The sequence below is a fragment of the Colias philodice genome, chromosome 26 (genome assembly GCF_061535455.1).
Source record: "Colias philodice isolate Cphi_HAF_F1 chromosome 26, ilColPhil1 Martin Lab GWU primary, whole genome shotgun sequence".
Classification (NCBI taxonomy): domain Eukaryota; kingdom Metazoa; phylum Arthropoda; class Insecta; order Lepidoptera; family Pieridae; genus Colias; species Colias philodice.
In genome coordinates this window covers 9,060,739-9,204,917 of record NC_143111.1, presented here as the reverse complement: position 1 = coordinate 9,204,917, position 144,179 = coordinate 9,060,739, and the positions used below count along the sequence as shown (strand labels likewise).

At 33.4% G+C, this 144,179-nt stretch overlaps 5 protein-coding genes across 5 annotated transcripts in view; 2 read left to right on the top strand and 3 right to left on the bottom strand.

Moving 5' to 3' along the window:
• LOC149477083 (uncharacterized) overlaps positions 1-5,499 on the top strand; it is a 6,627-nt gene extending 1,128 nt beyond the window's left edge. Inside the window, exons 1-3 of the mRNA XM_089711599.1 lie at positions 1-3,548; positions 3,831-4,672; positions 5,350-5,499. The exon at positions 1-3,548 is cut by the window's left edge and continues 1,128 nt beyond it. Of these exons, the coding sequence (XP_089567725.1) occupies positions 1-3,548; positions 3,831-4,672; positions 5,350-5,499 (4,540 nt within the window). The remainder of the gene's footprint in view (positions 3,549-3,830; positions 4,673-5,349) is intronic.
• Positions 1-68,385, bottom strand: part of LOC149477081 (dynein axonemal heavy chain 1-like) — a 78,215-nt gene extending 9,830 nt beyond the window's left edge. Inside the window, exons 1-76 of the mRNA XM_089711622.1 lie at positions 68,209-68,385; positions 67,701-67,811; positions 66,474-66,596; positions 65,938-66,083; positions 65,525-65,663; positions 65,106-65,191; positions 64,682-64,786; positions 60,850-60,994; positions 60,321-60,447; positions 59,870-59,991; positions 57,193-57,282; positions 56,929-57,008; positions 56,512-56,599; positions 56,110-56,328; positions 55,336-55,453; positions 54,685-54,826; positions 54,211-54,352; positions 53,198-53,425; positions 52,787-52,885; positions 52,457-52,600; positions 51,987-52,185; positions 51,472-51,620; positions 51,293-51,392; positions 50,942-51,133; positions 50,258-50,435; positions 49,892-50,024; positions 41,579-41,806; positions 41,152-41,290; positions 40,594-40,772; positions 39,888-40,051; positions 39,373-39,549; positions 38,976-39,099; positions 38,298-38,395; positions 31,803-31,875; positions 31,493-31,610; positions 28,860-29,038; positions 28,206-28,368; positions 27,226-27,336; positions 26,873-26,964; positions 26,114-26,268; positions 25,618-25,735; positions 25,123-25,326; positions 24,696-24,909; positions 24,247-24,409; positions 23,701-23,819; positions 23,211-23,416; positions 22,553-22,715; positions 21,949-22,109; positions 21,241-21,456; positions 20,945-21,039; positions 20,641-20,779; positions 20,151-20,313; positions 19,570-19,739; positions 19,048-19,269; positions 18,403-18,564; positions 17,850-18,027; positions 17,441-17,571; positions 17,254-17,359; positions 16,771-16,925; positions 16,141-16,329; positions 15,406-15,535; positions 14,894-15,041; positions 14,469-14,572; positions 14,053-14,129; positions 13,842-13,909; positions 13,355-13,484; positions 12,633-12,776; positions 10,698-10,864; positions 10,038-10,263; positions 9,515-9,710; positions 8,867-9,060; positions 8,180-8,334; positions 7,735-7,834; positions 7,118-7,250; positions 6,432-6,565; positions 5,767-5,908 (exon numbers count right to left, since the gene is read on the bottom strand). Coding sequence (XP_089567748.1) covers positions 5,767-5,908; positions 6,432-6,565; positions 7,118-7,250; positions 7,735-7,834; positions 8,180-8,334; positions 8,867-9,060; positions 9,515-9,710; positions 10,038-10,263; positions 10,698-10,864; positions 12,633-12,776; positions 13,355-13,484; positions 13,842-13,909; positions 14,053-14,129; positions 14,469-14,572; positions 14,894-15,041; positions 15,406-15,535; positions 16,141-16,329; positions 16,771-16,925; positions 17,254-17,359; positions 17,441-17,571; positions 17,850-18,027; positions 18,403-18,564; positions 19,048-19,269; positions 19,570-19,739; positions 20,151-20,313; positions 20,641-20,779; positions 20,945-21,039; positions 21,241-21,456; positions 21,949-22,109; positions 22,553-22,715; positions 23,211-23,416; positions 23,701-23,819; positions 24,247-24,409; positions 24,696-24,909; positions 25,123-25,326; positions 25,618-25,735; positions 26,114-26,268; positions 26,873-26,964; positions 27,226-27,336; positions 28,206-28,368; positions 28,860-29,038; positions 31,493-31,610; positions 31,803-31,875; positions 38,298-38,395; positions 38,976-39,099; positions 39,373-39,549; positions 39,888-40,051; positions 40,594-40,772; positions 41,152-41,290; positions 41,579-41,806; positions 49,892-50,024; positions 50,258-50,435; positions 50,942-51,133; positions 51,293-51,392; positions 51,472-51,620; positions 51,987-52,185; positions 52,457-52,600; positions 52,787-52,885; positions 53,198-53,425; positions 54,211-54,352; positions 54,685-54,826; positions 55,336-55,453; positions 56,110-56,328; positions 56,512-56,599; positions 56,929-57,008; positions 57,193-57,282; positions 59,870-59,991; positions 60,321-60,447; positions 60,850-60,994; positions 64,682-64,786; positions 65,106-65,191; positions 65,525-65,663; positions 65,938-66,083; positions 66,474-66,596; positions 67,701-67,811; positions 68,209-68,385 — 11,104 coding nt within the window. The remainder of the gene's footprint in view (positions 1-5,766; positions 5,909-6,431; positions 6,566-7,117; positions 7,251-7,734; positions 7,835-8,179; positions 8,335-8,866; positions 9,061-9,514; positions 9,711-10,037; positions 10,264-10,697; positions 10,865-12,632; positions 12,777-13,354; positions 13,485-13,841; positions 13,910-14,052; positions 14,130-14,468; positions 14,573-14,893; positions 15,042-15,405; positions 15,536-16,140; positions 16,330-16,770; positions 16,926-17,253; positions 17,360-17,440; positions 17,572-17,849; positions 18,028-18,402; positions 18,565-19,047; positions 19,270-19,569; positions 19,740-20,150; positions 20,314-20,640; positions 20,780-20,944; positions 21,040-21,240; positions 21,457-21,948; positions 22,110-22,552; positions 22,716-23,210; positions 23,417-23,700; positions 23,820-24,246; positions 24,410-24,695; positions 24,910-25,122; positions 25,327-25,617; positions 25,736-26,113; positions 26,269-26,872; positions 26,965-27,225; positions 27,337-28,205; positions 28,369-28,859; positions 29,039-31,492; positions 31,611-31,802; positions 31,876-38,297; positions 38,396-38,975; positions 39,100-39,372; positions 39,550-39,887; positions 40,052-40,593; positions 40,773-41,151; positions 41,291-41,578; positions 41,807-49,891; positions 50,025-50,257; positions 50,436-50,941; positions 51,134-51,292; positions 51,393-51,471; positions 51,621-51,986; positions 52,186-52,456; positions 52,601-52,786; positions 52,886-53,197; positions 53,426-54,210; positions 54,353-54,684; positions 54,827-55,335; positions 55,454-56,109; positions 56,329-56,511; positions 56,600-56,928; positions 57,009-57,192; positions 57,283-59,869; positions 59,992-60,320; positions 60,448-60,849; positions 60,995-64,681; positions 64,787-65,105; positions 65,192-65,524; positions 65,664-65,937; positions 66,084-66,473; positions 66,597-67,700; positions 67,812-68,208) is intronic.
• LOC149477082 (uncharacterized) lies at positions 45,907-48,290 on the top strand. Its single transcript, XM_089711383.1, has one exon. It carries the CDS (start codon positions 46,078-46,080, stop codon positions 48,025-48,027), a length of 1,950 nt encoding a protein of 649 aa, XP_089567509.1. The 5' UTR covers positions 45,907-46,077; the 3' UTR covers positions 48,028-48,290.
• A 16,648-nt stretch (positions 68,386-85,033) lies between the features above and the next one.
• AstA (allatostatin A) lies at positions 85,034-139,972 on the bottom strand. Its single transcript, XM_089711407.1, has 4 exons — positions 139,906-139,972; positions 87,474-87,710; positions 86,751-86,881; positions 85,034-85,686 (listed from the first exon to the last, which is right to left on the bottom strand). Exons 2-4 carry the CDS (start codon positions 87,707-87,709, stop codon positions 85,385-85,387), a joined length of 669 nt encoding a protein of 222 aa, XP_089567533.1. The 5' UTR covers position 87,710; positions 139,906-139,972; the 3' UTR covers positions 85,034-85,384.
• LOC149477080 (uncharacterized) lies at positions 102,219-103,175 on the bottom strand. Its single transcript, XM_089711621.1, has one exon. It carries the CDS (start codon positions 103,173-103,175, stop codon positions 102,219-102,221), a length of 957 nt encoding a protein of 318 aa, XP_089567747.1.
• Positions 139,973-144,179: the final 4,207 nt, after the last annotated feature.

The window sequence follows — 144,179 nt, the reverse complement described above, 5'->3', positions numbered from 1 at the left end:
CAATGTCCAAAAACTCCACTACTTAAAGGGTCACTTGACTGGTGAAGCGGAGCAATTGATTAGGCAAACGCCCATCACCGATGCAAATTATGAGCCATGTTGGCAGCTGTTGCTGCAAAGATATAGTAACAGGAAGTATCTGTGCAATTGCATCCTGCAGAGACTGTTTAGTCAAAAACGTATGAATGTGGAATCGGCTGCATTATTAAAAGAATTACTAGACACTACTTGTGATTGTTTAAATGCTCTCAAAAATTTAGACATAGATGTAAGCACCTGGGATGTTATTATTATACATATTGTTACATTTAAATTAGATACAGAAACGCGAAAGCAATGGGAATTAAATATATCTAGTAATAATTCTAAAAATGAATTGCCATCTTTTGAACAATTTAAGTCGTTTATTGAGAACCGTTTTCGTGCGTTAGAGTGTGTAGAACCAAAAAGGTCACCTGGGTATCAGTCGAATAGTACAGCGGCGCATAAACCACGAGCGTTGATCGCGTCGACTCCAAATTTAAGTTGTGAGTTTTGCACAGAATCGCATAAGCTCTGTTTTTGTAAAAAGTTTGCTAAACAAACTTTGGAAAACAGACGCGATTTTGTAGCTAAAAATAAAATCTGTTTTAATTGTCTGGGTAGTAATCACATAGTCTATGAATGTAAGAAGCCTACTTCATGTAGACTCTGTCAAAAGCGGCATCATTCTTTGCTTCATCCTTCAGGAGAGGCTGAGCATAAAGGTCAACCCACCTTGAAGAAGCATGATCATGGAAGTACTAATGCGCCTATTAGTACTGATCCAATAGTTTCATGTTTTTCTTCAGGCGAGGTTTCTAAACCAAGACAGGTTTTATTAGCCACAGCGCTAATAAAAGCCGAGTCCAAAATGGGTCACTACCTAACGGTACGTGCGTTACTTGACCAAGGGTCACAGGCTTGTTTCATTACAGAGGCCACAGTTCAACTTTTGAGACTGAAGAAGATCCCAATTAAGGGCTCTGTTTCAGGTCTAGGTCATAGTTCAACCATGATAAAATACATGGTACATTTAACGATTCAATCCCGGTTAAATTCTGAATTTAGCCTAAGGTTGAATGCATATGTATTAAAAAATATTACTGCCTACTTACCAGAGAAGGATCTTAGTACAAGTTCCTTCGACTGGTTAAGTTTAAGCGATAGTAAACTGGCAGATCCTGAGTTCAACACTCCCAATAAAATAGATGTTCTATTGGGTGCTGACGTATACGGTAGTATCATCCTGGAAGGTATACTGAAAAATTCTTCGGGGGCTCTAGTGGCCCAGAACACTACCTTCGGCTGGGTACTATCGGGAGCTATCGAATCTGAAAATAATAGATCAAATAATATTAGAGCAATGCATTTACATATTCAAAAATATGAAGATGATGAAATTTTGAAAAAGTTTTGGGAAATAGAAGAACAAAATAGTACAAAAAAGTTATACTCACCGGAAGAAACAAAGTGTGAAGAGTTCTATACAAAAACCACTACAAGAGATGCTAGTGGTAGATATATAGTTAAGTTACCGTTTCGTGACGAGGATCCTCCTTGTACAGCTGGTAACTCACGTGCAATAGCTGAAAAAAGATTTAAAGCATTAGAAAGAAGATTAGAAAAGGACAAGGATTTGAAAGAAAAATACACAGAAGTTATTAATGAATACTTACGGTTAGGACACATGAGGCAGGTTAAGGACAACGATAATAAAAAGAATGAAGCAGTATACTTACCTCACCACGCGGTCGTAAGAAACGACAAAAGTACAACCAAGGTACGTGTGGTTTTCAACGCATCTGAAAAAAATAGCAATGGAATATCTTTGAATGATACGTTAATGATCGGACCCACGTTACAAGCAGACCTCAGACACACAATTTTAAGATGGAGATTACATCCTATTGGATTAGTCGCGGACATTATTAAGATGTACCGTCAAGTCCTTATATCAGAAGATGATGCGATGTTTCAGCGGATCCTTTGGCGCGAGAGTCCTGATAAGAATATTGAAGATTATGAACTTATAACGGTTACCTTTGGAACAGCATCTGCACCATATCAAGCAGTTAGAACACTACATCAAGTTGCTTATGACGAGGGAGCAAACTACCCCGTCGCCTCAGATAAAATTCTAAATTGTTTTTATATGGATGATTTAATGACAGGGTCAGAAAGTGTTGAAGAAGGAATTAGAATTTACAAGGAAATGAAAGAATTATTAGGAAAGGGTGGATTCGTGTTACAAAAATGGAATAGTAATAATAAGGAAATATTGGAAAGGATCAGGTCAATTGAAGGGAATGAAAATATAGGACAAATACTACATACGGGAATCATAAATAATGAAGAAAAGGAAAATTTTAATATTAAGCTTGATAGTACAATAAAAATCTTAGGACTTACCTGGAACCGCAGCGAAGATAACTTCCAGTACTCGGTGAATATCTCGATGTCGACGACTGCACCTGAAACTAAAAGGTCAATTATTTCGGAAATAGCTCGTTTGTTCGATCCACTAGGCTGGTTAGCTCCTAGTGTGGTCATTGCCAAGGTTTTTATACAAAAGTTGTGGGTAGCAGGAGTAGGATGGGACGATAAGGTGAATGCAGAAATGATGGAGGAATGGAATGCTTACCGTAGTCAGTTGTCCCAACTTACCAGAATTCGGATTCCTCGATGGCTGGGAACAAGGTTGAACGATCAACTGGAGCTTCATGGTTTCAGCGATGCATCTAAAAGTGCTTATGCGGCGGTAATCTACCTTCGCATAATCGATGCCGAAGGTGGAGTAACGGTTTCGTTGCTGGTTGCCAGAACGCGAGTAGCACCCGTCAAACAGATTAGCATTCCTCGTTTGGAATTGTGCGGTGCGCTTCTGGTATCTAGGTTGCTTGCAGAAGCATCAGATGTACTTAACATTTCTAAGAACAATATAACGGCTTGGACTGATTCCACAGTTGTATTGGCATGGTTGAATAGCCATCCAAGCAGATGGAAACCGTTCATAGCAAATAGGACATCAGAGATTTTAACCATCATGAAACCCACTCAATGGTATCATGTTTTATCTAAGGACAATCCAGCAGATTGTGCCTCAAGAGGCGTCTTACCAAATTTGCTTATGGATAATCAGATATGGTTTTCAGGACCGTCGTTTCTCAAGCAGAAATGTATTGAGTACAATAGGCCAAAGGAAATGAGCACAGATTTAGAACAAAGTGTCAAGACATTTACTGTTGCTGTAAAAGAAGAAAGAGAGATTACAATGTTAGAACGATTTTCATCTTTACAAAGATTAATACGGGTTATTGCCTATTGTCGAAGATTTTTAAGGGGATATCGCAGAAGAACAAATAAAGAGAAATATTTACAAAGTTTTGAATTGGAGGAGGCATTAGAATGTTGCATAAAGATTACTCAAAGGGATATATTTAAAGAAGAATATTTACAGTTAAGGAACAAGGGTGATATACTAAATAAGAATACATTAAAAGCACTATGTCCTTACCTTGACGATAAGGGTATAATCAGAATACGTGGCAGAATTGAAATGTCACAACTAAGTAATGAAACCAAACATCCAATTATTTTACCTAAAAGTAGTCATTTAACTCACCTAATTATAGCAAACGCTCACATAAAGACGTTGCACGGAGGGCCTCAATTGATGATTAATTATTTGAGAACAGCCTATTGGATTATAGGGGTTAGAACTTTAGTTAAACAACACGTTAGGAGTTGCGTTAAGTGTATTCGATTAAGAGCTAGCATTCAGTCTCCATTAATGGGTTCGCTTCCAACAGTTCGTTGTACACCAGCTAGACCATTTTTGCATAGCGGTGTGGATTATGCTGGTCCGATAAACATAAGGACAACCAAAGGCCGAGGACACCACTCATACAAGGGCTACATATGTTTATTCGTATGCATGGCAACTCGTGCCATTCACTTAGAGGTCGTAAGTGACATGACCACACCAGCATTTCTAGCTGCTTTTCGACGTTTCGTTTCCAGACGAGGTCACTGTGCCAAGATTTGGAGCGACAACGGTACTACCTTTGTAGGAGCATCCCGTGAGCTCCAGTCAGCTCTTTCATCGGTGGGTGAACAGTTAGAAGCGAATGGTACCGAGTGGCATTTCATTCCTCCGCACAGCCCTAACTTTGGCGGACTTTGGGAAGCGGGAGTGAAATCCACGAAGTTTCACCTCAAGCGAGTCATAGGAGAAACCACCCTCACTTACGAGGAGATGAGTACTCTTCTTGCTCAGGTAGAAGCTTGCTTAAATTCTAGGCCAATCACAGTCGATACATCAGACCCTAATGAGCCTGCACCTCTAACGCCGGGTCATTTTTTAATCGGTGGACCTTTGTTAGGTATACCCGATGTATATAATTACTTAGATTCTAACGTGAGTTCGTTGAGTAGATGGCAACTTATTCAAAGAATGTTTCAGTCGTTTTGGGATCGCTGGTCAAAGGAATATCTGTCGAATGTAATGATAAGGTATAAATGGAAGTCCAAAACCAGCGAGCCTAATATAGGAGATATTGTCCTCATAAAGGAAGATGATCTTCCGCCGATGCGGTGGATCATGGGTAAAATCATAGACAAACATCCAGGTCACGATAAAGTTACTAGAGTTGTCAGTATCTTAGTTAAAAAAAGTATTATTAAAAGACCTGTCAACAAATTGTGTATTTTATTAAGGAAAGAATAATTGTTATATTATATTGTATTTTTGAAGATGTTTAAAGTGTACTTGTATAAGTTAAGTTATGCTATAGAAAGTGATATTGTTGCGTAGATAAAATGTTTGCGAGTAAAATGTAAGAAGATTAATTTAAGTTCATATATAATGTAAGTTTCAGTTTGTATAATTATATTTAAAGATGTCCCCTCAAGGTGGGCGGATTTTGTTTGTAAGGACATTTCCTCAATAAATGTCCTTGGTGGGCGGTATGTTCATGACAGATCATTAGATTGTATAAAGTTACATTAGTTCGTTAAGTTAATCATAGGTGGCGGTAATTTATTTTAAGCGTTTTTAAATCTCGCTATAGTTATTTTTTTGTAAGAACATAATATTAATTTCAGTTCAACATTTTTTAGTGGTAATAAAGATCAATCTGAGTACAAGGCTGGTTTCATTTAGACGAACCCCTACAGTACCATTTTAATACCGCGAATCGGGAGTGCAGTGAAGGTGTCCCACAGGGATTACCTTCTCGAACAAAGTTGCCACATGAAAATCTTTTATTTCTTAAATATAAATATGCCATCAGATTCTGGTAGACCTATATCAACGATTTAATTCAATAGGATCGTTTAGATCTACATGTGAAAAAGAATAACCCACCCACCAATGAAAATGATCAGTTCATTTGGGATAAGAAGAAGAAAGCATCAAATTGTGTCGCTCTCCTTCATTTTATTTTTTCACAACCCCTATGGGTTGTGCTGCTGGCATAGCTGGAATACCATTTTAACCCTTCTGTTTGTCCCTTTTGACGTGACAACGTCTTATAATTCGATAGAGCCAGCTGCACGCACGAAAAAACATGACTCATGCGGCGTTACCTCGCTCTGAGGCGTTCCATGTAAGGCTTGAAGTGCAAGCGAGAACGCGGAACGAGCGACAAAGAAGCACAATCGGCCTTAAGACGTTGTCACGTTCAACTATCGTCAGAAAAACGACTTTACAGACAACCAATTTTTTTTAGTTATACTTTTACCAACCGTTCTGCAACAAAGCAACAGGGAAGAAGGGCGAGGGCGTGGATGTGAGCCACAGGCGGAAGTCCTTGTGCACCGTCTCCGGAGCGATGTGCTCCACGTTCAGCTCCAGCACCGGCATCCACGAGGGGGATAGGTGGCAGTTCTAAGTGTTATTTAACAAAAAGTTTAAAAGGATACAGTTTAGTACTCCGTATTTATATAAATTTATAAAGAATAGAAAAAATTCGATCACAAGGCGGGACTCGAACCCGCATCCTTTCGCGCTATTCCGGGGCGGATGCCTGACCAATTCAGCCACTCGTGACCCGCCAGAGCAATCGAATCTAATCTATTGTTTCAGTTTTATGTGTCTAAGGGACAAACCGCGCGCCATCTATTGGGATGATTAACACATTACTTCGTATTTGTTTGTAGAATAAACATTACACTGCTCGGGCATACGACCGCCAGCTCGTTTGATATTATAATGTTAAATAAAAAAACGAAAAACTTCAAATTAAATTTAAACTTCAAATTTGTTACTGTATAGCTCAAGAACGTAAATACGTATAGATTTCTGGAATTTAATTTTGACTTAATTTGCAGAAATAACATCATAAAACAACCAACCGAAGATTTTTGAACTTGTTAAACAATAGCAAAGTTAGAGGTCCATATTTAATTACCTGGAAGAATACCCAGTTCCCGAAATCGCATCCAACCTTCATCATTGCTTCCGCGAGAGGCCCCTGACCTTGACCGAGTGAAATGCTCTCGAATCGTTTCCCCATTTTCATTTTATCCGCAAATTTTAATAAATCTAAAATTAGAAAACACAGTCGATCTTCGTATGATTATGTTTTAGTTCGTGATAAATTTTCATAAAAAATATTTACACCGTTCATTTATATATCATCTACTTATTTATGTTTTCTCGCAATCTGATGAATATGTTCTTTTATGCAGGACATTGTAGTGTAGCATGCATTCTACTACATTACAGTGCATCACACCACAGTGCATTTCAACAGAGTACAGATCAATACAGTGCATCATACTGTAGTACAGCACACTACAGTTCACCACACTACAGTGCACCACTCTACAATGCATTACACGACAATGCATTGCCCGATAATACACCCGACAATTCACCCGACAATACATTGCACAAAAGTGATAGAAGCACACTACAGTATATAAAAATAGAGTGCATTACAAAATAGTGCAGTGCAATAGAGTACATCGCAATAAAGTACATTGCAATAGAGTGCATATCAATAGAGTGCATTACAATAGAGTACATCGCAATAGAGTACATCACAATAGAGTGCACCACACTAGAGTACATCACAATAGAGTACACACTCACCAGCAGCGGGATCAGTGCCGGTGGAGAGCACAAAGATGATGGGCGCGAGCGGGTCGGACTCCGCGAACAGCGCCGCCAGGTCCGCCGGCTGCGGCTCCACGAACCGTCCCCCCAGACCCAGCACCACGTAGTCCTGGTACATACATCAAACGTAATGTTTGTCAAGTTATTTGCTACTGCTCATGTCGTATACAGGGTGTAATCGTTAAGTGTGCATAGGCGATTTTTCCGTAACTATTACAGATAACAAAAAACTTTAAACTGACATCGAAAGTAAAAGTTTTATTTTTTTTAAATTTATTATGGCCATTTTACTCATTAGGTTAAGTACTTTCGATATTAGTTTAAAGTTTTTTGATATCTGCAATAGTTACCTACGGAATAATCGCTTGTGCACACTTAACGATTACACCCTCTATAGCAATATGTGTGTCACGTGATTGTCAAGCAAGCGTGTGTATCAAATAAAAGACGTGTGTATCGAACTTTATTCTAACTCAAATAGTGCAAATACAGTCTTTTTTTTATTAAAATAATATAGAGATTACATGAAAAAAAACAACCACTAAATCGAATATTTAAAGCTATTTGGAAATTTCTATAGCGATATTTTGTACCTGCAGTCCAGGAACAAGTTTGTCGGGGCGAAGGCACTTGAGCACCAGCAGCTTCTGGAAAGCATCCAACTGACTGTCCAACGGCTTTGGATATGGCAACCTGTGTTAGGATTTCGAAAATTAAGTTTAATTGATATATTATTATCAATTCATTAATTCGATCATTAAAAGTTCGATTCTCGGTCGAAATAAGTGAGTTTTCTTAAATCTTTGAATGCAGTTCTATTTCCTTTTAAAAATAAGAATTTGAATATCTTTCAGCAAAGTTTGCTATCTAGTATATTTCAAGTACGTCCCCTCCAGGGCCCACCGAAAATTTCCGCACTGTATAATATAAGGTTTTTATTATAATACTTGTATTAAGTAAACGTAATGGTCATACTCGTTTGGACAATTCTCTACAAATACAACAAAATCATAAAGATAAACATAAATATCCACATACTTATGCGGATTCCACGCGTCATAATACGTCTTAAAGAACTTGGTCTGCTCCGGGAAGTCAGTGACGAACTGCTTCATAGTGGGCACTGAAGCCAGTTCTTGCATGTCGAGCCACATGCGCTGGGATATCCATTTCGGTTCCGGGTTATCTAATTCCTGGAAATGTTTTGAAGCATATTATGTGTACCCATACAGACATTTCTATTCAAACCATTTTGTTTTTTGCACACTAAACAGAAATCGAGATTCCTCCTGCTGTATAAGTAGACTATTATTTTAATTATTCATTGTTAAATAAACTTCTGCTATACCTAACCTAAATGCATTATCCAATATGAGCCCTTCCTTTCTTATTCTCATTCATAATGTCCAATAGTTTCTCCAACCAACCAAAAAGATTAACTTTTATTTTGCGTTAAGCTATAATTCACCACCTGTACTAATTTCTTCATAATATGAACAACCAAACTATTGCCCGCTAAGCTAAACTTTTCAACCAGTACTAGTATTCAGTCATATAACTCCCCCACTTGTTCAATCTTCCCCCCGTTCAGCCGGAACGCAAACTCCTGTTGCCATTTATAACTTCCCTATCGAGGAGCACGCTTAGGCACAGCAGGAACGCGAACAGCAGCTTGTAAAGAAGAATAGCTAAAATTCCTTTATTTACACTATTTAAATCACACACCTGTTCAATCTTCCCCCCATTGAGCAGGAACGCAAACTCCTGTGACCGTATAACCCCTCTATCGAGCAGTATCCGCGCGCACAGCAGGAACGCAAACAGCAGCTTGTGTCGTTCGAACAAACTGCGGCACACGTTCACGTACAGTAAGAACGTGAAGTGCTCGATTATTATGTCCACGCGTTCGATTATGTCATCTGCAATGTGTTTATTGTTAGTTATAATGAAAATAGCACTTCTTGATAGTTTAGTGATCATTTTATATAAAAATAAGTCAGATCGGTGAAGTGCAATCTCCCACCGGCTCTTAGACCATTGTATTTATTGGAAGAAACAAATTAAAACGTTAACATAAAATGTAGTCCAGTTCCAGTTGCTAAGATTCACTTTGGTGGGAAATGTTATCATACATACACTGGAATATAGATTGCTGTTATATATTCCAGTGTAAACTAAAGTGCAGAACACTACAGTGCACGACACTACAGTACACGATACTACAGTGCACTACACAACAGTGCACGACACTACAGTGCACAACACTACAGTGAATGACACTACAGTGCATCATACTACAGTGCTTCAACTACAGTTCATGACACTACAGGGCATAACAAGATTTCCATTGCAAAATAGCCCTTAACCACGTACCATTAGGTTCAGTTTCCGCCATGCTCCTCACAAACAGCTTCACGAACCACTCGAGCGAGTACTGGTACATGGGGTCCACGTTGGCCATCCCGGAGAGACAAAAGAACAGGATCTGTCCCCTGTTGGCGACCGGCACGTAGCCTTGACGAGCTTCGTCTATCTCTTCTGACGTTTTCTCTATGTCTTCCACTTTGATCTGATCGAGAAAAGCATTGATTTCTTTTTTAACTGTTTCTTAATCGATAACAATTTCGTTAGGTATTTTTTTAATACGTTATTACTATTTTTCGATAAAATATATTCACCAGTTTCATGCCTTGTAATTATCTGAAACTTATGCTTCTATGCGAAAAATAAAATAACCTTATTAAAATTACAACAAAAGCAGATTCGTCGTAATAAAATTATTCGTATGTAGATTTCCATTCTCCCTTCCTTCAAATTATTTCCTTTATAGAATCAGCTTGAATTAACGTTGAATTAAAATTTACCTTAGCCATTAACTATTCTCGATTTATCTCACCAAAATCTCCGCGCTCTTGATCTTAATAGCTTCCAAAGTGAGGATCAACGGCAGATCGTCAACAGGCGATCCCTCACTATTGGACAGCCCGTACAAGATGGCCGACTGCATCTCCGCGAGTTGGGAGGACATTTGTGCCCGGGAGACTATGAGCTGCCCGCGGAGTTCCTCAAGGTCCGGACGTTCTTGGGCCACTACTATTGATAGCAGTTGTTCCGCTAGACCACTGTTCAGAAGAAATAGTGTTATGATGAAATAAAAAATTTAATAAAATGGTCAGTTATCTAGATAAAAGTTAAATTAGCGTAAAGTGGAGGTATAACAACTGCAAACCAAAAATATTTTTTTCTAAAATTAATTACAAAGGATATCCAAATGCTTATCATCTTCAATATTATAAAAGTGAAAGTGAAAGGTCACTCATCACAAAATCTGAAAAAATGTTGAAGTATAAAATTGAAATTAATTGGGAAGTAAATTTGTAGTTACTGTGGTAATTTGTGTATCTACGTTTAAAACGGTTTTTGTAATAGGGCTGTATTAAAAGCCTTTCGACTTGATAGTTTGTATGGAATTTTAGAATTTTGGAATTTTTTTGTTATAAAGTTGAAATTTTGTAGAAAGGTCCTCAAAAATGTTCCTACAAATCGCATCACAAACCTGGGAACTAGTGCAAAGTTGACAATTTGCACTTTCACCGAGGTCTCGGGCGTGTATCTCGGGTTGGGCAGCTTCGTGGTGATGTAGAGGCGGAAGCCGGCCGCGTACGGGATCAGAGAGTCGCCCAGCTTCAGTACTAACTGACCCGCTTGCCGGAAGTATTGCCGCTGGTGGGGTTGATGAAATAGGATTTATTTATTTATTAGAAATACCAACTTTTCTTTACACGACTGTCGTTTATTAAAAAATTTAACTTAAAACATTTTATTTTATTTTATTTATTTTATTTAGTTATATTTGGGAAACAAACAATACAATATATCATATAAACAAGAGATAACAAACCATACACATATCAGTAAAGTTTCCACTAAAAATTTAAATTCTTAAAAACAAATACACATTCAGTCACAAACAGTCTACTTGTGGATACAAATAATTATAGAAATAACAAGCATGAATACAATTCAAATATCTCAGTTAGTTACTATTGCATTTATTTCGAACTTTGGTTTTGTACGATTTGAATTTTTCGTTAAATAAATCAAGGTCACTAAAATTATTATTATAATTATGACAAACACGGTATAAATATGTATTTCTAGCAAATTTGGATTTAAATTTAGGTAATGCAAATAGGGCTTTGTCACGAGAGCATATACGCGGACATCGTAAGAGTAAATTGCCTAGAAGAAAAGAAGAATCGACGCTATTATTAAGTATCTTATATAAGAATACCTGGTCTCTTTCATGTCGACGATTTATCAAAGGAAGCACTTCCGGAATGGGACCAGACTGTTTAGCTCGTTTATAATTTAAATGTTTGATAAATTTATTTTGAATGTGTTCAATATTATTTATGTAGATATTATATTGAGGATTCCAGGCTGTAGAAGCATATTCCAATATAGTTCGTACGAACGAGTTATACAAAAGAATTAAAGTTGAACACATTTTAAACTCCCTACCACTAAACCAACTCTTAAAACAAAACCAAGCATTTGATACGCTTTGGCTGTAATAAAATTAATATGGGCTGAAAAAGTTAACTTATAATCTAAGAGGACACCTAAATCTTTTACTTCAGTCAACCTAGTCAGCGATGTTCCATTCAAAGAGTAATCGAACAATATAGGCTTAATTTTTCTAGTAAAAGTAATAACGTTGCATTTATTCACATTTAAGAGCAGGGAATTCGCAGAACAGTAACGACACAAGTTAAGAAGATCCTCCTGTAGTAAAGAGCAATCACGTTGATCTTTGATCACTCTAAATATTTTCATGTCATCCGCATAAAGTAAGATATTACAGTGTCTAAACTGACAAATAACATCATTTATAAATATATTGAACAGCAGAGGACCTAGGTGAGAACCTTGAGGTACTCCAGAGGTAACTGGAATGAAGGAAGAACAATGACCTTTTATATTAACAGCTTGGCTACGTTCTCTGAGGTATGATTCCAGCCAACGTAGGAGATCGCCATGTATACCGGCCACCCGAAGTTTGTGAATTAATAACGAATGGGAGATTTTATCAAATGCCTTCGAGTAGTCGGTATAAACACATCCACCTGTCCACCCCGGTCCATAGCACAAGCCACATTATGAAGAAATTCACACAAATTAGACTCTGTGGATCGTCGGTCAATAAAGCCATGCTGCTGTTCAATAATAACTGGTCTGATATGTGGAAATATAGCATCATAAACAACTTTCTCAAATAATTTCGCGATCGTATTTAATTTTGAAATAGGCCGATAATTTTTGATATTATGTTTATTTCCGGATTTATAAATTGGGATGACATGGGACCGCTTCCAGAGTTTTGGCATTGTCCCCGTATTGAGAGATAATTTAAATAAATGACAAATGGGAGACGCCAGATTGTAATATAGCATGCATTAAGGATACAATTTAACTCATTATTGTTTACCTTTAAAACTGGATCCAAAGCCGGGTCGAGTTCTTGACCTACATTTTCCAGGAGGATAGGTTTGCCAAATCTCAGAGCAGACTCGAAGTTTCGCAGCAAATCTCTGTCATTTGGTTTACACACCACCAAGCCTTCGATTTTACCCTATTCGAAAAACAAGAAAGTCAGTTAAAGAAGTTTAATAGGCTAAAATCATTTCAAGAAGCATTGATGTGTATTAGTCAGTAATTGTTCATTTTATTTACTTTCCTACTTACATTGAACAATGTATAGACCATAATGTATTTAAGACCTACAATAATAGACATTTTTTAAATTCCGGAATTTTCACTTCAATTTATAATTAGACTGTGTGCGTGTAAAACATGACACGTATATTATCATGCAGGGCGTGTGTAACATGACGCATCTTTTATTCACTGTAATTATAGTAGGATATCGTATGTATAATAGATAATATGTAAATGCGAAGATGTGTTTGTCGACGCACCTGTGCGCGTGTTCATGTATGTGTGCGACTATTCACGTCTGTTTGTATGTGTGTGCAGTTACCATGGCGCGTGCGCGTTACCATGTACACTGTGGATATTATTTACGCGACATTGAATATAATAAGTGTTTATTATATTCAATGTCGCGTAAATAATATCCATGGTACAGTCTGTGCGTGCTTGTATTTGTGTGTGCGTATCGTGCACGTGTGTGTGTGTATGTGTGTTCACCATGGCGCGTATCCACTTGTTGGCCTGCGTCTGCGGGTCGATGATGAGCGGCCAGCGGCGCGAGTTGGACATCAGCACGGCCGACTCCACCGACAGCGGGTCGCGCGGCAGACCGTACATCTGCCAGTTCCTTGTGTATGAGAGAAAAAGAATACTTTCTATAGTAACAATAGCATGAGAAAATAAAATCTTTTGTGGTCGTATACAAAACGAAATCTTTTCAATGAGATACAGTAATATACGAATCATTCGGCAGGTAGCAAAATTCGAACCAATGTTGTAATCTTCTAAAAATGTAATTTGATGCCAGATCATTGAGTGTGTTGTCCGATTTGACAATAATTTTACTTAGCTTATTTCATTAACTCAAACTAGGAATATAATATAAACATTACATCCATCCATCCTTACAAACTCTCATTGTATGACTTAGGATGATAAACAAACTGCAAGAACTTTAAAATAATAACACAATAGAAAATAAAACCTTATCAAGACAGCATCTCCAAGAATCGATAGTGGTGTGCCGCCGTGCGTGTGAGGCACCTCCACTTCCTGTTCAAGATAAAATAACAAACGACGACGTAGTGTATTTCTGTTTTAAAATATTAAATTGTTTGACAAGGTTAAAAAGAAAGACTTTCTATGGTCTAAACATAGACATAATCACCTGAAGCTATATAAAACCAAAATATTACCTCCATATGTTTTATCCATTCAGCCAATAATTCTCGTCGATATTCATCCGTGAATGGAGTGATGTAACCGACAGCACCTGGATATTGTACAAAAGTATACTTAAGAGTAATAACGATTTAATTAATTATTAAATTCAAATTCATTTATTATCAGAACGTCATAGGTTCACTTTTTAGTAATTTCTTAATTACTATGTTAGTAGATTACATTAAAAAAGGACCTTTAACTAAGGGTTAGAAAATGATGAAGAATTCCTAAAATTTTCAATTAAATATTTTTCATCACTTTTCCAAACGATAAAGACAAACACTCAAATAATAATCAAACTAATTTTTCCTAAAACGGAAATACGTATTCGTATGCTAGGTAGTATTGATGTAGGTCATGGCAAAAAATACATAAATGTTAAACTAACAAGCACTTATCAGTATATCCCCCATCAGGTTCACGATGGCTACGTCCAACTCTTTGATAGTTCTGATCCAACGAACCCGCTCGCTCGACAGACCGTTTAGAAGTCTACAGAAAGAAAGTGTAAAATTGACAGATATCATGAAACTGATTATACCGCAGAAGTTTATTAGGCTGCTTTGACCTATAGTTAAGAATCAGTTGACGATACAATTCTGTATATTGATTTATTAAATTATTGTGGTACTATAAAACAAGTTACCGTTAATAAATGCAACGGCATTAACGGTGACATGATGATAACGAAATCTATTTTTCTGAGCATAAACTCTAAAACATTTTTCATGCCAAAGTTTTAATTTCTGTAAAACTTTTTTATCCTCATCAATTCCTTGGCATCAATAATCAAGTCGCCAAAATTATTATTACCTGTTAGCACGATCCATCCTCGCCAAACACTGGTTGATATCTTCTTCCATCTTCCTCTTTTCTTCTTCTTTCTCCTGCAGGTACGCGTTGAGTTTCGCGATACCTTCTAGTAAAGCTTGCATCTTGGCCTTTGCGTTCGCGAGCATTGCTAAAAAGGACATAAATTTACAAAATTTCGTTCCCAAAGCAGATGTAAATTTGTCATTGTAAACTTTTAGCGATTTTTTGTATTAAAACATTTTCTTACTATCTATTGTGCTTGACTACAAATTTAGTTAAAGTATTTTTTTAATACTTGATTGTATAATTACATTGCTTCAATCTGTAATGTTTCTCTCTCGTACGACTCAGAAGCTCCATGCAATTCGAAAACAATTGAAAACGCAGTATGACCTCGTAAAAGGATTTCATCAAATAGCAATAGACCACGACAACTGCCATTTCCTTCTTCCCCATCTTTCAATCGAAAATAAATCAAATATTAATAATCAAGTAAACCTAAATAAACATACCCTCAACAGCAGCAAGTTCTTTAGTAGCACGTTCGAGCGCCTCCTTTTTGGGCGCGACCGCCTTGTTGACATGATAGAACTTGTACATCGCGTGCACCCACATGCATAGCGACATGCACGCTTTTGACACCTGGTAGATGAAGAAACAAATAAAACAAAAAATGTGTGCGTGCACTAGTGTACACACGTAAGAAGTGAAACTTCTGACCTTATTTTTCAAAAAATAATTTACTATATGCAACTTTACAGAAATACGTTGAATCATAGTGGTAGGGATAAGAAAAAGATGGCGCGTAACGGAAAAATGTCACGCGTAACGAAAAAATGTTACACTAAATTTTTTTCCAGCCCCGATAAAGAAGTTTCACTTCAATAATTATTCTTTCTTCTGTATATTATTTTGATAAATAATATTTCGACAAGTAAAACATGGTACAGTTGAAATAGTAGGAAAATTTTATGACTGTAATATATAATTAATTTGTATGCGATCTACATTGCAGCTAGCGATAAGTACTAAATATTGAAGTCTTTATAAAGAAAATATGAGCAATTTCCGAACACTGTAAAAAGCAATGATCTATAAACGTTGAAAATGTTTCTAGATTATTTCTTAATAGATTGTATTAAGCCGTGTGACAATTTCCTCATATTCCATGAAAATTGTCACAACATTGTAAAATTCCTATAATCTCAAACGTACTAGCCAATTCCAATTTCCACACTAATCCTTACCTTGGAAATCTTCATCGGCTCATAATTAGGGTCGACGACGAACCGCTTGAGCTTCTTGATCATGTCCTCCGTGATGGACTCCTTGTCGAACTTCATCAGTGAGTCGAGGAAGGCACTCGGGTCCGAGAGCATCGCGGAGCCGGGCTTCCAGTAATTAAGGACTTTCTCACCAAACGAGGCGCCAGGCTCCTGCGATTGAAGTGTGCCGTTATAGGCTACGCGAAGTTACAATCATTTGTCAAGGGAGACTATTATTTTTGTCGAATGAACGCTTTATTTAACTGTTGTATTTTAAAAGTTGTTTTTAGCAATACCTGTGAAAATAATACGTATGGCGTATAGCCTATAAAAAGGAAGAATAGAAAAAGGTAAATAAAGAAATAACTTTAAATAATAAACTCGTTATCAATCAAATACAAATTTTAACTTTATTTAACTTGTTTAAAAAAATCTATATATGTATATATATATATATATATATATATATATATATATATATATATATATATATATATATATAGATATATATATATATATAAGATCAGTTGAAAGGAATTTTGGTTGAAAACAAATATTGCAAATCAAAGTTTTTCATCAAAACAAGTTTTCTTATATTATTTATTACGTTACCTTGATCGGCTTAATATCGAACACGACGCAGAGCGACTCTATGACAAGCACGACTCCGGCGGGCGGCTTCTTCATCGCCTTCACCTCCACTACGTCGTTGCGGTTCAGCTCCTGCAGCGCTTTCTCCGCCGCGCGCAGCGCTGGCATCGCTTCGTCTGGACGCATGCATTATGCATTTCTTATAACTTTGTTCATAAAAAACTGAAGTCCCATGTCCCCAAGTGGGGTAAGGGGCAGATGCATTATGCATACATCTGTTTCACTGATCGATTTTTCTTTAGGGACCTTTAGACCGGGACATTTTCATGACAAAAAGGTAATAAAGAAGTTTCACCTCTTACGTGTGTACACTAGTACACGCTCACATTTTTTTTATTCTATAACCACTTCAAAATGTAGCTCTAATATAATTTATTATGTACATTGAGAAACATCCAAGTTCTGAATATTTCTGACTAAATATTTCAATGAATTATTTTATACCTAAGTCTCTTTGCGCATCTTCCGCCATCGCCGTGGTTTCTTTTGCCATTTTTTCAGCAATTGCTTGTTCTTTTTCTACTTTTATTCTTGCTTCTTCTGCTATGGCCTGTGAAATATCATTAAATTAAATTTAGTTAGTATCTCCTATCACGACACTATTATTCTTAAGTTTTATTATTTTACTAACAGTATCAATAGCAATCTGGTCGATCACTTTCTTCGTCTCTTCTGCCGCTCTTTCCATTAACGGCTTCAACTCCGCCAGTTCTATTTGCAATTGTTTCACTTCCACTTCGGTTTGATTCAATTTGTTTAATCCTGAAAATAAGCTCGGTTTATTAATATCAGACATTTGTGTGCTACTGACATTTTATGTTTAAATTTTGTTTAAAAACAATTGTTTTGTTTGTACATTTTCACTGTCATTTTATTGTAAAACAGCAATTGTAAACTATTTAGCTATACAGTTTCACAGAAACGGAACTTATAGAACGTACCTTAACTCACCTTAATCCAGCATCTTACAAGTCAAAGGATCATTTTCAACAGTAAACTATAACAAGATGGAAAAGCACGTGACGTAGCTTTTCACTTACCAGTCTTCAACGCATTGGATTCATGCAGTATCGCCTTCTGTTTCTTCCTGAACATCTCCGCGTACGCCGCCAACATCTCCATGTATGACATCGGCGTGACGTAGTTGAGACGGTTCAGTTGAGAGAGGAAACGTGAGCTCGCTTCTACCACGCTCTGGTGTACGAAGCAGCATACGGACTGTAGGAGTGAAGTAAATTGTGATGAAATATTTTTTATTAGAATTTTCCTATCCTGTCATAAGATCTGTTTACTTGTAACTTACGTTGATCTATGTTTATGTGTGTAAGTGATGATTATAAGATGTATGAATGAAATATTTCTGAATTCATAACTTAAGTATTTCATCTCGAAATTGACGACAGTGGGTTTGTCAAAACAAAAAAAAAAACATTCTTTTCTATTTTAACCTATATTTCTATGTTATCAATATCAAAGAGAAGACAATTTGAGGTTGATCAAATATTTTTTTTACTTTACATTCTGCATGCGGGAACAAAAACATGTCATACCATATATTTCATGCTACACACCAAATTAAATTAAAGCCCTCACCACCATAGAGGCAATAATCTCATCAGTAGTTTGCAACTCCTCCATATGATCGAAGAAGTGCGTCGCGACCGAGTCGAGCGCAGAGCGCGGCCACTCGCTGAACCAGTCGATGGTGCAGCAGTTCACTAGCGACGGGAACTGGCGGAGACGCGCGCGGAATATCTAACGTGTGAAGTAATTAAATAACCTTAATAGAGTTGCATTTTATAGTTATTATAGTCGAGCCAATTTATTTGACGTCTATCAATTTTATCTTCGAGAGGTACCTAACCTGCTTAAAAACATCGATTACTTAAAGTTAATTAATCGATGCGGACTTCAAACATTTGTCAATCGAACTTGAAACACGTCATGTCAATTTTAAAATTCATCAGGCGAATCCTGTCCCAGTAATATACTTTCTTTCGTTAATTTATGGAGCAATATAAGACGAGTATAATACACAATTAAAATATCGGTCATTATAAATATGTAATCGCATTTGAAAAAAGTTAAGCAAATGTGCAGTTCTAACAAAACAAAATATCATGTTATTCTATGTCGTCGTTACTAGGTTACGTTGTTGAATTTTGTTGAACTGTCAAAATATGTTGCCTATTAAAATGGCTCTACTATAATGCTACCTATAATATACGATGAACGCACCTCCCCCACGGGGCTCATCACGACCACGATGTGCAGGTTACTGCGCACGCGCCGCTGGTAGCACGCGAACAGGTTCCCCTTAGTGGCCGCCAGCCCCAGCTCCATGACCGCGTGCCGCACCGACGCGTACACGCGGTCCAGGTCCTCCGCCTCGTAGATGTTCGGCACGTCCCCAGAGCTCAGGATGTTGTTCAGGTCCTCGAGGAACGACTCCATTTTTATCTAGTGTTTTAGTGGTAAGAAATTTGATAAAAGAACCATAATTACTCAGAAAAGAGGTGCGAAAAAAAAAACTTTCTTGAAGTTATCTGACAATATTTTAATCAGATTTAAATATTAATTATTTCATTTAATTTGGTTCATTTCAAAATGTTTGTGAGTTTTATGAAGTACAACACAAAATAGGAACGGAAGTTTCTTTTGTAGTTCAGTAGGCAACTGAAACGATAGTACAGAAAAAAAAGATATTGAAAACAACACTATAATGTTTAAGAAAAAAAAAATCATAAGATAAAACAGAACCTGTGCATCAGAGAACAAAAACACGATGCCTCTGTTATCAGCACCAGCTTTCAGCATGGTTTGCTTGAGATCATCGCGCCACTCTGATTGGCCGTACGCTTTCGTGATCTCGATTTGGACGCACTGTAGTTCTGACATGTTGGCTGCCAGCCGAGATAGGGATTGGCGACCTGGATAATTTGTCAATTTCAAGCGTCAAAATCGTTATTGATAATAATTATTATCAGATTATCATTATTACTACTGCCACCATAATAATTTTTATCGTCATTTTTAACTTTACCATCAGAGTATTTTTCTTTATTATTATTAGTATTATCATCAAAATTAAGACTACCATCAGATTAATCACTATCACCATTACTATCACCATTTACATAATCATTATTCAATCTACTTCCAAAAAAGTCATAATTATCATCAACATGATAATATTAATAATTATTCTTATTGAACATCGCAATTTTTTAATTTATATTCACGCAAAAATACGAAATTGCCACAAAAACTAGACAACCACATCGAGAAATCAAATTCAAACAACTTTTATTTTATTGTTTATTATACATGTCGCCCCATACCAGATCCGCCCATGCCCAGCAGCAGCGCATTAGCCATGGGCTGGCGCATGATGCGCGCGAGCCGGCACAAGTGCGCCACCGCGTCGTCGAACAGCACCAGCTCGAGCGGCGCAGTGGACGACAGGTTGTACTCGTTGAGGTAGTGGGCTAGCACTTCGTCCAGCTACAAACGATTTTAAAAGGTCGAAAATTGTGCCTTTTTTAAATACCTACCATAAAATGGTATTCAAAATAAAACACAATAATTCGGCTTAAATAAACTGTAAACTTGGAATTTTAAGGTGACCTTAATAAAAAAAGTGAATTTATGTTAAAATGGCCTATATTCTATAACCAGATTTTATTAATTATTCAACAAAAGTTTTGTTTAATTTGTCTTAACCCCATAAAAATAGGTAAAAAATTGCGCATTCTATAGTTTATTAAATTACTTTGTTCCGTTTTAATCTACTCCTATTTAGTCCAGGGTGTTAATAATGCCCATTCAAACCTCATTCTGGTCAGTGATCTCCAAATACTTCTTATCATCGGCCCCGATGTCCATAAAGTCACCGAAGAGCATCAATCTTCCACCAACGACGTCACTGGCTTTCTTGCCAAACTCCGATTTGATCTTCTTGTTTAGGAGACTATATAATATGATGATGGAAATCATTAGTTCCATCATTTTGCTATCGCTAACTATGTATAAATTTACAGTTAAGTAAGATAGCAATGGTAAATGCTTGAAATTATGATGTGGGTAGTTTCAAAACAAAGTCATTCAATTCCATTAATAATACTTGTGTACGTACTTGACAAACCACTTGCGATCCTCACTGTTAACCAATCTATCCTGATACACTCGCTGGTGTTCGTGGTACCAAAGACGAATTACGTCATCTTCATCCTGAAACATAATGCAAATTGAAAGATGGGTATCAAAATGAATTTTTTTAAATAATTCAACATATTTTTTCATCATTCATTATAAAATTAGAAATATTATTGCCACCTCATATAAAACGACCAGTGAACAAAAAACGTAACTGCCTTTATTTTAAACATTATCCAATTTAATAGTAAAAGTGTAAAAATTAATTAAAGTAACCTTCACAAGATGAGGGTCCATCATCAAGATGCCCTGGAAAACTTTACTCAAATCCCTAAGGTTGAAGGTATAATGTGATTTAGTCGGAGTTGGCAGCAGTTCTTCAACGAGCGAGTTGAAAATATCAATAGATCCTTTGAGAAAGGGATCTTCACGGATGGAGACTTTTTCGAAGTTTCGCGTCCAAGACTTTAGTATCGTGCTGAAGATGCAATACTGAAAAGTGAAAAATATAATTGCTTTGGTTTAAAACCAGAATTAGGGTGTTTACTTTCATGAAATATAGTATGTGATGATGTGGGTACGCGGATTTAGTTAGGTAAACTTGGCCGAACGATTCACATGATCGAAAGTGACAATGCGTCCTCAATATCGTATTAAAATTTCAAAATTATCCAAATCATAAGGTGGAAAAACGTAATTTCAAGTACAGTTTCAATCATGAGACGTTCGCAAGATAAAAGACTGCGCATATCGTTTTGCCCCAATTTAACGGATGATCTACAACTGTTCCGTCTGTCTGTCTATCCGTAAAATTTTTGAAGTGAAACTTCTTTATCGGGGTTGGACAAAAATTTAGTGTAACATTTTTGCGTTACGCCGAACGCGTGACATTTTTGCGTTACGCCGTACGCGTGACAGTTTTGCGTTACGCCATAGAGTGACATTTTTAAGGTCATAAAGAAGTTACACTTTTTTTGTCAGCACCTTGCTGTTAAACTCCATCTCAGTGAAGGAGATATAGTGGAAGTGTCTCATGAGTCGCATGGTGACGGGGTTCCGCCCTCCCCCCGGCGGCCCCATCGCCGCCACCACCCCCACGTCGATCAGCGTCTTGAACTCGCCGATGTTTGTGCGATCGTACCAGCCTGCCCAGTATAGATATCATTTTTTACCATAGAAACAAGGCAGTTTTAATTTTTACCTTTGGGAAATATAGGAGTTTAAAAAACTATCTTGCGTACTAGCATTTCACAGTCGAGTCGAGACGCTATGCAACTTCATAATATATTTTTATTATGATCTTGCATTATAAATTGTTTATACAATATAACATGATGAACATGATGAAATATTTATTTTTTCATACGTACTACAAGAATAGACAAATTACGTTTCCATTTTAAGGAAGTATTAAACTTTTCCTGTACATTTTCAAATTCAAATTATTTATTGTATACCAATACATTTTTACATTAGTAACTTTATGCAGATATTGCAATACAATATAGGTCATAATATATTGCATAAACTGACAAGAAATTCAACCTATCTACGATCCCAGTACTTTTAACTATATCGTATTACAGACCAGAGAAGTCCATAAACTGCCTCAGCAGTTCGATGGGCGGCTGTGCACCGTACACCTCTAGCGCGGGCATGTTGAGGTCGTCGATGAAGAACACCTGCCGCTTGGTCGGCGGCGGACCGAACACGCCGCGACGGCGACGCTCCAGCTTGCTGTCTATCACGTCCTGTGTACGTGTGCGCATATAAACCTATTTTTTTTAAGTGAAACTTCATTAGGCGCGTAGAGAACATAATTTCAAGGTCGCGTCATGGCAATACCGCCACGTCATGAGGTAAGGCAACGATTTTGGTATCGTTGAATCTTGCCAAAGAAGTTTCAATTCTGACACGTGTGCTCTGCACACACGCTCTTTTTTCTTCTCTAATAATATCAATGGATGGATCAAATTCGAAAGTATGAGGAATATTGAAAACTACCGATAGGAGTCACGAGACAGGTTTGATTAAACATAAACTGTATTATATCAGATTAAAAAATAAAATAAAATTCATCCCTGTATTTTATAACCTTAAAGTGTCATTATCAGTGTTTACACGAATAGGTTATTGAAAAGTTAAAAATAAAACGGTTTTAAGACATTGCCAAAAATTATATCCGTTGAAACATATTAACTACTTTCACATAAAATTTTGTACCTACCCCATAAAAAAAATATTACCTGCGTCTGATTAGCGGACGTCCTAGCTGAAAAGACGAGGAATTCACAAATAAACTTCTTATGCAACCCCTTGGAGAGCTTCGAGCTGATGGTGACCGTCTTGCCGGTGCCGGTCGGCCCGACGCATATAACGTGGTTGTAGTTCGCGATCTTGTAGCCGAGTAATGCCGCACTGCGCACGTTATCTAATGTCGGCACTTCGATGTCTGGACAAAACACAAACTCTATTGATGATACCACCTTGATGCCTCGAATAGCATGTGCCTAAATAATTAATCCTTCGTCGCTAATCTAGTTTTTTCTTAAGCTTGCCAAGACATACCACATTTAGAGCTCTATAGAACAATTATTTAACTTTTACTGGTGCGTAAAAATAAGGAACAATTCATCATCACACGCACAATTCGTACTATATTTTTATTACAAATTGCAGATTTTCTCTCATATATTTCTTAAATAATGATCTCATATTTAAACATATAACACACACCAGCAAACTGCCATTCAGGGTCCACTTCATACTCTTCCAGATTTGCCATCCAGTTATACCAGTAGGGGTTTGCTGGCTCACCATCATCCGTTGGATCCGTGAATCCACCATCGTGAAGTCTATCAAAATTAAATATTCAATATCTTTGCCAGTATTTTCACGTTTAATGATTTTTTTAGCACTCCCAAGATTTTTTACCATCTGAGTAAATTTTGCAAAAATTCAGAAATATTATACTCGCTTTTTTAATTCAACATGAAAAATATTTCCTGTCCTAAATTATTTAAAGTAAAAAAATTCATATTCCTAGATCTAGAGCTGGTTTAAGCGTATTTCTGCATCTACGTCTACATCTACATAATATAACTTTGTCTGTTTCTACGTTTGTATTGTTGTCTTCGTATGTATGTTAGTTTTAGTGGCAGTGTCGATGTCAGTGTCAGTGTGAGTGTCGTGTTCTCTCTATGTTTTCGTTTGCGTCAGTCTATATCTGTATCAATGTTTTTTTATATTTCTATATTCGTATCTGATTTTATCAACACCCACGTGTAATCATAAACCCTGCCCTCCTTCGGGAAGGCCGGTTTAGTGCCGCTCTCCTCCATGAGGTTGCGCATGAAGTCAGAGAAGATAGCTCGACCCGTGTGGTCACACGTGGCGCCCACCGACCAGATCACCGCCCATACCACCCAGCATGGTGCTAGTTTGGCTAAACGACAAATATAACGGTAATATGGAGGAAATTGATGAAAGAAGCAGTAAAATATTTAGGTGAAAACAAAGAAAAAGAACTCAAATGAACGCAACTTTTAACAGACACAATATATAGAAATTAATTGCGTTTAAATTACAACAACGCCTTGTTATTGGAAATAAAATTTCGAAATATTTGAATGAAAGGAAAACAATTTGGATGCATATGATGACATCAAACTTACAACTTATTAAATGAGTAGCTGTTGACAAATAAAATAAGAATTAATATAAAAACTCACGCATCATAGCAAGAAAGGCTCCTCCTGGCGGAGGTCGGTCATCTTTACCAGTCAAGGGCCTCAATCTATAATCCAGTAATTCCAGAAACTTCAAAACAAGAGAGGAATCTATTGAGGCCACAATTTCGGTAAGTTTCGAGCGCAGTATCACTAAGGACGGGTACAAGTATGTCGTGATGAGGTTGTAGAGCGGTTTGCGAATATTTTCTGCGATCTGTAATATTTGCATAATATTTATTATTAACTTATGCAATACTCCATTGACCATTTCGTCACATTTTCGTGTGGTCGTGTAGCTTGAGTTAATTTTGGTGTATATCCATTAACCATAGGGTACTCTTGCTATATCTCCCTAAATAATGTTCAAGTTCTAGTGTAGATTAAATCTTTTAGTCCATGAGACACTGAAACACTCCCTATAACCCACCGGTGGCAGATTGCTCTTCATCCACGCGTTCACCAGCGGCTGCAAACCCACGACCCTCGTGTCCAAGTACACCATCCCACAACGCGACACCGTGGCTGGTGAAGCCACAGCCAAATCTGCTACCTCGAAGATCATACGTTGTCTGTCTGTGAGCTTCATGATTTCGCCGCTTGAGAGACAGAGCTTCTTGTTGTCGTCTAGCACCTGGAGATATGGTTTTGCTGCTCAAAGAGTAATTAAATTGGAGAATAATAATTGTCGCAATTTCTAGTACCCAATTTTTTTAATAAGAAAGACCGCAAGCTAAAGACAGTGGAAACAAATTAGGGCTTATAAATAGGATATAATAGGAACTGGAAAACTAATGATTTACGCACAAATGATCAATTTATTAGTTAAGAAGAACCATCTCAGTGCAATAAAACAGGTTGGTAAGTACAAATATAAAACTACAATTATTATGTTGATATCATATAAATAATATGATATACAAACAGTGTTCATATTTTCAATCCAAACGGCGTCCACTGGCCCATCGAAGATATACCATCGCTTGTCCGTGTCTTCCACCGCGATACCGGCTCTAACCAAACTCGATAGAATGCCATCCGTCCTAAAATAAGTTTTTATAAATACTAGTTAATATCCTCGACTTCTTTTACTTTATGATATTAATGTTTCAAACAGATGCTAATTTTAGGAAACAGATAAAGAAAAGTTTGCATTTCAGTTTTAACACTTGTAATTATTTTTGTTCTGAATACAGTATTTTTTTAGGCATTCAAAAGGCAAAGTTATGTAAATATTTATAATATTTTATATAAATATTTACATAACTTTGCCTTTTGAATGCCAAAGCCATAACTTTGCTTGTTTGAAAAAAGATGCATTCAGTCCAACTGCAAACGTAGCGAAAATAGTAGAAATGCCATTGTTATTTTCAAAACTACCCTCATTTTGATCAACAACAATGAACACAAGTTTCAATAACCATTCATGCGTCTGCAGATCAAATTCGCCATACAGCTGTCCCATAGTGATCGACTTGGGGTTCACCACGAACGTGTGCACCGGGGTGAAGGGAAACCCGTCGGGCGCTAGCTTGCCCTTAATAGCGGTTAGCGCGTCTCGAAGGATCTCGTAGCACTGGGGGATTTTTGAAGATAAGTTTTTTTTCTTTAATCTATACTAATATTATAAAGCTGAAGAGTTTATTTGTTTTTTTGAATGCGCTAATCTCAAGAACTACTGGTCCGTTTTGAAAAATTATTTCGGTGTTAGATAGCCCATTCATAGAGGAAGGCTATTGTTCTTTTTCCTTTCCAGTAAGATTGAGTTTTATAACTATTTATTTGCACAACAGTTACAGATGAAATTAAATATGAGTACCTAAAACCTATTATTTAATTTTCATATATTTTAAGGTATTGAAAGGCCGTTGAAATGTTCTGATTAATAAATCAGTACGGTCTACACTCACAAATAAATCTTAACAAAGTTAGAAATAAATACTAAACTATAAAATTTCATAACAATTACATTGAGCCGAGGAAAGCTAATCTCAGTTGTGAAAGTTTTTATAAGTAGTGTAGCGTGAAAATGTTATTCTTAAAAATCTATCGCGTGGGACTTCAAAAAGAAGCCTAAAAGTTGTATAGTAAGAATGTTAAACAGTTTTTCACAGAGCTTTTCTATTATAACTTTTTCCTTCAGTAGGTAAAAGTAATAAGTTTTTATATTCACTTCTTACCTTGGTTTTTCCTGAACCAGCTGGACCAACCAACATCAGACCATGACGCACTACTGTAGTTTCATACAGTTGTATTATCTTGAATATGAATGCTGAAAAAATGTTTTCATGAGAATGCTTACAGCTGATATATAAAAATGAGATATAAAAAGTACAAGAGTTAATACTTATTTGAATTTGATGTTCAAATACATAATAGAGGTAAAGATGCAGCAGATGTTGTATTATTTTTTATTCATTTAGAGAAATAATAAGATGCTTGTTATGATTGTCGCGCTCATCAACTAGTTGGATGTAAACTAAGTTTAAATTAATAAATAAACAGAAACACAATTTTAAAATAATAAACTTACTATACAAGTCGTCGTATCCCCTCTTCACAAGCATGTTTCTTATAGACTGCTCCATGATACCATAGTCCACTACTGGGATTTCCACACGTGGGAACAAATCCGATATTATACCTGGTATAATTAGGAAATATATTAACAACTACAGATATTCGTGCTTTTCCCTGTAAAAACTCAAATAAAAACATTTATTTATTCAATTAGACCTTATAAAAGCACTTTTGGATCATCATAACATTTTGCAACATTTACCACCGATTCGGAAAGCAGTATCTATGAAGAAGAACCGGCAAGAACTGCTTTCCGAACCGGTGGCAAATAACTTATTTTCGTATTTTAACGATTTTTAAGCTCTTTTAAAAGTCTTGTTCAATAAATTAATGTTTGCGTTTGAGTTCAACGAAAATTTTATGTAAATTAAATTATTTCAACATATAAGTATTTAAGTATTATGTAAACTATTAATTTTTATTCATTCGATGTAGTGTGTGTGCATGTAGTGAAAAGCTATATTTAAAATGAAATCTGTCGAGAGTTGAAAACAAATAAGAGTACGTGCGTAATGTTCATTCACAGTTCTTCGTTTGCATCTCCTTCGAAAGCCTAAAAGGCTGAACCGTTGAAAGAATAACATGTATGAAATTGTCTGGTGGTTTGTGTGCCCATGTGTGTGTAACAATAATGTCAGTGAAAACGCACACAAGCGCGTCAAGTTCTAGGAATTCTCTGTTTTGTTTTAGACATCTACCTATATTGTCCGAAGAAATATAAAAAAATACTGATTTTCTCTGTAAATTGTAACGATTTCCAGAATGCTTCTGTATATCTTTAAATTACATGAGGCTATTGTTTCTATACAATTGAAGACATTATTCTCAATTTATACTTTCAATTCTAGTTTATATTGTTATATCTAGAATAAATACACATTATTTTACACGCACTTTACGAAAAACTACAAAATGTCATTCTACAATATTCACCATTAAACAATACCAGATCGTCAGCAAGGAACTTAGGCACATTGACATCTCTCAGTGCCCTTAATACAATCTGCCTTTCATCACCATCTGGCATCTGCCGTATTAAGTTACCAGCGACCAGGATCACAGTTTTTACAGCTCGCATGCCGAAGTCGTAGTGATCCTGGTTTAAATTTACACCCGATAAATGTTATACATTTTCGTGTAGGATAAAACTAAGTTCACTATACAAATAATAAATAAACTAGATAATAATTTGTTATAATTTATGTAGATCATTCAATGAACGGACTAGTCATTCAATCAAATAGCAGTTTCAACCAGATGACTGAGACATATGCAACTTTTTAGGTAAATTTCCATCTCGTGTACAACCATTTTTCAAATATTATGTACTTCCAAAAAGTTATTGACTTGCGTTTACACCGCGTTTAGTTATGTAAATAGGTATGTCAGTCTACTAGTTAGTTTAGTTTACTACACTTAAATGGCAGACATTCCAAAAAGTCAAAACAACGTTCGCGTGTACACCTACGTGAGTTTTTCAATCTATATGTGTTTTTGCAAGATTGTATGCTATAATTCCCAATTACGTTAAATTGCCATAAGCTACATAATATTTCAGAATATGTATTTGTGAACAAATTTTCTCACTTGTGACGACAACTGTTCCGAGCTCAATCTAAAGGTAGTAGTAATCTTTCCAGCAAGTAATTTAGCTTCAAAGAATCCATATGAAAACAGTGATATTTCAGCAATTAGAGCATAATCCGGGACCATCATAGCTATGGGACGGAATAGGGCTTTGAGATTGTCCGGTAACTCGGTACGACCTGTAAAATATTTTAATAGTAAGTAATTTTTAGTCTTTAATATCGAAGATATGTGAAAATAGTAAGAAATTAAATAATTTTAAACGTTACATTTTTACATTCCAATCAATGAATTTTTTTTGAAATGAAACTTAAGACATCTCGCTCAAATTTTAAAAAAGAAATCACTTTTTCCAATAATTCATAATAACTATTATATATAATATAGGAGTACTTAATTTTTAGTTACTTAAAGTATATACATACATACTCTCATCTACACACTCACTCACAACAGACTACACACCATACCTACACCTACACTCATCACAATAGTATTTTGTTTATTATTTTAACGTATATCTTTTCCTCCTACTTTCTTACTCAATTTTCTTTGTCACATGTTTATTATAATAATTCTATTAATGGAATTCCTTTTTATTGGCGTATTGTTCAATTATTATGTAATTATTGTAAGAATAGCTGTAAGGAATCAGAAATAAATAAATAAATAAAATAATAAATAAACTTCTTTAGGCGCGATTAGAGTACATTTTCAAGGTCATGGCAATACCGTCACGTCACGGAGTAAGGCTTTGGTATCTTTGAATTTTGCAAAAGAAGTTTCACTTCTGACACGTGTGCTCGGCACACACTTTTTTAACAATAAGAACATACATTTTGAATTTATCATAATTACATTGTTACGTATTAATAAATCCATTTTTGAAGTGAAACTTCTTTATCGGGGGTGGACAAAAATTTTGTGAGACATTTTTTGCGTTACGCCGCGCGCGTTACATTTTTGCGTTACGCCGTACTCGTGACATTTTTGCGTTACGCCGTAGTTACTCGTGACTATATACATGTTATATTAAAGTGATCAGCAAAATCAAAGGGTTTGTTTTAATTCTAATTCCAGTGAATTTCTAAAAAAAGTAAATAAGTAATTATATCTATTTTTCTAATACTTAGGTGTAATAATGGTATTTATTTTTCTAAGTTATTTATGATTAACCTCACTTTTTGATTGTATTTTTCAATACACTAACACGAGGGTGGAATTATGGTATCAATTTTTTCTAATACTTGAATGTTGATTGTGGTATTTATTTTTCTAAAATTGTATTTAAAGTTAACCTCAGTTTTTGATTGAATTTTTTAAAACACCAACACGTGGGCGTGATCATGTTATTTATTTTTCAAGTTATTTAAGCTTAACCTCTGTCTTAATATGTATATATTATGTACTATGTGCGTCATTAATTTCTGACTGTTTCGAGATTTGGTGCAAAATAAAACAGTGTGTAAATAAAATTAAACAATTGAGTAAAAGTATAATTTCATAGATAACACGTTGAGAAGTTCCCTGTATAAATATATAATATACATATCTTGTATAAATACATACATAATATGCCTATAGATCTTTACTCAATTGTTTTATTTTATTGATTTTTTACAAATTTTATTTACACACTATTTTATTTTGCACCAAATTTCGAAACAGTCAGAAATTAATGACGCACATATTATATATACGTTTTAATATAGAATATTTTTTATTTTACAACCTTTACAACTTGATCATTAGGAATTTATTACCTCTATTGTTCGAACAAAAATAAGTTACCGACTTTAAGAACGTGCCGACAATGTAAGTAAGTACACTATTGTTTCTTAGAAAACATTTTAGGAGTATACGATAATAAATCTATGACTCACGTAAACACGTGTTTGCTTGATTGGTGTCAGGTGTTCTATTATAATTTTATGAATTCAAAATTTATAAGAATAAACCTCAAACTCTCTGTCCAATCAAAATCCGCCTAAGTCGAAATCCTTTATAAGCTGAAAACGGCAGTGGCCGGCGTAAATATTCAAATAGGTAGCGAGGAGCGAAGCGACGAGCATCTTAGTTTAACTTTTGAACTACCGCACGAACCGAGCGAGCGAAGCGAGCGAGTTGCATGTAAATATTTAAATAGGTAGCGAGGAGCGAAGCGACGAGCATCTTAGGTTAACTTTTGAACTACCGCACGAGCCGAGCGAGCGAAGCGAACGAGTCGCGGCAGTGGCCGGCGTAAATATTCAAATAGGTAGCGAGGAGCGAAGCGACGAGCATCTTAGGTTAACTTTTGAACTACCGCACGAGCCGAGCGAGCGAAGCGAGCGAGTTGCAGCAGCAGCCGGTGTAAATATGTAAATAGGTAGCGAGGAGCGAAGCGACGAGCATCTTAGGTCAACTTTTGAACTACCGCACGAGCCGAGCGAGCGAAGCGAGCGGGTTGCAGCAGCGGCCGGTGTAAATATTTAAGTAGGTAGCGACGAGCGTGTGACTAACGTATTTCTTTAATATTGTATATAGTAAATTATTTTTTGAAAAATAAGGACATAAAGAAGTTTCACTTCTTACGTGTGTACTCTAGTACACGCACACATTACGTGCTTACGGACTTTTTGTTACGGACATACCTGCGTATCCAGGGTTCATAGTAATGAAAACTGAGCATGACGCCTTCAATGGTAATTCTACACCTTCAAACCAAAATTTCTCCATTTTTGCGACTTGCGCTTTTTGTATGGTCACCACCTAAATGATAAAAATATTTACTTTTTAATAAATAATTACCTACACAAATTAATAAGTATAAATGTGCATAACATTAACTTGCTGTAATATTTTAACTTGGAAGGAAATACAAAACATATTTTCATAAAAATAACAAATGTGTAAAAGGTGCGTTAACTTTATAATTTTACAATATTAATTATTATTATTTACTTGCTGAGCAACTACTGAAAGTACTTCAATGTCTATTCTGTTGAATTCATCAAAGCACGCCCATGCGCCAGATCTGTAAATACCAATATTAATTATTATTTCTAAAATAACTAGCTGTTGCCCGCGACTTCGTCCGCGATTCGGTCGTTTTTCGTCATTCGTCGTTTAATAAAAATACGTGACACTTTATTTCTGAATGTTCTTAATTGTCTCTTATAAAATTTAACTACATTAAAATTGAATACTCTGATAAGAAAATCTTAAAATCATCGAAAATCATAGACATCGAATATCTGAGGAAAACATGAATGAATGTGATTTAAATTCTACATTTCTTAGTAATTAAAATAATAATCTAAATTAAATGTAGATTAACAGTTTGAGCGCACCATTATAGAATATGTACCTAAGTAATAAATTACGTTAGTTTACATAGTAACTTTACTAAAAACACGATGACTTTCTTTCGCGCTCGGTACCACAAACTAAACATGTTTGTGGTACGTGGCCCGTGTCACTTTACCCCCCACGAGTTCCCCTCCGTTGCTATGCGAAAATACATTCGTCGCCCTACTGTAGGAAAAATTGTAATACTGCGGCCTGGGCGTTATAACACGCTCAGGGAATTCCTGAGTGCTGATAGACTTCCGTCTATCGGCATTTATACCAATTTTATATTAATATCACCATCTTGAGGAAAAGCTTCTAATGTCGATTTAAAACGCATATATACGGATTAACCTGATGAATTAACATGTTCTAAAATTGTGAAATGAGTTCAGTTTTAAATTCGAGAAATATTGATTTCTTGTATTCGATTATTCGTCGTAGTCGAATACAAAATATATTTAAAGAAACTTAGGTTTGCCTTCAGGCAAAAGGGATCCTATCAAATGATAAACTTGACCTTGTATCTTAAAAGTAAGAATGAAAGGAGCATCTAATAATTGTTGAGCACCAAAGGATCATTTAAAACGCAATACTATAAGAGCTAATATTGTCTAAGAACTGTTTAGATTGCACATGTTCCTCTAAAACTTAAAAGTAGTGATTTCAAAGGTTCCGGCGTATCTTCAAACGAAAGCCGACTCCTTACTCCACTTTAAAGCATTACAAAAAGAACATACTACGTTAATATCGCCTATACAGAAGATGATCTGTAATCAATTGTGAGGTTATAAGCAAACCCACTTTTATATTATTTTGTCGGACCACACCACCGAATTTGTAGATTGATCTTCTATGTTTACCTCTAAGTCATTAAGACTATGTCGAAATCTGTCTGCAATAAGACGGGCCTCTCGCTATTCGTCCGTTTAAAGAGACCAATAGTTTCAATTCTTAATCTTTCATTAAACAAACTTATTAATCGTTCTTGTCTCAAATAATGGTAATATTCGCGTCCCTACTCTAGTCATTGCTTATGCTCATGTTCATCTTCGAGAGATCGAATAATATTATGGTGCACCCTATTATTTGTCAAACGGTCTTCATATTGAGTAAAAGTTTCAGAATTCTCGAGATAAAATATGACGATCGTGATCAGCTGTGAGACGTAATTCCCTCTCAGTGAGGGTTTCGGTCTCACGGGATAGTACAATATGCCATTTGCGATCAGCTGTGAGACGTTATATATACCCTCAGTGAAGGTTTCGGTCTCACAGGATAGTACATGCCGTTCGCGGTCAGCTGTGAGCCGCAATTCTCGTTGTGAAGCGGTTTCAGGTTCGGCATAACACATGTTGTTTTCGGTCAATAGTAAGCCTCTTATCTCTAACGATCCTTGAGAACTCTTATTTCTCATTTTCTTAACTTTGCTCGAATTTCGATATATAAAGATTTTTTAGGTGGCACTGATGCGGGTGAATAAAAATTAAAACGGACTAAGAGTGTTATAATCTCAATCATCATCATCAATACATATAATAAAATTGTGGAAAAGTGATGTCTGTACAATTAAAATATGTAGAAAAAAATTAGCAGGTGTTATTATTATCGAGAAATCGAGAGAAACCATTTTTTTCTCTTAAAAGCTCCCCCCCTCCCACTTCCCGAACTCCGATTGACCGTAATTTATTTTTCCTTACATTTTTATCATATCCTTTTCTAATGGGTTTCATCCTACTGCGATTTTTTTTTGTTTCAAAAATTATCTACCCTGGTGTATAGGTAAATTTTCCACATAAAATGTCCTTTAAATTATGTCGTATTATATTTTTAACCCCCGACGCAAAAAGACTGGTGTTATGTGTTTGACCGCTATGTATTTCTGTGTGTGTGTGTGTGTGTCTGTCTATGGCACCGTAGCTGGCTAACAGGTAAACCGAATTAGATGCGGTTTTTTTTGTTAGGCAGAATATTTTCCGACGCTGGTTCTTAGATAAAGTGTATCAAAATTGGTTCATCCACTTATTATACCTACATAGGGGTAAAAGTGGGAATGAAAAAAATGAAAGTTATAATTTATTTTTAAAGATCGTCGGGAAGTTTATGAAATTATTTATTCCTTTTTCTATACACTTTTCTTTGTCTAAACGGTTTAGTTACGTGCTCTCTCTCTCTTCAGCCTTTAGTTACGTGCGTGAGACAGGAAAGATCTAATTTGGATTTGTTTCTGGATTTGATAAAAACTGAGTATCGATTAAGCTGATCAGTGGCTACTGGCTACACCATAGATTATTAAAAACATCCGTTTAAGAAAGGAAGGAAATAGAATTTGCTCCTCTCCCCCCCCCTGGTTCCTAAAAAATAATATGACATAATTTAAAAGAAATTTTACGTAGAATTAGTTAGGCATTTCTTTTTTGATTTTCGATATTATATACTAATCATAATTTTTAATTACAATATGTAGTAACTATTTGGTATAGGTTAGGCATTTCATTTCTTGATTTTCTTTAATAATTTGGTACGTAAGTTTTTTAGCTCAGTTTAGTAAGAAATTTTAATAACAATTCTTTTAATTATTTATGGTAGTACAACAGTACAGTATGGTTGTACGTATTTACTCAATAATTGTATGTTAAATAGTAATTCAGCATGGGCGTAGCCACGGTGGGGCTGGGTGGGGCGCTTACCCTGGCTTTGATCTGGTAGGTACTAATTGTGAAGGGGAGTGGGCGTGGGCGTGGGATTGGGACTGAACGTGGCATATGGCGTGGGAGTGCGAGTGGGCGCGGGAGTGGGAGCATGAAAATAAAAATGATTTTTTATTGTTGCCCCACCCTGAGCCCATGGTCATAGGTCCCATAGTCACTATTCCACGCGAACGAAGTCGCGGGGACAGCTAGTAGACAAATATAATCAGAAAGCTAAGCTCAACCATAAAAGATAGACATTTATGATGTCGGGAGATATTTTTTATATAATATGGAGAACATTTCTTTCATACTTGATTTCTGTGTAGCTTTAACCATTAAGATACACGCATTAAGAACGCACACGCGACGAAAGCTTAAAAATGGAGTTGCTGCTCTACTCACGAATATGAAAAATAATTGTACCAAGTTTCGTTTAAATCCGTCGAGTAGTTTTTGTTTCTATAACGGTTATACAGACAGACAGACGGACAAACATTTTTGACGTCGATGTCGATCTCTAATCACCTCGTGATAGTTATTTAGGAAATATATTTCATGTGCAGAATTGACCTCTACAGATTTAATATAAGTAGGTATACATATATTTAGATTCCAATTTCCATGTAACGTTAAATTCGACTATATAATAACTAACAGACAACGCAGGTTACTCTCGTTTCCGTAAGTTGAGGCGGCTACATATTCGGTCCTAATAACATGACTTTTTGTGAACGAAACGACAGCGCGGTTTAATTCGATGGCAACACCATCAGAAAAAAGGAAATATTTTTAACTTTGAAAAAATATTATGATTTACACTATTAATACTATTTTAACATTAACACAAAATATAAGACTATGAGTGTGTAAAAATAAATTCAGCTAGTTTCACATCACACTTATGTTTATAATTAGGTATACGACATGAAAATATATTAATTACCAAGCAATAATCATACAGATAAATACTGAACAAAAGTATTAACAGTCAAAGTATATTTTTACTAACAACATGTAAATGATGAAGGAATAATAATTATCAACGAACTAACCTTTTGAGTCCTCGTGATCGAATTATTAAAACACGAAGATTTTTAAAAATGTAACCAATGAACACAATCAATATTAGATTAACTGTAATGGTGTCTAGTTTGACTTAAAATAATATACATCTACCCTCACTTTTAAAAATGTAGTATATTCACACGAATTATATAAGCGCACCTTATAGGGAAGGGAAGATTTATTATGGGTTAAAGAGTTATAGTAGAGCCATTTTAATAGGCAACATTTGACAGTTCAACAAAATTCAAGAACGTAACCTAGTAACGACGACATAGAATAACATGATATTTCGTTTTGTTAGAACTGCACATTTGCTTGACTTTTTTCAATTACGACTACATATTTATAATAACAATGACCGATACAAGTAATTTTAAGATTTCATTTTACTGATAAACCATTTTAAACATAATAAACAATTTCTGAATTTAAGAACTGACGTCACTACAATTTTGTGTCAATAAACCTTTTTTCTTTTTAAATACCAGAGACGTTACTCTAAAAATCGAAATCTGACATCTAGAATCGAATGCATTGATTACTTGTGAATAAAAATTATCATAAATCAATAAATTCGATTGACAAATGTTTCAAATCCGTATCGATTAATTCACTTTAATCGATGATTTTAAGCAGGTTACCTCTCTTCGAAGATAAAATTGATAAAAGTCAAATGTTGCCTATTAAATTGGCTCGACAATAAATAAATAAATAACATAATTATATTTAAATTATTAATTTTTAACATTGTGTTCAGTAGTGTTAACATGTAAATTGATTTGATTTTTACGAAATCTCATAGATGGCGCTGAATCAAATTTGTCTTTATAGTACTAAGATTCATTAAACAGTTTCTCTGCCCAAATTACGTAAATGACGTAGTTTTTATAGTGTAAAGCTAGATAATAGCATGGCTTACTCAAAAACAACATTTAAACATGAGTCTTTAGATTGTACGCTGTCGTAGTTCACGGAATACGTAAGAAAAGTAAAGGTTCACAGCTCCTCCCCCGGAGGTGATAGCATGATAATATGTTTAAAAAAACCTCACACGACCTGTTAGTAATATTCATGCAAAATTTGAAGTCAATCTATGCAGTACTTTTCGAGATTAGCTCGGACAAACATACAGACAAACAGACAAACAGACAAACAGACAAACAGACAAACAGACAAAAATTCTAAAAACTATATTTTTGGCTTCTATATCGATTATAGATCATGGATTATGTATTCTTTTAAAAAAATATTCAATGTACAGTTTTGACTTTCCTACGATTTTATTATATGTATAGATACATTTACTAATACATTAGATAATAACCGACGTACTTTATAAATAAAGCCAATAACTACTAGTTTAAGGATAACACTCAGCTTATTAAATAAAAAACAAAATGAATGAAAATAATGTAATATCTAAAATATGACACAGATTAGATGGTATAATTCGAGCGCGCAAATTCAAATTTTTCTAGAACGCGCGTTACTTTTTTTTCTGGCGCCGTGTCTGTGTCTATAGCTGAATATGTTATTTTGTTGCAATAATTAAAATTTAATTGAATGTAATTTTTTAAAATAAATAAATAATAATAGACTAGAGTAGATAATTTTTGAAACAAAAAAAAAATCGCAGTCGCATGCAACCCATTAGAAAAGGAGGGGAATATGATAAAAATGTAAGGAAAAATAAATTACGGTCAATCCGAGTTCGGGAAGCGGGAGGGGGGAGCTTTTAAGAGAAAAAAATGGTTTCTCTCGATTTCCGACAAAACTACAAGTCCTATAGAAAAAAGTTCAATGGCAAAGTTGTAGGTAATTAAAAGTTCTACAACTTTTATATTAACAATTTTTTCACATAACCTAAAAATTTAGGTGAAAAATTCAAAAAACCAAGTTTTTGGTCTTTTATTTCTATCTACTTCAAAATTTATTTTTTTTCTACGAAATTTGGTGGAAACTTACTTTATTATGTCCCAAATACACTGTAATTTATTTGATTGAAAATATTTATTTTTTCGCCTTATTTTGAATTAATACCAAAAAAACAACCTAATTTTCAATCGAAAAGTCACCCGTCAGCTTTTCTAAGCATAATTTTATTCGCATAAAAATATAAAATAAAACTTTAGCGTCCTTGTCATAAAACAAGGAATGTGTGCACTAAAACAAATGATATCACTGAGTAACTATGCAAAGACATCCAATATGCATATTTTTCTGTAATAACATATATTTTACAGGATCATTTAATGAATACAACGCCAAACGCAGTGAGAAGAAAATTCCTAAAATACATAGGTATTATATTTTAGAACTAAACAAATAAACAATTAAATTTTCAACTAACGCTGCAAGTCCTTTGAAGAATTTGCCCATCGCCATGAAATCGAGTTGATCCGAACAATTGAAGACTACGCATTGCACAGCCAATGCTTTGGCTAAATCCTGAAAACATTTATAAGTATAAAATAGTAAATACAATTGTTAAAGTTAACCAGGGAAGAATAGTGAGTGATTTTTACATTGTGATAATTTTCTAATTTCTGTGTTCACTATCACGTTAGGATATAATATTAAATATTAGAAAACAAATCCTTATTATTGTTATTCATACGTACTTTTGGATTCATGTTCGATTGTTCGTACCATCACGCAATGAAAGTGTTGCAAATTTATGTATATAGGTATTTTAAGAAGATAAAAAACCTTTTATTATATATACGAAAACAAATAAACTGAAATATAGTGGAAATATTGTAGGTTGCTCATTGAAGCCACGTGTAGAAATATTATTGCAATGGGTCAAGTTGCAAGGTAGAACTTATACTAAATAATATTATGAAACAATTGCATTTTAATCTCTTATGTTTCATACGTTTAGACTTAAGAGTTGAGAGGGAGAGAAAGCTGCATTATATTATGAAGTTTTCATTCATAATTTGGTAAATATGTTATGATATGTTTTGAAATAGTGATCTACCGTCAAATACAATTAAAAAAAGTCATATAAAAACAGGCGACAAACCTTAGTGGTCTCAGTTTTGCCAGTGCCGGCGGGGCCTGCAGGCGCTCCGCCAAACTTCAAGTGCATCGCGCACATGAGGGTGAGGTAACAACGGTCCGTTAGAGGCGTGATTACGAGTCGACCGCTGAAAGGTAATTTTTTGAAGTGAAACTCCTTTAGGCGCGTTGAGAGTAAAATTTCACGTTATAGCAATACCGTCATGTCATGGAGTAAGACGACGTTTTTGAAAATAATAATATAACAGTTTTGTTTTAATTTAACTTGTTTTATTATAACTCGAATTAACTTTTTAACTTTTAGTAATGACATCTGTTACAATACGGGATTTGTTGGGAAACGTTAAAATTTACACAAAACATCTTAATATTCTTTCAAAAAATTATCACATTTTGCACACCTGTTGCCCAAATATTCATTCTGATAAGTAAACACAGAGTTGAGAGCGCGCACGTCGCAATAGTTTTGGCTAAACTGCCGATAAAACATGGAAGTGTCCAGACGATTCTCGTCCTGGTATATTTCTGGCAATTCCCCCTCTTCCAGGGGATAGAAGTCCTTTATCATCTGGTAGTATCTAGAAAAGGTTGGCATTTATTGTTAGCATGTATTAGCAGTTGCTTTCATATTATTATCATCATTGATCCTTTGCCTGGAAATTTTTATGCTTTCATTTATTGCTTTCAAATCAAATATATTATTTAGACTGATTATTTGTATGCAATGAAGTGCAATGTGTTTATTTTATTAAGTGTCACTTGTCACAACTGGCGAGTTTAAAGTTTTCCTAGGAGTAGTACGCACCTATGTATTGTCAATAAAATTTTCACTACTAAAAGAGTTCAAAAACCAGTACCACATACACATCAACATAATATTAACAAATTCCTCCTCATTATATAACAAAAACTGTACCGTAGCTGACAGATCCACTGGAAGTCGTTAACATTCTTCACGTTCTCAATAACGAGCGTGTTGGTGACGTCACGCGCGTGCACTTCGATCACGATCAGCGCGCAGAGCACTTCCCGCTGGAAGAAGGTCAGCTCGCCCTTGACTAGCGCGCGGAGACTGTCCAGCTAGAGATAAAAAATAAAAATAAAATAAAAATGGATGTTTATAATACAAACTTTGTTATATGAGCAGTTTTTCAATTCAATTCAATATTTTAATTTATGGCAGTACTGCGTTGCCACAATTTTGCCAAATGAGCAGTTTTTCGTCATGTAAGTGTAACATGGTGTAACTGTAAATGTCAACACGTCGCGTCGTATGTAAATACAGCAGGTAGGTACGACGTAGGTAGACGTTTGATTTTACGCGATTGTTATAACCCAATAAATCCGTTAAAATATTTTATAGTTTAAATCCGTTATAAATAATACGTATTTATAATAAGATTTTAACGGGTCACGGGGAGACCACGCTCGCTGAAAAGTGTGTGAAACGTCAAGATAATAAAATAATGAATAAATCGCGTTTAAAATCCGATTTATCTTTAAATAAATATAATATTTAAATCATCTTCACATCGATCAATTTTCAAATACTCCTAGAAAACCCCGAATACCAAATTACAGATGCATCATCAGATCATAACTAACACGCTACACAGACTAACCTGTCGCAGCATCTCCTCGAAGTAGCAGTCCATCCTGTACTCGCTGATCGCCTCCTCCACGCCGGCCGTCCAGGCGGTCTGCGAGCCCGCTATCACCACCTGGCCGGGCCAGCGCAGCACCCACTCGGCGCGCGGCATCGTCCATAGCTCCTCCATACCCGCGACTAGGGTTAGCCGTACTAGAATATGATTTGGTTGCCAATATACAAGAAAAAACATCGTCTCTATCTAACTAATACGTGATTCTAGGAAAACTATCGGAGGAATAGTTCTTTTTACAAAAGAAGTTTCATTAGCAACGTACAAATAGGTAAAAATTAGTGAACGCATGTGTTTACAAATTTATAATTGTCATAAGCTGCATACATTGTTTGGTCGTTTCGAAACAATAACTATCAGCGGCTTATGCTATTAATTAACATGAATAGATTATACAGTACACACATGACTATTATGTTCTAGCCTAGAAATAACATAGATGGCTATAGCCATTATAATATGCCAATTGCTTAACCATTTGCTATAAATAACATACTAATTCGAGACGCTATAACTCACTGCTATGTCTCATGGTGTCTTCCAATAACAAGAGCCATTGCTCAACATTCGATGACGGATAGAACTTGTACTTGAGATCGACAATTTCACCTTCGCTCGAGTGCATTTGTGTGATCTTGAGATCTGCTTCAAAGGTAACCTGAAGCAATTTCGTATTATGTATGTATTATTACTTTAGGTAACCGCAAACTTGAATATTATGCGAAATTAAGTGTTATCTATGTGGCAATACGGTTTTGTATATATTGAGTATTTCCTACTTATATTGTGATGTATCAATGGTCCATACACTGCGCTAGAAATGCTATAATGATTCCGTTTAGTTATAAAATAAGAATAAGTAAGAAGTACTTAAAAATAAGATATTACAAATATCTTCCGTTACTTTTGAAAAATTATATTTTCGTAATGTATATTAAATTTGCACCTTAGCGATATTCTCAAAGCACTTCCTAAGATGCGGTTGCACAGCCTTCGGGTTCCTGCTCTGCGACAGAATCTCCAGCAGCTCGTCATCGCTGAGGAAGAAGAAGCGCGGGAACCGCAGCCGCTTCAGCTCCATGTATTCGTTGAGGCCACGTGACACCACCGCTAGGAGATGACGTGCTTCCACCAAGCTGTCTAGCAGACGACTGTCAGGGCATATGATCATAATCTGGAAAAAAGGTTTACCTCTTGTGATGATTGTGATGGACGTCGTATTTAAAGGTACTGTACTTTATTTTGTTATTGGTTTAAAATCAGACGTTCTTGCATACAGAAAATTTTAATAAATAGGCAGTGCTACTTATTTTTAATAAAGTAAAGCAAGAGAATATTTCTGTGCCTCCAGTGAATAAGGGAATAACTCAAAAACAGCACTTTTCAGGAGAGACAAAAAACTATATATCAATACTAAATCTTTATTAATTCAAAATTTTAAGCTTGTATGTGTAAGATATGATGTTAGACTATATTTTTACATATGAACACATATTGTAACAACCCCATAAATATACTTTTTTCGTGTTTTTTTGTAGTTGTGGCCTTATGAACGAGTACTTCATGGAATAACTCAATGTATTCACATAATTTTTCTTTTACTCTTTGCAATATAACGACTTATGCCCTTATGCACTATGTTCATAATCGCACAACACGACTTATTATATTATTGCCAGTTTTGGATTTATAGAAATGATGTGACTTATTATGCTTGAAATTTGTGTACTTTATGACTCAATTGAGGCATTTTAGTGGAAAAACTATGCACGTAGCTTGAAAAACGAATGAAATCAACGGGTTTTTTTATCGTTATTAGATAATAAAAACAAAACAACATTTAGGTATTTATGCATATTTTAACCCTAGAAGTCCAATCTACGTAAATTTGACGTATGAACTCTTCTATATTTACAATCGAATCGCTGCAAAATCCAGAACCAACTTATTAGCCATCGAGACCTAGAAGTACATAGTTGTACAACGCCACCAAAACACAGGCCTGCCTATTTACTGCGAAAAAGACCAACTTCGAGTTAACTCCTACATTTCAGAATGTAGCGATTAAAGTAGCTGACCATATCGACCTGTTAGGTGTAACTCTGTCATCGAATCTTAACTTCGGTACTTTCATCGAATCCAAAGCTCGATTGGCCGCAAAAAAGCTCGGCATTTTATCTAAGGTCAGGCAGTATTTCACACCGGAACAGCTTCTAAGACTATACCAAGCACAAGTTCGATCGTGTGTGGAGTACTGCAGCCATTTATGGGCTGGGTCTGCGAAGACGCATCTGGGAGCATTGGATTCGATGGAAAGACGAGCTGTTAGGCTGATAGCTGACTCGAAATTGACCAAGAGTAAACTTCTTAGTCTTGATCACAGACGTAAGATTGCGTGTCTTTCAGTTTTCTACCGCTTGCACTTTGGTGAATGTTCAGCTGAACTTCACGCTCTCATTCCATCTTCACCGTTTCACCATCGAACATCTAGACGTGCCGCCGGCTTCCATCCCTTCGTAGTTGACGTACCATTTATCCGCACAAAACGTTATCAGAAATCGTTCATCAACTTAACTGCAAGGGATTGGAACGCCCTACCCGCTTCCGTCTTCCCAGATAAATATAACTTAAACTCATTCAAGGCAAGAGTGAATAGGCTCTATCTAGGCAGGCATGCCCCTTCATAGACTGCATCACTACTTACCATCAGGTAATGGTGCAGTCAAATGCCTGGCTATAAAAAAAAAAAAAAAAAAAAAAAAAAAAGTTGGCTCATCCAGGTAAATTCCGCCATTTGATTGTAAAGAGGATGTTGTGCGTCATTTTGACGTATAATTGGGCTTTTCGTAACTTTTAAAATTGTATCAAATTTTTATTTTGTGATTTATTTGAATAATTTTTTTCCAAGCCACGTTTCACATGATATCTATAGTAGGTATTATACTATAGATTGAGTATAAAATGGGATCCAGACAACTTTTATACTAGGACGAAAAACCTTCAATTTTAGTAAATGACGATTATTGTCCTCCGCTGGATTTGGACTTCAAGCAAAGGGCTTGGGTGGCTGAAGATGTTGTCCGGAGTAAAACCGAATATGTTATGGGGTTTTGTTACCCATGTATAATGAAAGTCGTAGATTGTAAAATAAACCTTTAATCGATCTTTCAATAATACAGTACTATGTTGTTAATGCTATACAATGTTTCACCAGTCACCACAATGAGTCTAGTCTGTACAGGTTAGCAGGAGACAATCATTGAGTATTGGTATTAATTACGTATCAACTGCGTATTGCGTTTTGCGTATTAACAGCTATTGTCCTAGTGAAAATGAATCGTCGAATCAATTTAAAATTCGATCAAGTGCGTTCCGTTTCGGAACGCCACAGATAATAAAATATAGATAATAAAAGTGGCAACGCCACAATGTCATGGCGGTATGCATTGATACAAGCACTATAAAGAGATAAGAGAAGCCCGAAAACCATATTCCTGTATGTTCAGTTAATACAGGAAAAGTTATAGGTGGTCAGTGGCGATATTTTACGGCATGATATAGAATTTTAACAATTTCTATATAAAGAAAATACCGCAAAGATTTTATGAAAAAATTAAGCACAGATTTGAAGGTACCTTGGATGCAAATACGACTTGTGACACGCACTTTGAAGAGACTCTATGTGACAATAGCCCAATTTTTTCAAAATATGTGGTACCAGAGTATCCATAAAATTTTTACGAAAATGCAGGACCAAAGAAGTATCGATATTGCGGATTTTTTTCCTATAAAAAAGGCAAATTAACAAAGCACAGTGGCTAAAACGCTATATGCGGAGAAAACAATATTCATAATTGTCAAGACCATGGACGTATAAAAAAAGACGGTGCTCTTGAATAACAGTATTCCCTTTTCACAAATTCCACTTCCCCATCATGGCTGTAACTTTAATGCAGTTGCAGCTAGAGCTGCCAATATATCAGTCTTATCCGTTTATGTTCCTCATCCCCATCCTAGTTTTATTCCAGAGCTTTCCTTAATCATCTCCTCTCTTCCTCCCCCTGTTATTATTATGGGTGACTTTAATGGCCACCATACTTCTTGGGGCTCGTACATTTGCGACTCCTTTGGATATCTTTTGGTTGACCTCTTTGAAGATCTGAATATGTGTATTATTAACGATTGCCTTCCTACCCGTAGAGTCTCCCCATTACAAAATCCTAATACTGTAGTGGACTTAACAATTTGCTCTTCTGTCTTAGCTCCTTCCTTTTCTTGTTCTACGCTTTCCTCTACTCATGGGAGCGACCATTTTCCAATCCTCATCTCCTGCTCACGCACAGTTCATGTTCCCACTAGAGCTTTCCCACCTTTGCTCAAATTTAAGTTAGGCAATGCCGACTGGGAGAAATTTGCCAACTCCCTTGATACCAAAATAAGTAATCTCCCAAATGCTTCACCTGAGAATTGTTTGGAATCTTATTCTCTTTTTGTTAACTGTCTCGAGACTACTGCTACCGAATCTTTCCCATTGAAAACTTATTCAACTCTGTCTTTTAAGAAGCTATCCCCTCCCTGGTGGGACCATGAGTGTACTGCCATAGTTAAGGACCGTAAAGAAGCCGAGCTAAGATATGATTCCAGTATGTCTTATGAGAACTTTATTAATTATAAGAAAATTGCAGCACGAACTAAACGGGTGCTATCAAAAAAAAGAAACAGGGTTGGATCCGTTTCTGTGAGAGCTTATCTCCAAAAACCCCGCCATCATTAATGTGGAATAGTATTCGCCGTTTCCGTGGAGCTCTATGTGATAAAAATAGAGTATCCAACAACTCAGACGTTTGGCTTGATGATTTCATTGACAAACTATCCCCTCCATTTGTCCCCTCTTCTGATCATTTTCCTTGTCCTCCCCATAATTTAGTATCATACGACAGTATGGATTGCCCATTCACCTTGCAAGAACTTGTTACGGTTCTTGATGGCTTAAAAGACTCATCCCCTGGGGTTGATGGTATACCATATTCTTTTCTTTGCAAGTCAGGCGATCAAACAAAATCTTTTTTTCTAAATTTAATTAACATTTTCTTTTTACATGCCATTATTCCGGACTCTTGGAAATCCCAGCTTATTATTCCTATCCCCAAACCCGGCAAGGATCCCCTTAACCCCAATTCCTATAGACCAATCGCCCTGTCTTCTACCTTAGCCAAAATCACCGAACACCTTATTAAAAATCGTCTAGAATGGCTGGTCGAGAACAGAGGCCTCCTAGCTAGTTCCCAATATGGCTTTAGGAAAGGTTTGAGTGTATTAGACAGTCTTAGTATTTTAACAACTGACATTCGTTCCTCTTTTCACAATAAACAGTATTTGGTTGGCGTATTTTTGGATGTAGTTTCAGCGTACGATAATGTTCTTCTTCCAGTGCTCAGACAGAAAATGTTACAGCTGAGTTTGCCTGAGAGGATGATACATTTCATCTTCAACTTATTAATGTTGAGGACGATACAAGTACGCTGTTCTAAAGACACACCTACTAGACATGTATTTAAAGGCCTCCCTCAAGGTTCCGTTTTGAGTCCATTATTGTATTCTATATACACCTGGGATTTGGATAAAGCCATTCCATCGTATTGTAGCGTTCTGCAGTATGCGGACGATATAGCATTGTATACTTCGTCAGAGAATATGGATGTGATTACCTTTCGACTTAACAGCGCCTTATCTTATTTGGAAAATTGGATGAACGATCATGGCTTGTCACTATCGCCCAGCAAAAGCAATGTAGTTGTGTTCACGAAAAAACGCTTGATCCCACAGCCGGTAATATTACTAGAAAACTCCTCAATCCCTGTAGTCAACAAGATTAAATTTCTAGGGGTGGTGCTTGACCAAAAGCTGAATGGTATGGCTCACACTAACTACATTTCTCAGAAGTGCGAAAAGGGTATTAATGTTTTACGCTCCCTAGCTGGTGCTTGGTGGGGATCACATCCATATTGTCAAAAACTAGTTTATAATGCTATAATCCGTAGCCATTTGGATTATGCGTCGTTCATCTTAGAACCTTGCAATAAAACAGCTTTAATAAAATTGGACAGAATACAATACAAGTGTCTGCGACTCATTATAGGTGCCATGAAGTCTACCCCAGTCAATGCCCTTCAGGTAGAATGTGTAGACCCTCCTTTATATCTCCGCCGTCAATATCTGTCAGACAAGTATTTCTTTCGGCTTATACAATTATCCTCTCATCCCCTTCTTCCTAAAATTCGAAATCTACTTCAAATACTTACTCTAAATAACCTCCGTCGTCCATCTGATTTTCCTTGCCTACTTAAAAGTCTCATCAAATTTAACCGCCTTCCGGATCCAACATCCCAATTTAGTATCCATCCTTTATATTCAACTCCGTTTCATGCACTAGTTTTTAACCCCAACATTAATATGAGTTCTGGTATTCAAAAATATGCTCCAGATTCTAATGTTGCTTTTAACTGTCTGGTTTCTTCCTACTGGCGTGGTTATAATCTTTTTTTTACGGATGCCTCAAAAGTGTCAAAACATCTTGCTGTAGGGGTTGCTGTATGGCACCATAACTCTAACACTATTTTACAATTTAAATGTCCCCCTCTCTCTTCTGTTTTTACTGGTGAAGCCACAGCTATCTTGGAAGCTCTCAATTTTATCGACTCTCATAATCTCCAAAATTCAGTTATTTTTTCGGACTCCCTCAGCTGTCTTCAGACTATTACTTCTAACCCTTTCCGCTCAAAGTCTAAATTTCCTATCATCTTTCTAATAAAATCCGCACTTTACAACTGCTTCAGAAAAGGGCTTCAGGTAGATTTAGTACATATTCCAAGCCATTCTGGTATTGTAGGCAATGAGAAAGCTGACGTTCTGGCTAAATCTGCCATTCAACATGGTACTCTGGAGCATTACTCTAATTATGCCCACGATCTCTCTTCTCTTTCTAAGGATCGCTTGGATCATACATGGAAGAGTCAGTGGAAAAATTCAACCAAAGGGAAATTTTATAGAGATATCCAACCCTCAATTCCACGTAAGCCCTGGTTCTTCCGTTTCCCTAATATAGACAAGCCTACTGTTTCCACCATTTGCCGCCTCCGTTTGGGTCACAATACCACTCCTAATCATTTATTTAAAATTCATGTTCGTGACCATTCTCTCTGTGAGTGTGGTATAGACGAAGGAAGTTATGACCATTTATTCTTTGTTTGCCCTAAGCTCCGTATCTCACTTCTGGATATCCTTCCCCCAGATGTTCCCCTCCCTACTAATTTTAAGTGTTTACTTTGCCTTGTCCCTACCTCATTTGTGAATATCCTATCAAAATTTATCAATTTTAACAATCTAAAATTTTGAACTCCCACTGACTACCTATACCTATTTTATGTTATGCTTTTGTGATGTGTTGTGTTGTCTATAACTAATATTTGTTCTTTGTCAGGTTATACAGCTCCATGTAAGAAGTCTTTCAGTAAATAAAAAGTAAATCATCTCAACCGTGATTTTTCCTCAGCACAGAGCACGCTTAACATAAGCATTAACTTAAACTGACCATCCGTTCAAAACTTGACATTGGCAGAATCCGTCCTCACTGGGATCGGGAGTTACCATTTGAAAAAGAAGAAGAAGAGAAAAAAAGACGGACGCCGTATTACGAACTAACAACGTGAAGCCACCATAGTAAGCTAGCGATCGTGTAAAGACAATAAACACGCACACACTCTCACCATAGTAAGCTAGTCGGCCGCCATTACGTCGTGAACTACCGACTGATTAACTGCGTCACTGTTTCACAAAAAATATTTAAAATGCCGTCTTGCGTGGTTAAATGGTGTCGCAACAGTACAATTTTAAATAACAAATCACAAGGGATTACATTCCACAGGGAAGCAAGTTATTTCTTTTATGTTTTAATGACAAAATTATTACGGCAAAATTTATAGAAAAAAATACAGCCGCCATTGTCATCAACACAGCTGTTGCCATGGCAACATGGCACACACACATGGATGTTTCGCCGCCATTACTAGGCTTCACTCAATGTTTAGGGCGTATTCAGAAAGAAAGCTTGAAACTTATAAGCGCTTATCGGCGCTTGTCATGTTCATATAAATATGACAAGCAAGACAATGAACATGACAAGCGCCGATAAGCGTTTATAAGCGCTTATAAGTTTCAAGCTTTCTTTCTGAATACGCCCTTAGGCGATATACCGTCCGTCTTTTTTTATACGTCCATGGTCAAGACTGGTTATAAATACTTTTTTTTATGCGACTATTATAGAATATAGTATTATTGTCTTGATTATTGTAGTTAGATAATTTATTTGAAAAAAGATTAAAAACGAGTTATTTTTTAAAAACTTACCCAATTATAAGAAGAAAATATGTACAAGTTTAACATTTTTGTTGGCTTTTTTTAGATGATTCAATTATCGTTCTGTATTTATATAAACAAAGAGTATAATATCATTAAATGCACTTAATGTGTTAACTGTATTTTTAATATCTATTGCAAAAAATAGTTAATTTCCATAGAAATATATTAGTATCCCAAGTTAGCTGATAAATACCTTTTTTAAAAAATATAAATATTGGTTGTTGCAGATTTATTGAAAAAACGATTTAAAAATAATAAGGAATAGTGTGTGTTGTTTCCGTGCAGTATTCAATTAATAGACCAATAGCAACACGGCATTAATGCCAAACTGTCTCATGTCGTCACTTGAACCAATGACACTAAAAGAGTTGTTCCTTTATGCTCATGTTAGAAAAATGACACAAATGCGTTTATACTAAAAAAGTGTTTAGGACTGATGGAACAAAATGAATTAAGTCTTTATTCAAAAAGTATAACTACACATACGTCTTTGTGTTCGTGGGTACTTTTGACTCGAGACGAATAGTTCCTTTGCGATTGCCTAAAATGATGGATAAGGTAACTTATACCGTTAATCACACCCTACTTATACCGTTTGGGTCATTCGAAAAAATGGGTTAGGACGCAGCTAGAGATATGACCTTTTGATATGTTGTGTATTTTGATGAGCTGAATCCAATGGTGCAATAAAAACCAAAGGGAATAACTCGTCTTACTCCCTTATTCACTGGAGGCACAGATTTGTTTGGTACAGTACATTTGGCCGCATAAAAAAAATCACTGGAGGAAAAATAAAAAACAACGGTTTGTTAATGAATTGAAAATTTAAATAATTGTAAACCTTGGGAACGGCTGCAGCAGAAGACATAATTCTTCTCCAGATTCTCTCCATTGTGCCATACTTTTTAGCTTCTAGTGGCAGTTGACGTGATATATCTTCAGATGTAAATATAGGTTCCAAGTACATCCATTCCCTACAAAAAAAAATCTCATCGGAAAAGTCATAATAATGTTTACTTTAAAAACTTTATAGAAAAACTACGTAAATTTTAATAGAATGTTGTTTGTAAATTGTAGCATCGATAATTTAAAAAATGTTGAAGGAAGCTAAACGATATAAAAATATGGTAAATGGAAAGTCTTTTTTTTGTTTCATTATAGTCGACCGATATCCACTTATTATTTGTCCATTAATAGAAAATCTTACTTCTGACACTCGATCCATTCGTCCACAACCTTTTGCGTGAGCCGCAACTTATCATCCCACTCCTGGATGCGAAGCTCGAAGGCCGCTTTGAAAGGACTGAAGCCGAGCTGCTGCGTGGCGAGGAGATGTTCGTCTAGTAGTTGTAAGGTCTCGTCAGCTATCTTCATTATGAATGTACCTGTATAATTATTTTTATATGGTTAAAGGGGTGTGTAGTAAACTAGAGATTAAACTTTACGGAACAAATGTGTATTTAATAATTTTGAGTAAGTACCATAAAGCTTATTTTGTCTCCCCTTGTGTAAAGTGCGTAAAAGGAAATATTGAAAACAGAACTGTCTGGAACTGCTTTTTTGTAAATTTCAATCATAATGCATGCAATGATTTTTTTGATTGCTAGCAAATTTTTCGTCTATGAAGTAGATGAAAGAAGATGTTCTTATACAGCATTTCTTAATAGTTCATAGGTCTTTAATGAAAATTAGTTTGCATCGAAATGTTTTTCCGCACCACCAACATAAACAAGCGTGATCTCCATCGCCTTGGTGGCCCAGTCCCAGACCCAGACAGGCCCAGGCCCAGACATCTTGTCGAGCGACTGCTCTATGACGTACTCCTTGCTGGCCAGTATCCCGTGGACTGCCATGCCTTGCTCCAAAGATACTAATAACAACAAACCCTCACCAGTATTCTTATAAGGCGCGATCTCCATCGCCTTGGTGGCCCAGTCGTTCAACATCTTGTCGAGCGACTGCTCTATAACGTACTCCTTGCTGGCCAGCTCCCCAATCTCGGCGATCAGCTCGCCGTGTGCCGCCATGCCTTGCTTTAAGCACATTTGGAAGGTCTGCTTTTCGTTCATTGTTACCGTTATACCTGTTGAAATAAAAAGAAGCATGGTAAGTGCATTTTTATTTATTTTTTCTGGGTTTTTGTAGCCGAAATTAATAAATTAACATGTTCTCTATTATGTCACATGAGAGGATACAACATCGGCGCTACAAGAAAAAAATTTGTAAAATTATGAATATTAACCAGCTTTTTCCATAAACTCATTCCAATGTCTCTCTTTCATTCCAGGATTTCTTACAGCCTGTATTACAGGTATTAACGGTCTGAATTCATCAATGTCATCCTAAAACGAACACAAGGGAATGTTTAAATGTATATCATGAGAACTTAGAATCAAATAAATGATGTAATTCTTAATTTACTCTTATAGTTAGCGCCACTTGTTGCACTTTTGGCAAATCAGCAAACGTTCGCACACACTTGATAATAGTTTTGTAGTATTCATTAATAAGCGGTTCGATGGAATCTGCATCCACGTACATTAAAGGATTGTCGAACCAAACTTCACGAGCTTTAAGGAAATCTGCAAAGCAATATATCAATATATTTAAATATCAAGAAAAAATGTCTGATATAACACACTGAAAGTATAAGTGTGTTCATGCACATACTACACAATTTTCTAAGTTTGCAAATATTTGTTTAAGGATAGCCATATTACGAGAATTCACTGTTTTTGGATTTCCACAATTCACCAAAAATATTTATGAAAATTGCTCTTCTGATAGTATTTTCTTGTGTTTGATTTTACGCGAGTATTATACATTTAGAAATAATAGATTTTACCGGATTTTAAACGCGATTTATTAATTATATTATTAACCTGACTTTGCATCTGCCGTCTTACAACGTGTGTGTACATAGTAAAAAATAATACAATAATAAATAACCATACCAGAAGCAGTGACCCACAAGTTCCTATACGGCTCGAATTCCTTGACCAATCTATTCAGATCCGCAAATGGCACCACAGGCTGGCCGAACAGCTTCTGCCGCTGGTTCAGCACCCTGCCCCACTCCTGCGAGTCCTTCATGCCCTTCCACGCTTTCTTTATGTCGTTCGCTATTTCGTGGACCTGTTAAGGTAGTTCATATGGATTATAATATTATAATATGGATGATAATATTACAATATGGATTATCATATTATAATATGGATGAAAAGATTTTTCAAACGTACAGAAAGATATTACGATATTTATGTAAATGAAAATTATGCGTAGGTATAAAATTCTACGTTAAATTTGAAAGCTTTGAAGTTCCGAACGTATCTTATTTTAAATCTTTTTATAAATTAAGTACATATATACCAAAACAATACGACTCATAGATATAAATTATACTTACTCTCGAGAAATCGTTTTGCAGAGTAAGAGCCATGCACTGCGACGTAAACATGTCGATTCTATCCGACAGTGTTTGTTCATCTTGTTGGTGAAGCTTCCAGAACTTCTCTTGTTCCTCTTCAAGGAAATCAGTTGTTGCAACTACCTTTATGTTAATTTTTATAATTTAAAACATATCTATGGGAACTTTACTTTACTGGCGACTGTAATTCAAATGGAGATGATCTTTTTATTTATGAGGTGATTAAATTTAATTAATACTTAATTTAAGATTTGAAATTAAATAATTTTAAGTCATTATTATAATTCAAGTAATGGTAGTTAAACATACTTGTTTGGTAATACTCAGCGGCCAACCGATAGCTTCCCACAAAGCTTTGAAATCTTCATTTTCCAGTGGAGTGAAAAATGCGTCCAATACTTCATAATCCTTAAATATTAATTGATTTTATTAATATTAAACGTGAGTAGTTTAAAATATAATTCACAATTAAACATCTGTCGCTCTATTTATTGCAGTGCAATATTATAAACTAAAATATAAACACTAATGCACTCTGCACACTTTAAAAAGTATAAAATAGGACTTTGGCAATAAGATTTTTAACGCAATCATTCTTATTAAAATATTTTTGCTATTTCATAACGCTTAAATCGAATGCAAAATTGTAGAAGGATTACACAAGTCCAAAACACCATTCATATTTACAATTTTATCTTCTTTCTCTAAACAGCAAATTACCGTGTGAACTTTCTTCATGATATCTTCTTGCGTCTTCAACGCGAACGGTATCGACTCCATCCACTCCCTGATCTCGAAGACATGTTCTATAGTGTTCGGCTTCTCACCAAGTTTCCTCATGATGCTCTTGTACGCTTGTATCACGTCTTCCACCATGATGCGAACCTCTTCAGCCCACATGGTGAGGAGAGCCTTGATGATGTCCGCTCGTTTGTTTACGAGCGTTTGCTGTAATGTTTTTTAGTTATGATTATCATGACACCCTCAATTATAATATCTACCATACATTTATGTGTTATTTATACCAGTTATAATAAAGATCAGCTTAACGAATTTAAATATTATAGTTGCATTCGTGTCCAATGGGATTAGTATGATAATTACTGATAGAATTTGGAAAAACATTACGACCCTCGTGACGGGAACAAGGTGAACACTGAACACTGAACAGCTAATATCTACTACACTTACACAATCAATTAAGTATATTATGTTTGTATGAACTATGACTTATTTTTTTTACAGAGGTAATATTAATATCTTGTATTTGTATAGAAACATTTCAGTTGCAAGAAAAAAGGTGATGTAATAGGTAAGACAGTGCGATAAGCCGATAACATAAAAGGTATGTTCAGGACTGCAAAGGGAGGCCTATATTATCCAAACATACCGCGAGTATATTATTTATTTGCTAGTGCCTCCCTTGAGACAATTTATTATTCCGTTTGCTAGAATTCTTCCTAAAAGCTTTTATAATGTGAAAATGATTCCCACATTTACTATGTTTTTACCAATTTTGACAGTATTTTTCAACCGACTTCAAAAGAAGGAAGAATATAATCGATGTATTTTATTTGTTTATAGCCTCAAAAATTTCGATTGGGCGAACAATTTTTGATATATTTTATTTTATTCGAAAGCTGGTCCCTCCCTCCCACGAGGACATTTAAATTTGGCCTAATTCTGACAATTTGTATACGGTTATTTTTTTTAGTCTTAAATAATTATTTAACCTTTAGACTATCCACATTTATAGCAAACGGTCCAATATTAATGTACTGTGGCAGTCGCCATATTAGATCTTGTTTCGCATCATAGTGCATCTGAACCTCTTCACGGGTCTCTGATGAAGAATGCTTTTCTTCACGGAATGCTCTGGAATGTTTTGAATCGAATAAATTATTATTCGATACTTGGATTTATACATTAGTATAACAATAAAAATTTAATAACAACGATTTAAAAACATTCTTGAGTTACACCAAGGACGAATTCTGTGAATGTCAAATCATAGTTTAATGTGTAGTAAGAATACGATAGCCAGGGAGAGAAATTAAAAAAATTATACATTAATTGATTTCTACGCAAATCGAATTATGTATACGTGCATTGCACTTGATTATATGTTTACAAATGAACTCATAAAACAGCAGATTATTTTTAATTCTCATGTAATTAATTTTAACTTAAGATACTAAAGAACTAACTCAACGTATTCTTCAATATTCAACACATAGATATCCCTATAGCACTCGTACTGCCGCATATACGCTTTCAGCGGTATGATGGCCTTACGATACGCCAGCAACAGCCGCTCTCTGTATTCCACCACGTTCGGTTCCATTAAACCTGGTTGGAATTCATAATTTTATAGAAAAATATTAATTAATGAAATATTTTGTTTTGTGCTGAGTGAAACACTCCCTGGAGAACACAGGTGTCCCAAATGTGGGCGCACCTGTGCATCGCGTATTGGGCTACATAGCCATCGTAAGAAGTGCAGTAGATAGAGACTCCTTACCGACTACGATAATCGTCTGAAATAGACGTAAATGGCCAATGATGATGCTAAGTGAAAATGAAATAAAAATGAAAAATGAAAATCTTTATTTCAGAAAAAACACAATACATTTAGAATTTAACAATACAGAAAAAAATGCTGTAGCTTAAACACATTTTAATAAGTTTTTTTACTTAAGTGATGGCTTGTTTGGAGATAGAGTGTGTCAAATAGGCTAAAATTTGGAAGTAGTGAAACCTCAGAGGGAAACCGTTAGAGCCGTTACTTGTGCATTAAAACAACGCGTAAAAATATAATATGCAAATTTTTAAAAGTAGCTAATATTATAAAAACTAACCAATAGACGTGAGAAAAAGTTCCTTATCAAAAACGAGACCGGTCATAATCATAGGATGCACTTGTGGGATAAAGTGACAGCGATACAGCATCTCTCTGAACAATCTCTGGATTACAACCTAGAATGAAATATATAAACATATTAAAATAAATGCTTGAACTCATAGGATCCTGTCTCAGTTTTTATGCATTGAGAACAATGGATTAACATAAATAATTTGAAAGAAGGAATTAGAAATTTTATATAATGCTAATGAAACGGAATCTTACAGATATTATTTAGATCGCAAATACAGCATTAAATTCCTTCGGTTTCGTTTGTCTACACGTCTTGTTATCACGCGTCAGCAATTTCCTATTGTAGCTCTTTTAGGTTTTGTAATCCGACGAAATTGGCCTTTATATTTCTCCAAGTTCTTTTACATAGTTATTTGGGGTTTGAGTGTATGATTTTTTGCAATTTAACTATACATAAAGATTGGTTAAATGGGAATAGAATAAGTAGAACATTATTGGACCCGAATTTTAAAATGTAACCTATATTTTTTGAAAATATTTTATTTGAAATTTGAATTTGAAAATATAGGTGATATTCACGTTGATATTTTTACTGACGCTTAAAATTATTGTAACTACTAATAAAAATCAAATAACTTGCAGCACAGCCATTAATTAAGAGAAGAAGAAGATGAAGAGGACTTGACTTGCAGCATCTATAAAATGAAATTAAAGCTTTTCCTTTACCTTTATTGTACTAAAATAAATAGTTCCACACCTCAAATTGTTCCGGTGGCGTAGTATAATATGGTCCATCTTCACACATCATTAGGTGAAAGTAGAAGAGGGTAGGTGTGGGGGAACGGAAGGGGGAGTTGATCAGGTCATTGGGGTCCCACTCGTAGTCGTCTTCACACACGTAGGTGCAGAGGCAGGGGGTCTCGCAGAGCCCCACAAACATCGCCATGGACTGCTCGATGCAATAGCGCAGGGCGTACTGAAAGTTGTGGGTACATTTGCATCTCTTATCTGTTCTGTTTATGGTGAAAAGATGCCTGCTAATGTTTGAGCATTCTTCACGCATTCCAATGAACGGGTAATTATTTAAATATCTGCTTTTATTTTCTATATCGATTTATGAACAACCGTTTAAGGAGACTGAATTTATATATTTATTTACCTGCATACGGAATCTAACGAGTTGCATGAAACGGCAAAGTTTACTGATTCCGTAGAACTCCCATTTTTTCTCATATATATTGAACCACCTGTAAATAAAAATAAAATAAATATAAATCAGAAGTATTAAGAATAGCTTCATCAATTTAAAACTAAAGCAAGGGACTGCTCACAAAAGATTTATATTTTATGATTGTGAGCTTAATTTTATATGTGTATTAGTGATTTTTGTGTATTGTATGTAAAATGAGTCTCTGTTACTCTTAAATAAAGAATTTATTATTATTATTATTAAAAGAAAAGGTTTAATGAAAGGGTAAATATCCAGTTTACTATTTTTCCTGGTATCTGGTACCCCTGACTCTGTTGAGATAAAACATAACATAAAACATTTTTTAGAAAGTATTTAATACCTTACCCTTTTCCAACATCTCTGAAAGACATTCGTATCGCATGCGCCGTAGCATTCAGCCACGTTATGTGTAAATATTTCAACATCTGAAAATAACATCGAAAATAGTGGCATAGATGCTTATAATTTATTTCGTTCTACACAATTTTTACTACAAAACTATCAGTTCAAATTAATAACTAAAAAACTACGTAACTATATTATAGTCTTACATATAAATTAATCTTGTATATGTACTAAAATTGAAACTATTTAATTATGTTTGTTTACCATTGAGGTGCAGTGTTGTTGTGCTGCATCAAACTCTCCAAGACTCGCGTTACGGCCGTAGTTTGTTGTGTAAAACAGCATACCTTCAACCTTTATAAAAATAAAATATTTTTTTTAATTTCTATCTAGCTGTTGGCACCAAATCCGCAAGGATAGGCGTTTGAAAGTTTGTAAATGTTTAACAGTTTTATCCAAGCAGAGGCAAAGCTAGCAATGAACAAAACATTAAAATCCGCTCGGCTGGGTACACGATAATATTCTATATATGTGTGCTTATCACTGAACTCCTCCAACACGGGTGTACCAAGTTTAAGACGATACACAAAAAAAAATCCACTGCTTGGCGGGCGGAGTCTAATAGCTCGCTATCGCGAACGCGGGTGTGCGCGAAGTCATTCTTGCAAACTCGCCGCGCTGCCGCTGGCCGACTCGGGACAAACATGTATGGAGTCGTCATACATTTATTTAATTGTTGATTTATTGGTTTTATTTTCTTGCTTATAAACAAATAATCTTCTTTTTAACAACTACTTAGACATTATTAATAATAATTATTATCATTTCGTAATGTTTACTTTATTACAAAATAATACAGGTTATAAATAATCTTTAAAATAACAAAAAATATTGTTACTCTGAAAAAATGAAATGGTACTCAATAACGCGGACTACTGAATTGATTTAGATAGAATTTGATGCTGACGTAGATATTACATCATGCCCAGAAATGAAAGGTACTATTTCTGAAAGAAGTTATAAACCCTAATTCTTCTCAGTCAAAGTCAAGAGTGGAAGATATCACTAATACAGTAAAACTGATGCGAAACTTTGGATGTTAATTTGTATATTTTTTTGTTAGTTGTTACTTAATCACGTCAAGACTACATTACCAATTTTGATAAAATATAGCTAATTGCCTGGATTTACACATAGGATACTTTTTATCCGAACTGAACACTTCTGTGGGATAAAACAGGATTCACGATATAACCTAATTCCAAGCGGGTAAAGCCGCGGTCGGAATGATATTTTTTTAAATAGAAAAATTGTTTTAAAAAAAACACAAAATATATTGACGCATGTATTTATTTTTTGCACTCTATTATAATTGTAATTATTCATTACAAATAATCAAAATAAAATAGCCAGAACAAAGTTAGGCCCTGGTAGGGTAGGTAGGCAGGTACAGCAATGTGAGACGAACACTGGCTTATTTATACCAATAATAATGTATTATAAACATTAAATTAAGTTTACAACAAAAATACATAATATTAGCTAATGTGAAAACGAATCAACCAATCATCCCACAACAATGAAATGTGCACACAAATATTCACCCAAATCGGTTCATGTGATTAGGAGGAGTGACTGCAGCGCCATCTTCCGGGCCCAATTGTGTTTCCAGATCACCCAGGAACTCAATTTAATATACTTACACAAAATTATTCGAAATTAAAACTCACATTACTATGTAAATATGAATATAAACCTGTTTTAGTACTAAGCAATTTCCCGCACAGGTGTAGTAAGTATAAATGAAATAAATATCAACATCAAATTCTTTATACAACATACTTATCTACCACCTACTAAGAAATGTAATTCTTGAAATTTTTTCGTATTTTTTTTAAATATAATACTACTCCAATGAGCTCCTGTTCCATATCACGTCCGCCATACTTCCACTAAGTTCACCATGATTTTTTATTTCTTTGCACTTTGTTGCTTTTTGCTAAAAATGGAATCATGCGATAAAACCAGTAGAACGTTGATAACATACATTTTTGACTGAATAAAGGTACTTACGAAGGAGTGGGTTCACATTGTGAACAATCAGTGGGTTTATTTTCCTTCTGGATTCCGGATTTCTGAAAAGATTATCTATGCTATAAATGAAAAAAATCTTACACATTCGTTATGTACTTAAAACAGGGGTACATATCAAACATCGTCTATAATACAATTATCATCAAATTTAAAATAAAACCAACTTCTTCATTAATTTGTTCCAATTGTAAGCATTCTTTTTTCTCCAACCTTTATGTTTCTTCTTCTTATTTTCTTTATTGTCCCCATTTGTCTCATTTTGTCTTATCGTGTTGTCACCCTTTTTTACGATTGCGCGAGCGACACAAGTTCCCCGTGTGACGGCCGTAGCGGGAATGACTCGTGCAGCGATCGGGGTAGGAAGGTACAGGGCGGCTCTCGCTATATTGGCTGGTCGCGCGCTAATTTCAAGTATTTCTTGTTTATTTCAAAACCATCGCATATTTCAAAATTCTAAATCGGTAGACGTATAGGTTGTATATTTTATAGTTAATATCCAAAAAGTCGTAACTTTACGTTTGTTATTTTGAAGATGCCAGAGATTATAAAAAAATAACAATGAGAACTTTGTATTTTTTTTCTATCGAGAAAATATCATGGAATCATGTTTCTAAAACGGTAGACGTATTGTGTTACTATTGAACTTTCTTGTCAAGAATTTTCATCACGACAACTTTAATAATATAAAAATTACGAAGGTTTGAAAAGGGCCGTAAATGTTAGAAAAATTAATTCATCACCTTAATTAAAAATTTTGTTTGTCTTCAGGTGGTTCCCAGATAAGTTTACATACTCTAAAATTAAGGCGAGCAAAGTCTTGGGCCAAAGTTCAAAAATAAGGAGAAACCTTAAGACACTCTTCAACAACAAGATGTATGCAGGACACGGATTCTGTGAGGACATAGAGCGAGTTCCACTGGTTGAATTTCACACGGCCCTTGAAGTCGTCCATGACGCAGGGATAACGGCCTGGAAGTTTTATATATTCTATAATAGAATGGAATTTAGCTAATGCTTATAGAAGAATAATTCTATAAGAATTAGCTAAATTACATTCATAAATACCTACCTATTGGATATAGATCTGAATTTTGCTATTGAAAGTTCTATTCAGCAATCTTCATTTTAGGCAAGACTGATAAGTATTTTTGAATGGTAATGGTACTAATACAAAGATCGATAACATAATTGACAGTGGAAATTAAGTATAACATACCAAAAGCTACCTCTATTCTTCTTTATTTTAGCATAAATTTATAAAAACATACTATAATAATGTCATTAAAACGTATGTGTACCATAATCCGGTACAGGTGGCACATACTCCTTGCTCGGCACATCAATGAAATTGTACACGTCTCGATACTTTTGTATCGTGTAGATTATTTTCATTTTACCCTCAGCCCTTCTATGGAGTAGGTAGCCCTGGAATATGGAAATATTTTTTTATTTCTCAGTTTTGTGTTTTACAAATGTTTCCATCTTCTCTTTTTAATAGCTCTATCTAAAAGAGAGACTCTGCCAATATATAATTATTTTATCAAAACATTTTTTTTACAATTCATACATTCATCTAAGTATATCTTATTATATATAAAATTCTCGTGTCACAATGTTAGTCTGCATACTCCTCCGAAACGGGTGGACCGATTCTCATGAAATTTTCTGTGCATATCGGGTAAGTCTGAGAATCGGCCAACATCTATTTTTCATATGTACCACGGGCGAAGCCGGGGCGGACCGCTAGTAGTTTATAAAATAAAAGATTCGAACGCACATCATAGTGCTATTTAGTTCTAAATAAAAATCTTAAATTCGATTCCTTACCTCATGTTTCAAAGCCTTGAAGTGATCCTCGTCCACGTCGACCGCCTGCCTGTGGATCCTCACCATCTTGATGATAGCCGGCATGTAGTGCAAGGGCATTTGGGGCAGACCATCCAGGAGGAGACAGTCCAAGTATAGATAAAACCTGATATATTTCATCTTTTAGTTTGAAAACAAATTATAATAAAATTAAGTATTCTTTATAGCTTAGAAAGGGGATTATTATAGAATCCAGGTGGATAATTATGGTAGTTACAGTAGGTAATTTTATTTTTGTTTTCTATTTGAACTTTGTTTAACAGTGCTATCACTTCACTTCATTCACTTCATCACTATCACTACATAGTATAAAACAAAGTCGCAACCTCTGTCCCTATGTCCCTTTGTACGCTTAAATCTTTGAAACTACGCAACAGATTTTGATGCGGTTTTTTTAACCTTTGGCTGACGTACTGGTCTAAATGTAACTTTAACGCCGCGGTACCGTCTCATAGACGTTAAAAATTAAATTGAAATAAAATAATATAAATTAAACAATACTATACTGTAACGGTTTACAAATTGATTCATACATGTTTAAGAACAATTTATTACAGATAAAATAAAACTACTGTCCTTAATTTAATAATAATCAACATTTATTCATGAATACATTGCTTATCTAAATTTAGGAACTCTTGTTTTTTCTAAAACTATTCATCAATCGACAAATGAACTGAAATTATCGTTACTTCTTTGTATTATAATTAAAAAATAACAAAAATAATTAGTCTTTCTTCAATAACAAAAAAAATGACAAGGCACATATTCGGTACATTTTCAACGTCGTAGTACAGTCATTGCATATTTGAAGACAGCATGTAAGACACATTGGCTTGCTGCATTGATAGCAATAGTACTTTGTTCTTCTTTTCAGGCGACTTGGACATATTGCACACGTCTTCCGAGTTCCTTGTTGCGGATTAGCTTGGCTTTTTAGAGACGGAGGAGGTTCAGGCATGTCGGTTGGTCCAATGCAGAAGTTGGTCTTTCAACTGGGGTTCTTTCCCGTTTCCTTGGCATACTCCTAGCTAGCATAGGTGTTTGTGGCATACTCTTTGGTGCAGATTTCATTTTTTCTAGGCATTCTGCGAAATTGAATAAAATTAAAACCGATGTGACGTCAACGAGACCCTATGTGGCTACCTACGTAAACACAGAGGTGACGACCAAGAGACATGCTTAGTTTTTGTACATAAACACCGTACTTACGTCTGTGAGACGGCGATCGCTCCTGTGGGAGAACCTGTGCACTCGTCGCGCTCGCGGCCGCGACTGACGGCAACAAGATGGCGGGATGGGAAGGTAGCGGGAGGGGGAACGCTGCGCGTCGCGTTTTTTGAAAAATATTGTCATTATAAAAATAATGACGTCTGTGAGACGTATACCACGTCAGTTAAAGGTTAAATAGAGTGATTCAAGAGGAAGGTTTATATGTATAATAACATCCATTAAATAGTGGAGAAGTACTGTTATTTTTGAGGTTTCTAATGTTATGTCGTACAAAATTACATTTTTTCCGCTTACATTGCAAACGCAGGCTGAACCCTACGAGTTTTATCAAAATAATGTACTAAGTATTATACACATTGAATAGGTCTATAGAAAAGTCTATCTGTTATGGATAACCCACAATAACTTTTTTTTGTCATTTACTTTTTACGACAAATAATGGCTAATTTTCGAAGCGATTTTAACCAGTACAGCATTAATCCTTAACCAATTAAATACCTTGAATACATTGTTCATTCATTTAATATAGATCTACAGGGTGTCCCAAAAAGTAGTGATGAACGGAAGCTGGGAAGTAGAGGACCTAGAGGGCTATCCGAATCACCCCCATGTATGTTATGCGATTTTTCGTATTTTCGGAGTTATGACGTTTTTTTCAATTTTTCACCTATCGCCGAGTACGATGATATTTTCACTCATGGTGACGTCAATTATTGCGCTAGATGCTTGATTTTTTTTTTGTTTGCTAAGCTGAAAGATAGGCCAATTCAGAATGGTAATATTTACTATCGTTAGATCTTCGAATGGAATAAAAAAAAGAATTAAATGCCAAGAAAGATAAAATTACCCAGTATGTTCACCACTTCAAGGGCCCGTAAAAAAATAAAATCACATAAAAAAAGTTTTCCGTTTGGCTTTTAAAAACTTGCTCTATCTATCAGGTAGTTACCCTGAAAATTTCATTTTATTATTCAGAAGGCTTCAATCGAAAAATTTAAATCTAAATGTGGTAAGTGCAAAAATTGAATTAACATGATGATCAATAAAAACAAATTAAAACCAATAACAAGGTGTTTAATTATTACCAGAAATTTTTAAAATGACCCCGCTGTTGCTCAGTGCAAGTGCGACATCATCGTGAAAAGTTGTCTTTTAAATGTCTGAATGCCTGTGATGTTCACCACTGGGTAAGTTTATCTTTCTTGGCATTTAATTCTTTTTTTTATTCCATTCGAAGATCTAACGATAGTAAATATTACCATACTGAATCGGCCTATCTTTCAGCTTATATTATTATCTAGCAAACCTGCATGAAAATCTCCGTGTGAAAATCTCTGTGTGAAAATCTCTGTGTGAAAATCTCTATGTGAAAATCTTCGTGTGAAAATCTCCGTGTAAAAATCTCTGTGTGAAAATCTCTGTGTGAAAATCTCTGTGTTTAAATCTCGGTGTGAAAATCTCTGTGTGAAAATGTCTGTGTGAAAATCTCTGTGTAAAAATGTCTGTGTGAAAATCTCCGTGTGAAAATCTCCGTGTGAAAATCTCTGTGTGAAAATCTCTGTGTGAAAATCTCTATGTGAAAATCTCCGTGTGAAAGTCTCCGTGTAAAAATCTCTGTGTGAAAATCTCTGTGTGAAAATCTCTGTGTTTAAATCTCGGTGTGAAAATCTCTGTGTAAAAATGTCTGTGTGAAAATCTCTGTGTAAAAATGTCTGTGTGAAAATCTCTGCGAAAATCTCTGTGTGAAAATCTCAGTGAAAATCTGTGTGAAAATCTCTATGAAAGTCTGTGAGAAAATCTCTGTGTGAAAATCTCTGTGTGAAAATCTCTGTGTGAAAATCTCAGTGTGAAAATCTCAGTGTGAAAATCTCTGTGTGAAAATCTCTGTGTGAAAATCTCTGTGTGAAAATCTCTGTGTGAAAATCTCTGTGTGAAAATCTCTGTGTGAAAATCTGTGCCTGTCGCGAGCGCAGTCGCAAGCGAGCACAGATTTTCAATAAGTGACATTTGGCTTACAGTTATGCGTAGCAGAGAGTTATATTACGTGATGGTCATATTTTACTAAACTATATGCTTATTTATAATGTCCAAACTCAAGTAGGTATATGAATACATTCGGATAGCCCTCTAGGTCCTCTACCTCCCAGCTTCCGTACATCACTACTTTTTGGGACACCCTGTATATGGCCCTTTACACCGTATGATTTAAGTGAATATTTTCGAAGATATTACAGATTTAAAAATTGCGGGACGTAGCGTTTGTGGCGGTACCGGCCGGCCGCCCGGCTATATATTTTATACCCGTGCCATGCCGGGGCGGGCCGCTATGTTTTTATATACAACGTTCACAGTTTTTCTGTAGTGTAATATCACAGTTTTTCTGTATTTAGTATCAGCATTGCACCCGTGCGAAGCCGGGGCGGGTCGCTAGTTTAATAATAAATATACTCGAATAAAACTATACAGAGTATGACGTCATCAACAAATGAATTAAGAATATCAAAATAATTTCAAATTATTGTAAGTACCAAGAATAGTGCTATTCTGCAGTATGTTTTACCTAATGTTATTTTCTACTTCTCTCCTTAAATCTACAGCAAACTTAACGCGTCTCGCAAATGTCTCTGGATCGTCGGCCTTGAACATCAATCGGATACGGGGAATTCTGAAAATATTAATAAGTTAAGGAGTGAGAGCAATAGAAATAATAACATGTAGCTACTTGAAGTAGACCAATAAAACTAATGTACCTAATATAAAATACAAAGCTGGATATAAATTTGTATGCCATAAAACCAAAAATATCAAATTCTACAAAGCTGGATTACAAATAAGAACAAAAATAGAAAAATTATTATACATCTACCCACTTCTTGCTCAAAGTTAATTAAAGCAAATTAAAGCAGTTGGTATTTTTTAGAATAACATCACGATGTAGAAATGTATACTTTTTATTTGTAGAAATAAGTATTTAAGAAACTCACTGAAATCGTCGTTTAGTTCCATCTAGTGCCATAACTTCCCATTTATCTGTTTGTTCGTCATAACTAAATGCAGCTACATTAATCCACTGTTAATAAAAAAAATTAATAATTAATTGAGACCAATGTTACAGATTAGTTCAACAACCATCACACTTTTAACTTAGCATTGACGAAATACATACAAAAATGCTCTACAAAGTGATTTCAGTCCAACTGTTCTTTAAAAAAATCGAAGCGGAATCGGCGCGTTGAGTAGAATTTCAACGTTGTGTCAATACCGTCATGAAGTAAGGCGACGATTTTAGTATCTTGCCAAAGGAGTTTCACTTCTGACACGTGTGCTTAAAAATTATCACACACGAGTTCCTATAACCAGTCGTAATATAAACCAATTAAAATTTTAATAATAGATATGAAACCTCATATAAATTATTGAGCATCTGGAACAAATCTCCACTTTTGGTGGACTTTCCTTCCTCTTTAGGTATGAATGCGAGCCCGGGGCACGGATATTGTTCACCTTCAATCATCCCAAGGTTTAGCCATTCTTCAGGAATTCTAGAATATAAGCACTAAGTATTGCTTTATTAAATAAAATGACTCTATTTATGAATAAAAGTAGTGTAAGGTCATTACAAATATGAAATTATCTTTGCATTTCTGTCTGTTAAATAATACATAGCAAAATGAATCTTATTGTTTAGCATGAAGGTACTTTATTGCCCAACTTTAGAACGTAAACGAAGGCGAAAAATTATACGATTACAACCACGTTTATTAATTAATTATTTCTTTAAAAGTGTTTGAATTATTTTGCGTAAAAACAATGAACCTGCAATCAAAATCAGTGTTGTCGAATATTTCCAAATTTAGTTTTGGAAACGGACTGTAGAGGGCGTAGTGCTCCTGCTCTGATATTGGGTACTCCGATGGAGGTAATAACCAATATGGCTGGATGCCGAGCTCACGGAGCATTTTCTGAAATTAATTTAGATTATCCTACTATCATACTTATAATATTAATGCGAAGATTTGTAAGAATGGATGGATGGATGGATGATGGATGTTTGTATTTCACGTAAAAACTACAGAACCGATTACTATGTAGGTTATTTATGTATCTTTGAAAACGTGGGCGAAGGCGCGGGTGGAAATTTCGTTTCTAACATAAATAAAATATACCATTAACATTAATGATGCAATCATAAATTTAATACCTATGTAGTGTGTGTAATTTTAAAAGGTTCCATTGATACACAAATGTTTATTTATAATATCCTCTAGGCTCTACATTCTATCATAACAATCATTTTGCTTTATATGAATTGTGATAAAAATATAATATGTAATAGTTAAAATCATGATAACCTTTATGTTAGCAGCAAGGAATTTTCTCCTAAGCCGTTCAATTTTGACCAGCCTTGGTAATTCCTTCGGCAGCACTATGCTTAGAAACTGCAACTTTGGTACAAACGTCTCGAAGGGGAATTGCTGAGAAATAAACATTTTCATTGTAATGACGTCATGAGTAATTATTGATAAATAAATCGGTTTATTCATAACCTTTAATATGTAGCAACATTGCAGATTTTGAAACTATTTTACGTTATGTAATATTCAGTGTTGGACATTTCACAAATCAAACTACACGGTACAATAAAATTAATAATTAATAATTAATTATAATAATAATTAATAATAATACTGTCTGGCCACTCAGCCGGAGTTTTTTTTCACACCGCCGCGAGGCGAGATACTCGCCCCCCCAAAATTAATAATAATTATTCACAATTACTGTGAACGTTCTTATATAAACTTTGTTTTGTTAAAGTAATAAACCCTAATGTTATATGCTCTACCGTACAGCGTATAAAATTAGGGTGCGCTGTACCTCTCCAGGGTAAGTGCGTAGCTTTCTCTGGATAACGAAAATCTTCTGAACCAGCATAAAACACTAATCTGATAATCTCAAACCTAGCCACTACTTTATTAGAGCCTCGAAATGTTACAAAAAACTTGTTATTTAACCAAATCCAGTGAACTCATTTAAAATTAACGAGGGTTACCGTTTTTATCGAGACTAATTGATACAACTCCTTCATATAATTAAGTTACAAGTTTTTCCTTTTAATTGCGGCAAGTTTTAAAAGTCTGATCTTACTATTTTTATTTATTACAGGATTATTAAATACGGTCTTCTTAAAATAATGAAAATTGTATTTTATGTATAAGGATAAGAGAAGAAATAATTAATATTTTTGCTCGATTACGGTCAAATTCGAAAACAAGTGATTTGAATTAGTTACTGACTAAACTATGTGCAGATATTTTATATACTATATCTGTTATAAAATTTAAAAGGTATGGAATAAATGTAGCGAATTTGTTAAATAAAACAATGTGAATTTACTCTACACGTTCAAAATTTTATAATTTTCTTGTATACTAATAAAAACGTTAAAACGGTAAATAAAGCACACTAATAATATAATAAATACTACATATTACAATATAATATAATAAATACTACATATTACAATATAATATAATAAATACTACATATTACAATATAATATAATAAATACTACATATTACAATGCTCTCATCTTCTCTATACGTAGTCCATCTTCCTGGAGGTAACAGCAGTTTGGGCTTCTGTGGCTTCGGCAGTGAAACCAACATTGGCGCTAGTTTATCTGTTTTTGCCTGTAAACAACTTTTAATTACTAATACTTGAAATCATTTTAGTAGAGTCATTAGTAATTTAAGCAACGTTGTTACAAAATAAAAGAGAAAAAGTTTGTAAGGACTCTACAATAATCTACATATTCCGTGTTTTTAATTAAAAAATTAATATGTTGGCTAACGCTACCAAAAAATTAGCACAAACAGACGGAGATGATACCTATTATCTATACGTAGTAGCCCTTAATATAGATTCAAAATTGCCATAGTGAGAACTATGACTTTTTTCTCGATGAATATCGATATGACATGTAAAGTGTTCGTAACTGCAGCTAACTAGTATAGTTAGGTATTCATATAATTTATAAAACTATAATTTAAAACAATATTATATTATCTAAACCCTCTGTTAATGTACCTGTAACATAAGCTTCATGCGTTTCTTTGCATACACTTCTCTAGAAGGATCCTCTTTCATCATGTTGGAAACCAATTCCGAATAATAGCCACGCTTAGGAATCGAATCTCTCTCCGTATTGTCATAAACCACATCATGGTATTTTATTCTCTTTTTCTTACTAAATGTAACACTCATTTTTACCTATTTCACCAATTTATTGAATAAAATAATAACTATTAATATATTTATTAATGTTCATATAATTATTTAAAGTGACATTTGGTTTGACAAAAATGTTTTTAATTTTTTGTAAAACGTCAATGAATGTTTTTGTTTACTTGTTAATAAAAGGTTTTAAGGAATTATTGCTCTCAAGCCCCCGGAATCACAGACACAATAGAAAATCTATTGTGTCGTGGCCCGATCGGGCCGCTCGGTGGTCAAATGATTACATTAAAACTTATTAAACCTATTATAATTAGAAACCACTAGAAACTTAATTTATTTCTAACTGCAATATTGAAACCAATAGCGATAATCTAGCTTATTCTATTAGTATTTAGCTGGCATTGAAAGGGTCTAATATACAGTAATTATTGCGAACCTAATCCTTAAGATTGGATTCTTATTGCGGAAATAATTTGTTACAGTATCGAGTATTTGTATTATTTCTTCACGAGATTAAAGGATTCTGATGATAATAATCTATAATCACTACATAGTATAAAACAAAGTCGCTTTCTCTGTCAATATATCCCTAGTATGTGCTTAAATCATTCAAACTATTCAACGGATTTTGATATGGTTTTTTTAACCCCTAGAGCAAAGGCAGTAACTTATGTAGTATAGAAAAAGTTCACCAGATTAATACAATTACAACTGATATCCATTTTAAAATTATAATTTTTAATTTTAAAAATTAAAATTATAATTTTAAAATTGATATCAGTTGTTTATCAATTATAATTTGTTTAAAAAAACTGAGAAACGTAGCACCAAAAAAAGTCAGTACCTTTGTAACTTTCATAAAAACGTAACTGGTGTTTTCTATGTGAAATGAAAAATAATTTATAAATCTATTAATAGATCTCAATACTATTATAAAGGCGAAAGTTTGTAAGGATGTATGGATGTATGGATGTATGGATGTTTGTTACTCTTTCACGTAAAAACTACTGAACCGATTACAATGAAATTTAGCACACATATAGAGGGTAACTTGGATTAACACATAGGATAGGTTTTATCCCGGAAATCCCACGGGAACGGGAACTATGCGGGTTTTCCTTTGAAAACGCGGGCGAAGCCGCGGGCGGAAATCTAGTTTTTAATAAAGTTACGAAAAAGATATCTCTGTACAAAATAATTATAAAAGAGACACCATCTAATATACGTACGTACACCTAATTAATATTTATTTTAACACTAGCTGCACTGACAAGCGTTGTTCTGTCCTATTGCTCCTTTTACGTGTTTTCTCTCCATAAGAACCATCTTATCAAAAACAAAATCGGTTAGCCGTTCTCTAGTTTTACAATAAATTAGCAACACATTTTCCGATTCATCTATACTATATACTATAATATTACAAAGAAGAAAGGTTTGTATGTATGTATGGTTTTTCACGCATAAACTACTAGACCGATTTTGATGAAATTTGGCACAGACAATCTTTAGACCCTGAGAAAGAACATAGGCTACCTTTTATTGCGAAATATGTACCAGGGTCGCCCCTGGGCGGGGCGGACCGCTAGTTTGTGTTTATAAAGATACTAGCTTTCGGTCCGTGGCTTCGCCCGCTTTGTCTAAAACCTAATAAATTATATAAAAAAACCTTCCTCTTGAATCACTGTATCTATTAATTCATCACTCCTAGACTTGATTAGATTAAACGCAAAAGTCCTATCTAAAAAAATTAAATACAATAATTATGAAAGCAAGTAAGAGAAAAACGCTATGAATTTTAAAAAATTATGCAAATGTATTTTTATATAGCTTAAACTAAAAGTGTCATGAAACACTTGGTACAGCGAGGATATATTTTATTTCATTTCATTTCTTGTTATATAGAGCTATAAGATAAGAGATGCATCCGCTACATGTGAAAAAATATATTATGTAACATAATATGTGAGGTTTCTCTGAATATAACGATTGCAATAAATTGGTAAGTACAAAAATTTATGCGATTAAAATAATATTATATTATAAGACGTGTCATTTGTAAACGAAATATTCAAGTGAACTAAATTATAAAATACTTAGCTAAAGTTGAAAAATAATCATGAGTCTAGTTTATCCAAAAACCATGGAGCCACTTTGCCTGTCGAAGTTTTAGCGCTTCTTCATGAGAATTTTACATAGGCTAGAAAGATTAAGGTATCTTTGAGCCAAGACAAATTTGACAAAACATAAATTACGAATCGCATGTTTTGTGGCTCCACCAGACGCTAATTACAGTAAGGAAAACACCGACTTTTTCAGGCCATTGTCGGTGATAATTAAATTCAATTTGGCGGCAAAAGTGGTTATAATAATTAATGTTATGGAACCGTGTGTTTTGCAAGCCAGACTGTCTGGCATATTCGCTTATTAACTAGCGCTGTTCTGCTGTGTTGGTCTGCGTAAAATTCGCATTTTATGTGCTTGATCTTTTACCCTTTCTTTATCGTTTTGGGAATCTACGGGAATGTCAGCAATACTTTGATTATAATTTTTTTAATAGTTGTTTGGCGTTTGTTTACAAAGTTTATACTTACAGTTAATACTTATAATGTGAATTAAGCTACAGCAAATTCTTATATTGTTAAATTTGTTTTGTTATTGTGTTTATTGCTGAAATAAATAATTTTTCATTTGTCAGTGTACAATAATTACGGGTAGGTTTTATCACAGGTTTTAGTGAGTTATGATGTCATTAAGTCATTAATTACTTAATCATTCCAATAGTTAGATAATTTCAAAATTTTACAAAATACAGTCAAGCGATAATATGTTAATCAAGGAATAGTTTCACTTGAAAAAAAAAACGTGTGCGTGTACTAGTGTACACACGTAAGAAGTGAAACTTCTTTATATGACCTTATTTAAAAAAAAAATTACTATATGCAACTTTACAGAAGTACGTCGAATCAAAGATGGCGCGTAACGGAAAAATGTCACGCGTAACGAAAAAATGTTACACTAAATTTTTTTCCAACCCCGATAAAGAAGTTTCACTTCAATAAATACAATAAAAAGAAGAGAGAATATTAAATTCGATTTTAAATTATAATAAATAAAATGCCTCTGGCGATGGAATACATATTTATTTGAATACAATGTGAAATGAAACGCGAACAAGCGGCAATAGTTAATTAATGCTGAAAATTATGTTTTAATTATGTATTTGTGATGAACTGTATTTGTTAAACCTAATGATAGTAATTTTAGGTTTATTATAAAATTTAGTTTTGACGTCACTAGTTTCATTAAAGGTCAAATAATTATAGTTTAAATGAGATTTTGTTTGGTAATCTATTATTTCACATTTCTACATAGTTATATAGTTTTTAGTAAAGAATACATGAAACTTATTACCGTATACCGATATAATATGCATTATTGGAATTATAAAAAACGTATATAAATAACTAGCTTTCCGTCAGCGGCTTCACCCGCGTAGTCAAATAAAAACCTGCAGAGTTCCCGTAGGATTTCCGGGATAAAAACTATGTTCTCAGATCTCAAGCTATATCTGAACCAAATTAAATCCATGCTGTAATTGTTGAATTTAGTTAGGGCATACACACAAAAATCTATCCGGCCATAGACGGTTTATCCACAGGGTTTACTGCATCAGCTATTTTAATAAAATTTGGTAGCGACCAAGGCTCAAAACACAAGCAAATGCACAAGAAAATTTGCCTGTTAAATGCTTTATGTGCTGGGTAAATTTCGTCCATGCAATGGCAACACTGTCATGTAGAAACAGGGTTTACGCGGGAAATTCGATGTTTACTCGTTCTGCGTGTCGACGTTGTCAAAGGCCGACATTACTGTAGTATAGAGGAAGGGGTAGCCAACCTTTTGTAGTGTGGTAATAGGTTTGGTAGGGTGCTTGTTTGTGGTTTCGTATTACGAGAATTTTAGGATTTTCCTGACTTAAGTTTATAGTAGTCCATTATTAGATATTCAAACTTAAACATGTATGTACGCATGTACTTAGCCACTTAAATATCATATCAAGTCAGTCATATCATTTGAATATTTTCATCTGTCGATAAATTATTACCTATTATAGAAATCACTCATAGCAAATGTAAAAGTATACAGGGTGGCCGGTCAATTGACGTCACAAAAAAAAATGTAGGTCCGGTATGTTGTGGAGTATCCGAATCACCCCCATGTATGTTCCGCGATTTTTTATAGTTTCGGAGTTATGATTTTTTTTCGATTTTTTGAGGAATTTCGACTTGATCATCTTAAAAAATTTCTAAAAGAAAAAGCATAGACTTTTTTAGAGTTTATTTTTTTTGCAACTGAGTTCCTATGAGTTGCACTTTTATGCCTAAAATAATCAGCTTCGTAACTTTGATGAAAGTTATGAAAATGTTGGTCTAAAGTTAAAAATTTACGTTCCGTGAATTATGACTTAAATTTTCAACTTGAAATTAAAAATCTAAACAGGTGACCTTATGATTTCTTAGTTAGTCTTAAAACTGCGCCAGACTCTCAGCTTTCATAATAATAATAATAAAGTGGTACTTAATGGGGGGATTTTGGCTAAAATCGGTCTTCAAAGACAGCAAGGTGGAAAATTCTTAAAATTAGCCAACTGATTAAAAATAAATTTTTCATTCCTACGGCTAATTTAATGATTAGAGAATGCTGAAAACCTATCGTGTTGGTTGGATAAGGAAAGTTTTAAGTAAGAAGTAGATCATAATGTAAAAATAATTTAATATTTTTTAAATTTACAATAGATTTTCAAAGTGGCCACCTCCAGCAGTATTACACATTGTACACCTTGGTAAGAAACGGCAACTTTTACCTGCAATAACAATGGGCTGAAAGGATAAGAGACCGTATTGCTATCTCTCTCACTCTCGGTGGCGTGAGGGGCCGAGCGCAACCGACCAAATCCAATACAAAACAAGTTTGTTAGTTACCGACCTCAGTTGTGCTCACATTGTGTTTATTGCTACTCGTGTCGCCATTTTATTACCCACGGACTCCGCCGCTGCTTACTTGTTTGACTACTTAGCTCGTTTATTGGACTGTGTTTTGCATTGTGATTTGGACTTTGTTTACTTGGAAGTGTAAGAGATGAGTTACACGTTAAGTGAATATGCAGAAATGCATTATTTTTATGGAGTTGCACGAGGAAACGGCGTTGAGGCAGCGAAACTGTATCGCGAACAACTTCAACGCCGTGGTGGACCACAACCTCTGCGATATCCCGACCATCGTGTTTTTATTAACACACACAACACCTTGATGGCAGGCCGCATTCCTGGCCAACGCGGCAATCGTGAAGGAATCTTTAGAGCAGACCTGGATCGCACAGAAGTGGTGCTGGAAGCAGTTCAGCAAAATCCGTCTACGAGTACGAGAGCTATAGCTCGTGCTTTAGACATCCCAAGGACTTCTATCCAAGCCATACTACACGATGAAGGATACCACGCGTTCCACTTTCGACGAGTCCAAGCTTTACAGCCGACAGACCACCAATTGCGCATTGATTTTTGCCAAACCATGTTAAGAAAAGAGCAAGATAAAGTTTTATGGTCAGATGAATCAAGATTTGAGCGATCTGGAATATTCAATATTCATAATTACCACACGTGGGCGATGGAAAATCCACACGCTGTGAGAGCTTCAACCTTTCAACATCGTTTTAGCGTTAACTTGTGGTCTGGTGTCCTCAATGGCGAACTAATTGGTCCGTTTGAATTGCCGACTAGACTTGATGGAGCAACCTACAGAAACTTCTTGGAAAATGAACTTCCATTGTTGCTGCAAGAAGTTAATCTCGAACTTAGACGCACTATGGTGTTTCAAAATGACGGCGCACCGTGTCACTACGCAACACAAGTCCGAAATTATTTAAATGAAGCATACCCCAACAGATGGATAGGACGCAGTGGACCAATTAGATGGCCTCCACGCTCACCTGACCTCAACCCCATCGATTTTTTCATTTGGGGCTATTACAAGGAAATAGCATACGCCCGAGAATGTTCGAGTGAACAAGAGCTGAGGCAGAAGATTACAGAAGCCAAACGTGTTGTCAAGGAGAACAGAGAAGCATTTAGACGATTGAAACACAATTTCTTACGAAGGTGTAGAATGTGTATTGCTGCTGGAGGTGGCCACTTTGAAAATTTATTGTAAATTTAAAAAATATTAAATTATTTTTACATTATGATCTACTTCTTACTTAAAACTTTCCTTATCCAACCAACACGATAGGTTTTCAGCATTCTCTAATCATTAAATTAGCCGTAGGAATGAAAAAATTATTTTTAATCAGTTGGCTAATTTTAAGAATTTTCACCTTGCTGTCTTTGAAGACCGATTTTAGCCAAATTCCCCCCATTAAGTACCACTTTATTATTATTATTATGAAAGCTGAGAGTCTGGCGCAGTTTTAAGACTAACTAAGAAATCATAAGGTCACCTGTTTAGATTTTTAATTTCAAGTTGAAAATTTAAGTCATAATTCACGGAACGTAAATTTTTAACTTTAGACCAACATTTTCATAACTTTCATCAAAGTTACGAAGCTGATTATTTTAGGCATAAAAGTGCAACTCATAGGAACTCAGTTGCAAAAAAAATAAACTCTAAAAAGTCTATGCTTTTTTTTTTAGAAATTTTTTAAGATGATCAAGTCGAAATTCCTCAAAAAATCGAAAAAAAATCATAACTCCGAAACTATAAAAAATCGCGGAACATACATGGGGGTGATTCGGATACTCCACAACATACCGGACCTACATTTTTTTTTGTGACGTCAATTGACCGGCCACCCTGAGCCAGCATAACACTTTTATTGACATAGATCCGTTTCTATCTTCATGTATAAAATATAGAATTATATACACATTAAATATCAAAGGTTTATCAGCCCTGTTCGATCGCATTGTTGCGTTCTACAAAGGATGCGAGGATTATTGTCCGACGCGTTTTAAAATGACGTCAGAGGTTTGGGCATATTTTCCGTAAACGACGTAAATTAGATGCTTTAGAGCTTAGAGCATTCATTTAGAGCTTTAGAGTAAATTACCTACATCCTGAATTAAATATTGTTTATTTGGATATTTGTTTACAAAGGCAAAAATATTTTTACTGGTTAATAGTTGAGCTACAGAAGCAATTTGGTCTTTTATTAATTAATTGTTTTATTCTTTACATTTTATTTCTTTGTTAATATATTGTTTTCTATTTTAATCGAATAATAGAGAATGAAAAATAACATGTTTTCTTTCATTCAATATTTTGGATAAAATACTTCTAACACAAACACTTATTTTTCGAGAACAATACGTTATTTTTCTTACAGAATTCTTTTAATCTAAGTGTAAAGGACTGTTAGTGAAGTTTTTACGAAAATATATGTTAAGTTTTCTCCATTGGGATCCTACATGATGATGAATGGGCCACTTTGACGTGCGTTGTGTTTAGGCCGTGTAAACGGACTTTAGTTTAGTAGGGCCCTGGTTTTGGAGCCCCAGTTAATATTATATTCTTTGTATTATCTTGCATTGATTCTTTGTTACTATTGGTCGTAGCATTGTGTATGTATTCGTTGATAGGTGGACTGTCGAAAACATAAATAGTTTTCCAATTCCAATGACCCTGAATTATTTAGTAGTTCCTGAGATTATAGCTCGTGCAAACACACTACTCTACTTTATAGTATTGGTAAAGACATTTCATAAAATTACTATGCACGTATTAATGAAATAATAATTAGTAATATTATACGTAAGGATATAGATAAACAAAAATAATAAGATATCTATTAATAAACTAATATTTAAAGGTCGAATAAGCTTAGATTTACTTAAACTAAATTATTTAAATCCGTTTCAATTATTGATATTCTCTAAGGATTGATTTGTTGTCGATTTTGATAAATTGCGTTACAAGAAATATTAAATAATTAGTAGCGAGGTTAATTAATGTCTGTCTACGAATATCGATTCAAATTCTTAATGGGTATAATCAGTACCAAAACTTTAACTTTTTGTTTCATTAAATATAAAAGTTTGAAAAGTTAAGCTTTTATGAAAATTATTAATTACTGAGTAAATATATGTATACCTATTGTAAATAGGCTCTTGTAAGAATATTTAATGTAAGAACGGCTGGGTCAGTTTTTATGAGCCTATGGCATCATGGGAATCCATTTGGTAAATACCAAACCATATAATATCATAGTATTGAGACTATACATAATTATAGTCACCGTATGTAATATTAAATATGTAAGTATTAATATTAAATCTGTAAGACCATGGAGCAATGAAGTAAGAAAAGTGCTATAAAAAAGTTTCATTGTAAGCCAAAGGAAAATATTTCCTAGGGCCCTGTTTCATAGCCCTAGATTACGGACCATTCGGCCCGTACATCCTCTTTATACAGGGTTATCTCACTGCACTTATGTAGTTCTCAGAATAATAGTATTTTTACCTCTATAATGAAAACTTGCGGTGTATTCAACGCTGTGTAAGCCTTTCACGGAGATTAGAAAACAGCTTCCTTTATTTGGGCTCGGAATTGCTTTGATATCTCTATTTGTGATATAATAATGTACGGATATGTACGGTACCTAATGTACGGATGTAATATTTCACGTTTATAATCTCACTGAAAGCCACAAGTTGGTTGATTAGTTTTTGCATGGTTGAATAACTAACATACTGATTCAGCTAAAGTTTCGTACTTTAATGTTAAGAATAATGATTTTATTTTGGACTAAGTTTTTATTTTTAATTTATTACTGTACTTCTCTGTAGAAGCGAAATTGCCAATCAATACAAGAAAAAACTATCTTCTTTTATAGAAGAACTTTTACACATAAATAAAAAGCATAAGAAATTTAGAGACGGGTAAATCTGACATAATTGTAGAGCCATGGAGGCTGTAGATAAGAATTAAATTTCATAATAATTATTATGATATTATACGTACATGATATCTTTGCTACATTAAAATTATATAATTTAGCAAAGCCGGTATTCTGGTTAAAAAATAATACATGCAAAACTGTGACATAGCGAAAGGCAATTTCAAGATACGTTTTAAAATTGTGTATTTATTAAAAACTCATAGCGTGCTCATTTAAATGGAAAAATGAAAATAAAATATGTTGAGAATGGATGCACAAAAGGCATGTTTCATTTTCATAGCTTAGATGCATCAAAGGTGCAATTTTGAGGAGAAATTATTTGAACTGAGTATTATACGCTGAGATAAAACTTATCCTTTTTTAGTAGAAGTAATAGTGGTCAAGCTTATGAACTTAATTATGAAGGGTGTTAATTATTATTCATATCCTAACTAATATTATAAATGCGAAAGTAATTCGGTCTGTCTGTCTCTCTTCACGTCTCAATCACTAAACCGATTTGGATGAAATTTGGTACTTTAGTAAGATAGCTTGAGACATGAGAAACGACATAGAGGCAGACATAAGAAACTGTTAGGTTTTTTTTTGACTACGCGGTATAATATCGGCTTTCTTTATCGACGAAAAAAATGTATATTTGTGCGTTCAAACGAACAAATATATTCTTCAAGTTTATATTAGAAGTGCACATAAAAAAGCAAGATCTTCTTTCAGCTCCAAATTAAAAAAAAAAAACAATAAGTTGTTAAAACGTACATATTTTAAATTCCTATGCTAAAAAATATAAAATTATGGCTTTTATCTTTATCTATCATGTCTTTAAATTATAAATTTAAACAAATAATTTGAATATTTTTCAGCCACGCGTGATACCAAATAAGACTAATTATTCTAAATACATCGCTTTTACATTTGACTGTACTTTTTAATTAAAATGAATTTTGTAATATGAGTGTCCTGCGTGACTAAATTCCCTTGAGGAATAGTGTAGCAAGTGATTAAAAATGTTTTTATTCGTCAAGTAGCATAAATCGATTCCATAGTTTTTGAGTAAGTAATAAATCTTCTAACTTCAAAATTAGATAAGAGAGATATGAATGAATGAATGAATGAATGAATGAATGAATGAAAGAGATATAAGATAGATAAGAAATTATTAGGCAGATCGGGCAAGTTTCCGCTATTTTTGGACTTTACATAGGTACATTTTTCATTTTTTCATTTTTTTTTTAAATATGCATTTCATATATATTTGCGTTAATATTCTAGCTTAATGCAAATAATACATCATATTATTTATTATATTATAAATATTATACCAGTTATAGGTAAGAAAAAGTGAATCCATACTATTCCATACTAATATTATAAATGCGAAAGTAACTCTGTCTGTCTGTCTGTTACTCAATCACGCCTAAACTACTGAACCAATTTTCATGAAATTTGGTATGGAGATATTTTGATACCCGAGAAAGGACATAGGCTACCTGTTATTGCGAAATATAGACCACGGGCGAAGCCGGGGCGGACCACTAGTTTATTATAAATACTTTGATGTTCCACGTCGTTTCTCTTCATAATGGATTGTTAAAATGCGGCCGGAGCGTTTCCTGCTTCCTTTTATGATAAAAGTCTATTTACCCCTTTAGCGAAAGATGTTCTCTAAAAAATTACTTAACAATGAAAGTACCTATATTCTCTAAGTAAACACATCACTACTTTTACTTTTCTTGTTACCAAAGTATGAAAAAAATTGCAGACAAACAGACATGATTTTATTTCGTACTAGCTGTGCCCCGCGGTTTAACCAGCATTGCTTTGCTCCTGTTGGTGATGATAATAAATATTCTATATAGCCTTCCCGGAAAAATGTGCTATCTAACACTGAAAGAATTCCTCAAATCGGACCAGCAGTTCCTGAGATTAGCCCGTTCAAACAAACAAACTCTTCAGCTTTATAATAAACTAGCTGCGCTCCGCGATTTCACCCGCATGACTCCGCTCCTTTTGGTCTTAGCGTGATTAATTGATTATATAATATTATAGCCTATACCGCTATAGCCTTCCTCGATGAATGGGCTATCTAACATCGAAAGAATTTTTCAAATCGGACCAGTAGTTCCTGAGATTAGCGCGTTCAAACAAACAAACAAACTCTTCAGCTTAATAATATTAGTACCTATAGAAGTGCATACTAATTTTAAGTAAATCTTATATATAAAAATGAATCGCAAAATGTGTTGGTAAGCGCATAACTCGAGAACGGCTGAACCGATTTCGATAATTCTTTTTTTATTATATTCCTTGAAGTACGAGGATGGTTTTTATGTAGAGAAAACGTAAATATGTACCACGGGCGAAGCCGGGGCGGACCGCTAGTCTTATATATAAAAATGAATCGCAAAATGTGTTGGTAAGCGCATAACTCGAGAACGGCTGAACCGATTTCGATAATTCTTTTTTTATTATATTCCTTGAAGTACGAGGATGGTTCTTATGTAGAGAAAACGTAAATATTATGTACCACGGGCGAAGCCGGGGCGGACCGCTAGTATTCAATAAATATAGTTACTTCATTGTAGCGGATTCAAATTAGTTTCGACCAATTATATTTGTTGTTTGTGTAAAAAGCACTTTATTATAATGTAATAATACCATATCCATTGTATTGATTCTATTGTAAATATATTTGTTGTCTAAGCTATATATGTAGTACATAAAAAACTAATAGTAGGAAAAAATAATAAGAAAGTTAGCTGGGATTCGAACCCACGACTTGATCATCGGAAGTAAAATTTTATTGTAGTTACTACTACGATATCAATTCTAAAAGAAACGCTCGTAGTAATATTTGAAGTACAATCATTTTTTTTTAAATCAATTAATATTGTTTTTAAAGCTTTTTTAGAGCTTTTAATTTACTCTTAAACATTGTGGGACTATGTAAGGCCGGCTACTCACGAACCTGCCGCAGGAGCAATTTCAGTTGTTCTCTAAATTGCCCCTGCTTGCCTATACACATCACAATTAAGGAGGCAATTAAGGTTCCAATTTCAAAATTGCCCCAGGAGGAGGTAAGAAATAAAAACAAACAATGATGCAATCTTCTATGATTTGTATATTAAATGTACATTTATTTAAACAGTAAGTTCACAATACTCGTCAATTTGAGATGAATCTACGAATTTTTCATACTATTAATTGACTAGATACTTATAGTAATAAATACTTGAATATTGGCACACAATAATTGATTTTATAAATACTGAAATGAGTAATAGGCTACATCTTATTTAACATTTAGAATATTTTTTATAATTTATTTTATAAATTATATGTTTAATACTTATATTTAAAAACAAAAGCTATCAAAATACAATAAGATCATCCATGATAGTTTTAATAAAAAGTTAAAATTTGAAATTATCTATATAGTCAACCGGGGCAAATGCAACTAAAAAATAACAAGTCTCAAGTTTGATCGGTTGCAGTTATCTCCTTTTATATTTGGTCATTTATTTGACCCATTTATTGTTTTTTGTATTTATTCAAGATTATTTTAAACCAAACAAGCAATACAGTAGTCTTATAAATAACTGGTAGTGAGAATATTTCCTAAAATTGGTAGAAAAAGTTACATTAACCCCATGTCGGGGGTAAATGCAACTAACTGCCATAGCTCTTCTTCTATTTCATATAAAACAACGAATATAGAATATATTTATGAGATTTCATGTTATTCATAGGATTTTGAACTGGATTACCGTGTAGCAAGGACGAGTTTTCAGGAAAAATCTTATTTTTCTAAATGTGGGGCAAATGCAACTATTTGTTAGAGAATTAGTGTGGGGAATGCAAAAAACTTATTCATCGATATTTTTTTATTATTCTGCGTGTGATTTGTATCGTACTATTGTGTATAAGGGAACTATTGCTACAATAACGTTGCGATCGTAGATGGCGCCGCATTATTTAGAGGAAAAACTCATGTAGGTACTTTGATTTACCACTTTAAATCGCAACAAAAAAAAATTACAATGCCCCTACCTACTAAGTCAATTTTAGTTTTTGGTCAAAACAAATAATATTCTTTGTGTTAAATCCTATTAATATTATAAAGGCGAAAGTTTGTATGGATGTATGGATGTTTATTACTCTTTCACGTAAAAACTACTGAACCGATTACAATGAAATTTAGCACACATATAGAGGGTAACTTGGATTAACACATAGGGTAGGTTTTATCCCGGAAATCCCACGAGGACGGGAACTATGCGGGTTTTCCTTTGAAAACGCGGGCAAAGCCGCGGGCGGAAATCTAGTATTGTTATAAACGTAAACCAAACAAAATACGTTTATTAGTTAATCAACCGTTTATTAAAAATTACTTGGACAATCACAGAACTATCCTACTTAGTTTTACATAAGAGATTCACAACTTTGGTTTCGTAAACAATGAAAAAAACAAACTCTATCATCTAAAATAATACCCTGGCTTACTTATTTAACAGTCTCTACAAAAAAATCGTACACAACAATCATTTTTTTAAGAATACCTATAAGGTTTTAACAATATGTAAGTCTCTAATAAATCTAACACACAGCAATCACATTTTTCAGGAATATAAAGTTTTAACAACATTTAAGTCTCTAGTCTCTTTATAAAAAATCTTTTTCTGTCTTTATAAAAAATGATCTCGGCACCCCATACTCTGCAGCGGCTGCATAACTATTTAATTTTTTACTACGCACAGCTTCCAATGCTTTCATAAGATCATCTTGCGAGTAGCCAACTTCTTTTTTACGTTTGTAATTCCTCACCATCTGAAATACCATTGAAGTATAGTAATAAACACTTACTACTTTGACTGCAACATGCCGTTACGGCCTGCAGCATTAATATGTTAAGCAATAATAAAAAAAAGTGTGTGCGTGTAACCTTTACGCGCGATTGAAGTAAAACTTCTGTGGCGTTGACGACATATATCACTGAAATGATTAAATATTAACTTAAATAAATAAATATTATATTATAATTTAATTATATTTATTATTCATGTGCTTTACAAAGATTATTTAAATGTTATATTAATATTATTCATTCGAAACAGGTAATTGAATGTCATCATAATTTCTTACGTACGAAATTATAGGTTTGTGGTAACTATAATGTGAAACATAAATTTTACTCTCTAAATTTGCTACTTTTCTTGAAAATACAGCATCTACCGTTGTACCGAAACGCGTTGTTGAATGAAGTCGAGAAGTATTCATAGATAAATCAAATTTTTCTTCTAAAAAATCAATTAACGGCTGAGATTCCTGAGAGCGAAAAACAACATTAAAATCTCCAGTTAGAATCATCGGTAATTCATGATAATTACTATTTAAAAGTCGAGAACCTTCAATTGTGAAGTGAAGTAATTGCTGATGAATAAATTTTATGATATTTGTCAGGCTAGTATTTGTAGAAATATAAATAACAACGATAATCACAGGTTGGTCATTCGTATTAACACATCGAACCAAGGCGATGTCACCAATTTGTGAAACCTCATCGGAAATTTGTGATAATATAGTTGGTGAAATATTTTGAATTGGTGTTACATTGTTCAGTGTATCTGTAGATGAATGATATACAGCTACTCCACCAGCAGTTGAGTTGGGTCGTTTGTATTGGGTAACGCAATAAAAATTTTCAATAAGAATTTGTTCGTCATTTTTCATCCAAGTTTCGGAAAATAACAGCAATGTGGACCTTTTTAATACTTTATCATTTAGATCAGAAACATGAGCACGTAAACTTTGGCAGTTGAAGGAAAATAGTGTAATGTTACTCTCATTTACAAGGTTATATAATTCTTCCTGTTGTGTTATTAGGCGAGAATTTGAAAGTCTTTCAAATTCACACTGTAAATCAACTATTCCCCCTGGACGCTTTCTTCCATGATAAAATTTGTTGTCATCGGTGTTTGAGACAATGAACAATCCATTTATATCAGTTACTCGTGATAATGCTACATATAACAGCTGCTGACTGTGACTTTTATTGTATTCATAAACGATTTGATCAAAAGTACCACCTTGAGACTTATGATATAGATAAGTGATTTCTCTTTGCAAATATTGTCTTATTTCTATTCATTGGTACAGATGACGATCTTCGTAAAATTGGGACTGCTGTTCTACTAATGTTTAGAGTTTGAATATGATGGGCAGCTTTTTTCCTAATTTTCTCTCCTATCTTACCAGGAAACTCAAGCCATAAGCGTATGATGTTATCACTGTCATCACGTTCAATATACACTAACTTTCCAACACAACCGTTGGCTAAGCCATCAGATACATCAATATTGGTTGTAATAATGTAAAATTTGTTAAGAACTAATATGATTTCATAAGGCGATCCTCCTGTATCAATAACTGACATTTTATGAAATTGTTGGCGTACATATGCTTCTTGTTCAACTGAATGACAACCTATATACATATCTGTTGCTATGGATACTACTTTGTCTTCAGCAATATTTAAAATAGATTGATTATAATCCGCAACATGTTTATTTTTATTTTTAATTTACTTATTTTAAAAGGAATAAATAAACAAGTATATTTAGAGATTTTCAAAAAATTTTGCAATTTAAAATAATGTTTTTGAAACTGTTGAATTTTTCATTCACTTTGCTATTCACAATTGATCCGTTTGAAAATTTGAAAATAAATAATCCTAATTGATTATGATATTTGCCACTAGCTGGCGTATAAGTCAAGAAGCGTGTAGTATATGACATATACTTACAACCAATCAGAATTATTATTTTTAAATGGCGGAAACTACACAGCGTTACTTCCGTCAGAAAAAAAATCTGAGTTACTCCCTAGTCGCGCCTAAAGAAGTTTTACTTCAATAAATAAATAAGTTAGCATTCAATTAGAATTCAGTTTATTGATCATTTGTTTTACACGTTCATTCACTGCTCGGTAGTTAAACATTAAACATGTCTACCTAATTTTATGATTTAGATGTTTCTCATCATACAACTATTGTTTAAAATATTTAGAGGCAAAAAAGACGACCTCGTTTTTAGTTATATTCTTTAACCACGCTGGTTTTATCTAATTTGAATTTTACTTACGAACCCGTCTCTGGGTATAATATCGAAAAAAAAATCGATGGTTCTTCTTTAATTAATCATAAAGAAAGTATATTTTGACTACCAAGAAGGATACATAATAAATTAAAAATATCGACACTGTCACATCACTAGTGTTTTTAGTTTCATACAAAAATATAAGGGGCTATTGTAACTAACCTCACAGTTGCAATAACCCCATAGTGAAATTTTCATGGGGCAAATGTAACTGCATCAATAACACAAAATAGAGTCAACTAACGCACTTAAAATATAAATGAAATAACTTACGGCTTGTGATAATCGTGTCCAATCAAAAACACCTGCAAAAAATCACTCCTAAACAATTTTTTTGTCTGCAAAACCCGACACCTGTTTTTACGCACACCAACTTCAAAATGGCGGTTTGACAAAATGGCCTATAAATCAAATAGTTTTCATCGTAGTGGCGCCATCTATTATTTGTAAGATTTATTAGTCGTTGAGTTATTGAATCATAGATGGCGATATATTACAACAACTCTAATAAATGAGTTATGATAAGTAGTTGCAATTGCCCCATAGTTGCAATTGCCCCGGTTGACCCTACTAGTTACTGTATTTTAAATGAAACTATATCAAACGCACAATAAATCGAAAGATTTGAGGAAACAGTAAAATTCGTAGATTCATAAATTTACAAGCATGTGCCGCTATAACATTATTTTACACAAAATATCAATACAACAATTACTTATATTACAAACGAAATTTAATGTCACTATGATTATGAACTTAGCCTAAGCGATATTAACACAGTTATTGAAAAGATTGAAATCGAGTCGTTTAAACCCCACGTGGTGATAAGGGATTGAGATCTCAATGATAAACGCGAACCTTACATCATTTATAACTACACGAATACGTTAAATCACTTTGGGGAACCACGTGTGATTTTTACAATTTAAACGTCCAGATAGTTGTCACTTTCTTCTGGGATTTCAGATCGTTTGCCAAGGCCGAAGCTAAACCTGTGCATGTCTCGTTCACGCTTGCCAAGTCCGAAGTTGAATTTACTGCTGAGACGCTTGCCAAGACCGAAGTTGTAGCTTCTGGCTCGCTTGCCGAGACCGAAGCTGTACAGATGCGGCCGCTTGCCAAGACCGAAGTCGTACATCTTGGCGCGCTTCTCTTCTGTGTCCTCGTCTTCGACAAAACGCTTGCCAAGTCCGAAGCTGTAGGGCCGTGCTCGTTTTACTTCATAGCCTGGAAATTAAGAAAAGCGTTTAGTAAAATTACATTTTTTACAACATACTTTTTACACAAGTCCATTTGTATGTATTTTACTAATTGAACTGGTTGGTAGTCTATACTCTATATGGATGAAATCTGAGGCATATTATACAGTTTGATAACTAAGGTAAATCTAGAAATTAAACTTTGTAATAAATACTATCGGTTCAATAATAAGAATTTTGAAAGTAAAGGTTTTGTTTTATTCATACAGATTTTCCTTATAAAACCCTACATTAGAACAATCACGAGCACATCAATTTACATGGTTATATTGTTAGTAAAATCCCTACATCCTTCAAATTTGCTTTGTACCTATTTAACCTTTGTAATAGTAATATTTAAAATACGCATTGAATTCGCATTACAAGCTAATTTATTTAAATAAGCGTGTACCATTTTCTTTAAGGGAAAGTAAACTGTCACACCATTTCATCATCATCATTCACAAAAAACTCATAGAAATTACTATTCGTCACAACACAATCTATAAAAGTTACTATATGTCACAAGATAATCTAAAAATTACTAGATCGCTCGTGTCGACTCTACCCGATAGTTATACATATTTTAAAATTTGAACAACCCCTATCCTAATCCAGACGGAGACAAATCCAACAAGCTAGTATATTTATTAAATATTAAAATCCATTCAGCCATTTTCTAGTGGTGGTGTGGTGATAGGTGCAACTTCTTCTTCTTCGAATTCTGAAACTAAACCAACTAGCAATGGAAATATTGACTTGACTATTATTACGCAGCATACAGGAACTGCTCTGTTTATTTGCGAAGCAATGACCTATTAGATAACCATCTCAGTATTAATCTTCATCACAAATAGCAATGTCTTCGCTTCTCAGTTGCTACGTACCTATTATTAGGTAGTGTTATGATTGAGATCTACAATAAGTGTAGAATTTAGATCATACAATATCGTACCACAGTAATTTTAGACACACATATACATATTATTTACATAATACGTGTAGGTAACTGGTAAGATGTATTATAAATGAGTTTTAAAATTATTAAATTACCTGCTGAAGGAACTTCATCATATTCAAAAACTTCTGTAAGCGAAGGCTGGTCGATTGCATTGGGGAATTCTTCCTCTGATGTTTCTTCATCTACTGATCTCTTGCCAAGGCCGAAGGAATATGGTCGGGACCTGTGAACAAGATAATTGGATATTTATTTGACTGTTTCATGATATAAACTTAAATTAAAAATTGTTAGCAAACAAAGCTAGTCTGAGAGAATTTTATAGAGATGAAAAAAAATGTTTTAATGTTTCAAGTATCTACAAAAAGAACAGTTTTAATTAAAATATTAGTGGATGTAAATTGAACGATTATTAGGAATTTTCTAAAGCTTTGAAAAACTAAATTGTGACAAAACATAGATGTATGTTACCGACGGGTTGTGGAATGTGGATATCATTAAGCTTAGGAATAATAAATGAGAAAAAGGGTATCGATAAAAGGGTATTGTCATTGAAAATATCAGCAAATCAAGATAATTTATTAAAAGAACTCGCTAGGAGCAATTTATTCATGTTTTTTAGTATATGTTTTGACGAAAAAATATTGTATTTCATGATTGTAGCATCATATTACGAAATTAATGAAATGGGTACTGTTTTAACTTCATAAAATGAATAATAGATAAAAAATTTGATAAATTATGAGAGAAATTGTATAAATGTATTATAGGACATTAAAAAACTAAAGCATGATTCGTTTTGTAGAAAGAAAAATTACCTCTTGCCAAGTCCAAAATTGTAAACGGGCAAGCGTTTGTACTCCGATACATAGCTGTACGCTCTCTTGCCTAAACCGAAGTCATAGTGCGGGGATCTTTTCTCCATTGGCGCGACATGGTCGTGGTCGTGGGCGCTCTGGTCCACGTGGTCATTGTCGTGGTCACTGTCCACGCGCTCAGGGGCGCAGGTCACCGCTCCAATGAATAGAATTAGGAATATTGAGGAGTACTGCATTCTGTAAAGAATAAAAAAAATGGTTGAATATGAACAATTTTAGCATAGAAAACATTCAACAATGAAGGAGTTTGAACCTTCATCCTTCGCTTTACTGTTTATTGGACTTTTTATATAACTCAGTTTGAAGAAAAAAATAAAAAAATTTTCTATTGACTTCCGTGAATCACACGAATTCAATTAACGAGATTATCTAGTTACCTATTTAATTAGATTTAGTACGTGCTTTTCTTAGTTCGATACTCTTTAAGCGGTGGACAAATAAAAAATATATATAGTGGTTATATTTTCCGTTCTTTGATTTTTATATTAATTGGTGACTCGATTTTAGATGAAGATACTTTCTGAGAAAATGATTGTTTTTTTGTAAGCATAAAGTTAATTTCATTTTATATTCTCCCACTTTCTTGGTTAAAAATGAAATTAGAATAATATTTTATTTATTCCAATTACCTATTTGGAATATCAACATGTTAGTCTTTATTAATCAACACGTAAGTATGAAATAAACAGAAAATCCAACTAAAAACCAATAAAATTTACCATTTATATAAAATATTTGCAATAACTCGAAGTATACACGCGCAACAGCATCGAATATAAATATAAATGGACAATGCACTTCAAAGACTTAACTCTATGAATTCACGCGTTTTCAATAAGCATTCCTTTACAGCTTCTGTCCTTTACGAAACCATACGGCATACGATTGAATTTTAAATGAAACTCTTTTTAAAATGCTTCTGAACAAATTGTAGAAACCGCGATGCAAAATGAACCCAACACGGAGAAGATAAAGTGCAATTTTGTTGTTTCGAGTTGAAAGTGTTCTATATTGGTACTCTGGTATGGCATTCACGAGGGAGCATTACTGTATGATTTTAAAATGCTCATACATTTTTGTTTTACAGAGTTCATATTACCAGAACTGAACCGGAAATTTTGGTCAATGAGAAGTTAAAACTGCTGTATTAGTTTTACGAAAGGATCGTTAGGTTTCATGATATAAAATGTTGCTTGTAGCTTGCACCTACACTGGTGTGGTTTTCGGATAAAAATTAATGTTTATTATCTATGCCAAACTGTAATTAACTTCCGATCTAACATTAAAAAACTTCAGATCAACTGGTTTAATATGCAAAAGTAACTAATCCTTCAATTACAAGCAGTCACATTTACTAGATGACTTATTTTATTTTCTACTAAGCTGAGCGATATATATTTCTTATTAAGTATTAGAGTTTTCAGGTCTATTGGTTAACATTGTTATACACTTACCAATGCGCCGTATCGCCGGGGTGAATCCGGGATAAAAAATGTAGCCTAATTTACTAGAAAGTATTTATTTATTAAAGGCATAAGCCAAGACTTAATACGTCTGCGAAAGAACAAATTCTATTTGTATGTATTAATTTTCATAGAATTCCTTCAGGCTATACTGAACTATTATTTCCTTTGTGTTTTCGTCACTGTGCCTAAACAAATTAATCAAATCTTAGGTACGTTTTTAATAAAATTACAAGGGACAATGTGGTTATAACGATCTAGTTCAACGGTATTGGTATTTAAATTTAGTTTTGAGATATTCAATTATCTATTATTATCATTCTGTTGTTAATACTATACTATCATAATATATTTTTAAATGTGAAAGGTTTTGAGGATGTATGAGAACGTTGATGTTTCTGATCATCAGAGTTGCATCCATGTTTCTTAGTATGTGTTCACAACTTTATTTTTATGTGTCTGTTTTATTTCATTATTTATGTATATTCTAAATACGTAAAACTCAAAGGTGAGTGACTGACTGACATAGTGATCTATCAACCCACAGCCCACTGGATGGATCAAGATGAAATTTGGCATGCAGGTAGATGTTAGGACGTAGGCATCCGATAAGAAAGGATTTTGATCATTTCTACCCCCAAAGGGATAAAATAGGAGATAACAGTTTTTAGCATGAAAATTATTCTTTTCCACGCAGGCGAAGCTGCGGGCAACAGCTAGTCTTCAAATAAATATATTTCTTTTTTCTATTTTCAACATAAGTCATCGATTTTGTGTAGAGATCTTTAGAAAAAAAATGCTACTTACACAATATGTTCTTACACGTTATTACTCTTGGAAATTATTAAACAAAATAAATTATGATAATATTCATTAAGTAATGACACTGTTACAGGCTTAGTAACCAAATAACTTAATAAACACCACAAGGGGCTTTTCTTGTCCCTTCTTGAGGTTTATTAGACCTCCTATTGACGACATTCATTACTTTGCTTGGGAAATTATATTATGTAATAATACCTAGATATGTGTCTATATATAATTCTCGGATAATATTGTACGCATGTTTTCGTTACATTACCTCTATAAGGTTACGGATAGTTAAAAAAAAAATTAAGTATGAATAGATGTTAGAATAAATAGATTTGAATATTATGTCGTTAACTGTTATATTTGTAGACTTAAGAATCGTATTACAAGATAAATAGGCGAAGAAGACGAATGAATTACGAACTGAAAAAAAAAAGTATTTTCATAAAAAAAAAACTCGTGTTAGTAACATCACTAGTAACTCGAGAACGGCTGAACGTATTTTGATGATTTTAGGTCAAAAGCTTAGAAGAGTCTACCTGGAAGCAGGGCAATCGACTAAAGTACTAGAGTGCTAGAAGACAGTGTACCAGAATGTCTTAAGCTTTAAGTTTATAAAAAGTAAACTATGACCATGTAATATAAGTTAGATTTATTTAAATATTTTCATTAAATTAATACTGTTATAACTTTTCTCATTCCCCATAAAGTTTGGTTTTACTTATTAGCTATGTATCATATTAATTCAACAATATACGTGTTTAATATTGATATTTTAATCGCAAAGTTGTGTCAATTAAAAAGTTTTGGGGACAAATGATTTCCCCTGTGTAGCGCCATAACTCTCTGAGTTTTTCTTACCAGATTAAACTCTTTTGTTGAAAGTTTTATTTTCAGTTTATATTATTAAATTTTGCTAAGTAATGTCCGCGACTTTTAACCTTGTGGTTTACTAGGACTTGAGGAGTTTTACCGTCTTTTATGCGAGCTTTTATTCATTAATTTTTTTGGTTAAATATTTACTTTATGATTATATTATACTTTCGTTATTAATTTTCGTCGTAAAGATTGTTGTTTATTTGATTAAAAGTTGTATTTTGATGTTCAAGTAGAACATTTACTGAATATCTATAAAATATAAGAAATGTTAGTTTGACCTTGAAAGTGCACCATAGTAGTTGGGTTAAAGGTCAACTTTGTTTGTATAAACAGGGAGTAAATATTTCATTTTAAGGTAACACTAGCCAAATACAAGAGGTTACCCATAAAAAGGCTTAATACAAGAGATAAGGTTACTTCATACTACATTCAAGTAGGTAACAACACGGTGTGTCCCTTACACATAAAACTGAAATAATAAATTAAATAACACGTATAATGAATTCTATCGCTCTGACGGGTCACGAGTGGCTGAATTGGTCAAGTATCCGCCCCGGATTTACGTGAAAGGATGCGGGTTCGAGTCCCGCCTCTTGATCGAATTTTTTCTATTCTTTAAAAATTTAAATTTATATAGGTAAAAATATTTAAATATATGTTTTTGTATGTACTACTCTGATTGAATACAGTTTTAGCCACAACTACTCAGAAGAGAGACATTTTTTTACACATTGATATTATGTTATCTATACTAATATTATAAAGCTAGAGAATTTGTTTGTTTGTTTGTTTGAACGCGCTAATCTCAGGAACTACTGGTCCGATTTGTAAAATTCTTTCGGTGTTAGATAGCCCATTTTCGAGGAAGGCTATAGGCTATACATATATCATCACGCTAAGACTAATAGGAGCGGAGCAATGCAGGTGAAACCGCGGGGCACAGCTAGTAAGTTCATAAAACTACACGAAGTCTACGATATGACATTGAGAAGCAATGAATAAATTACTGTAAAAAAGATAATACTATATTAAGCTCGGATAACCAATATCGAAAGATTTGCATTTTAATCGTGTGGTTATAAAAAACTATGATTATGTCCCGGTTTTGTCTGACTTGATCCGGGATTAAAATTCATGAAAAATACAGGAATATAGTAGCTTTAAAAGGTTGAAAGTCGGTTTATAGTTCGACTAGCATTCCGCTCGCGGCTTCGCCCGCGTTTTCCCTTTTTCCGGGATAAAATCTATCCTATGTGTTAATCCAAGTTACTCTATATACGTGTGCTAAATTTCATTGTAATCGGTTCAGTAGGATTTTCGTGAAAGAGTAACAAACATACACATAAACATCCATCCATAAGTATCTAGAAAATATAAAAGTTAGGGCTTCATATAAAATGTTTTCTTATTATCATTAAAAAATAACGCTGTATAAGGTAACGATAAAAAAATTCAATACCTGTATGTAAATTATCCATATTTTCAAGCCGTTCAAAAATCTATAGAAGATATTAGGTGCTCCGAAACTGTGACTCAGCATTTTGAAGTCCTGCGATAAGGCACGTTTTGGCGGGAGAAAACCCGTAGGATGCGATCTAACTCATTAAATTTAATTGCTTTTGAGACTTCTCAATTAACTTTATGGAGGTTATTGATAGATCTTACGATTGCAAATAATGTAGATTTTAAGCTCGGTATGTTATATGTAGAAATATTTTTCACATTTTTCGAAGCTATTGTTATAGTAAAGGATGAATAATGAACGCTTGTTTTGGTATAATTCATGGTTTTTTTTTTAACATACCTACAATTTCATTCCAGTTTTACATACGATAGAGATTTTTTAATAAAGTTCGCAATAGTTGGCTAGTTTAGTGCTCTAAAACATGATATTACTGTAACATTGTTTTATTTCTTCTTCGTCCTTTCCTTTCTTTAAGCTAATTTATACATATCGACAATATGACGTCGATATATATTTATAGAACTTTGACATCCTTTCACAATATCTTATTACTATACTAGAGGTCCGCCCCGGCTTCGCCCGTGGTACATATTTCGCAATAAAAGGTAGCCTATGTCCTTTCTCGGGTATCAAAATATCTCCATACCAAATTTCATGCAAATTGGTTCAGTAGTTTAGGCGTGATTGAGTAACAGACAGACAGACAGAGTTACTTTCGCATTTATAATATTAGTATGGATATAAAAGATGTTTCTATATAAGGAAATAAGTTCTCAATTACCCGTAATGTTAAAGAATAACAAGGAGTGCTTTGTTAATACTAACGACCCCATTATTTTGATTTTTTCCTGACATTTACAAAGAATCTACGTCAAATGTATTGACAGGTATTCTTATTGATGTGTCCCCGTGGGGCATGGGGCAGGGACTTACCGGTGATAGATTTTATTACGTTGATAAGGTTTTTAGGTAATTTAGAAAAATAAAGTTAGTTCGGAAAGCTAATTTTAAAATGTGAGAACCTAACGGCCTGACTCTACATACACAATACCTATATAATTTGATATAATTGAGTAAATATTATAGGCAAAGAATTACAAAGTTCCTGTTACCTATTTTATTAAAATCGTAGTTATTATAGTAAACTAGCTGTGCCCTGCGGTTTTACCCGCAGTGCTCCGCTCCTGTTATATCTTAGCGTGATGATATTATATTATAGCCTTCCTCGATAAATGGGCTATCTAACACCGAAAGAATTTTTCAAATCGGACCAGTAGTTCCCGAGATTAGCGTGTTCAAACAAACAAACTGTTCAGCTTTATAATATTAGTATAGATTAATAATTTTAAAACACACACCATTTATGTAGTAAAATTTAATACCCTTGCGGAGACGCGTTTTGCTCCGAGCAATTTATGAATTGAAAGTTGTGTAATTTTTATAAATATATTTTTCAATTATCATGATATGCCGTAAAGGACAGTTTTAATTTTAATTTAATTAATATTGTCCAATGTGCCATAAACATGTTAAAGGAAACGATAAAATACATAATTTTATCAATTTAGTTCAAAATATTTGACTTATTTAATTACTGTATAAAGGGCCGCCGTGTATTTACCGTCACGAAAACAAACAAACTTAAGGAATTTAATTGTAAACTTTTTTAATCAACGTGTAAACTAATGAATACTTTATTTCTTTCTTCCGTATTTCAAATAACACGAAAGTGAAAGAGCCGAAACACTGATTAGGTATACAAATTAATATATTATTTTTTTATGAAATCCTTTTAATTTGTGTGTTTCCTACTTTAACTACAACATTGGCTGAAATTCTTTTAGTTCTCAAGAGAGTATATTGAAGACTGCTTCTATTTCTACTAAATATTATGTAAGTTACTAAAAAAGAAACTGTTAAACCCTCGATTTGAAACATTACTTGTGTTTGGTACCTATTTTTCAATACATGGCTGATATGTTCCTTTGCAAGTATGTAATCAATATATATATATATATATATATATATATATATATATATATATATATACAAGTTATATCACTTTTTGATCGGGAGTTAATAAAAATAGCCCTTACAACACAATTTGCAGTAAAGCTGTGATCAACATCTTTGGTGTGAATAGCCATATTAAATTTTATGTATTTTATACGGTTTAACAACTTGAATCTATTCTTAAATCTTTATGCATACGATGTTAACTTAGAAAATCAAAAAATTATTCAAATATGGGTACCTACCTAATCCATACTAATATTATAAATGCGAAAGTAACTCTGTCTGTCTGTCTGTTACTCAATCACGCCTAAACTACTGAACCAATTTGCATGAAATTTGGTATGAAGATATTTTGATACCTGAGAAAGGACATAGGCTACCTTTTATTGCGAAATATGTACCACGGGCGAAGCCGGGGCGGACCACTAGTATACATATATTAGGTAGATACCCAGGTATAAGAGTGTTATTTATCAAAACTTCGATACGTGGACACGCTCTAAGTATAATATCTAGAATAGAGAAATATTTTAACATCGGGATGAAATAAAGAATGTATGTAATATTTTGAGATGTCTTGGAGCCATAATGCCGCTATTTGTGCATAACTTTTGCATAGTTTTTGTTATACTGTTAATTTTTATAATACCAACAATTGTAGAATAAAGAGTTAATAAAAATAAATAAAATAAACATCTTATCCATATCTATAGCCCTTATAAAATTATGACGTAATAAAAAAATCTCTTGTTCCAAGTATTTTTTCGATCAAAAATGACTAACACCAAAGTATGCAGTCATATGTATTACGTGTTACATTATCTATTGGTTACCAATCAGAATATAATTCCAGTAATCTGTGGATTTGTTTCAATCACGGCGATAAGATAGATTCGTAATTACTGGTATACATGGAAGTGCTTTTAAAATACTAGATATACATATAATTTGATATTATATTCTACGAACTAATGTATGGCTTTTTAAATAATTTATGAGTAAAGTGAACAGGCTTTTTATGATTTTAATGTGAAACTTATAAGTATATTCGTGTAATATAATTATGTACCAACCCAGGTTTTTAATTTAATACCTAAAGGTTATAACTAGTCCTGTTTTAATATTCGTAATTTCGTAGGTTCTTCTCTTCGATGCTGCTGTTATGACGATTCAAAAGTGCTTCTAGAAGAAAAAAATCTAATTGAAGAAATAAATGACTGAGTTATTTCTTTTTGTTTGAATTTGAGTTAAAAATTAACATTGTGAATGTTTCCATTTAAAACTAAAAATTGTTTTTAAAAAACTGTTTTTAAAATGAAAACTTCTTCCGCTCTTGATCGATTACCAACATGCGACGCTATTGAAAAAGTTTTCAACTTAAAATGTCATTTATTATAACTGTGAGAGCGTCGAAAAATAATAGGATATAATTGTTATTTCAAAACAAGTTAGGTCAACTTGTTGGTTAAAATTATCGTAACACATTTGCAATAATACATTATACATAATTATACATATTGTTCAATATTCAATGCATAGGTACATATTACTTAACTCTGAAATTACGTATTTGCATCAACTATATATTTATTTTTAATATGTAATTAAAACAATTTAATAATAGTAAGAAAATTCTTAAAAAAACATTAATTAATAATTTAATATAATTTCTTTTCACGTCGCAAAGCGAATGTTTCACAAAACACCTTTCTTACACCAACTAGTAATATCAGATACTAAAAGTTACTTCGTAAGTAGATAATATTGTTCCTTCCAGTGTGTGTTTATTGTAGTTGTTAAACTCAACCAACCAACCAGTAGTAAATCTATACTAATATTATAAAGCTGAAGAGTTTGTTTGTTTGTTTGAACGCGCTAATCTCGGGAACTACTGGTCTGATTTGAAAAATTCTTTCGGTGTTAGATAGTCCATATATCGAGGAAGGTTATAGGCTATATATCATCACGCTACGACCAACAGGGGTGGAGCCACGGGGGTGAAACCGCGCGGAGCAGCTAGTTTAAGATATATTTTATTCCTCTAATACAGTTTTATCCCAGCTCAATCTAGACCGAGCTAAGCATGCTCTCTCTATAAAATAACCAAGAGCAACCAAGTCTAACGACCAAACATCACATTCACTCAAATATTAAACTCGCTTACAAGCGTTCTATTAATATAAAATGCAAGCAGATTGGTTTGTACAGTGACTCATATCATTCAGTTACTAGATAAGCTTCCAGCTGAAACTATCTGATATTAAAATTGCAACAGTTCGTATCAGTTTATCACTGTTGCAGTTTTGTACAGCAATATTTTTTTGTTGGATTCATTTTTAGGGTTCCGTACGGAAAGGGTAAAACAAGACCTTATTACTGAGACTTCGTACGTATGTCACCAGGCTCTATCTCATGAACCGTGATAGTTGCAATTTTTACGATGGTGATGATGATGATATTTCTGTTGTCGCTATAACAACAAATAATAAAAATACGTGTGGCACTCGAGGACTGCCGCGGTAAAGCTATTGCATAGCATCGCATCGCTGTGCCGGTTGGTGTGGGGGGTGTTAGGTTTTTTCGTTACGGAATTTTTACATTCGGTCGCCGCGCTCAAAGTCTGACAAAAAAGCTATGCAATAGCTTAAAAATCAATACTAAGCAATGGTTAACACGGTGACCAGTTATTTGTCGTTGTTCTTTAGCTTATTCATACGGAACCTTTAGTCGAGTCCGACTCGCACTTGACCGATTTTTCATTCATTCAGAACAAGCTGTCAGTAGCGCATTCGATTTTAATTTAGTTCTCCAGCACATAGAAATGGCGATAGAATTTTTGATGAAAGACAATAGAAACAAAATTGTAGCGATGCAGATGCTATGAAGTATTGAATTGGGTGTTACAATGTTTGATGAGATTTTTATTGTAGGATGAATGCGTAATCAAAATTTCAAACTTTACGAAGTATTTTATACATGATTAATGTATTGTAGACTAGAGTAGATAATTTTTGAAACAAAAAAAAATCGCAGTCGGATGAAACCCATTAGAAAAGGAGGGGAATATGATAAAAATGTAAGGAAAAATAAATTACGGTCAATCCGAGTTCGGGAAGCGGGAGGGGGGAGCTTTTAAGAGAAAAAAATGGTTTCTCTCGATTTCCGACAAAACTACAAGTCCTATAGAAAAAAGTTCAATTGCAAAGTTGTAGGTAATTAAAAGTTCTACAACTTTTGTATTCACAATTTTTTCACATAACCTAAAAATTTAGGAGAAAAATTCAAAAAACCAAGTTTTTGGTCTTTTATTTCTATCTACTTCAAAAATTTTTTTTTTCTACGAAATTTGGTGGAAACTTACTTTATTATGTCCCAAATACACTGTAATTTATTTGATTGAAAATATTTATTTTTTCGCCTTATTTTGAATGAATACCAAAAAAACAACCTAATTTTCAATCGAAAAGTCACCCGTCAAAATATCAGCTTTTTTCAAAAACTTGGGGTGCCTTTTATTCATTGAAATCTCTACTTTCATATGGTGTAAAAAAAATAAACACCACCATAGTAAATGTTCTCAGGAAATGCATACAAACAGTCTGAAAATTAGCTTTTACTAAATCAGGCACACTTCTCGAACTACCTGAAATGTTTTTATCGACATTATTTTGCTTTTTAATATGCTGTAAAATATTAAACTTAGAACAGATAATTATTTTTCTTTTGAAATATTACCGAAAAGCCGATACAAGAGAAGATATAGAGTTCAAGAAGTGTGCCTGATTTAGTAAAAGCTCATTATCACACTGTTTGTATGCATTTCCTGAGAACATTTACTATGGTGGTGTTTATTTTTTTTTACACCATATAAAAGTAGAGATTTCAATGAATAAAAGGCACCCCAAGTTTTTGAAAAAAGCTGATATTTTGACGGGTGACTTTTCGATTGAAAATTAGGTTGTTTTTTTGGTATTCATTCAAAATAAGGCGAAAAAATAAATATTTTCAATCAAATAAATTAGAAAGAAAGAAAGAAAGAAAGAAAGAAAAAACATTTAATCCAACACACAAAAATAAAAGAAATAAAACATACAAAGAAAAAACAACAAAGTAACATGCATCGAACAAAAACAATATGAAAATTACAATAAAAAGAAGTATGCATGCCATTTACATTATACAACAATAGGTCAAAGGTATTGTGTGGTTGAATATATGTGTGTTGGATAGGGATACCACTCAGGAAATCTGTGGCTTTAGAGCCGCAGCACTGATTTTCAGTGGTTCCCATATCGCAACTGACGTTTGCAGTGATAGGTGCTACAAAATTATAAATTACTTAAAATTAATTAATAAATTATAAATCTAAATACACATTTAAAAATATACATCCATTATATGCGTATACATAAGAATATTTAAATATACTATTTACTTATATATCATATGCTAATACTATTCTAAGGTAAAAAATTCAACACACTGATAAAAATAATAAAATAACAGATAAAGTAAAAATAAATAGACTAAGATAATATTGCCTTATTTTTATATACATAGTTATATATATAGATATTTTTTTTATTTTATTAAAGAGCAACTAAGGTTGGCTGATTTGTTGCTGTATTATAAGTTTTTTGAATCCATTACGAAAGCTCGGCAAACTGCTTTTATTTCGTAATGGTGGAGGCAAATTGTTCCAACATTTAGTTGCTCGATATTTAAAGGCACCTCTGAATGCCATGGTGTGGTGTCGAGGCACAGCTAAACCAAATAAAGACGCCCTCGTTCTGTATACCGTGTCCGAATTTCCCAACCAGGATAATTTTTCGAAAAGGTATGAAGGTACATTAGACCGTATGACTGCAAACAGCAGAACGGCAAAATGCAGCCTTCGACGATTTTGCATGTTTAAAATCCTGGCGTTGTTCAGGTATGGCGTTATATGGGATCGGGGGGGCACATCCCAGCAAAAGCGGGCGCACGCATTTTGTACTCGTTGTATAGCTTTCTTTGAACGCGCGAGTATTCGATCTCCATACAACGCGTCCCCATAGTTAAATTTGGACAACACTAAGGCATCACATAGTCTAATTCTGAGCTTGGTCGACAAATGGCTTCTGATACGGTAGAGAACTTTCAGCCGGTAGTAACAATTGGAAATTGTTTGGTTAATATGTTTTTCAAACCGCAGTGACTCGTCGAAGACGATGCCGAGATTGCGAGCCTCTTTCACCCGCTCTATCGCCTCTCCATTTACGTATATTGGAGGAATCGTTTGCTCAATAGTTTTGATGTGATGTTGAGACCCCAGAACCATGAATTTAGTTTTAGAAGGATTTAAAACTAAGGCATTTTCTTCAGACCATGTAGCTATGCGGGTGAGATCGGAATTTAGTTTTTCGATGGCTGTAAGCTTTTCCTGAGGCGTAAATGAGATATACAGCTGAATATCATCTGCGTAAAGGTGGTATTTACAATGATGTATATTGTTAATTATATCAGCGGTGTAGAGGATAAAAAGTAAAGGGCCCAATATCGTACCCTGAGGAATTCCTCGCTTAAGACCTACAGGTTGCGAATAGCAAATCTTGCCATCATCATCTTCTACAGCCACACTTTGACATCGCTTACTAAGATAACTCCTGAACCAATGAACAACTGGGTCATTTAAACCGTAGTAAATTAATTTAGCTAAAAGAAGTTCAATATTTATGGTGTCAAATGCTCTGGAATAGTCCAACAAGACCAAAATGCTGCACTTACCATCATCTTGAGCTTCCAATATATTGTCCACTACATCCAGTAGAGCGGTTGTAGTACTCCTACCTTTTCTAAAGCCTGATTGTCGATGTGGAAGAATGTTTTTAGATTCGAGGAAACCAGAAAGTTGTGAGTGAACAATTTTTTCGATTACCTTGGAAAAACAAGGTAAGATACTAATGGGGCGGAGATCTTTGATTCCCTGTGGATTAGGCACTTTTTTTAACGGTCTGACTATAGCCTCCTGCCAAAGGTCCGGAAAAATACTGGTATCAAAAGACTTGTTCACCAAATGAGTCAGGGCTGGCACTATGAGCGACTGAGCAAGTTTAATCATCTCTAAGGATAATCCATCGACTCCAATGGCATTGGACTCAAGAGCTTTAAGGGCTTTAACAGTGTCAGATTCACGTATGGGAGCGAAATTAAACACATTATGGCTAAAACGTTCCGTTTCATAGTAATTTATCAGGTATTGTGATATATTGTTGTTTCCTGGTATGTTCATGAAATGTGCATTAATTAGATCCGGATTATTTATGTGCGCAGGTAACGACATCTCTTTTTCCGGCTTAATATGTACTTGATTCTTTATGTGTTTCCATAATATTTTAGGTTTATCGATGTTGCAGTTAACATATTTATTAAAATAGGCATCCTTTTCTCGCAGTATTGCGGACTTAACATATTTTTTCAGATCATTATAGTAAGGTTTGTATCGAGCATATCTCTTCGCCTTAACCTGAGCTTCATTTCGGCGCGCCATCATAAGTTTTATATTATATGTGATCCACGGATAATTCTTTTCCTTAATTTTTGTTGTCTTAAGTGGGGCATAATTGTCAAAAAGTACTATTAAAAAGTTTGTCATATATTTTACCATTTCATTAACATCGTCTAAATTAAATATAAAATCTAAATTTATTCTAGTCAGGCAATCATTGAATTCTTCCAAATCAATGTCTTTAATCGGTCTGTAGGTAACCCATCTCGAACCAAATTTTTGCTTTCGAATATTCACGTCGCAAACAATAAAGGCGTGGTTGCTAAGAGGTTCTACGTGATCTACTTGTATGTGCGAGATTGGAGCGTTAGTGCAAACTAAATCTATCAATGTTTCACTATCATTAACAAAATGAGTTGCCTCAGTAACGTGCTGGGTAAGATTCGCGGCCTGAATAAATTGATTGAATTTATTAGAACTTATTGAATTTTGTTTTAAATTAATGTTAAAATCTCCTAAGAGGACTATGTAATCGCACCACACAAATGTGCTCAGTGAGTCTGAGACTGCATCTAAAAATGTGTCACAGTCCAACCATGGCGGGCGATATGCAGTACCAATGGCGATAGACTTACCTCGTATTGTTAATTTAATCCACATTTGTTCTACTTGTGGGTGTGGAGGGCATGACAGTATGCTAAACGACAACCCGCGCACCACATAAAAGCCTACCCCACCACCTCGATTACGAATACTGGGCGGGCGCGGAACATGTTTAAGGCGATAGCCGGGTATGCGAGGAGCACGTCCCTCTTCTCCCTCTCGTAGCCAGGTTTCGTTGAGAGCCAAAATGTCCACGGCGTGACGTTCCACCGCTGCAATCAACTCATCGTGTTTCGTTCCCAACGAACCCGGATTTAGCAAACCAATTTTTAAAAATTTGTTTCTGATCATTTGGCTGTAAAATTATAAATTCTTCGTATATATTTTACCCTAATATTTGAAATAATCATATAATAAAAAATAAACATATATAATAAATCTAGTAATTTTAAATAATATATTATGGGTATATTATAACAATGAAATGGACATATGAGTTTAATTGAAATATAAATAATTATAAGCATATATTGTTTTAAAAAAATCGAGCCACCCAACCACACATATAAATTCCACAATGTAATATTTTATATAATTATAACACAATACATTCCGAGCGTAACAAGTATTATTTGCATGTAGCATGACGGATACAATTATTGCAATTGAAATAAAATTATATAATATAAGGTGACAAGGTCTTACACCAATTTTATATTTATTAAATAAAGGTTTCAAAGTCATAAATTTAACATCTGTAATATTAGCCCCTATGTCTTTATAAGAACGATTCAAAATTCTACGGTACAATATGTTATTATACATTGTTTTAAAAAACTTAACAAAAATGTGTTATGACTTTAGGTTTGAAAATAGTATACATAATATTATGTTCAAATAGTATGGATGTTTCATAATAATTTCGGATAGGATATAGCATTCAACAATGATTGCTAAATGGTTCAGCAACCAAAAACCTGACGCAGATCTGCTTCTGAGCGTATCAAATGAGAAGATGACTTAGCGTCACGTCTGGCAAAGATACGTCCACCGCGGGTCCATATAAAACGCCATTTTTTTGCATTCGCTTCCTCTCTTGCTAGATAAAATAGGTGACGATTTAATGACGTAAGGCGTTCGTTAACATAAAATCTGCGCGGCTGTTCCGGTATATCCATGCCTGACGTATCGGCCCCGCGCCGCACGCGCGCCGACTGCAGCAGCTGATCGCGCACACTGCGGCGCACGAGACGCACCACAATAGGGCGCGGGCGCGCCCGCGAAGCGCTAGTGCCGGGCGGGCTGTCAATACTCGATGCGCGGTCACGTTTCACGCCTACACGGTAAGCACACATCACATCCCGTTCTTCGAGTTTTACACCCAGCTTTTGCGCAAGTGTAACAACGGTGTGCATAGTGTTTTCACCAGTAAAATCGGGAACTCCCGAAATTTCCAGATCATTTAAAAGATGCGCTTGCTCATTTTCATTAAGTTGTCTTTTTAGGTTTTCTAATTCTTCAGTCGCATCTTTTTTCGCCGTGTTGCAATCCTCCAACAGTCTCACCCTCTCCTCCACTCCGTCCAACCGTGAGCTAAAATCGCCAACGACTTTAGTAAGGCGGCTCATTTCCTCCCGAAATGCGGACAATTCCGCGCGCAAAAGTTGAATCTCGCGCGCAAGTGTGGGTGTTTCTTTTCCCAAATCGGCGTTACACACATCCACAAATACGTCGGCATCCGTATCTTGTGTTATTTTAGTTATCTTATTTAAGCATGATTTGCATTGCCAATTAGAATTGAGTTTTGTATGCGGACTTATATTATGACATTGTCTATGATATAATGTATTACATTTCATACATTTAGCGCCATCTGTTGCCGCGTAAAATTTACCACAAGTGGAGCACTTATTGGCCATGTTATTATAAATTGATAATATCCTGGTAAATCTGTGTCCAGTATGGCTAACAGCTGATCGTCAGCTGTAAATGTTTATTGTTTAACTTGGCACTTAAAACTTAGTACGTTGATACAATATCACTGTGGTATACGCGCCTTGAAGTGTTTTTAAAAACTGTTCACATTTAACGTATATTTAAGTAAGTAAACTATTTTTAAAATTTTAAATAACTGAGAGCTACACCGACACTCCAAACGTCAATCCGACACCAAAATACAGTGTATTTGGGACATAATAAAGTAAGTTTCCACCAAATTTCGTAGAAAAAAAATAAATTTTGAAGTAGATAGAAATAAAAGACCAAAAACTTGGTTTTTTGAATTTTTTTCCTAAATTTTTAGGTTATGTGAAAAAATTGTGAATACAAAAGTTGTAGAACTTTTAATTACCTACAACTTTGCCATTGAACTTTTTTCTATAGGACTTGTAGTTTTGTCGGAAATCGAGAGAAACCATTTTTTTCTCTTAAAAGCTCCCCCCTCCCGCTTCCCGAACTCGGATTGACCGTAATTTATTTTTCCTTTTATTTTCATCATATTCCCCTCCTTTTCTAATGGGTTTCATCCGACTGCGATTTTTTTTATCTTTTCATTATTTTTAAAGGCTTCTACCCCAGTCTATTGTATGTAGTCCACTGTTTTATTCTTCACTAGCTTTCCGCCCGCGGCTTCGCCCGCACAGTTCCCATTCCCGTGGGATTTCCGGGATAAAACCTATCCTATGTCCTTTCTCGGGTATCAAAATATCTCTATACCAAATTTCATGCAAATTGGTTCAGTAGTTAAGGCGTGATTGAGTAACAGACAGACAGACAGAGTTACTTTCGCATTTATAATATTAGTATGGATTAATTTAATATTCATGTCATCCATAAATTATTATAAATTACACACATAAGTATAAAATATTTTGGCAAAGACAATATTGTATTAAATTATACGTAAAAAAATATTATTGAAAGAAATCTTCAGTTCTAAGATGACCGTTACTTGAATGAGGTTGATAATTTAAAAAAGAACGTGTGTGCCGAGCACACGTGTCAGAAGTGAAACTTCAAAGATACCTACTAAAGTCGTCGCCTTACTCTATGACGTGACGGTATTGCCAAGACGCGACCTTGTAATTTTACTCTCAACGCACCTAAAGAAGTTTCACTTCAAAAACAAAACAGACTATAATAAACTGACATAATAAACAGACACAAAGCAAAAAGGAAGCGCCTACACAATAGCTGAGAGCCTGGCTGAAAGTTTTAAACTGCGACCAAGTTAAACGTGGTTAAATGTTAAACAGAACAAACAAAACAAAAGATGATAAACATTTGCAGTTCATGAAGTTGCCAACAATGCTCGTGTATTTGACGAATGTATAATTCGTGTGGGATGTACAATGTGGCAATCAGGTTTGAGATTGTTGAATAAAACTATATATATAGATGTTTTGATTCATTTTTATAGCTTGCAAACAAGTTTCATTTGTCGTATTCTGTTGAAAATTTCTGTTTTTGCGTAGCGAGCGTGCAGAATTTTGATGTCATCTATACTTCAATATTATAAAGCTGAAGAGTTTGTATGTTTGAACGTGATCATCTTAGGAACTACTGGTCCGATTTGAAAAATTATTTCGGTGTTAGATAGCCTATTTATCGAGGAAGGCTATAGGCTATATATTATCACACTAAGACTAATAGGAGAGGAGCGATGCGGGTAAAACCGCGGAGCACAGCTGGTTGTGATATAAACATAGGAGGAGCACCACTTATGCTAATGAAAGAATATCAGACGCTGATTTCAGTATTTATCTTTGATTAGGTCTTTGTTACCTAGTTGTAAACTTTTGTAAATAATAAAAGTGCTGTTTAAAAATAGTTATAAAATTATATCATCGTTTTGTTCTTTACATAAATGAAGTTGAATTTCTAGATATTTTCAAAGCGCAATAAAAATGTAAATGTGAACTCTAAAGATAAGAAACTAAATGATTGTCGTTATTTATTATCTTTAAGAAGAGCATTGATTGTAAAATATTCAGTACGGTTTTTCTTAAAAGCAGCAAAGAGAGGAAATGCAGAGATTGGATTTTATCAACATCAGCTAGAAAGGTTAAGTGCACTTAAAGATATATAAATAACTTTAGTCATGAATTATTGTTCATTGTTCTAACAGTTTCGTAAAGTTACTTACAGATTTCCAACGTCACATTTTAACATGTAGAAATGTAAAAATTGCAATAAAAAAGCGTGTGTGCCGAGCACACGTGTCAGAAGTGAAACATCTTTGGCAAAATACAAAGATAACAAAATCGTCGCGTTACTCCACGACGTGACGGTATTGCCATGACGCGACCTTGAAATTTTACTCACAACGCGCCTAAAGAAATTTCACTACAAAATAAAATAAAACAAAGCGTATAATTACTATTTACCTAAGTATGTTATGGATTATTTATTGTTTTAAGTTCACATTAGCTAATTTACCCTAAATTAGCTTAAATATTATTAAGTCGATTTTGTGTTAACCTACTTTTTCATCTACCTAATAAACCTATTTTTTGTACACATAAGATTACTCGTTTCCTCTTTAGTATTCTACTACTTGTATAATAGACCGGGAGATACTGACACAAAATTTCGAGTCATTTGTAACAGGATGGCGGTTCTACAGGGGTCTTAGTACGCAATGACAAAAAGAAAAATGATGGTGTGAACGCTGGTACCGGTGGGTTAGTCGCGTGGGCGTTAGTCGAACTCGTCGGAAAAATAGCGAAAGTCAAACGATTTGTAACACAAAAATTTTAGAATTTACCGATAGCCCATAAAAAAGAAGTAGGCGGTAGTGTCATGCCATACTTTTCCGGTATGACTTACAGCCCGCCATACCGACGCGAATGTGTTGATTTAAAAAAAACAATTATTCAACCATTTGTACCAAGCTAACTTTTGCACAGGTAACCATCGTCGTGCAGCCATTTACGAAAATCGCCATGCCATACTTTTCGGACGATTCCAAATGGTCGCCATACCGCCGAAAATCTGCAAAAAAATTTTATTTCGCCTATCTTTTTGTACCAGTATTGCATTTGGCTTTTTGGAGAGTATTTGATAAAATGTGACCATTATTATATTTGCCATACTTCTAGTAGGGGGAAAAAGTGCTGTCATACTTGAAAAATAAATTTATTATTAATTTATATAAGTGAAGATTTCCAACACCTAGATCTTTGAAATTTTGTATTTATATTCGTTAATCCTCAAACTTACAGGAAAAATAAGTGCCATACTGTTACAAATCGTTTGACTTTCGCTATTTTCCGACGAGTTCGACTAACGCCCACGCGACTAAGCCGCCGGTACCAGCGTTCACACCATCATGTTTCTTTTTGTCATTGCGTACTAAGAACCCTGTAGAACCGCCATCCTGTTACAAATGACTCGAAATTTTGTGTCAGTATCTCCCGGTCTATAACATTCACATTCGCGGCGTAAGAAACATAACGTAATTTATCACCAAAGGTCGTAAGTGCTAACATTTGGCATTCAGACAAACCACAAATAAAAGTACTTACATACATTCATATTTGACGTTGATGTAGAAATGATATTTATACGTGTCATGATCATGAATAAATCTGAAGCACAAAAGAATTAGATGAATCTCTGAAATTCTTGTCTGAAATTTCTTTCCGAATCGGTACATGCCTGACAAGGGTGTAGTACCAAATGTTGTTATTATTTTAATAATTTTTTATGGTAAAAATTAAAAACCATCTTTTTATGGTATGTGACTATATCTTTTTCCCTAAGTAAGCGATTGTAGGTAATTATATTTTTTTTCATCTCTCCAAATCTCGATGCTTGGCTTTTCCATATATTTACGTGATAATTTGTATGATAGATTCGAGAAATATAGTTATTAATAAACGAAAATCGGCCAATTACAATCCAAGGCAAATAAATTAAATAAACAAAATGATATTATATCTATTTACAATCACAGTAATAAATCAATGCCAGAAATAATTGACATTTAGCTGAGTATTTATACTTCGTGCCAGGATATATTTGTTGGCAATATTTGTTAAGTACCTTTCATTTTTATCGCTGACAAATTGATAGGCTTTCTTCTAGATTTGATTTTCTATTAAAAATAATTAATGAGAGATAAGAATATTATTTTCGTAATGAACAATGAAAACCGATACTTGTTTTTTGGTGTCCGACTAAACAATTTCTGGAAGTTGGAACTGTTTAATTTATTTATTTATTTTATAAACGCGGGTAAAACCGCGGGGCACAGCTAGTTTATAAATATAAATGAACTACTATTACATTAAATACGTCATTTAGTTAATGTTATTTTTGATACGGTTGATGTCTAAAGTGATACATCAAAGGTAAATTAAACATTCAGTATCTTATTACGAGAAGTTTTGACCCCGACGCGGGTCTCTTGGGACCCCAGGGCTCCATATTAATTATATGAACAAAAATTAATTAATAAATTTAGAAGAGGTAACTAGGGTTATGGTTGAAGTCATTTATATTGATTAAGTTTTTAGCAAATAAAAGTTCCAGGGTTTACTTGTTAAGGTTATGTTCCATAGCTGCGTAAAGCTTTTTCATAAAGCACACAAATCAAACGTGTTATATCTTAATATATATAAATCTCGTGTCACAATGTTTGTCCTCAATGGACTCCTAAACCACTTAACCGATTATAAAAAAATTCGCACACCATGTGCAGTTCGATCCAACTTGAGAGATAGGATAGTTTAAACATGTAGGTACCACGGGCGAAGCCGGGGCGGACCACTAGTTATTCTATATATATCGTCGGCCTGTAAAAGTAGTTACAAAGACGAAAGTAACAAGATATCTAATAATTTGTATTTTAAATCAGTTTTACGATGTCTATCTTCTCTATATATAAAAATGAATCTCTATATCCCTTGGTCACGGCATCACTCGTGAACAGCTGGACCGATTTCGATAAATTCTTTTTTTATAATATTCATCGAAGTACGAGGATGGTTCTTATGGAGAGAAAACGTAAACATGTACCGCGGGCGAAGCCGGTCTGGCCGCTAGTTTAAGTATATAAATTAAGTTGTAACTCATGCTTTGACCTTATAAATATGCACATAATATCACACTGGGCTTCCCCAAGGAGGTTGTGTGTCTTAGTATATACATGTTAATTTGTACTGAGACTGAGGATTTGGTATCATTAAATAGACGCCCTAGTACCGCCCTGTCAAACTGTGAAAATTATAAAAGTCACCTACGCTCTATAACCTCAACAATAATGCAGTTTTTTAGGAAAATCTCTTTTTAAAGTTCATCTATTAGAAATCTATACTAATATTATATAAAGCTGAAGAGTTTGTTTGTTTGTTTGAACGCGCTAATCTCGGGAACTACTGGTCCGATTTAAAAAATTCTTTCGGTGTTAGATAGCCCATTTATCCAGGAAGGCTATAGGCTATATAATATCGTTACGCCAACAGGAGCTGAGCCACGCGGGTAAAAACGCGAAGCGCTATTATGATAAAAATATGGAATATTTCGTACTGATCAAAAGAAGTTATTTATTAAACGGGTCGTAATTGCATAAATGTGAAATCGTATCGATGGTATTAACTATCACTAAAAACTAAAATACAAAATGCCAAGGAACCAGCTGATGTTAAAATCGTTCAACTAAAACTTGTTTCTTCTGTTCAAAGCTTCGCACGTGGACTGCATAAGAAGTCTTCTCAGTAGAATTTCATATTAAAAATATTGAAAAAAATGTTCTTTATTTACAATAAATCATCAAATGTCGACCTGAACAAAAAAAACTAACCAACAAAAGGATACCTGATTGAAAAATTCTCAAAATACGCGTTGGTACAAAATCCATACTAATATTATAAATGCGAAAGTATAACTCTGTCTGTCTGTCTGTTACTCAATCACGCCTAAACTACTGAACCAATTTGCATGAAATTTGATATGGAGATATTTTGATACCCGAGAAAGGACATAGGCTACCTTTTATTGCGAAATATGTACCACGGGCGAAGCCGGGGCGGACCTCTAGTAATAAATATGTAATGAATTATACGAACCCTTTATAAACAAAAGCAGTGTGGTAGAGACATCTAGACTACTCTAAAACTATAGAAGATCCTTTTTGTCTAGGTTGCTTTGCATAATGATTAATGATAATTAAGTTGCGTTTAACGAGGTATAGACTGTACAGTGTACAAGGACCATATCCAGACTATTTAGTTTTTACACTAGAAATATTTAACTTTAGTGTTATATTATGGTAGGTCTACTCTATTGTGTGTGTAAAATCCTAAAACTTTATAGTTCGTCCATATAAGATATGGTCTATTTATCTACCTTGTAGGTATAAGTATAATATTATTAGTTTTTGAGTAATATAATAAACAACAGGGCTGTTATAGTTAATTATATTTATAGTCAAAAGTAGCACAAAGAGCAAAGCACACATTTAGGGCCGATTTTTCAATGCTTGGATAAAACTTATTCGTCGAATAATGTATAAAACTACCATTTTAAAAACGTATTCTAATTGCCCGTATTTGACAGTTTACGTGACATTTTAATATTATCGTATAATACTTTATTGGACGGATAAGTTTTATCCAAGCATTGAAAAATCGGCCCATAATTACATAAATTAAAATATAGGTATCCTACTTAGTACATTTTCATACAATCCTTCGCTCACGGCAGCGAATTTTCTTCGAATCATTTTTATTTAAAAAGTACATATTATTTAATAAACTAAATATAAGTTAAACATAAGCTGTTATTTTATGTTTGCCTCGACAAAGCATTTCTAACTTTTAATGAGATATAAAATAATGAAAATAACTAAATATGCAGAACAAAGACGGTTTTGTGATGAAAAATTAGTTCTATAAAATGTTTAGCTCATTGAAGTAAAGCATCCATGTTCCGACAGCTTATTTTGAAACTAGCTCCTGCGTGTGACGTCGCTCGTGTTAGAGAAAACTCATAGTCCACGTTCATATAAAAATATAGCTCAATCCTTATGTTTCGTTTATGAAACAATAACTAACATTCTTCGAATCTTCCGCGGTTTTACCCGCAGTGCTCCGCTCCTGTTGGTCTTAGCGAGATGATATTATATAGCCTATACATATATAGCCTTCCTCGATGAATGGGCTACCTAGTATCTAACACCAAAATAATTTTTCAAATCGGACCAGTAGTTCCCGAGATTAACGCGTTCAAACAAACAAACAAACTCTTCAGCTTTATAATATTAAGTATAGACATTAATTTAGCATTAGAATCAGAGGAATTCCGAGGATTTAAAGAATGAAATAAATTTTAAAATATAATGTTTAAATATATTACTTTAAACTCCAGTAGGTATGCATAAGCGTATTACGACTAAATAACTATGAAGAAGCGTTTGTATTTCATAGATCCATTGTTTGTAGAGGACGGCTCAGTTGGTTTAGGTTGGAGAATAAGTTATTTTCAAAAGTGGATATAGTTATTCTATTTTGGATCAAGAACCTTCAATTTGTATGGAAATCTTAGAAAAATGTTTCCTGAAATATTCCTAGAAGAGGATTATTTTTCAAAGTAAAGAGATTTAAAAAGTTTATCGACTGAAGCGTAAACTAAAAATTGAGAGGTCTATAGAGATAAAGTCTAATAAAAACACCAGTTTGGTAGGGCACAGAAGGCTGATCACGTAATTGTCTTTAATAAAAAGCCGAAAAGTAATGTGAAATGTATCTGCCCCCCACAAGGGAACCAGTGACCTTGGAGACCAACTATATTATGCAAATGAGTCAAAGAATCACACAAAAATCGAAAATGGCTGTACTGAAGTTGCTGCCGATGTTACTTATTTTTTTTAAACTTATGAAAGATAAAAAAATACAATTTAAGAAGAATGAGAATGTACCTACACATCAACGACTACTAATAAAATGTAGGATAAAGACCTATTTAGCATTTATATTTAATTTTATGTTATCAAGAAATTAATTATGATTGAATGTACTAATTTATACGGATTTATTCCTGTGTCGAGCTTTATGACAATTTTACGAGTGTCCGCCGACATGCAGGCGTCTCTTGAAACATTAAATTAAAAGAATTATTCTAACTGAAGACTTATCTTAAGGGAAATAGTTTAAATATTGAGCATACTCAAAACTATTTAATGCCCGAGGTAGTACGTCAATGCTTTCCAAAAAATTAAAATAAAAAATGCAATACAAAAATACAATCTTTTCCTATTTTTCCTTCTGTCTATCTTTTATTAACAATTTTAACCATTTCAGTAATAGATTATATATATTTTAAATTTGATATTATATCCTATGTCTACACCTTCTCTCATCAGATTTTTATTTATTAACAATAAAAAAAGGTAGAAGTCAAGGGAAAAACTGAACCGAAATTGCTATAGAGTCATTTACTTCAAATCTACACAAAATCGTCCTACTAATATGTATTATAAATGCGAAAGTTTGTGAGGATGTGTGTGTGTGTGTGTTTGTTACTCTTTCACGCAAATACTACTGAACCGATTACAATGAAGTTCAGCACACATATAGAGGGTAACTTGGATTAACACATAGGTTAGGTTTTATCCCGGGATCGGGAACTGTGCGAGTTTTTCTTAGAAAACGCGGGCGAAGCCGCGGGCGGAAAGCTAGTAATTATATATTTTAAAAGATAATGATTCTTGTCACGCCATTCACTAATAACTAAATAATAATTATATATTGAGAACATTTAAACAATATTTGCCAGAGAACGAATATTACCAATATTACCGAACATGTTACGCTAGACAATATACATTTAAATTATTAATTTATCTAGATCAATGTACAAATTCAATCATGTTCGATTAAATTAAATTTACATGTATTTTGCCGATGTTTGTGTCTATTTGTAGGCAGATTAACACAATAAACAGTGCTCTTGTGTGGTAATAATTGAAATTAAACATTGTAGTTGGGTGAAGAGCAATTATAGTTCAGTGGTAATACACTGGATTTATTGATAAACGTATATTTGGTATCTGAACTGAATGAAAAAGTTGAACTTTGATGCTTGCTTTTATTGGAAAATTAGCCTAGGTATTTTTTAGCGGGCACATCGGAAGATAGTTAGGTGATAGAACTAGCGTGCCCATTTTGCTTCAAAACTGATACATAGGCAAAACAAAACTTGAAAAAGAAGACCAATTATCATAAATATTTAGTGTTTACAGAATAATATTAAATTATCTGTGGTGCCTTAGTTATTTACCTTATGAAAGTAAATACCTATGGTGTTATACTTAAAAAAGAGCTTAATAATTTTATTCTACATAAAATAAATATTTCCCTAAATTCTCCACAAAAAGATTCAATTAATGCACCCATTAACGTGTTTAAGGGCTTACAAAGAGTCTTATTTAATTTGGGTAACTGTTCCCGGATATTGAGATTTATGTGCCCTGATCCGGACACCCGGTTATTGTTATTTACGGATGTAGTTAACCGGGTATTCTTGTATTTGTTTCCTTATTTTTCCAAATTTAGTGTGAGATTAACTATGTTCTTTTATTTAGCGAGTAATTATATTAGTGAGAATTAAATAAATGTTTTATTCGTGGTTTTATGGTGTTATGTAGATTGAAGACATAGATAAGTATCGATCAGCTGATTGTTAGACGTTAATAGATGTTTTTATCAAGCCATTAAAATGCCTATTACTTAGTTTAATAATCTTTAATAATTTATTGGCCGAAAAAACACCGATGTTACAAAAAGAAGAAGTTTGAGTTGTTTACAAATATATTTTTTTTATATTATATAATTATTATCATTTTAATTAGCAGTTTGCATTTTGTTTCTTGCAATGGTGGCTAGATAATGAATTGAACCATACATTTTCTATAGTTTATAGTCCTTTCTAAAATAATAATTAATTTGACAGAGAATAGAATAAGAACAAATAATATTCTCAAAAAATCCATACTAATATTATAAATGCGAAAGTAACTCTGTCTGTCTGTCTGTTACTCAATCACGCCTAAACTACTGAACCAATTTGCATGGGTATGGTGATATTTTGATACCCGAGAAAGGATATAGGCTACCTTTTATTGCGAAATATGTACCACGGGCGAAGCCGGGGCGGACCACTAGTGATTTATAAATAACGTTACTCATGGAAGCATGACTGACTATTATTTGTCATACAATCAGCACTTTCAGTACTGACACTAATGTATTGTACCTAATAAAACAAAAGGTGACAAAAGGTCACGAAGATCAATAATTTATAACAACGTTACCCTTAAAAAAAAATTAATTGTCAAATAAAATAACAAAGTCAGATTTGTATTGAATTGTAAATTATTTCTCCGATGTTTTCTTTCAATCAGTATTTCGAATGAAATATCAGAAGCACAATACAGAATCTGAATATGGCTCCATCAAATATGGTTCAAACAATGTTTCATTATTGTTTTATTGACCTAAAGTTATGGAATTGTTCAATCACAATACAGTTTAGTTTATTCAGCGAGTATTTGTGAATTGTTTGTGTATTTATTTAGAATAGATTAGCTCTAACATTAGTGCAAATAATGAATGTCAAATTATTTAGTGGAATCACAGGGTGCAGTCGAAATTTAACCTTCTAATCCTAGCGATTATCAAGTGTTCAGCAAATATTCGAAAACTCTACGTACAAAAAACAACGCCTTGTTTTTTCTCACCCACGTGTTGTTTAATTTTCTTCCTCTGTCTTTTTCGCTAGGTAGAGATCGCTACCTAGCGCCAGTAAGGCCGCCTTTTACTAGTTTCAAATGAATTGTTTGCTTTTCATGTGCTTATTTTTAATGCATTTTTCATAACATTTCATTTCAAGTCGATAACACACTGAACAAATTACACTTACCCACTAAATCTTAAATATAGCAGTGGGCATCGGTATCAATACTTAATTCGAGGATACAAGATACAGAAAATCAAAATGAAACAATTATTCAATTTTAAATTTAACTGGCACAGTGCATTTATAGCATCACTGAACAGTGAAGAAAACCGTCTGACACCAGAGTTTTCTAGATCCAAAAACTCCGACGTTCACATTTATCAATACGCACGAACCGCCTTGTGATTTACTTCATAAATCTTTTCTCTAGAAATTTCTGATGTTTTTACAGTTTATCTACTTTCTACGACGGAGACTAAACCAACAAAGTAAAAAACATCAAAATTGAACCGAACTTGAGTTATATATTGACTGACCCGACTTTGTCTTATATGGCCCAAAACATTATTAAATATTCGTTATTAAAGATTCGATATTTAGTTCGTTCATTATTAAAGATTCGATATTTAGTAGAGTTCCTTTCGAATATCTTAGTTTTCTAACTTATAATATTGTGCATCTTTCAAAGCCTTATTTTTCTTAAAAGGCACGCTAAACTATAAAGAAAGTTAGCTTTGAAGAGTTTGATCAGTTTCTACGTAGATACTACACTATAATTAATTATTATTAACATAATATACCTATTAAAATTAGACGTGCAATAAATTTGAAGAAAATTACTTTTTAATGGCATTTCTCAAACTAAACTGGTATTTTTTTTTTGTATTGCAATTGGTGTGAAATCCAAAAAATCAGTACAGACTTTGTTTCCGCAAAATGAGTTATACAGTCTATAGAATTTCAATTTATTTCATTTCGGTACAAAAACTGAACGCAGTAAACAAAACGCAGTTTATGTGAAATATTTGAAAGGCGATACAAATTGTGCTCACTAAAATATTTTTCATCAAAGAGGAATTTTAGAACATTTCCAAAAAAAAACGTTGTGTGGTTTTATGAAACCACGGTAAAAGTGAAACTGTTCGAACGGTTCCCAACACTGCTTTGTGTGGCGCATGTCGCGTGACGGTCGTGCGCTACACAGACCAAAAAGTTTGAGACGATGTAATAAAAGTTTCACTTTAATAAATTTCGTTAAAATTCTCTAGTGCAATATGAAATAATTGAACTAGTTGGGTAGATTCTAGAGAAATAAAATAACATTTATTACATACTAGCGGTCCGCCCCAGCTTCACCCGTGGTACATGTTTACGTTTTCTCTCCATAAGAACCTTCCTCGTATTTCAAGGAATATTATAAAAAAATAATTAACGAAATCGATTCAGCCGTTCTGTTGTCCGTTGATCTTATAAACTTTAATAAATAATAATGGTAGATGAATACCTATTCCTTATAATAATTTCTATTCTTGATAAATTTATAGCTGAATAGGTACCTTCAAATTATGAAAAAACATATAACAAACAAAACATTTGTTATCTTTCTGTAGGCATTACATACATATATATTTCTTTTATATAATTAAGCATTTGATCATATGTACAGCAAGGTTTTGAGCCCACGAAGGTATCTAAGTTGGTACGACCAATAATTATTAATACCATAGGTGAAACAGGGTGCAAAATTCGATAATCTAATCACTACATAGTAAAAAAGTCTGTTTCTCTGTTGTTATAATCCCTATGTCAAATGTTGTTATATCCCTATGTCCCTATATGTATGTTAAATCTTTAAAATTACGCAACGGATTTTGATGCGATTTTTTCGTTTAGGCATAGCGGGCAAAGCCGCGGGCGGAAAGCTAGTCTATAATAAAACTTGATAAGTACAGTCTAGCCAGCGCAGGCAAGAGCACAATAAATTGTAGCCAAGCCGTCACCAACACACGGATTTCCGATCAAACGGCTCGTTCTATCGCAAAATTGTACTTTATCCGAACAATATAATTCATTTACTAGCTTGATACACGTGGCTTCGCTTGAGAAGGTTATCGCGATGGTTTTGGTACAGTTTAATGTTGTATTGCTATTTAAGTACTTACGCAAATGCTTTATGTTTTTGTGGCAAGAAGTTAGATATATCTCTATATTATACAGTTTTTACATCAAATTGTAAACTATAACGAAGATTTAAGAATATTAAAAGATTCTTTAATTATTGGTTATTTTAAAAATTAAGGCTGTTTTAAATTGTCCGAATTAATAAGTAAATATAATTTTCTTAGAAACAAAACAAAAATAAACAGGTTGTTTTGCCATTGGCCAGAACCGTATTCCTACATAACTTCGCAACTAGTTACATATTATATTAATAATATCCCCGAGCTAAGTATAAAATTGCGGCTTCGAAGATGCACTTACATAACTTAGATCAAGTTTTCTCTAAGTTTAAGTTACAGTTAAGTTATGCGTCAGGTTTTTATTAGAAAAGTTGTGTAGGGAAAAATATTTTTAAATTGATATCTTTACAGTATCCATTACCTACACGTGGAAAATATAATTAAAAAAGTACACGTATATGAATTTTAATTTTATCTTCATTAACTTCAATTTCATTAAAATTTGTTATCTTTGATATATAAAAAGCACAGAAAACTTCGAGATCCAGGAAAGTAGACTACGTTATACAATAATATTTAGGGGGAAATCAATTAATTACGTATTATTTTGAATATTTATCTTTATTCATATCGTTCAGAATGAACCCAGTTTCACATATATACTACCTACACACACTTATAACTAAACATCCCACCCATTAAATAACTTAGACCAACATACAATATGTTCAAATTTTCAATATCCAAAAATGGTTATTTTGAATGCACCTGATCCTGTTAAAAGCTTACAGACGAAAACCACCATTAGTCAGTATTGCCAACATTCAAAAAACCTCACATTGGAAGTACTAAAACAACAATTTACTTCGGAAAAACACGTAGAATTTTTTGCTTAAACATAATTTTAACACCTACAAGGAAAAATCAAAAACTAAAAGTGAAGATATTTTGCTTGAACATTTTTACATTAACAAGGAAAAGTCAAATATTAAAATGCCAGCCTGAATGTAGAAAGAATCGAATATTAAAAAAAATCTTATTTGGTGTATCTTCCAGTATTAAATTTCTAAAACATCCGTGTAATTTCAAACACAAGAAAATACTAAATTCAAATAAATGAAGTTAAATCCAAAACCTTAATTAAAATTACCAACGCTAATTAAGAGGTAATGACAATTTTATTTTGTTAACTCATATCAATTTATTAATTCAAAGACGTAGGTACTACGGTATTTACGAAAATTACTTTGACTTTCACTAAAAGTGTAAAACATAACACTGTATCTCTACCGCAATGTGGGCAAACTTAATTTGGGAATGTCTTTGCAATTTCATGTTTAACGACAAATGGAAAAATCCTGTGTTTCTTCATGTACTATTTTAACTTACAAAGAAGGTTTTCAATTTTTGTTTTGTTGGTTTCTCATTATAATATGGCCTTAATTAAATTAGTTGGTTTGTTTGATAAATATATCTTACAGTATATGTCTTATAATTACTGAAGAATTAATTATTTTCGACCGAAAATAAAAGGAATAGAAAGACAATCTCAATTCAACTGTATTTTTTGTGTTTGTTACCACAAAACTTTCGACTGGATGAACTGATTTTGATGATTAATTATTATTTGAAAGTTTGATCTTTTGTTAATTTTGTCTTGAACTTAAAATCCTAATCTAAGTTTATTAAGACGGTTCGGTTGTTCGTTAAAAACTAATTGTTATTCAATAATATCAATAAATATGTTGAATCGTAAACGCTGACTTATAAGTCCATTATCAAGGACCAAGTGTGAAGTGTCCTTAATAGAAAATAATCCATACTAATATTATAAATGCGAAAATAACTCTGTCTGTCTGTCTATTACTCAATCACGCCTAAACTACTGAACAAATTTGCATGAAATTTGGTATGGAGATATTTAGATACCCGAGAAAGGACATAGGCTACCTTTTATAGCGAAATATGTACCACGGGCGAAGCCGGGGCGGACCTCTAGTACTTGATATCTTTATTAATATTAATTTAATATATAAATCTGTCTGTCTCCTCGCATAATCTAGTTCATATAAATAAGAATCAATATGGATTATTCTCAGAGAGCTTAATCTATCGAAGTTGAAATACTAATGACTATAATAGCCTTAATGCTATGACTAATTAATTCGATTGAAGGTTAAAGCTGTTAACAAATTAAGAATAAATTGTTTATGTGTTGGTGAGAATCGTTTTGATGACCTTTTGAGGGCTCTATTGAGTGCTTTAGACTAAGAGATGTAGTAAGATATTATGTTCTAAACGTAAGATGGCTTCATACAGGTCATGTATGGGGCATTTCATATTATTCAATATTTTAATATGGTTCATCATCATCATCAGGGAACATATAAACGTTCCCACTGCTGGGATACGGGCCTCTTATGAGTGTTTCGGCCATAATCCACTACGCTGGCCAAGTGCGGATTGGCCATGGATTGGCAGATGTAACGTGTCGTCGAACTTTTGATACTTCGACATGCTGGTTTCCTCACGTTGTTTTCCTTCACCATTTCGACCGGTAGTAATGTAACATGCGCAGATAAATTGAAAAATCTTACTTTCTGCACGCTTGCTTGGTTTCTTGCTTACTTTCTGAACCTCTGACTTATCGATTTGAAGTCCAATGAGCCACAACTGTTACACTAATCTTCTAATACATATATATGTACCCAATGATGGATATCGCAACATTAGAGAACATTTTATAATATTACTTACCTTCATGGCTATCTGACTTTGTTCTGTGTCAATATACATTTTTTTTATTTCTATATCTTTGTTTATTAAGAGATTTTTGTCCAAAAGGTCGATGTCATCCCATCGTACCTACTACCTTGTACAAGAGTTAATATACATGAATATGTTTTTAAACAGTAAAGCGTCAGAAATTTTCTGGTAATAGACGTGTTTATTAGTGTCTCCTTAATAGGTATGTATCATATAATTTATGTAGATCGTTTTATCTTTGAAGTTTTAAGATGTCTCATCAAAATTCATAATGTGTGCTATTTATAAAACTGCATATATTATACCGTCGATTCGAGAAGGACACTTGAAAAATACGACATACGACGAAATTTCCTATTCATTCTAATTATGTATGTATTTATATCATATTACTAGCGGTCCGCCCCGACTTCGCTCGTGGTACCTACATGTTTAAACTATCCTATCTCTCAAGTTGGATCGAACTGCACATGGTGTGCGAATTTTATTATAATCGGTTAAGTGGTTTAGGAGTCCATTGAGGACAAACATTGTGACACGAGATTTCTATATATTAAGATCATTTAAAGGAAATCGCTTTAAAAATATATAATTGTCAAATTTTGCATATGTATTTAATTCTACGGCTTTTTCCTAAATTTTTAGTTTATTTCTATAAGTTACACAATATAATCTAAACACAATCCTAAATGTCTAAAATAACAAGTTAAAAGGTCCATACAAATAATTTTCCTAGAAATGTAAACATAAATACTAAGCAACCCGCCCAACAAAAGTAAGATTCAAAACAAAATTTATAGCCGTTAAACAATGGAAGACATATTTTATATTTTACAAGGTTCTGTCTTTCTTTAAAATAGACTCTTGTTTTGGAAACCACAAAAATGTAGAGTTAATGTGCGTACTTAATCACAAGAAGTCATATTATATTGTTCACAAAAACATCTATAGTATAAAACGAATTCTCTATCCCTATTTCCCTACCCTATGTATGCTTAAATCTTTAAAACTACGCAACGGATTTTGATGCGGGTTTTTTAATAATAGGTTTTAGACAAGCCGCGGGCGGAAAGATAGTATAAAATAAAGGAAAAAATAATGTAGAAGAAAGTCCCGTGTCATATTATGATGTATGAGGCCTGCATTTCACACTTGAACTAGATCTGTAATTTCACATGTGTTTCACTGATTTTCATAATATTCGGAAGCCAGAAGATTGACAAGTGATATGAAGGCGTTTTTTTTACAGAAATATAGTAGTAAAAAATCAATTTGCTAAGTTTATAGGTTTAACAGTAAAAATAGGCAAAAAAACACCTAATTTTAATTAAAAATATAAAAATACTTTTAATTTAGGAGCAGCTGTCAGCTGAGAATAATTAGTAAATATTTCTAAGTATTTTCACGCATTTTATTTATCTGAAAGTTATGAAAACCATTATAATAAGGTGTACTCATTATAATGAAAAGGACAATAATCATAAAAGCCCTTATTTAGAAGTTTAGCAAACGATAGACATTGTCCAATCCAAGGAATAAATATAATTGTATCCCTTGGGGTCGAAATAAACATTTATTTTATCGATACCTACTACTGATTGTGCTCTAGAGTAAATAAAAACTAATTACTCGAGATTGGATGAAATAATTTCGTTTGTTTAATATTGTAAGATGTTTTTGCTGTATATTTTTATTTAGTGAAAAAGATCTAAAATGATAGTTTTGATTTGGTTCTACAAATTCACGTCACAAAAACGTAAATACTTTTTAATAATGCATTATGACGATTTAAGGATATGTTGGAAATATGAGACAAAAACAGTTATAGTAATTACTGCTGTTGTTATTTAATCAATATTTCTAAATATTTTTAACAGTAGGTACCATCTCTCTCAAAGTTGCGTCTTAGCGTGATAGTATTGTCTATGCCTTCCTCAATAAATGGGCTATTTCACACCGAAAGAACTTTTCAAATCGAATCAGTAGTTCCTGAGTTTAGCGCGTTCAAACAAACAAACTCTTCACCTTTATAATATTATAGTAAATATTGTTATTCATGCAGATTGAACCTACACCTTCTAGTAGATTTCACTCAGTAAACAAGTGACCTTCGATCTAATCGATATAATAAATATTATGCTCAAAGCTTCCAGGAAAGCTTATTTCATATTTTAATTTTGACCTCACAGTATTCCTTAAATAATATTGTGATTGACAGATGTACGTAATCTAATTTATGGCCAGTAAAAATGAAAATTGTTTACCTCTACTTTCGATTAAAATATGTCAAGTTATTTTTATACATTTAAGGGCGGCCGTACACGGAACGCTTCAAGCAGTTGAGACCGAACGCTCGAGGCGTCGCGACCGCTTCAGCCGTCAACTGCATGACGAAGGGCGGCCGTACACGGGCAGCTCGAGCAGTTAACGGCTGAGCGACGTACACGGACTGCGGTCACGGCTTCAAGTGGTCGGTCTCAACTGCTTGAAGCGGTCCGTGTACGGCCGCCCTAAAAGATTCCATGCAGTTTCTATAAATAAAAAATTAGGTAGCTTAAATCAATTATTTAAAACTTTAGGTATTTATACTAACTGATTTAATTGCGCCCAACCAAGCGCCCAACGATTATCAAAATTATCTTTTATTTCAAGAAGGTCTTATAACAATAAAAAGATTTTTTTCCATATCATCGATTTTTGATAACATTTTGACCTCCGTTTCGATATTTGTAGTTTAAACGTTCAGTCATTTCCCCTTTAATGTGAGTTAAGCGGTACTCCCACAGGATAAAAATTTAAACTGTTTTAAAATATAATTTTTATTTATTACTCAACGGGTAGTATAATATTATTACGACCGAAGCTATAAAATTCGAGCGATACGTAATTTTATAGCATCTTAAAACACCAGAGTGTATTATGAATTTTTTGAAAGCACGTATATCCCAATTGGTTTAGGAATAGATAATGGTAAGGCCAGTTATACACGAGGTAACAGTTATGGTTATTAGTTATTATTAAAAAAATATATTATTTTGTGGGAATTTGCTCTCTTATATATTTTATTGTATAATAAGTATATCAATACTAGATTTCCGCCCGCGGCTTCGCCCGCGTTTTCAAAGGAAAACCCGCATAGTTCCCGTTCCCGAAGGATTTCCGGGATAAATCCTACCCTATGTATTAATCCAAGTTACCCTCTATATGTGTGCTAAATTTCATTGTAATCGGTTCAGTAGTTTTTACGTGAAAGAGTAACAAACATCCATACATCCATACAAACTTTCGCCTTTATAATAGTATTAAGACTAATTACCTGAAGTTCGGTACATATAAAAGTTTTAAGCCTAATTCCATATATTTACATATTATTATTCATTTCAGAAAAATCCTGGGCAAATAATATCCCATAAAGGTATTTTCCATAATACATCGACAATTCTTTACAAATAAATAGCAACAAAACGCGTAGGATGCTATCACGATACATCGACCAATGATAATAGTTCTATTACCATATCTATACAAAACATTTCATATCTTCTGCTCAATTTCACAATGATATTTATTTCATACAAATTCATGTCGTATATTGTATGATTGTCATATATTGAAATACTGAAAATATGTGTATTATGAATATGTAAAATATTATAAAGCTAAAGAGTTTGTTTCTTTGAATGCGCTTTTCTCAGGAACTACTGGTCCAATTTGAAAAATTCTTTTTGTATTAGATAGCCTATTTATCAAGGAAGGCTGTATTATAATATCATCACGCTAAGACCAACAGGAGCGGAGTAATAAGGGTAAAACCGCGGGGCACAACTAGTGTAGAATATAAAAAAATTGAATATACGAATGCATACAAAAAGTCAACCAAACTTACATTAATTAATTATATAAAGTATGAAGTATGAGAGCTATTCTGAACTTTCCAGTAATTACATTTTAATTTTATTAAAATATTATACGTTTAGAAGTTTGTTTAAGAAAATAAATATACAAACATATACCTACTTGCACATATATATTTTAAAAAGTAATTAACTTACTGGTTCCTACGTACCTACTTATTATATTCACCTTATTTAAAAATTAATCAAACATTTGAGAGCAGAAAAATTATATTTCAATGATATTATTTTCTAAGAATTAAAAAATTAATACATAATAATAATTATGTCATAGTTTATTACGATTTCGTAACGTGATAAAATTAAAATATTACATTATTAATTTTACTTGTGTAATAGTTAATTAAACTAAGAATAATGTAGAGTACAGAAATTGAATTTATACGGTTTGTTTGTGTTTCATAATATTATTATTGTTTTGGAAATTGCTAGTGCGAAACGATAAAATTTAATTTTGGTTTATTTCGAGTTCTATTATTTATGAAACAATGCAGACACTAGGCATTTAGTTTCATAGAAAATCTAGACACAATATATTATGAATTGTGTGAAATTAATTTATTTTCATTATTTGGTGACGTAATTTCGTTGAGCTTCCAATAAAAAAATTTAAATACGAGTTCACATTACATAAATAATTATACCTATTCCTTTGCAATTATTATTACTTCATAATATTGTTTTCTAAAAAAGATTATATACATTTTGTAAGTATAATAATCAACGACCGCCATTAGTACATTCTACCAAGTTGCGAAAACACTTCTAATAACTGTAAAATTTATTTGTATTCTATCATTCTTCTTCTGAGTCAAATATTTTTTGTAACGCTTATAATTTAAAAAAAAATAATATGACTAATATTATTGAAGTGAAACTTCTTTATCGGTTTCTTCTGTATCGACAAAAATTTAGTGTAACATTTTTGCGTTACGTCGTACGCGTGATAGTTTTGCGTTACGCCGTACGCGTGACATTTTTGCGTTACGCTATACTCGTGACATTTTTAAGGTCATAAAGAAGTTTCACTTCTTACGTGTGTACTCTAGTGACTAGTACACGCATATATTTTTTTATTTTTTTATCGAGATAATATCTACCTAATTCACAATTGGTACCCTCCTTATTAAAGAGCGGTCAGGGACTCAACAACCTCTTTAATTAGGAGGTAAGCGATATGCAATTTAATAAAGTGTCAAATACAGCTGCAGATATGTTAATTAGGTACATTATGAAATGGATTATCATTCAAACGTAACGTTTATATTGTAAACATCATTAATTTAAATTCACAAATAAGATTTTATCCAAAAATATCGATTCCTTCCAATTATTATTAAGTTTATGGCGTTTCGCAAACAAAATTTGATCCCCTATCAGACAGCCTTCAAGAATTGTTTTCATGACAACGAATAATGTATGCCTTCCTTAAATTTTATCTTCTTTTCTGCTATACTAAAGTCAAAATTAATGCATTTTTTAATATTGCACTTTTTAAGGTATTTAAAACACGATTAGGTATTTGTTACTAGCTGCGCTTCGCTATTTCACCCGCGTGGCTCCGCTCCTGTTGGTCTTAGCGTAATAATATATAACCTATAGTCTTCCTTGATAAAAGGGCTAACTAACACCGAAAGAATTTTTCAAATCGGACCAGTAGTTGCTAAGATTAGCACGTTCAAACAAACAAACTCTTCAGCTTTATAATATTAGTACAAATTTAATTTGATCTCACTTTTCGAATTGTGCCAATGAGACATTAATGATACCTACACAATACACATATTTAGTAAATAAGAAGACTGAATAAGAAGTAAACATTATGATAAATAATATAATAATTATTTAAAAAATGAATTATAATGAAATAATTATACATAAAATATGTTGCAAAGACTATAATTTTTAATATTATGTACCCGTATAAGAACACAAAGCAAAGCTGGTTGCACTTCTGTAAAGTAAAGCTAAGTGAAATTCTTAAAAATAACACTGGATATAAATGAGAGGAAAAACATTTTCCGCGTGCGAAAAACTCAAAACTGCATTTAAGTGCAATGCAATTTCTTCGCTAAGTTACTTGACAAGTGTCCTAAGTTGCAATAAATGCAATCCTGGGGCTAAATGTTTCCAGCTTTAACTTGTAACTTTAACTTAGTTGACTGTTCCTTTGTACATGACACGCATTTGTTAGTGGATTTGTTAGAAACACAATATAATACAGGTGGTATATGATTTTATTGCTATATTATGTTGTTTTTGTTTTCTGGTTATGTATAAAAACTATTTTTGTTATGTATAAGTATTGACTTTATTCATGATGATAAATAGAAAAAGCAACCAAAATATGATTGATGGAGATTATCATACAAGATCTAAACTTAAGCGTACAAGTCAAATAACTGAATAATAAAATAGTTTTTCAGTAATTATTACATAATTTCGCTCCATTTTAGCAAGAGACTCGAACGCCTAAACCTTGCACCTAAATCAGAGACCCAAAAAATTTACTAGGTATCTCTATAATTCACTCATTTTCCAAAAATGGAGGTAAAGATTCCTCTGCGCATTTGAGCTGTTCTCAAATATATAACTTTGGTGCAAACTTATTTCATCAAGCCGACTCTATGGTTTTTGCCTGACTGAATCCGTAATGAGGTATTTGAAAGGTTTCCCTGATATTCATACTCGTAATACAAGATTACGGAATATGGAAGAGGAACATAATATATTATAACGTATTTAATTACGGATTCACGCTTACAGAAAGACGAAATTTCTTATTAAATTTTAATATAAATAAGCTGATGTGTGATCCTGTAATCTTTAATATTTCTTTATATATAGGTATATTACTAGCTTACCGCCCGCGGCTTCGCCTGCTTTGTATTAAACCTAATAAATTATATATTAAAATTTATAACCTTCCTCTTGAATCACTCTATCTATTACAAAAACCGCATCAAAATCCGTTGCGTAGTTTTAAAGATTTCAGCATAAAAAGGGACCCTATGTCCCTATTACAGAAAAAGCGACTTTGTTTTATACTATGTACTATGTAGTGATGCTCGTATAAAGAGAAATAAAAAGAAACGAAAATGCTATTTCAATAATTAGGTACCTGACATACAAGATTATCAAGTTTCAGCCAAATTGTTGTTTTTCTTTACATGGGAGCAAGTTTCTTTACATTATTCTTCATATACAACTTTTGGGTGCTTCGTGTTATTAGAAGTTTAGTAAATAATGCATCCGCTGCTATAAATCCCTAATCTAACTAAAACTTATTACAAAACTACGTAATCTATACTAATATTATAAAGCTGAAGAGTTTGTTTGTTTCAACGCGCTAATCTCAGGAACTACTGGTCCGATTTAAAAAATTCTTTATGTGTTAGATAGCCCATTTATCGAGGAAAACTATAGGCTATATATATTATCATCACACTAAGACCATCGGGAGCTGAGCAATGCGGGTGAAACCGCGCGGCACAGCTAGTATATCAAATATAATTATTCCTTTATTAACGTACTAGCTGTTGCCCGCGACTTCGTCCGCGATTACGTCGTTTTAGGTCATTCGTCGTTTAAAAAAAATACGTGACACTTTATTTTTGAATGTTCTTAATTGTCTCTTATAAAATTTAACTACATTAAAATTGAACACTCTGAAAATCTTAAAATCGGAGAAAATTGAAAATCTGAGGAAAACATGAAGGAATGTGATTTAAATTCTACATTACTTAGTATTTCAAATAATAATCTAAATTAAATGTAGATTAACAGTTTGAGCGCACCGTTATAGAATATGTACCTAAGTATTAAATTACGTTAGTTTACATAGTAACAAAACAAAAACACGATGACTTTCTTTCGCGCTCGGTACCACAAACTAAGCATGTTAATGGTACGTGGCCCGCGTCACTTGACCACCCGCGAGTTCCCCTCCTTTGCTATGCGAAAATACATTCGTCGCCCTGCTGAAGGAAAAATTGTAATACTGTGGCCTGGGCGTTATACACGCCCAGGGAGTTCCTGAGTGCCGATAGACGTCCGTCTATCGGCATTTATAACAAATATCACCATCTTGAGGAAAAGCTTCTAATGTCGATTTAAAACTGCATACATACGAATTAACCTGATGAAACATGTTCTAAAATTGTGAAATGAGTTCAGTTTTAAATTCGAGAAATATTGATAATTCTTGTATTCGACTATTCGTTGTAGTCGAATACAAAATATATTTAAAGAAACTTAGGTTGGCCTTCAGGCAAAAGGGATCCTATCAAATGGTAAACTTGACCTGGTATCTTAAAAGTAAGCATGAAAGGACCTTCTGATAATTGTTGAGCACCAAAGGATCATTTGAAACGCACTATTATAAGAGCGAATATTGTCTAAGAACTGTTTAGATTGCACGTCATGTTCCTCTAAAAGTAGTGATTTCAAAGGTTCCGGTGTATCTTCAAACGAAAGCCGACTCCTTACTCCACTTTAAAGCATTACAAAAATAACATACTACGTTAATATCGCCTATACAGAAGATGATCTGTAATCAATTGTGAGGTTATAAGAAAACCCACTTTTATATTTGTCGGACCCCACCACCGAATTCGTAGATTGATCTTCTATGTTTACCTCTAAGTCATTAAGACTATGCGAAATCTGTCTGCAGTAAGAGGGGCCTCTCGCTATTCGTCCGTTTCCAGAGACCGAATAGTTTCAATTCTTAATCTTTCATTAAACAAACTTAATAATCGTTTTTGTCTCAATTAATTGTAATATTCGCGTCCCTACTCTAGTCATTGCTTATGCTCATGTTCATCTTCAAGAGATCGAATAATATTATGGTGCACCCTATCATTTGTCAAACGGTCTTCATATTGAGTAAAAGTTTCAGATTCTCGAGATAAAATGTGACGGCCGTGATCAGCTGTGAGACGTTATACCCTCTCAGTGAAGGTTTCGGTCTCACGGGATAGTACATGCCGTTCGCGGTCAGCTGTGAGCCGCAATTCTCGTTGTGAAGCGGTTTCAGGTTCTCGGCATAACACGTGTTGTTTTCGGCCTAGAGTATACCTCTAACGATTCTTGAGAACTCTTATTTCTCATTTTCTTAGGTTTGCTCGAATTTCGAGATAAAGATTTTTTAGGTGGCACTGATGCATGAAAATAAAAATTGAGTTAAAACGGACTGAGAGTGTTATAGACAAATATAATCAGAAAGCTTCGAACTCCTAAGCTATCGGAAGTTACACGTGTTATTGTGAGTCAACCATAAAAGATAGACATTTATGATGTCGGGAGATATTTTTTATATAATAAGGAGAACATTTCTTTCTGAATACATGATTTCTGTGTAGCTTTAACCATTAAGGTTGCACACGCGACGAAAGCTTAAAAATGGAGTTACTGCTCTGCTCAGGAATATGAAAAATAATTGTACCAAGTTTCGTTTAAATCCGTCGAGTAGTTTTTGTTTCTATACCGGTTATACGGACAAAAATTTTACTGTTTGCTTCTTTGGCATCAGTGTCGATCCCTAATCACCCCGTGATAGTTATTTAGGAAATATATTTCATGTACAGATTTAATATACCTAAGTATACATAATATATTTAGATTCCAATTTCCATGTAACGTTAAATTCGACTATACAATAACTAACAGACAACGCAGGTTACTCTCGTTTCCGTAAGTTGAGGCGGCTACATATTCGGTCCTCATAACATCACTTTTAGTGAACGAAACGACAGCGCGGTTTAATTCGATGCCAACACCATCAGAAAAAAGGAAATATTTTTAATTGTGAAAAAATATTATGATTTACACTATTTTAATATAAAATATATGGCTGTGAGTGTGTAAAAATAAATCCAGCTAGTTTCACATCACACTTATGTTTATAATTAGCTATACGACATGAAAATATACATATTAATTACCAAGCAATAATCATACAGGTAAATACTGAACAAAAGTATTAACAGTCAAAGTTTATTTTTACTAACATTTAACAACACCCATGTAAATGATGAAGAAATGATAATTATCAACGAACTAACCTTTTCTATAATACTTAACACAGCACATTTTTTAAATTATCTTGCTCAACTCTGCTCAAAAATTTGAGGGTTTTGTTGGAACTGTAATGTGTCAAAACTATGATATATCTAAACTACGATACAACTTGCATGCGGAAATGCTCATTACAATCAGTGAATTTAAAGAATAACTAACAACAACTATTCAATTTTATTGAGCTGATGAATATCTTTTGCCTGGAAGAGATCACCGCCGCCTAATAAATATACTGTGTTTTCTTATAAAATCGTAACATAATTTCTTTTATCTACTAAATTTTAATAAATAAGTTCTTTTTGTTATTTTTATCTAAAAATGATCTTGAGCTTATATTAGGCAAAAGTATACATTAACTTTTTATAATTTCAGGACCGCACCTTAAATGGGGTGCTCGGAAAATATGCCTACGGATTATTAATAGAGAAATGATACCTACACAACAAAGTTATGTTGGTTCCATTTTATTTATAAAATATAATGAAAATGGGAAAATATAAAACATATTATGTAAAATGATTAAAAATAAATAAATGAAGCAACTACGATTCAAAGAAAACATCTTTTTCAGTGTGAAAATGCTCTAAGCAATCCTGGATGATGAGTAGGTATAATATCATGTACTCTCATCCCAGTACGGTCGGTACCTCGATAGCCATAACGATAAATATTATAATCAGATAACAGCAAAGTCAGAATAAAAATCATAACTTGTACAGTTGTGAGTGCAAAATTTATGTTTCATTTGGCAATAACATTTTTTTCGGTACTAAAACGTAGTAGTTTGATATGTGGTTGGCTGCCCCTCCTCTCCTTCCTGAAAAATATCCTCCAAAATTACCCGAGATACTTCCAATGATTGAACCATACGTTGGACATTAACTTCAGTCAAAAATTGACGAAGCGGATGATTACTAATTTCCACTTAATCCTTGCTGCCACTATCTTCATCATCAAATCATCAATTTTCAAGTGTTGTTGTAAAATTGTCAGCAGAAATAGTCTTCCAAAGGCGATATAATTTTATGAACATTGAATCTGTAAATAAAAAATCAAACGTTAATAATTGTAAATCAATAAAAAAAGCTACTTACATATAAAATTTTATCAACAAACTACTGTTCCCAACGCACCTCAAAATCTTGTAAAAGTCAAAAAGAATTCATCATTTTATTATTTCATTCTAAAAGTGTAATATAAAACCATTATAAAACCAATAAAAAACATGAATTGCTATCATTATAAAAATAAATACCTATAAAAGTAACAACTTACCTTTTGTGGGAACGCATGGTGAAAATTCACAAAACACGAAGATTGAATTTGATATTTTTGGTTTTATGACATTTATTTTAATTTTATTTATTTATTTATTCAAATGCTTTATAAATATAAATTTATAAATAATAAATTTATAAAGAATAGAAACATTCGATCACGAAATTATGTGGGTTCGAGTCCCGCCTCGTGATCGAATTTTTTCTATTCTTTATAAATTTATAAAACACGAAGATTAAAAATGTAACCAATGAACACAATCAATATTAGATTAATTGTCATGGTGTCTAGTTTGACTTAAAATAATAAACATCTACCCTCACTTTTAAAAATGTAGTATATTCACACGAAATATAAGCGCACCTTATAGGGAAGGGAAGATATGGGTTAAGAGTTAAATAAATAACATGATTATATTTAAATTATTAATTTTCAACAGTTGTTCAGTAGTGATAACATGTAAATTGATTTGATTTTTACGAAATCTCATAGATGGCGCTGTTTCAAATTTGTCTTTATACTACTAAATTCATTAAACTGTTATTCTGCCCAAATTACGTAAATGACATAGTTTTTATTTTGTAAAGCTAGATAATAGCATGGCTTACTCGAAACCAACATTTAAACATGAGTCTTTAGATTGTACGCTGTCGTAGTACACGGAATATGTAAGAAAAATAAAGGTTCACAGCTCCTCCCGCGAAGGTGATATCATGATAATATGTTTAAACTATCCTCACCCGACCTCTTAGGAATATTCATGCAAAATTTGAAGTAAATCTATGCAGTACTTTCTGAGATTAGCCCGGAAATACATACAGACAAACAGACAAACAGACAAACCGACAAACAGACAAAAATTCTAAAAACTATATTTTTGGCTTCTATATCGATTATAGATCATGGATCAAGTATTCTTTTAAAAAAATATTCAATGTACAGTTTTGACTTTCCTACGATTTTATTATATGTATAGATGGGTATAGGTAGGTAATTTATTTATTTATTTATGTACCAACACTGCTCAATTTACAACATATATTATTCCAAATTGTACACAAAAAATTCTTCCGAATTGAACATACAGCATTCATTTAACATTCAATATTCGTGAACACTGCTAAAGTAAAAAATGATTATAACACCAATAAAAACTGTAATTAAATACAAAGTAATGCCAACTGATTTTTTATTATAAAAAAAAACTTCATAGAACTACGAATCTCTGTAATTATACTATACCTAGGTATTTTATTTACAAACCAAGTTTTCATATTACTTTACATACATTATTGTGCAGCTTATACATGTTGCTAATTTTAGTAACTTTTTTAATTAAATTGTTTTCTTTCCCATGGTTTCAAAGTAAATGTTAATTCAAGATTTGGTTTATTCCATTTTCTTATTACCTGTAAAAATAGCTTAGTATCTATTTTAAATTCACAAAAATATCCTGATTCAAATAAAATTTGGTCATATTAACAATATTTAATAAGGATATATCTGTCGTATATATTACTAGCTGTACCCCGCGGTTTTACCCACATTTCTCTTATTATGATATAGATTATAATAGCTTATAGCCTTCCTCGACAAATGTTAGATATAACACAGATTTTTTTCAAATCGGATAGTTCCTTAAGTTAGTGCGTTCAAACAAACAAACTCTGTTGCTCTATTATTATAGATATCATAAATTCTTCCGGGTACTAAAACTTCCAAAGTGTTGTTAGTTTCTATTGTGTTAGACCCTTAACATCTTTTCCCATTATGATCATGGTATGTAGTAATTATAAAGAAGAGATAATGTACGGAATTTGTAAATGAATATGTATTAACTTAAACCATGAAACAGTTAAGTAATTTAAGTTAATATTACATCTTAAATCTATTTCATTTGCGCGCAAGTAGATTTAAATACACTTTTCTGTACTAAAGCTTTCGTTAAATTGTTAATTTATTTTCAACTAGTGGTCCACCTCGGCTTCGCCCGTGGTACATATTATTTCGCAATAAAAAGTAGCCTATGTCCTTTCTCGGGTTTCAAAATATCTCCATACCAAATTTCATGCAAATTGGTTCAGTAGTTTAGGCGTGATTGAGTAACAGACAGACAGACAGAGTTACTTTCGCATTTATAATATTATATAGTATGGATGACATACCTATTGTTAGATTTGCGAAGAATGATTTTGTAAGAGACGTATAATTACTTGTAGTCTTTATAAAAAATCCAGGAATAAATCGCAGGATTTTCCTCAGTTATTTTCTCCTATTATTTTTATCAAACATTGTTGCTAATAATAATGTACTAAAGTAATGATAAATGTTTTTTCTCCAGTCATTTGGAAACTATTAAATTTATTACATTCGTAGCCTGTAATAGGCAACTTTGTAAGATAAAAGAACAAATAAAATTGAGGTCGTTCTATTATAATAGTTATTTCGGAAGCAAATATTCCTTTGAATGTAATATTGTGATAGTAACACGTAATAGTAAACCTATAAAATAATAGTAAATAGCAAAGTTTGGTTGTAAATAATTATTCGCTAATATAGTAGATTATCTTTCTTATATATAAAAATGAATCGCAAAACGTGTTGGTAAGCGCATAACTCGAGAACGGCTGAACCGATTTCGATAATTCTTTTTTTATTATATTCCTTGAAGTACGAGGATGGTTCTTATGTAGAGAAAACGTAAACATGTACCACGGGCGAAGCCGGGGCGGACCGCTAGTTCTTAAATAAATAAAGGAGAAACCTAAAAAAACTCGGAAAAATCTTATAATAAATCATCTAGATTCTAGGTAGTTAAATGAATATATAATAATACAAAACCAAATATATCTGTTCCTAATACGTTTCTCCGTCATCTTATAATTTGTAAAAGCAGTAGTTATCCATTATAAGCAAAATAAAAGCGTAAAAAAAAAATATTTCATAACGTTGAAAGGATTTTTTTAAACCTTTACAATGAATCTTTTTAAATTATTATACCGTTGTTTTGTACAACAGTACATCGTATACAATACGTGTAATTATTTTAATGATAGTTGTTTTTAGTTGTGAGTAAATCCTAGGAATTTTCAATTTTCCATTTTGATATTACATACCTACGTTTTACGGATTTTACGCGATTTTTTCGGGTTTTATTTACTAGTAAATGACCAAAAACAATTTTTTGCCACTTTAATAATTGTAATGGTGAACCTGGGGTCTCTGCAAAGGTTTGGCACCCACGGAATTTTTGTTATTTGATCACTATTATTTTGTCTATAAAATTAATTATAAATTATCACTATTAGAAAATCCAAATCTGTTAAGTGAATCTGCAAACATTTGTCGTCGTATTCAAATTATAATTATATTTCATCGCTTCATTCTTCAGATATTATTTACCACGTAGTTCCCTTTTTCAATGCTAGCAACCACGCACGCCTTTAGATTTTTTTTTTTTTTAATTGAGGGTATTACGACCTGACAAGTATTTGCTCGCTTTGAACGATATTCATTCCTTTTTCGTGCGCCGCAACATACGGACGTCTCAAATAAGTGCAAGTTTCGTCATGTTGAAGAGAAATTCGAAGGAGAAAATTGATTATAGTATGAAGATTAGGAAGTTGAAGAAACATAAAACCTATAATATCATCTTCGGAACCCGAAGACGACACAAGTAAGTACTTTGGAGTTTTAAATGAGTGTCTTTATTTCGATCTGTAATACGACGAATGAAAGTTTCTTATAACTTACGAAATTGAAGCGTTGAAAAATAATCAAATATTTTTCGTTTATACCGGGAAGTTGTCCGAGATGGCATCACAAAGGTAATTTAATAGCTCATGATTTCTAGAAGTGAAATAATATTTACATATTACTCGACTTATACCGGGAGGATGTCCGCGATGGCATCACAAAGGTTATGTAATTTTTTACTTAAGAGTACATACTTAAGTATTATTAATGTATTGAAATACATATTTATACCGGGAGGATGTTCGAGATAGCATCACAAAGGTAATTTAATAGCTCATGACTTCTAGAAGTGAAATAATATTTACATATTACTCAATTTATGCCGGGAGGATGTCCGCGATGGCATCACAAAGGTTATGTAATTTTTTACTTTCGAGTACATACTTAAATATCATTAATGTATTGATATACATATTTATACCGGGAGGATGTTCGAGATAGCATCACGAAGGTTAAAATCGAAAATTTTTAATAGAATAAAAAATAAAAATAAAAGCCGGGAGGATATCCGGGATGATATCACAATGGTATTTTTATTGGAAAAATATAAATCTTTATTGGTACATATATAATTAGTAATTACTTGTTTAATAATTACCAGCTTACCAGGAGGCTATTCGAGATAATAGCACGATGGTTTGTTAGCTGAATATCAACTTATGTTAAAAAATATAATAACCCTAAATCATAATTTTATAAGTACCCTCGATAACAAAACTTTTTGTTACCGGATCCAGATATCCTATAAACTGATCCACCGACAAATGCTTTGCCGGGAATTATGTACAATACGACAGATCCAGCTGCGCTTCAAGCAAATGAACCAGTAACGGTTGATACCACGGCTCCTCAATCGGAGCCTGTCGACTTGGAACCTGATATCTTAGCAGCATTGGGTGAAGCTAATGATGTGATTCCAGAATATGGTGAAAAAATTCACGAAAGTCTCGCCAAAATATGGTTGCCCATCCTTAAGAAAGTTTTCTAAAAACTTATTAGATTCCCGAAAATTGCGTACCTATTACTCCAGACTCCTACGTAAATTTCGGAGATTCAGGCTGCTACCCCTGAATCCGGTAAATTCTGGGATAAGAAAATGGCTAATTTGCATTGGCAATAATTGGGGACCGTTATAACAGGCGTTAATAATAACCCCCTATTTACGTAGTAAGAACTTGCGTAGTAAGAAATATAAGATGGAGGCCAATAAGTTTATAAGTGTATATGTCGCATATTCTCGGACCTCGATCATCGACAAACGGAATCAAGAAAAAAGTTTATCAGGCCTTGTTTAGACAAAACTTTTTTGCAAGTTGTCGATCATTCTGAAAGGGATAATACATTGTTTGGAGACAATTTATCGGATAAAATAAAAGCTTCGAAGGTTATTACACCAAAACCTAAATAATAAAATAAAATAAAAATAGTTCACATGCTCATACAGCACACACATCTCGCAATAGTTTCCAGGGAAACTGGCAGACACCTTCTCGCTTTCAGTCAAACAGGGGGGGGCGAGGAGGTTACAAGAGGGACATACAAAGACCAATCCCCTCTTCGTAGCCAAAGATGACCAGCTCGAGCTAAGATTGTGCACCAAAATAACAATAAAGATTTACGTTATTTTACGATTGTTGGCGTAAAATTACTAATAATACAACCGTTCTTAAATGGGTTAAAGACGGTGTGGATTTACCATTTTTTAATGAAGTTTTTCAAAATTCAGTGCGTACTTCATTTTGGTCGGGGCAATATAAAGCTGACATGCCTGTGGCAATAAATAACCTCATAGACTTGGGAGATATTCATGTTTGTAACCCAGTAAAGGGCAAATATATCTCAAATATATTTTTAGCACATAAATCAAACGGCGGTAAAAAATTCATACTTAATCTTAATTTTATATCAAAAATGTCACTTTTAAAATCGAAGATCATAGGACGGCGTCGAAACTTATTCCCGAAAATGGTTTCATGGGCTACAATATACATTAAAGAAGCTTACCTTTTAATGCCAATTGAGCCGGTATTTCTCAAATTTTTCATAAATAACAAAGGTAATAGCGTAACATAAAGAGTTTAAAGCTATGCCCTATGGTCTTTCTATTGCGCTAAGAGTGTTTACTAAATTAATGAAGTTATAGCATTCTTAAGCCGAGGTTTTAAGTCTGTCATTTACCTCGACGATATTTTATGTACAGGTAAAAAATATACAGAATGTCTAAATAATTAAAAAGAGACAATAAAACTATTATATTGTCTAGGCTTTGTAATCAATATTGAAAAAACTTCATTGGTTCCAAGTCAAAAATGTAAATTCCTTGGGGTTATATATGATTCATGTAACCTAACTGTCTTTGCCTAATGATAAACGTAATAACATTGCACATTTAATTAATAATTTGTCAAAATTACCTATTTGCACAATCCGAGAATTCGTGTCGTTAGTGTCTTTATACTAAGATATTAGAACGTCAAAAATATTTATTTTTGAATCAACATAACAATAATTATGATTCCAAAGTTCAGTTACCAAGTTATATTCTGGGTGAATTAAATTGGTGGTCACAACATATATAAAACAAATTTTATGAAATCTTCAAAATTTACATTAGAGATTTTTTCAAATGCCTCAAGGACAGGTTGGGGTGACTTTTGCAATAATAAACGAGTGCATGGTTCATGGAAAGAATGTGAAAAAATCTATCTCATAAATTATTTAGAGCTGCCTTTTTAACTTTAAAAACATTCGCAAACACCTATTCTAATTGTGCAATATTATTACGAATTGATAACAAAACTGTAGTTAGTAACATAAATAAAATGGGTGGCATACAATTTCTCCACCTTAACAAACTAACAAAGTAACCGTGACAATGATGCGAGTATCGAAACATATCATTGAGATGTACGTAGTACATATTATCTCAATGAAACATATGGTGGTTGGCGTCTTTTATTAATAGTAAGGATAACGTCGACACTGACACAGAGCCAAGAAGAATAAATCCGGATATCGAATGGAGTTTATGCAATGAAACATATCAAAAAATTTGGAAGAGCATTAGGTACAATACTAAATGCAGAAAGTAAGTGTCGTGGCATCTCGACCCTGATGCGTCATGTGTCGACGCATTCACCATAAATTAGAATACTATAAATTTTTACGCATTTCCCCATTTACTTTTATTTTGAGATGTTTACAAAAAATAGTAAATGATGAAGCGTGTGGGATACAAGTTCCTCCGTGGTGGCCTTCGCAGCCATGGTTCCCTCTCCTCAGAGAGCTAATATCATCAAACATTATATATTTGAAAACAGATACGAATCGAACGCATTCTCATCCCAGTCACCTGTCACGCCCACTGCACTCACATCTTACGCTGGCTGCAGCGAGGCTCTCCGTGAAGCCTTCCTACGGAGATACATCCCATCGGAAGCTATGGAACTAATGTTGGCATCGCTTTCGAGTAACACTAAGAAGCAATATAAGTCCATGATATAACGTAACATATCAATTATGGTGGCAGTTTTGTCTAAATTGGAATATTTCCAATTTTGAGAGTACAGTAGCGGCTGTCATATCATTTATAACAGAAGAGTTTAACAAAGGGGCTTCGTATGGTACTTTAAACTCATACGTCTGCCTATCTTTAATATTAGCCTATCTTTAAATAATATCGGGTCAGATGAATGCCTAAATACAATTATTCTTGGGACCCATAATTAGTTTTGAACCATATCTCAAGCTGGTTTCCTAATAGAAACGTAAATTTGGAACAATTGAATAAAAAATTAGTAATTTTATTAGCGCTGTGTACAGCACAGCGAGTGCAAACGTTATCTCTTATAAATATTAATAATATTTATTTCTCAGGCAGTGGAGCTAAATTTTTCATTACAGACCTTGTAAAAACTTCGGCTCCAGGTAGAGATCAACCTTTTCTTAATACTTCCATATTTCAAACAAAATATAAGTAATTACCCCGCCATTGCACTGTCTGATTATATCTATGTCACAAAACATTTTAGGAAGGATGAGGAAAATAGATTATTATTTATTACTTACTTTTACAAAACCGAATAAACCTGCCACAACTCAAACAATAAGTTGTTGGATCAAAAATGTGTTATCGAAAAGTAATGTCAACAATTCAACATTTCAATATTTCATTCAATAATAGCACAAGACACGCTTCAACTTCTGCTGCATGTGCTAGTGGTGTATAATATACGTAAAACTGCTGGTTGGACAAAACATTCCAAAACCTTTGCATAAACTTAATGTATTTAATGAGAACGAATTTGCATAATGAATTTGCACAGAAATAGTATTTAATTATATTTTCGTTAATTTATAAAACAAAATTAATACTTAATATTGATGTTTACGTTTTATTCTAAACTTGCACCCAAAATGGTTCTTACAAAACTTTTATCTCTTAACATCTACATGGTAAATAATATCTGAAGAATGAAGCGATGAAATATAATATATGATCAAACGAACTTCAGAGTGAAGTTCGATCATTATTATATGAATCGCTTCATTCGAAGATATTAACACCCACCACACCCTAACCCAAAGTTTTGTAAGATTACAGACTCTAAAAATAATGAATATCGTTCAAAGCGAGCAAATACTTGTCAGGTCGTAATACCCTCAATTAAAAAAAAAAAAAATCTAAAGGCGTGCGTGGTTGCTAGCATTGAAAAAGGGAACTACGTGGTAAATAATATCTTCGAATGAAGCGATTCATATAATAATGATCGAACTTCACTCTGAAGTTCGTTTGATCATATATAATATGAATCGATAAATTGTACAAAAACTAAGTCGCTTTTCGATGTATGTGTAATGTGTATGTATCCTTAGATGTATGCTTAGATCTTTAAAACTTATTTCAAGGCTTCAATCAATTGAAAATTACTTATATTGTAAACGTAATACCTATATTTTCGAGAAGACACCACAAAATAATTTATTTATTCAAAATAATTTTTATCATCATTTCATAACACTTTTTATAATAAGTTGTGATATTAAAAATACTATAATAAAATAAAATTAACTACATATTTTAATAGATTGTAAAATAATTTATTAGGTAAAATATTATTTTATAAAATAGTAATCGAAGCCTTTTTCATGAATGTAAAAGTTACATCATAACACTTAGATAGGCTCATTGATAAAATACGGGTCATTAAAATCTCAACTTGGCAAATTCGTAACACGACTTTGAGTTATCTTAATAATACGATTACTTGAGTTAACTTAGCTAAAGTTTAAGTTACGAATTTTATGGATTTCGTAAATTTGTTGTGACAGATTTTGTAGTTTCAAATAGTTTATCGTATTATTTATTGGCTTAATTTTGCAGTATATTTTAAAGTTATTCACTTTAATATCGTTTCAAATATTAAACACAAATGTATTTCGCAGATAGTTGGAAAAATTCGTATATTTTTGATCTGTTTTTATAAAGCAGACAATATTTTTTTTCCACAATTTCTTCTTATTTTATGAATATTAAATACCTAAATGAATATTAACGTAAATTTTATTAATATTATTTCCAAATACAGTTGACAATAAATGGGTTAAGGATTAATTTTTAGTTCACTACGAGTATTCGAAAGAGTCTTAAAACAATATTAAAATTTTATTCAAGTACAGTTCAATAATTGAATTTAAGAGGGTGCTAGATTAAAATTACTTTTCACTTATAAAATTAATACATTACTTACGTTATTTTTAATAATTATTTATAATTTTCTCCTATGGAAAATATTGAATATCCTTCGATTTAAATACGATGTGAACCATATTTTATTAGAAGAAAAATTAAGTAAAACTCTATTTATGCACTTAAAATTACTAACACTTACCCGGCAAGCTGATTGAATAATAAAAAAAACAAATACGGAACTTACTTGTCGAAAGTTTCGTAGCAAAGTTCACGAATGTTAGACGCGTAGCATGCTACGACGCGCGAGTTCAGACTACGCTGCTACGCGCCAGCTCCGAGCTTTTATAAGCGCCTCCCATAGGCGTTGGGCGGGGATCTACGAATCTTGGTTTTATGCTAAATGGATAATCTAGAATTATTATTTAAATCTTTTTACAAATTATAAAAGTGCAGTTTGGAAAATTTTACGAACATTTGCTGGCGCGTTTCAAAAATATACGATGTGTGCGCTTGTAGTTATATAAAATTAATGTCGAGCAGGTGGAATATTTTTCATCATAATTATATTTGTAATAATACAGGGATACATTTGTTTACGACTGATAAACATCTTAATTTAAATTAATCTTATAGTACCACTGATGTGTGTGATCAGTATTTTTTTATACAAATTTATATTCAAACTACGCTTCATATAATTTATGTTAAAATGTATGTAATGTTCTCTATTAATTACCTTTATTGTAAACAAGTCAAAAACACCTCTATGCGTTATAAGTTAAGGTTGCAAATACTACACCTTAAGATACTTGAGGTCCCCCGCTATATTCCTGATTTTAGATATTAGTTACAAGAATTTCAATAACAGCTAGACTTAATAATATGGCACTACATAATAAATTTAGATTTAACAATAACGTAAACTATGCCTGAGATTTCAATATAAATTATTTTTTTTATTTTTAGTTATGAAAATAATATGTTATGCACGATTAAATTCATTGCAATAATTAAATTTTTCATAATAATATATTGTATGTTGTTCTATCTTATTCCACATACCAAAATTGATATCCCATCCTAAACATACCATGTATAATAGAAAATTTACAATATTTATGAGAAAAACAGTCACATCATCAAATCTTTACTTGTAGATTTATACATTTATCCTGAAACTTACTGCAATATTCGACAACGTCTCTATTAAAAGAGATTTTTACAGGCAATAAAGAAACTCAAATTAATACACAAATAAAAATAAAACATTTTAAACCTTTCAAATTGGTTTTCAGCACAAATCATTGTTGTTTTATTCAACTCTTTAACAGGGACACACCTTTCTCGATGAATGGGCTATCTAACACCGAAATAATTTTTCAAATCGGACCTGTAGTTCCTAAGATGAGCGCTTTCAAACAAAAAACTCTTCAGCTTTATTATAGTATAGATTTGTAGGAATAGACACATTAATCCTTACTGAAAAAAACATCAAATGATAATATAAGGTATATAGGTTAACTAATAACACAGCAGCTGCATACGGTTTTTCTGCCCACGTCTACAGTTTCATTTATTAAAGTTGAACAATACAATAACTTAGTGCTATTTTTCCTGCTTGCTTGGTTTGCACGACTGCGACTGTAAAAAGGTGTTTAATGCTTACCTACACGTGTAACTTTTTGCCTGTTGCTTTTATTTTATTTAACTGAAACTTAAACTTAAACATTTATTTATTTAATTAGACTTTGTTTTGAATCGTCAAAATAGGTACAGAAAAATAGTAACTTACCACCGGTTCGGAAAGCAGTTAAAATGTATATTTTCAAACTCAAAACTCAAACTCAAACATTTATTTATTCAATTAGACTTCTTCTAGAAGCACTTTTGAGACGCCATTACATATTTTTAACATTTACCACCGATTCGGAAAGCAGTATCGAGAAGAACCGGCAAGAAACTCCATAGTTGCTCTTTTTAATCATCTCAGTTTTACAATTTAATTTTACAAAATACACATGTAACATCCTATATTATCGTAATAAGCCAAAGATTTTTAATTAAAAAATTTAATGGTGAATTTTAATGGTGGAATTAGGTAGTGGTCATTAATTGGGATATTTCCTAACCTTAACATACAATTTTCTTATCATATAGCTCATACAATTACTTATCAATTAAAATAGAAAATTGGACATCTAGAAACAATAATAATTATAGGCTATCGGATTTCGTATGAAATAAGACTCTTATCGGTACTAGATAACTATAAATATGTATATAATTAATGATCAATTTAATTATTACGTTATATTCGACTTCCTAGAATAGTCTTTCTAGAATTCTCTTGAGATCTGTTTTAATAAATCAAAGTTTACTCCTTGTAGGTATATATTTTCATACAACGATAAAAGAACAATTATATAGTGAATCGTTAACAGCATTTTAAAAAGTTCCAACGAATTGAAATATAATGCAGTCGAACATAACTTGAACATAAGGAAAAGCATATCAAATTCTTTAACTAAGTTATGACTAAAACACCAATTCACCTTCGGGGTGAAAAACTCCACGTAAACATTTATATCGATAGGTCAATATGCACATACAAATAATATTGAATGAATTCGATTTGTCATAGTTTTGTACTGATTCACAAATGTCATTGACCATAGTACCAAGCAGTGCCAGGTGACAATCATTACTTACTTAACAAGAACATGAGCTCATTTTCTTTTACTAAGAATGGTTTTTATTCATTTGATGTTCATTTAAATATTTTTAAGTAATCTGTTGCTCCAATATGAATCTAAATGATTCTCTCACTTCTATATTATATGTGAAACTCTTTTTGTATGTGAATTTCTCTAGTAATAATATATGGAGCAGCTAAAAAATAATGATCCAAAATAATAGAAACAAACAAAGAGAAGTCTTCTGGTAATTCTTAAGAAATGTGTCGAAGTGAACACGTTGGATACGCGAAAGCCTTCTTCATAATTTAATTGAAATAACTCAATCAACCAAAAACATTTTCAAGAATCTGTATTATGACTTATATTTTTGAATTTTCAAATCAAAAGGACGAGATGGTAATTTATCATAATTATTTTTAATAAAATTATAGATTTGAGAGAGCCTTGAAATTTTAATGATTGAGGTCTCATTCTTGAGTATTCCTTTCATTTTTAAATTACCCTTAAGAACTCAACAGGGCTTAAACTAACACACTGAATTAGACTGAGACGAGAAAAGCAAGGTAATTCATCTAGTATTAGTTTAAGATAAGATATCATAGAATACGAATTACGATACAATGTTACAGAATAACATAGGATAGAGTTGTTTGTTTTTACATGATGTGTATTTCTATTATTGTTGTTACATTTTGAACTGTATACAACAGTCAAATCAAATGCCGTTTCAATTAAACAAAGATATTATTAAACAAGATTTATCAAACTGCCTTTATATCTTGGGTGAAATAGTAACAAATATTCGTTCAGCAATCACAAGGTGAAAGTAGAACAGCATAATATGATTTGTTTCTTTAAAAATATTGTAATAAACGTTAATACATTCAACATAATATTAAAACCACGTATTGATTTATTCTCAGCGGGTTCCATAGAAAAATCTCTCCTTTAGATTCGCGAAAGAAAGCCCAGCTCGTATGCAATATACAAATACAAACAGAAATGTTATGACGTCACACTTTTACACTATACACCGTCATCGCGTAGGCCGCGACCCACGCGCAACAGTGATTCTGGTATCTGGATGTGACATTATATTATTAACTTTTTCACCCTAAATTAGAACTTCTTATTTAGTAGAAGTGAATTACTTTAATCTACTATGAAATCGGAATATGAAATTGTGTCAAAAACGTTGTCATCAAGTTCTTTCTGGGTTTTATTGGTTGTTGAGGTATTTGATTTCCTAGATTTAATATTATTGCATATATCGCTTTTTAGCGAGCCATGGAAACACTGTCTTTCTAGCTTATTAGAAGAGTCTGGACAGCTAATACGAACAGAAAAATATTTTAATTAGTACCTATACGAAATTAATTATTTTTAACGATAACACGTTTCCAGATCAAAAATAATATACAGGTAATATAAAATAATATATATTCAAAACGAACCTCGTCTAGTTTTTATACATCTTTGGTGGAACATGGTATTTTCCTGAAATTGATATCAATGCACTACCGCAACTTTTACTGTAGAACTTTTTCCAATAATTTTGAGTTTAAATATTAATTTCACGAAAAAGTGAATCATTATTTTCGCGTTTTGGGTTGAGGCAAAACTTAAGAAGATTAACTTTTTACTGATCTATATTCTAAAATGCCTATGCTTTCCGAACTGGAGGTAAGTGTTTATCTATTTATGAGATATGATGTTTCAAAAGCTCTCCTAAAGGAAACCTAGCTGAATAAATAAATATTTGCAGTTATAAAATTACACGTATCATTATAATACAAATATTGTAATACAATTTACCTCTTCT

Excerpts from the sequence above, each read along its gene's own strand:
- LOC149477082 (XM_089711383.1), top strand. The coding sequence starts at position 46,078 with ATGTTACAGCTGAGTTTGCCTGAGAGGATGATACATTTCATCTTCAAC.
- AstA (XM_089711407.1), bottom strand. The coding sequence starts at position 87,709 with ATGCAGTACTCCTCAATATTCCTAATTCTATTCATTGGAGCGGTGACC. Across the intron at positions 86,882-87,473 it reads AATTTTGGACTTGGCAAGAG|GTCCCGACCATATTCCTTCG; the intron begins GTAATTTTTCTT and ends TCTTGTTCACAG. Across the intron at positions 85,687-86,750 it reads TGATGAAGTTCCTTCAGCAG|GCTATGAAGTAAAACGAGCA; the intron begins GTAATTTAATAA and ends CTTAATTTCCAG.
- LOC149477080 (XM_089711621.1), bottom strand. The coding sequence starts at position 103,175 with ATGGCCAATAAGTGCTCCACTTGTGGTAAATTTTACGCGGCAACAGAT.